Genomic DNA, 144,179 nt, shown 5'->3' on the forward strand with positions numbered 1-144,179 from the left:
TGAGAAAATATGTGCAACAATTGTAAATTTAAACTTAAGGGCCCAAAACCCATTTTTCACCAAAAATACTTAGGCCCATTTAAATTTCACAAATAATGTTGTCCATCCAATGGCCCAACATCTCAAGGCCCATGACACTAAGATTGTCCAAAACACTTTTGGAAACCCTAGCCGTCATCGCCGTCGCCGGAGCTCCGTCGCCGGATTCCGGCAACAACAAAAAAAAATTATTTTTTTTTTTTTATTTTAAAAACTGAACATTTCGGGCAGCCCTCGGGCTGCCCTATGCTGCCCGAAATTTTCGGGCAGCCCCTCGGGCTTGCCCGAAAAACATTTTTTTTTTGTTTTTCTTCAAAAAATTTCGGCCTTCACCATACATGCACCAAAAAATTTCTCAAGCGGTTAGAAATCGATCTCAACATAATATTACGTAAATATTACACAAAATCCGTAACCTTAGCTCGGATACCACTTGAAAGCGGACCGGTTACGGTGGCCGGAAGTGCAACGGAAGCACAAAAATCGAATTTTTGACATAAAATTTCGGCCACCATTAAATAAATCTTGTGTAATATTTACAAAATCAAACCATACATAGGATGATAAGAAAATATACCTATCAACTTTAAAAAGTTGATTGTGGCTCCAACTTTGTTGTTGAACAACAAAGCTCTTGAATGGAAGATGAATCTACAAGCTCCTCCTCCAAATCCTTGAATCTTTCCTTCAAATTAGGCCCACCACCAACTAGGTAGATCCCCTCACAATTTGCACTAGAAAAATGTGAGGATTTATCAAAGAGAAGTGTGTGTTCTTAAACAATTCAAGAACACAAAAATGGAGAGAAAAACTTGAGAGAAGATCGGAGCAATGTTTCGGCCATATACATGTGTAATGGAGGAGGGAAGAGTTCTCTTGGGGTTGCAAAAAGTTGATCCAAAAAGTGGCATGCCATGCCAATATTTTATTCAAAAGTAATCTCCAACCCTTCACCTCCCATGCATGCATATAATATAGTTTTTAATCAAATAAAAACCTTAGACTAAATTTAATTATCTCAAACATATTTGAGACTAATTAAACATTACTTGAATTTACCCAAGTCCCACTAGTTAAATAATTATTTTAATTGAGCTCTACAAGACTCAATATTATTTAATTAATCCAACACTTGAATTAATTTAATTATTTGGACTCTACTAGGTCCCATTAGTGTCTAATTAATTCAACACTTGAATTAATTTAATTTAGTCCATAATAATGTTTATGAAAATCACAATTTTCAATTACATTATTCTCTTGGCCAAATTTTAATTTAGGAACACTTCCATAAATCAAAATTTACATTTCTCTCATAGAAGTCATACTTCTATTTTTATTTATGCTTATAAACACATTTATAAGCCGTTCAACACATTGAACAATTTTTTACTTCTCATCGGGATTTACAAAGCTAGTACTTGTGTGGCCCTCAATGGTTCATTGATACAACTAGCCGTGGGTTCACATCTCAATGTGATTCGGACTAAACATGTCCTTATACGAGCATACCCCAATTGCCCCATTCTTACTTATCAACTCCTTGATAGTAAGAACGTCAGAACTCAAGTCTGATAGTACCCAACCAATCACGTTAAACGCCTAGCAGCATCGCTTACGTGATTCCCTAGGTATCAAATGATAGTGCCTGCAAGAACCATTCAATTATGGTTAGCGTACAGTACGGTCCCTTCAACTCATATATCCCGATCGATTCGACAACCATTGGTTTATCGAGAGTTGTCAATGAATCGATACTATGTGTCATGTCGTAGTTGCATCGATGGTGCAATCTATGAAACACCTTTCATAATTGCAACCATACTCTGGCCAGAGATTTCGATCTACATGCACATGATAACACATAGGATATCCATACCCGAAGGTAAGCGGTGAATCCCCGACTACAATGCATCGACTCCTATGTGTTTCGACAGAACACCCAACCTTGCCACCTGATGACCCCATGAGAGTCGGTAAACAAGTCAAAGTGTAATTCTAGCACATAGAGTCTCAATGTTGTCCCGGGTCATAAGGACTAATTCTGTACAACCATAAACCAGGACTTTTCCACTCGATAAGTGAGAACCACTTGGAAAGTCCTTTTATGGAGGGTTGTTCAGTGCACTCTACAAGGAGCACCTATCTGCATGTTCGGACATCACAATGTCCCCTACCAATGAAACATGGTACTCACATCGCAGATACTAGTCTCTAACTCGAGCGGCCTATATCCTTCTTAGTGGCGGCTGAATCGACTAGGAACCGTTTAGAATATACAGTATTACAAATATGAGTTTCATGATACTCATCATATGAGCATCTCATATTCTTTCTACTATTTGTATATTCAAGGGCTTTATCTATGCAGCTAGCATGGGTATACAGATAAAGATTTGCCAAAATAATAATTTCAAATATTATTAAAATAAAGATTGCTTATTCATAGAGTTTCATTGTGAACACTCGGCCAACACTTGGCTCGACGGGCACCTACTCTAACACTTTGGATATCCCACAAAGTAACATAAAATGGATCAACAGTCCAATTTATCTCCCACTACCTGCTTTACATTAGCAGGGCTCCCCATATTCTAAAATAAGAATATTTGGGAGGCTTACCCATCCATATCTCATATGGTGTCTGCCTTTGAATGGACATTTAGTGAATATCTTTAATTTTAAGTTATAGAGATCGTTTTCAAGTTCTCAAGTACCAATCAAACATTCATTCATGTAAATGTTGCAAACACCTTTGCAAAATAAACAAGAATATCCATTTTTATCAGCATAGAAATGGAAACAATGTTTTACAACAAAATTAGGTACAAACAAAACATCTCATAAAATTAACTTAAACTATCGTTCAATAATAAGTAAACATCCTTAATAGCCTTGGTAGCAACTCTTGCTCCATTGTCCATCCTAAAGAAGGTCACACCTTCCTTAAGCTTCCTACTTCTTCCCATCACCTGTAACCCATTACAGAGATGTGAGTCACAACCGGTATCTAATACCCAAGAAGTAGAGTTAATTGAAATGTTTACTTAAATTTAGAACATACCGTTTCCAGAACACTTCTGGGCCAGATATTCCTTGCAATTTCGCTTCCAATGTCCAGGCTTCTTGCAGTGATGACAAACATCACCAGTCTTGTCAGCCTTAACTGATCTGGCTGCCTCAACGGGATTCAGAGATTGCCTCATCAAGGGCACGTTCTTCTTGGGACGTTGGAAAGAACTCTTCTTTCCATTCCCATGTGGATCAATCTTCGTACCAGATGAAGAACCCACATAAAGAACCAACTTCTCTTTCTTGATAGTGGACTCAAAGGTAACAAGCATATTCACCAACTCCTCAAGGGTCGGTTCCATCTTGTTCATGTTGAAGTTCACCACAAAAGGATCAAATGAGCTAGGTAGCGATAACAGCAACACGTCGGTGGTCAACTCCGAAGGCAAGATCATATCCATGCCAACGAGCTTGTCCACGAGCCCGATCACCTTTAGGCCATGCTCATGGTCCGAGGCCCCATCTCGCATGCGCAAAGTGATCAGCTCCTTGACGGTAGCATGCCTAAGAGGACGCGTTTGCTCTCCAAAGAGCTCCTTGAGGTGCAAATGAATGTCAGCAGCACTCTTTGCACCCTCAAAACGCCTCTGCAGCTCATCATTCATAGAAGTCAGCATATAACACCTGGCTATCAAGTCATGGTCACACCATTCCTTGTAAGCCTGCAATTCCTCAGGATTGCATTCAGTCGGAGCCTCAACAGGGGGCGACTCAGTCAGTGTATATGCTACATTTTCCGAATTCAAGACGATTTTCAGGTTTCTTAGCCAAGTGAGGTAATTAGGTCCAGTTAATATGTGTTTGTCGAGTATTATAGATATCGGATTGCGCATCGAAGACATTGTCGATTTGTACTGAAAAGTAAAAACAGATAAATGTTGATGACTATTTTAAATATTTAGTAAGATATGAAGTTTGGACTTTAACTTCATAAATTATCGCTCCCACTGTTTTGACATTTTCACTACCCTCTAGTGAAAACGGGAAACTACTTTCCTCAGTAGGTACGTAAGGTCCAATTAGCGAATTGTGATCCCGAATAATATCGGCCATCACAACTCCTAAAAGGTAGTTTCCAATTGCATCGCCATGCAACCCTCTACGTATACTTTTGTCTCACGTTTGATTAGGACCCAATAATATGACGTCGTTCATCTTTACGTGTCAAGCCTAACCCATCGATATTGAACCTTAATGGACGGTCGCCATGAGTTCCCTCAATAATATGAGCCGAAATCATGGGAGTTCCACGTAGTTCACATCACCATGTCAATGGATGTCACAGCTTTCCGGCACCCAGGGCCCCCTCAATAATATGAGCCGAGCCCCGAGTACGGGTAGCGTTCATCATGCATCCATTGTCGATGGAAGACAAGGAAATTATAAACAAATTTATAATTCCCCTTTTCGGACTTGATATTAATTTTGAATCTTATTCAAAATGAGGGTTTTTAATTTTGAAAGGTCTCATCATTAATTTTATTTTAAAAGCTCGCCATGTTTGATCGTATGTTTGCCGGATTCATGCAACTTTGTTATTATAATAATAATAACGCACATACTCATTATTTATAACATATCATGCATATATTATAAATAGAAAACAGTACAAGGATGATCAATTGCCCCAAAACTAATGGCCCGTGTGAGCCAAACACGGACCTAGGTCCAATCCTAGGGTAAATGCACGGGATGCAATGCAACTAAATTATTACATTAGCATCCAATATTACATGTCTTCGATCTTCATAATCATCAAGGCCACCATCTTCCAATCTTGATCTTCCACTATTCTAATATTTACAATTAAATATCCATGGCACATAGGGATACATCTCATGGGGTGGGAACGGGCCATAAACCAAGCCCACTTGAAATTGATAATTATTACAATCATACAACACAAATATCCTAGCATACACCTAGCAAATTGGGCTTGGGCTTTTGATCATCCTTCATGCATAATATCACATATCATACACCAATCAATTAATTATCACAATAATTAATTGATCCAATATTATATATCTTGATCCAATCACTAACCGCCACAATTATAAATTAAATTAACAAAGTATACAAACACCTTTGTCTACTTTCAAATTAATTTATTTATAATCGAATTTCTTGTAAATCACAATTTACTATAAATAATTAAAGTCCTACTTCAATTATTTATTTTATGAGAAAATATGTGCAACAATTGTAAATTTAAACTTAAGGGCCCAAAAACCATTTTTCACCAAAAATATTTTGGCCCATTTAAATTTCACAAATTATGTTGGCCATCCAATGGCCCAACATCTCAAGGCCCATGACACTAAGATTATCCAAAACACTTTTGAAACCCTAGTCGTCATTGCCGTCGCCGGAGCTCCGTCGCCGGATTCCGGCAACAAAAAAATTTTTTTTTTTTATTTTAAAAGCAGTATTTCGGGCAGCCCCTTGGGCTGCCCCTCGGCTGCCCGAAATTTTCGGGCAGCCCCGAAAAACATTTTTTTTTTTTTTGTTTCTAAAATTTCGGTCCTTGCATTTTGTTGCACCAAAAAATCTCAAACGGTTAGAAATTGATCTCAACATAATATTATGCAAATATTACACAAAAACCGTAACCATAGCTCGGATACCACTTGAAAGCGGACCGGTTACGGTGGCTGGAAGCGCAACGGAAGTCAAAAATTTTAATTTCATAGCAAGAAATTCGGCCACCATGATTTATGTGCAATATTTACAAACAAACACCATACATAGGATGTTTTAGAAAATTACCTATCAACCTCTTGAGGTTGATGTATGGCACCAACTTTGTTGTAAACAACAAAGCTCTTCAAGGTTGAAGATCTACAAGCCTCCAACTTCCTTTCCTTCAAAATCAAGCCCACCACAAGATATGTAAAACCCCTCTTGATTTGCACTAGAAAAATCAAGAGGATTTTTCAATGAGAAATCTTTTATTCTCCAACACTTGAATACAAAAGAGAGAAGTATTTTGGGAGAGAAAGACTAGAAAATTTCGGCCAAGACAAGGTTGGAATGAGGGAGTGAAGTCTAGACTTGGGTGTGGGAAAAGTGAAAAAGTTGATCCCCATGCCATGCATTATTTTATTAAAAAGTATTCAAAGTCTCTTCACCTCCCAAGCATGCAAACCCTAGCATGTCTCACATATATTATATGGTTTTTAACACATTAAAAACCATAGACTAAATTTTAATTATCTCAAACACATTTGAGATTAATTAAATACTACTTGAATTTACTCAAGTCCCACTAGTTAAATAATTATTTTAATTGAGCTCTACAAGACTCAATATTATTAATTCAACACTTGAATTATATTTAATTATTTGGACTCTACTAGGTCCACTAGTGTTTAATTAATTCAACACTTGAATTAATTTGATTTAGTCCACAATAATGTTTATGAAAATCACAATTTTCAACTACATTATTTACTTGGCCAAATTTTAATCTTAGGAACACTTCCATAAATTAAAATTTATATTTCTCTCATAGAAGTCATACTTCTATTTTTCTTTACGCTTATAAACACATTTATAAGCCGTTCAACACATTGAACTATTTTACTTCTCATCGGGATTTTACAGAGCTAGTACTTGTGTGGCCCTCAATGGTTCATTGATACAACTAGCCGTGGGTTCACATCTCCATGTGATTCGGACTAAACATGTCCTTATTCGAGCATACCCCAATTGCTCCATTCTTACTTATCAACTCCTTGATAATAAGAACGTCAGAACTCAAGTCTGATAGTACCCAACCAATCACGTTAAACGCCTAGCAGCATCGCTTACGTGATTCCCTAGGTATCACATGATAGTGCCTGCAAGAACCATTCAATTATGGTTAGCGTACAGTACGGTCCCTTCAACTCATATATCCCGACCGATTCGACAACTATTGGTCTATCGAGAGTTGTCAATGAATCGATACTATGTGTCATGTCGTGGTTGCATCGATGGTGTAATCTATGAAACCCCTTTCATAATTACCACCATACTCTGATCAGAGATTTCAATCCACACATACATGAAAAACACATAGGATATCCATACCCGTAGGTAAGCGGTGAATCCCCGACTACAATGCATCGACTCCTATACGTTTCGCCGTAACACCCAACCTTGCCACCTGATGACCCCATAAGAGTCGGTAAACAAGTCAAAGTGAAACGCTAGCACATAGAGTCTCAATGTTGTCTCGGGTCATAAGGACTAATTCTGTACAACCATAAACCAGGACTTTTCCACTCGATAAGTGAGAACCACTTGGAAAGTCCTTTATGGAGGGTTGTTCAGTGCACTCTACAAGGAGCACCTATCTGCATGTTCGGACATCACAATGTCCCCTACCAATGAAACATGGTACTCACATCGCAGATACTAGTCTCTAACTCGAGCGGCCTATATCCTTCTTAGTGGCGGCTGAATCGACTAGGAACCATTTAGAATATACAGTATTACAAATATGAGTTTCATGATACTCATCATATGAGCATCTCATATTCTTTCTACTATTTGTATATTCAAGGGATTTATCTATGCAACTAGCATGGGTATACAGATAAAGATTTGCCAAAATAATAATTTCAAATATTAGAAAAATAAAGATTGCTTATACATAGAGTTTCATTGTGAACACTCGGCCAACACTTGGCTCGACGGGCACCTACTCTAACAAACCGAGCCAAGGGAGCCGAAGCCGGTTTAATGAGACAGAGAGAGGCCTCGTTTGTGCCTTCAGCACCGAGATCACAGCTGCCTCCACCAGCTCCCCGATTTGAGAGTGGCAGTGTTAGTGGGAAGAAAGACTTCCTGAAAGCTAAGGGGAAGAAATTCAAGAAAGCTGGAAGTAGCTCATCCAGTTCGAGTGGCTCTAGACAGACTGGTCAGGGCCAGAGTTATACAGGACCCTACTGTAGCACGTGTGGAGGGAAGCATTCGCCCGAGCAGTGCCGAGGAGTGTTCGGCAACTGTCGCATTTGTAAGCAGCATGGACACTTTGCCCGAGTGTGTCCACAGCGTGGTGCCCAGGGATCCCAGGCTGCTGAGTCATCTGGACCAGCGGCTCAGACAGGTAGACGATCTTCTGCCATTCATTCCTTTCAGCCAGCACCGCCTACTCAGTCACAGCAGATGCCAGGAGGGGGCCAGACAGTGAGCCAGCCTCCGAGACAGCAGGCCAGAGTTTTTGCTTTGACCGAGGAGCAGGCACAGGATGCACCTGATGATGTCGTGGCAGGTAACTGTTTTATTTCTGGTTATCCTGCGTACGTATTGATTGATACTGATGCATCACATACTTTTATTTCTGAGAGATTTGCATTGAGTCATGCGTTACCTATTGAGTCATTGTCTGCGGTAGTTTCTGTTTCTTCTCCGTTAGGGACAGGTTTGATGTCAGTGAAATCTGTTAAATCTAGTATACTGCAGTACGATGGGCATACGATGGAGTTAGATTGTATTGTACTTGGGATATCTGATTTTGATTGTATTATCGGTATCGATACGTTAACCAAGTACATGGCTACAGTCGATTGTTTCCACAAGATTGTTCGATTCAGACCTGAGATGGCTGAAGAGTGGAAATTTTATGGTAAGGGTTCTCGTGCTAGAATTCCTTTGATATCTGCAATGAATATGACTCGATTATTGCAGGAGGGAGCGGATGGATTCCTGGTATATTCAGTTGATTTACTGAAATCGAGCCCATCATTGGCGGATTTGCCAGTGGTGTGCGAATTTGCTGATGTCTTTCCAGATGAGATTCCTGGATTACCTCCGATTCGAGAAATAGACTTCAGCATCGAGTTGATGCCAGGAACAGTTCCGATCTCGAGGGCTCCTTACAGGATGGCACCGATCGAGTTGAAAGAGTTGAAAGAACAGTTGGAGGATTTACTGGCCAAGGGATATATTAGACCGAGTGTATCTCCCTGGGGTGCTCCAGTACTGTTCGTGAGGAAGAAAGACGGGTCGATGAGACTTTGTATCGACTACCAGCAACTGAATAAGGCGACGGTAAAGAATAAATATCCATTGCCTCGTATTGATGATTTGTTTGATCAGTTGCAGGGTTCATCTGTATATTCCAAGATCGATCTGAGATCTGGATACCATCAACTGAGAGTCAGGGACTCTGATATCTCTAAGACTGCATTTAGAACCAGGTATGGACACTATGAATTTATTGTCATGCCTTTTGGTTTGACGAATACACCGGCGGTATTTATGGGATTGATGAACCGCGTCTTTCAAAAATATTTGGACGATTTTGTTATCATATTCATTGATGATATATTGATTTATTCAAAGAATATGATTGAGCATGCAACTCATCTGAGGACTGTGTTGAGAATTTTGAGGGCGGAGAAACTGTATGCTAAATTATCGAAATGCGAGTTCTGGTTGAAACAGGTGGTATTTCTGGGACATATTATATCGGGAGACGGTATATCAGTTGATCCCAGTAAGGTTGAGGCAGTGATTTCGTGGCCGAGACCGACATCTGTACCAAAAATACGCAGTTTTATGGGTTTGGCAGGATATTATCGCCGATTCATTAAAGATTTTTTGAGTATTGCCAAACCGATTACACAGTTGACTCAGAAGAATGCTCCATTTGTGTGGACAGAAGACTGTGAATCCAGTTTTCTTGAGTTGAAAAAGAGACCGACCAGTGCGCCTGTATTGACGATTCCTTCAGGCACTGGTGGATTTGTCGTTTATTGTGATGCATCTCACCGATGATTGGGTTGTGTATTGATGCAGCGGGGGAGACAGCTGAAACCCCATGAATCTCGTTATCCAATTCATGATCTTGAATTGGCAGCCATAGTCTTTGCATTGAAGATATGGCGGCATTATTTATACGGTGAGAAATTTGAAATATATTCTGACCACAAAAGCTTAGAATATCTGTTTTCGCAATCAGAGCTGAATATGAGACAGCGGAGATGGCTGGATTTATTGAAAGACTTTGATTGTGAAATCAAATATTATCCGGGGAAATCCAACGCAGCAGCAGATGCACTGAGTCGAAAGGTATGTGCACTATCCTTATCGACGATAGGTGTTTCGAATATGATAGAAGACTGCTGTTTGTCTGGATTAGCTTTTGAAACAGATCGTCAGCCTCTGAGATTATATGCAATTCGAGCTGAACCAGAATTGATATTGAAAATCAAAGAGGCACAGAAAAGTGATCAGAATATCCAGAAGTCAATTGAAATGGTCAGAGCTGGTCATCAATCGGAGTATCGAGTTTGTGACGGTATTTTGTATGTGAATAATCGTCTGGTTGTGCCGAATGTCTCGGATTTAAGACAGAGAATACTGACAGAAGCGCACAACAGTCGTTTTAGCATTCATTCTGGTGGCAGGAAAATGTATAACGATTTGAAGGCACAGTATTGGTGGAAACAAATGAAATCTGATGAGACTAAATTTGTAGCCAAATGTTTGAATTGCCAACAGGTGAAAACTGAAAGAAAGAAACTAGGAGGATTGTTGCAGAGTTTGTCCATTCCTGAATGGAAATGGGATCACATTTCCATGGATTTTGTGATGCAGTTACCGAGATCCTCCCGAGGTTGTGATGCGATTTGGGTCGTGATTGATCGATTGACCAAATCTGCATGTTTTATTCCATACAAGATGACGTATAGATATGAGCAGATGGCCAATATCTATGTCAAGGAAGTGGTTAGATTGCATGGAGTGCCGAAATCGATTGTTTCAGACCGAGATCCTCGATTCACTTCGCACTTCTGGCAGAGTCTACAGCAGGCTCTAGGTACAAAGTTACATCTAAGTACCGCATATCATCCACAGACTGACGGACAGTCAGAACGAACGATTCAGACATTGGAAGATATGTTGAGAGCTGTAGTGCTTGATTTCAGCACTAATTGGCAAGATGCATTGCCACTTTGCGAGTTTTCGTACAACAACAGCTATCAAACGAGTATTGAGATTGCCCCATTTGAAGCGTTGTACGGAAAAAAATGCAGATCCCCTCTTTACTGGGATGATATCTCTGAAGTTCCTGAGACTGGACCTGATATAATCAGAGATATGACTGAGAAAGTGAAATTGATTCAAAAGAAAATGAAGGCAGCTCAGGACCGACAAGCCAAATATGCCAACCTCAGAAGACGACCGTTGGTATTCGAGGTAGGAGACCGAGTATTCCTGAAGATTTCTACTTTCAGAGGTGTTGTCAGATTTGGCAAGAAAGGAAAATTGTCTCCAAGATATGTGGGTCCTTATGAGACTCTAGAAAAGATAGGAGATCGTGCCTATCGACTTGCCTTGCCGCCTTCATTATCTGGAATACATGATGTTTTTCATGTATCGATGCTGCGGAAATATCTCCCTGATGATTCACATGTTATTCAACCAGACGAGACTGAGCTGGATGAGACATTGAGTTATGTCGAGAATCCGATCCGGATTATCGATCGTAAAGAAAAACAGCTCAGAACGAAGATGATTCCGTTGGTGAAAGTACAATGGACTCGTCATGGTGTTGAAGAAGCTACTTGGGAGACTGAATCTGACATGAGACAAGAATTCCCAGCATTATTTCAGTAAAGTAAATATTTGTTCAGTTTGGATTACATTCTCTCTTAATGGTATGATTTGACTAGCTGTGATTTCGAGGACGAAATCATATCTTAGGGGGGGAGAAATGTAACGCCCGGAAATTTAATCCTAGTAATCTGTAATTATTGATTTATAATTTGATATGATTATGAAAGGATTAATCGAGACATGATTTGAGATGACGTGTGAAAATATATGTGCGAGTACAGTACCATCGGCGCACATGCGCGACATGAGACGCGCACATGCGCGAATTGGACAGTAGGTCTCGCGCATATGCGCGACAGGAGGGCGCGCATATGCGCGAGTGGTGCGATGGGGCAAGGAGAATTCCAGTAGGTCTCGCGCATATGCGCGAGGTAAGTCGCGCATATGCGCGAGCTGCCGAGAAGGATTGTGCCGAGACCAGTAGGTCTCGCGCATATGCGCCAATATAGGTCGCGCATATGCGCAAGACATGCAAACCGAAAAATTGCCACGATTGCTTGGACATGCGTGAGTTGTATATTTATATATATATATATATATAGACGTTATAATCCTTCAGAAAAACGAAATTGAAGGGAAACTTTGGGGAAATAATACTTGAATCTTAGAATTCGATTTACGATTAATCCGTCCGTCTGATTTTGAATCCGACTTCGGTACCGAGTTCCTATCGACGTAGGCTACAACTTGATGTAAGTTTTGCTACGTTTTGACATGCTTTGAAATTATGCTATTGTCAGAATTGAATAGGATTCATATACGATGTTCTTGATATGTTAGACATCGTAGAATCGAAGTCAGATTAAGAAACGGACTGATTATGGAATTGTTATGAATTTTTAGGGTATATTGATTTATACCAGACAGATTTGAATTGTGATTGGATTACAGATTGTAATGGATATGGGTTATGGATTGTAACTATTATCTGGTGATGTTGTATTGACGGGGATATTGGAATTGTGCCGTTATGCCGATGATTTGAATTAAATTCAAAAAGTAATCAGATTGGTATTGATTTGAAAGGTATATTGACATGAGATTATTGATATTGTCATTGCCAGACAGGCTGTGAGTTCAGGACTTCGACTGAGCCAGAAACCGACGAAAGAAAGGTATAAGTCAATGTGGTATTGGGAGATCGACTTGAGTCGGTTAGACTTGAGTTTCCCTAAATCACATACTTTACTTTATTGCATTGATATTGCATTGATTTGATTGATATACTTGTTCTCTTGATTATAGATAGCAGGTATTAGACGAGTAGTCTTATGACAGAAGTGCCTGATAGTGGTGGGATCACCACGGGCACATTGCACGATGTCATGAGATATTGTATTGGCGGAAGTGTCATAGTCTGCTACTGGATAATTGGCTATCGATGTGGATAGAATTATAGCTCATTCTATTACTGGTGATCAGTATTGTATCGATGTGGATAGAATTATAACTTCTTCTATTACTGTTGATCGATGTTATATCGATGTGGATAGAATTGGAGTTTCTTCTATTACTGGTGATCGATACTATACTGATGTGGATAGAAACAGAGCTTCTCTATTACTGGTGATCGATACTATATCGACGTGGATAGAACTGGAGTCTTTTCTATTACTGTTGGTCGATATGGAATGCCAATGTCTGGAAACCGGGATCCCTAGGCTAGGATTGAGTCTAGTCTGAGTCGTGGAATCACGGGCATTGTCGACAGTTTGATATTGATTATTTTTCAGATTTTGATACATATATCTGTTACCTGATTACATGCTTTATATTGTTTATATGATTGCATGTTTCATTGATTTATACTGGGATTATATTCTCACCGGAATTATCCGGCTGTTGTCTTGTCTGTATGTGTACATGACAACAGGTGGGACATGTTCAGGGTTGAGGAGATAAAGAAAGATCGTGAATAGAGTGGAGATTCCGGACTTTGATTTTGATGTATAATAGGGTTTGAACACTTGACATTAGTTGTTAAACCTTAGTTTAGTTTGAATGTATGCAGTATAGGACTTGTATTGTATTTTATATACTGAGATGTATATATGTTTGATTTCACTACGTTCCGCATTTTAAAAAATAAAATAAAATTTAGACCCTGTTTTTAATTGATTAATTAGTCCCAATGACGATTATGACTATGATTAGCGTCCGGGTCCCCACAATTTAGTGAATTAAAATTCTTAGGAACATTATTTCATCATGGTAGGAGTATTTCAATCATGAATAAATGATGGTTCGATGTTGGTTCGGGTTGGTACGGAGTCATGGGGTGAAAATTAGTTTGTTTGTCGCGTTTGTCTCGTTTTTGGTTCGGATATTAAGTTTCTGCCAAGTTGAGATTATTTGCATATTTCTCATGTGAGAAATTATGTCGCAGAAAGCCTGGGAACGATCCAACTCATTTGGTAAAAATTAGGGTTATAATTATATTACATGCATAAAATATAAAATGTTTATTTCGAGATATATGCGATATGTCTTGTGGCCACCTCACGCTTATGGGATATCTCTACCCAGTGACTTACCACCGATTTATGTTCATGTATGGGTACGGACATCCAGTCCAAGGGCTGTGGTGATCTATACCTGTAAGGCCCGAGAAATGTATTTCGTTAATCAGAAAGGATTAGGCGATAATTAATATAATGATTGGTGATAATTGATATGATTATAGACGGGACAGATTGGACCGGGAAAGAAGGAAGAAAAATTAAAAGAAGTTCAAGAAGGGTCCCCGCGCACATGCGCGGCGTTAACGCACGCACATGCGCGGAGTGTCCAGGAGCTTGCGCGCATATGCGCAGCTGGTGACGCGCACATGCGCAAGCAAGCCGAGAGCGTCGGGCAGAAAGTCTCGCGCACATGCGCGGTGGGGGGCGCGAACATGCGCGAGGAGGGGCGCACATGCGCGACGAGATAACGCGCATATGCGCGCGAGGACAAGTGGCGATTGCGTCGAGGCCGAGAGTCTCGCGCATATGCGCGAGAATGAGCGCGCATATGCGCGAGAGGTTTTGTGGCAAGCTTTGAAAAGGCCACGTAAGAGTTGCATGCAATATATATATACACACACGATTCCTTCCTCATTTCCCTTCAGTAGAAAATCGAGAATTCCAGGGAAGTTTACTTCTTGATTTTAGAATTCGAGTTACGTGAAATCCGTCCGTTAGATTTTGAATCCGACTTCAGTACTGTGTTCCTATCAACGTAGGCTACAACTTGACGTAAGTTTTGCTACGTTTTGACATGTTTTGAAATTAAACTATTGTCAGAATTGAATAGGATTCATATATGATGTTCTTGTCATGTTAGACATCATAGAATCGAAGTCAGATTAAAGAACGGACTGGTTATGTAATTGTTATGATTTTCGGAGTCGATGTGACTGAGAATTCATATCAGATATGTATTGTTATTGAGATTATGACTGGTATCGATATTGATTATGAGTTCTGATATTATATCTGTGATGTTTGGACTGACGGGATTATTGAGACAGTATTGTTATGCCGTCGAAACATCAGTTGGTTGATATTGATCAGATTCGGTATTGATTTAGATTGGATTGTGATACCGTATGTCGATTGACATTAATCAGATTATGTGTTTTGATTTGAGTATTAATCAGAACAGATATTGAATTGAATTGTGTATTGATATTATACCTATTCAACTGTTATTACCAGATTGGGAATGGACCGAGATAGAGTCGGGACTTCTGCTTCTTCGTCAGACCGAGAAGATAAACGTATAAATTAATGTTGAGTTGGGATTACACAACTCGAGTGAGGTTTGACTCGAGTTTCCCTAAATCACATACTTTATTTTATTGCATGGATATTTGCATTAAATTGACTTATGTACTTGTTCTCTTGATATTAGATAACAGGTATTAGACAAGTTATCTTTTGACAGAAGTGCCGGATAGTGGTGGTATCGCCACGGCACATTGCACGATGTCTCAAGATAGGATATTAGCAATAGAGCTACAGTCCTTGACGGTTAGGTCAGGACACTGGATGTTTGGTTATATCGAGTAATGGAATCTATTACGGAATTCGATATAGGAACACCATATTTGGTTATATCGAGTAAAGGGTATTGGAATTCTTCTATTACGAAATTCGATATAGGAATACCGGGGCACTGGTTATATCGAGTAATAGAGATTATGGTTCCATCCTTTACGGAATTCGATATAGGAATACCACATCTGGAAACCGGGATCCCTAGACTAGGATTGAGTCTAGTCTAAAACGTAGAGTCACTAGCCTGAGTGACAGCTAGATGGAATGGTATTGATTAATACTGATTTATGTTCCTGATATTGGTACATGTTTAGAATAGCAGTTATTCTTGAGATTGATTATGTTCCTGAGATTGGTAAATGTTTAGAATAGGAATTATTCTAGATATTAAATTATTTTCCTGATTAGGATACATGTTTAGAATAGGAATTATTCTAGATATTGAATTATGTTCCTGATTAGGATACATGTTTAGAATATGATTTATGCTTGTTATTGATTTATATCATTATGTTGATATAGGATATGATTTTTGTTATATGCTCTTATATGATTTATATGATTGCATGTATACATGATTTATACTGAGAATGTAATTCTCACCGGAGTTATCCGGCTGTTGTCTTGTCTGTATGTGTGCATGGCAACAGGTGGGATAGGAGCGGGGTCAGGACGAGAACGAGGCTGGACTAGATAGCGTGGAGATCCGGGCTTTGAAGCAACTTAGGATTCAGCACTGACTTGTAGTTGAACCTAGTTGGATTATTGTAGATCATACAATAATTGTATGTTTTGTTTAATATGTAATTTGAATTTAATTACATTACGTTTCCGATGTGTAATTTAGAAAAAAATTTTAGACCCTGTTTATTATACTTGATTATTTAGTCTCAATGATGATTAAAGAATGAATTAGCGTCCGAGTCCCCACAATACCACCCAGTATACTGTGGTTTATTCTGATCAGACGTTCATGTTATGTTAGGGGCCACTTGCGTAGAAACATTATCTCTACTAGAAAAATCTCAGTATGATATTTTATGACAAGGCTCTATCGAGCAAATATTTTACATACGATATTCAGATATGCACGTATTTATAATTAATCACGACACGATTTCTACCTTAAGCCTTACGATATGATATTTTTATGTTGCATGCGATTTTATGATATATTTACTTGCTATTCACGATATATGCATACTAAGTCTTTAGACTCACTAGACTTGATTGTTGTAGGTACTGATGAGGTCGTGACCGAGGGCAGGTGTAATGCCCTGAAATTTAATCCTAGTAATCTGTAATTATTGATTTATAATTTGATATGATTATGAGAGGATTAATCGGGACATGAAATAAGATTACATGTGAAAAGTGAAAGGGATCGATATACGGTGTTCAAAATCGCAACGGAAGCACAAAATTTCTTTTGTTTCATAAAAACCGAAATTTAGGTATTAAATTTTTTAAAAAATGAACACCATGTACTAGTTGTGCAAACATATACAAAAATCTCAACTTCATGCATAGGGTGTTGAGAAAAAGTTACCTATCAACCTCTTGAGGTTGATGTATGGCTCCAACTTTGTTGTCAAACAACAAAGCTCTTGAAAGGAATGGCAATCTACAAGCTTCCTCCTCCTTGAGTCTTTCCTTCAAATTAGGCCCCCACCAACTAGGTAGATCCCCTCATATTTTGCACTAGAAAAATATGAGGATTTATCAAAGAGAAGTGAAGTGTTCCTCAACAAATTGAAGAACAAAATTTTGGAGAAAAATGGGAGAGAATGGCATGAATATTTCGGCCATAAGGTGTTGTGGGAGTGAAGTGGGAAGACTTGTCTTGGTTTGTGAAAAAGTAGAGTCAAAAAGGTGCATGCCATGCCTTGAAAACTCAAAAAGTAGTCTCTCAACCTTTCACCTCCCATGCATGCATAATATATGGTTTTTAATTTGGACTAAATTTTAATTATCTCAAACATATTTGAGACTAATTAAACATTACTTGAATTTACCCAAGTCCCACTAGTTAAATAATTATTTTAATTGAGCTCTACAAGACTCAATATAATTTAATTAATTCACTTGAATTAATTTAATTATTTGGACTCTACTAGGTCCACTAGTGTTTAATTAATTCAACACTTGAATTAATTTAATTTAGTCCATAATAATGTTTATGAAAATCACAATTTTCAATTACATTATTCACTTGGCCAATTTTAATTTAGGAATACTTCCTTAAATTAAAATTTACATTTCTCTCATAGAAGTCATACTTCTATTTTTCTTTACACTTATAAACTCATTTATAAGTCGTTCAACACATTGAACTATTTTCTCCTTTATAGAAGTCATACTTCTAATTTTCCTTACGCTTATAAACTCCTTTATAAGCCGTTCAACACATTGAACTATTTTTACTTCTCAACGGGATCTAGAAAGCTAGCACTTGTGTGGCCCTCAATGGTTCATTGATACGACTAGCCGTGGGTTCACATCTCCATGTGATTCGGACTAAACATGTCCTTATACGAGCATACCCCAATTGCTCCATTCTTACTTATCAACTCCTTGATAACAAGAACGTCAGAACTCAAGTCTGATAATACCCAACCAATCATGTTAAACGCCTAGCAGCATCGCTTACATGATTCCCTAGGTATCAAATGATAGTGCCTGCAAGAACCATTCAATTATGGTTAGCGTACAGTACGGTCCCTTCAACTCATATATCCCGATCGATTCGACAACCATTGTTTATCGAGAGTTGTCAATGAATCGATACTATGTGTCATGTTGTAGTTGCATCAATGGTGTAATCTATGAAACCCCTTTCATAATTACAACCATACTCTGATCAGAGATTTCAACCTACATACACATGATAACACATAGGATATCCATACCCGAAGGTAAGCGGTGAATCCCCGACTACAATGCATCGACTCCTATGTGTTTCGACAGAACACCCAACCTTGTCACTTGATGACCCCATGAGAGTCGGTAAACAAGTCAAAGTGTAATTCTAGCACATAGAGTCTCAATGTTGTCCCGGGTCATAAGGACTAATGGTGTACAACCATAAACCAGGACTTTTCCACTCGATAAGTGAGAACCACTTGGAAAGTCCTTTTATGGAGGGTTGTTCAGTGCACTCTACCAGGAGCACCTATCTGCATGTTCGGACATCACAATGTCCCCTACCAATGAAACATGGTACTCACATCGCAGATACTAGTCTCTAACTCGAGCGGCCTATATCCTTCTTAGTGGCGGCTGAATCGACCAGGAACCGTTTAGAATATACAGTATTACAAATATGAGTTTCATGATACTCATCATATGAGAATCTCATATTCTTTCAACTATTTGTATATTCAAGGGCTTTATCTATGCAACTAGCATGGGTATACAGATAAAGATGTGCCAAAGTAATAATTTCAAATATTATTAAAATAAAGATTGCTTATACATAGAGTTTCATTGTGAACACTCGGTCAACACTTGGCTCGACGGGCACCTACTCTAACAATCTCCCACTTGCACTAGAGCCAACTACCCATATGCTTAAAACCCATTGATTCGCGATGCTTGTCGAATAATGGTCCAGGTAAAGGCTTAGCTAGTGGATCAACAACATAATCTGCGGAGCCGACTTTGTCAATAGACACTTCTCTTCTTTCCACAATCTCTCCGAGGATGTGGTACTTTCTCAATACGTGTTTAGACTTCTGATGAGACCTTGGCTCCTTTGCTTGAGCTAAAGCTCCCGTGTTGTCACACAACACCGGGACAGGAGCATCTCCATTAGGAATGACGTCCAACTCTTAGACGAAATTCCTTATCCAAACAGCCTCCCTTGCTGCATCCGATGCAGTAATGTATTCGGCCTCTGTGCTGGAATCCGCAGCATTGTCTTGCTTGGAACTCTTCCAAGAGACAGCATCACCATTGAGCATGAATACAAACCTAGAGGTTGACTTCGAGTCATCGATATCTCTTTGGAAGCTAGAGTCGGTATAGCCTTCCAATTTTAGTTCTCCACCCCATAGACCAAGAACAATTTATTGGTCCTTCTCAAATACTTGAGGATGTCTTGCACAACTACCAAGTGTGGAAGACCAGGGTTCGATTGATATCGATTCACTACACATAGTGAAAACGCCACGTCAGGACGTGTAGATATCATCCCATACATGATGCTACCATTTGCCGAAGCATACGGAATGCGTGTCATCGCCACTATCTCTGCATCAGTCTTGGGAGACAGACTTGGATAGGGACACGCCATGACACATTGGTAGATGTCCTCTCATGGACTCATCCATCGAGAACCGCTTCACGATGGTATCATGTATGTGGACTGGGTGAGACCAAGCAATCTTCTTGATCTATCTCAATAGATTTGTATTCCCAATACAAAAGATGCTTCACCCAAGTCCTGCATCGAGAACTTATTTGCCAACCATATCTTAGTTTATTGCAACATTCCTACATCATTCCCAATGAGTAGAATGTCATCAACATAAAGCACCAGGAATGTCACAACACTCCCACTGACCTTCTTATACACACATGGTTCCTCAGGATTCTTAGTAAAACCAAACTCTTTGATCGTACTATCAAATCTGAGGTTCCAACTCCTAGATGCCTTCTTTAGACCATAAATAGATCTCTGAAGTTTGCATACCATATGCTCACTTCCGACAGATGTAAACCCTTCAGGTTGAGACATGTAAATCACTTTCTTAAAATCCCCATTAAAAAAGACTGTCTTAACATCCATCTGTCATATCTCATAGTCATACAATGCAGCTATGGCTAGCAAAATCCTTATGGACTTGAACATTACGACTGGGAAAAGGTTTCCTCAAAGTCAACACCTTGTCTTTGAGTATATCCTTTTGCCACCAATCGCGTCTTGAAGGTCAATACCTTCCCATCCGCCCCAAGTCCCTATGGGAACAGTTCCCTCAGGTGGATCCACAAGATCCTACACTTGGTTCGAATGCATGGAATTCAACTCAGATTCCATTGCTTCTAGCCACTTGGATGAATCGGCATCAGATAATGCTTCCTTGAAGGTCCTTGGATCACATCCATGGTTAGGCTCATCATGGCCCTCTTCAAGAAGCTGACCATACCTCATAGGTGGTCTCGAGACTCTCTCGGATCTTCTAGGAGCTTGTATCTCCTCACTTGGCTCTTCGGGTGTGGGTTCCATAATTGTGGGTGTCTCTCGAACCTCTTCGATTTCTATCATCTCCCTTTCCTTTTCCAAAAAGGTTGCATTCCTAGAAACAAACACCTTTGTTTCTTGGGGATGATAGAAATAATATCCCATTAAGTAACATAAAATGGATCAACAATCCAATTTATCTCCCACTACCTGCTTCACATAAGCAGGGCTCCCCATATTCTAAGATAGAAATATTTGGGAGGCTTACCCATCCATATCTCATATGGTGTCTGCCTTTGAATGGACATTTAATGGAATATCTTTTAATTTTAAGTTATAGAGATCGTTTTCAAGTTCTCAATTACCAATTAAACATTCATTCTTGTAAATGTTGCAAACACCTTTGCTAAATAAACAAGAATATCCATTTTTATCACAATAGAAATGGAAACAATGTTTTACACCAAACAGGTACAAACAAAACATCTCTTAAAATTAGCTTAAAAAACAATGTTCAACAATAAGTAAACATTTCTTAAGGTCTTGGCAGCAACTCTTGCTCCATTGCCCATCCTCAAGAAGGTCACACCTTCCCTAAGTTTCCTACTTCTTCCCATCACCTGCAACACATTACAGAGATGTGATCAACATTTGGTATCCAATACCCAAGAAGTAGAGTTAATTGAAATGTTTACTTCAATGTAGAACATACCATATCCAGAACTTTTTTGGGCAAGATATTCTTTGCAATTACGCCTCCAATGTCCAGGCTTCTTGCAGTGATGACATACATCATCAGTCTTGTCAGCCTTAACTGGTCTGGCTGCCTCAACAGGGTTCGGAGATTGCCTCAACAAGGGCACGTTCTTCTTGGGACGTTGGAAAGAACTCTTCTTTCCATTCCCATGTGGATCAATCTTCGTACCAGATGAAGAACCCACATAAAGAACCGACTTCTCTTTCTTGATAGTGGACTCAAAGGTAACAAGCATGTTTACCAACTCCTCAAGGGTCGGTTCCATCTTGTTCATGTTGAAGTTCACCACAAAAGGATCAAATGAGCTAGGCAGCGATAACAACAACACGTCGGTGGTCAACTCCGAAGGCAAGATCAGATCCATGCCAACGAGCTTGTCCACGAGGCCGATCACCTTTAGGCCATGCTCATGGACCGAGGCCCCATCTCGCATGCGCAAAGTGATCAGCTCCTTGACGGTAGCATGCCTTAGAGGTCGTGTTTGCTCACCAAAGAGCTCTTTGAGGTGCAAATGAATGTCAGCAGCACTCTTTGCACCCTCAAAACGCCTCTGCAGCTCATCATTCATAGAAGTCAGCATATAACACTTGGCTATCAAGTCATGGTCACACCATTCCTTGTAAGCCTACAATTCCTCAGGATTGCAGTCAGTCGGAGCCTCAACAGGGGGCGACTTAGTCAGTGTATATGCTACCCTTTCCGAATTCAAGACGATTTTTAAATTTCTTAGCCAAGTGAGGTAATTAGGTCCAGTTAATATGTGTTTGTCGAGTATTACGGATATCGGATTGCGAATCGATGACATTGTCAATTTGTACTGAAAAGTAAAAACAGATAAATGTTGATGACTATTTTAAATATTTAGTAAGATATGAAGTTTGGACTTTTACTTCATAAATATTTGCTCCCACTGTTTTGACATCTTTTACTACCCTCTAGTGAAAACGGGAAACTCCTTTCCTCAGTAGGTACGTAAGGTCCAATTAGCGAATTGTGATCCCGAATAATATCAGCCAATCACAATTCCTAAAAGGTAGTTTCCAATTGCATCACAATGCAACCCTCTACGTAAACTTTTGTCTCACGTTTGATTAGGACCCAATAATATGACGTCGTTCATCTTTACGTGTCAAGCCTAACCCATCGATATTGAACCTTAATGGACGGTCGCCATGAGTTCCCTCAATAATATGAGCCGAAATCATGGGAGTTCCACGTAGTTCACATCACCATGTCAATGGATGTCACAGCTTTCCGGCACCCAAAGCTCCCCCAATAATATGAGCAGAGCCCCGAGTACGGGTAGCGTTCATCATGCACCCATTGTCGATGGAAGACAAGGAAATTATAAACAAATTTATAATTCCCCTTTTCGGGCTTGATATTAATTTTGAATCTTATTCAAAATGAGGGTTTTTTAATTTTGAAAGGTCTCATCATTAATTTTATTTTAAAAGCTCGCCATGTTTGATCGTATGTTTGCCGGATTCATGCAACTTTGTTATTATAATAATAATAACGCACATACTCATTATTTATAACATATCATGCATATATTATAAATAGAAAACAATACAAGGATGATCAATTGCCCCAACACTAATGGCCCGTGTGAGCTAAACACGGGCCTAGGTCCAATCCTAGGGTAAATGCACGGGATGCAATGCAACTATATTATTACATTAGCATCCAATATTACATGTCTTCGATCTTCATAATCACCAAGGCCACCAACTTCCAATCTTGATCTTCCACTATTCTAATATTTACAAATAAATATCCATGGCACATAGGGATACATCTCATGGGGTGGGAACGGGCCATAAACCAAGCCCACTTTAAATTGATAATTATTACAATCATACAACACAAATATCCTAGCATACACCTAGCAAATTGGGCTTGGGCTTTTGATCATCCTTCATGCATAATATCACATATCATACACCATCAATTAATTATCACAATAATTAGTTGATCCAATATTATATATCTTGAACCAATCACTAACCGCCACGATTATAAACTAAATTAACAAAGTATACAAATACCTTTGTCTACTTTCAAATTAATTTATTTATAACCGAATTTCTTGTAAATCACCATTTACTATAAATAATTAAAGTCCAACTTAAATTATTTATTTCATGAGAAAATATTTGCAACTTTTGTAATTTTAAACTTAAGGGCCCAAAAACTCATTTTTCACCAAAAATATTTTGGACCATTTAAAATTCACAAATATGTTGACCATCTAATAGCCCAACAACATCAAGGGCCATGACACTTTGATTATCCAAAACACTTTTGGAAACCTTAGTCGTCATCGCCGTCGCCGGAACTCCGTCGCCGGATTCCGGCCAACATGCAAAATTTTTTATTTTTTTATTTTGAGAGGGGGTTTCGGGCAGCCCCTCGGGCTGCCCTTGCTGCCCGTTTCGGGCAGCCCGAGGCGCCCGAAATGGGCAGCAACTTGCTGCCCCAAAAATGCCCCAACTCCGGCCTTGAATCGTTGCAAAACTTCATCTCAATCGGTTAGAAATTGACCTCAATATAACATCATGTATAAGTTGCACAAAAACTAGTAACCTTAGCTCATGATACCACTTGAAAGGGATCGATATACGGTGTTCAAAATCGCAACGGAAGCACAAAATTTCTTTTGTTTCATAAAAACCGAAATTTAGGAATAAAAATTTTTAAAAAATGAACACCATGTACTAGTTGTGCAAACATATACAAAAATCTCAACTTCATGCATAGGGTGTTGAGAAAAAGTTACCTATCAACCTCTTGAAATTGATGTATGGCTCCAACTTTGTTGTCAAACAACAAAGCTCTTGAAAGGAATGGCAATCTACAAGCTTCCTCCTCCTTGAGTCTTTCCTTCAAATTAGGCCCACCACCAACTAGGTAGATCCCCTCATATTTTGCACTAGAAAAATATGAGGATTTATCAAAGAGAAGTGAAGTGTTCCTCAACAAATTGAAGAACAAAATTTTGGAGAAAAATGGGAGAGAATGACATGAATATTTCGGCCATAAGGTGTTGTGGGAGTGAAGTGGGAAGACTTGTCTTGGTTTGTGAAAAAGTAGAGTCAAAAAGGTGCATGCCATGCCTTGAAAACTCAAAAAGTAGTCTCCCAACCTTTCACCTCCCATGCATGCATAATATATGGTTTTTAATCAAATTAAAAACTTTGGACTAAATTTTAATTATCTCAAACATATTTGAGACTAATTAAACATTACTTGAATTTACCCAAGTCCCACTAGTTAAATAATTATTTTAATTGAGCTCTACAAGACTCAATATAATTTAATTAATTCAACACTTGAATTAATTTAATTATTTGGACTCTATTAGGTCCACTAGTGTTTAATTAATTCAACACTTGAATTAATTTAATTTAGTCCATAATAATGTTTATGAAAATCACAATTTTCAATTACATTATTCACTTGGCCAATTTTAATTTAGGAACACTTCCTTAAATTAAAATTTACATTTCTCTCATAGAAGTCATACTTCTATTTTTCTTTACACTTATAAACTCATTTATAAGTCGTTCAACACATTGAACTATTTTCTCCTTTATAGAAGTCATACTTCTAATTTTCCTTACGCTTATAAACTCCTTTATAAGCCGTTCAACACATTGAACTATTTTTACTTCTCAACGGGATCTAGAAAGCTAGCACTTGTGTGGCCCTCAATGGTTCATTGATACGACTAGCCGTGGGTTCACATCTCCATGTGATTCGGACTAAACATGTCCTTATACGAGCATACCCCAATTACTCCATTCTTACTTATCAACTCCTTGATAACAAGAACGTCAGAACTCAAGTCTGATAGTACCCAACCAATCATGTTAAACGCCTAGCAGCAACGCTTACATGATTCCCTAGGTATCAAATGATAGTGCCTGCAAGAACCATTCAATTATGGTTAGCGTACAGTACGGTCCCTTCAACTCATATATCCCGATCGATTCGACAACCATTGGTTTATCGAGAGTTGTCAATGAATCGATACTATGTGTCATGTTGTAGTTGCATCAATGGTGTAATCTATGAAACCCCTTTCATAATTACAACCATACTCTGATCAGAGATTTCAACCTACATACACATGATAACACATAGGATATCCATACCCAAAGTTAAGCGGTGAATCCCCGACTACAATGCATCGACTCCTATGTGTTTCGACAGAACACCCAACCTTGTCACCTGATGACCCCATGAGAGTCGGTAAACAAGTCAAAGTGTAATTCTAGCACATAGAGTCTCAATGTTGTCCCGGGTCATAAGGACTAATGGTGTACAACCATAAACCAGGACTTTTCCACTCGATAAGTGAGAACCACTTGGAAAGTCCTTTTTTGGAGGGTTGTTCAGTGCACTCTACCAGGAGCACCTATCTGCATGCTCGGACATCACAATGTCCCCTACCAATGAAACATGGTACTCACATCGCAGATACTAGTCTCTAACTCGAGCGGCCTATATCCTTCTTAGTGGCGGCTGAATCGACTAGGAACCGTTTAGAATATACAGTATTACAAATATGAGTTTCATGATACTCATCATATGAGCATCTCATATTCTTTCTACTATTTGTATATTCAAGGGCTTTATCTGTAGTGACCCGTTCCAGAATCACCTACTAGTCAAGAACTAAGCATGCAACTAACTTAATAATTACTAATCAGAGATAAAAGCGGAAACAACTAACAAATGATAGTTATACAACCCAAACGAACTCTAGAACAACTCAAAATAAGGTAAAGAATATCTGGTACAACCATGACAACAGGTCTAATCCAAGCCTATTCATCAAGTGAAAACCATCACTAAACTTATCTACCAGACTTAACTAGATAATCCTGAGATAAATACTGATAAAATTCCAAACCTTCGTCCGTCGCTAGCCCGCTGATGCCGCTAGCTCCCAACTAGAGCACAGCTCTGCTACAAGACCAGCAGCTCCCCGCTAGTGCCCAAATCTCGGAACAAGACTAGAACCTGTCAGAAACGACTGAAATGCTATGGAATTCTCTGAATTGGCGAGTAAAAATGAGGAAATCCGACCACTATTTATAGGCCATGTTCGGATCCTCCGAACACCACTTCGGAACGTCCGAACGCTACGTGTCCATTGGCTCTTGACAGCTCATGATCGGATCCTCCGATCATACACTTCGGACCGTCCGAACTTGCACGTGTCCAGCTTCTCTTGACACCTCATGTTCGGATCCACCGAACTCACTTCGGACCGTCCGAACTCCCACGTGTCGATCAACTCTTGACACCTAATGATCGGATCCACCGAACTCACTTCGGACCTTCCGAACTCTTCGGTGCTTCTGAACCATCTTCGGTCCGTCCGATCATGACTCGGTCAAAAATTACACATTAAACCTTCTTAATCACCAATACTCCGTTAATTACCCAATTTGGAATTCGGGCTACTACATTCTCCCCCCCTTAAAAAGATTTCGTCCTCGAAATCAGGCTTAGAGAATGAACAAAACAAAACAACTCTCCATATCTAAGGGACAACCCATCACTAGACGCTTAGCTAACACCGAATGACCCATCGGAGTAGAAACAGAAAGAATGACGTCTAGAGAAACATGCGGTAACTTATGACGCTTAACAAATCGTCCTGGTCACCCCAACGACCTACACTTCCCTGACTACTCTCATCACCAAAGTGGTCAGCCATTGCTACAACATAGAATGGGGAACTAGTAAATTGGTCAACGGAAATCCCAAAACAGAATCTATATCCCAAAATCGCATGCATGCTCTGATACCATAAATGTAGTGACCCGTTCCAGAATCACCTACTAGTCAAGAACTAAGCATGCAACTAACTTAATAATTACTAATCAGAGATAAAAGCGGAAACAACTAACAAATGATAGTTATACAACCCAAACGAACTCTAGAACAACTCAAAATAAGGTAAAGAATATCTGGTACAACCATGACAACAGGTCTAATCCAAGCCTATTCATCAAGTGAAAACCATCACTAAACTTATCTACCAGACTTAACTAGATAATCCTGAGATAAATACTGATAAAATTCCAAACCTTCGTCCGTCGCTAGCCCGCTGATGCCGCTAGCTCCCAACTAGAGCACAGCTCTGCTACAAGACCAGCAGCTCCCCGCTAGTGCCCAAATCTCGGAACAAGACTAGAACCTGTCAGAAACGACTGAAATGCTATGGAATTCTCTGAATTGGCGAGTAAAAATGAGGAAATCCGACCACTATTTATAGGCCATGTTCGGATCCTCCGAACACCACTTCGGAACGTCCGAACGCTACGTGTCCATTGGCTCTTGACAGCTCATGATCGGATCCTCCGATCATACACTTCGGACCGTCCGAACTTGCACGTGTCCAGCTTCTCTTGACACCTCATGTTCGGATCCACCGAACTCACTTCGGACCGTCCGAACTCCCACGTGTCGATCAACTCTTGACACCTAATGATCGGATCCACCGAACTCACTTCGGACCTTCCGAACTCTTCGGTGCTTCTGAACCATCTTCGGTCCGTCCGATCATGACTCGGTCAAAAATTACACATTAAACCTTCTTAATCACCAATACTCCGTTAATTACCCAATTTGGAATTCGGGCTACTACATTATCTATGCAACTAGCATGGGTATACAGATAAAGATGTGCCAAAGTAATAATTTCAAATATTATTAAAATAAAGATTGCTTATACATAGAGTTTCATTGTGAATACTCGACCAACACTTGGCTCGACGGGCACCTACTCTAACAAAAAGTTGTGTGCGAGGGCAGTAGCATAGGCGCACATGCGCAACCGGATGCGCGCACCTGCGCCAAATTTGTTAGAGTAGGTGCCCGTCGAGCCAAGTGTTGGCCGAGTGTTCACAATGAAACTCTATGTATAAGCAATCTTTATTTTAGTAATATTTGATATTATTATTATGGCACATCTTTATCTGTATACCCATGCTAGTTGCATAGATAAAGCCCTTTAATATACAAATAGTAGAAAGAATATGAGATGCTCATATGATGAGTATCATGAAACTCATATTTGTAATACTGTATATTCTAAACGGTTCCTAGTCGATTCAGCCGCCACTAAGAAGGATATAGGCCGCTCGAGTTCGAGACTAGTATCTGCGATGTGAGTACCATGTTTCATTGGTAGGGGACATTGTGATGTCCGAACATGCAGATAGGTGCTCCTTGTAGAGTGCACTGAACAACCCTCCATAAAAGGACTTTCCAAGTGGTTCTCACTTATCGAGTGGAAATGTCCTAGTTTATGGTTGTACAGAATTAGTCCTTATGACCTGGGACAACATTGAGACTCTATGTGCTAGAATTACACTTTGACTTGTTTACCGACTCTCATGGGGTCATTAGGTGGCAAGGTTGGGTGTTCTGTCGAAACACATAGGAGTCGATGCATTGTAGTCGGGGATTCACCGCTTACCTTCGGGTATGGATATCCTATGTGTTATCATGTGTATGTAGATCGAAATCTCTGGCCAGAGTATGGTTGTAATTATGAAAGGGGTTTCATAGATTACACCATCGATGCAACTACAACATGACACATAGTATCGATTCATTGACAACTCTCGATAAACCAATGGTTGTCGAATCGATCGGGATATATGAGTTGAAGGGACCGTACTGTACGCTAACCATAATTGAATGGTTCTTGCAGGCACTATCATGTGATACCTAGGGAATCACGTAAGCGATGCTGCTAGGCGTTTAACGTGATTGGTTGGGTACTATCAGACTTGAGTTCTGACGTTCTTATTATCAATTGGGGTATGCTCATATAAGGACATGTTTAGTCCGAATCACATAGAGATGTGAACCCACGGCTAGTTGTATCAATGAACCATTGAGGGCCACACAAGTACTAGCTTTCTAGATCCCGTTGAGAAGTAAAAATAGTTCAATGTGTTGAACGGCTTATAAAGGAGTTTATAAGCGTGAGGAAAATTAGAAGTATGACTTCTATAAAGGAGAAATTAGTTCAATGTGTTGAACGACTTATAAATGAGTTTATAAGTGTAAATGAAATAGAAGTATGACTTCTATAAAGAGAAATGTAAATTTTAATTTATGGAAGTGTTCCTAAATTAAAAGTTGGCCAAGAGAATAATGTATTTGAAAATTGTGATTTTCATAAACATTATTATGGACTAAATTAAATTAATTCAAGTGTTGAATTAATTAAACACTAGTGGGCCTAGTAGAGTCCAAATAATTAAATTAATTCAAGTGTTGAATTAATTAAATATCATTGGGCCTTGTAGAGCCCAATTGAAAATAATTATTAAACTAGTGGGCTTGAGTAAAATCAAGTAATTGGTAAATGGTGTCAAATGGGTTTGAGACATTTAAATAAAAGTCCATGTGCTTTGTAAAGATTACAAGCCCACATGCAAAGCATGAATGGGAGGTGAAAGGTTGGAGAATACTTTTTATTAAAAAATTGCATGGCATGCAACTTTTACACTTTTACTTTTTGCAACACCAAGACATGAAAAATTAATTCATTCTCCTTTCCCCTCCATGTGAGATGGCCGAAATTCTCAAGGACTTCTCTCCCAATTTTTCTTCTAATTTTTTTCTTCAATTTGTTGAAGCAACAACTCACTTCTCAAAGAAAAATGCCCTACATTTTCTAGTGCAAGTGTAAGGTGGATCTTTTAAGTTGGTGGTGGGCTTGATTGGAAGAAAGGAGTCCAAAAGAAAGGAGGAGCTTGTAGATCTTCATCCATCAAGAGCTAAAGTGTTTACACTTTAGTTGGAGCCATAAAATCAATCCTTGTGATTGATAGGTAATTTTCTCAACACCCTATGATTGAAAGTTGAGATTTTTGTATATGCTACACTAGTACACATGGTGGCCAAAAATTTCCTTGCAAGAAAATGTGATTTTCGAAAATTTTTGTAGCTTCCGTTGCGTTTTTCGGTCACCTTATTCGATCCCTTTCAAGTGGTATCAAGAGCTAAGGTTACTAGTTTTTTGTAGCATATACATAATATTATGTTGAGATCGATTTCTAACCGCTTGAGAAATATTTCTTGCAAAGATACACAAGGGCCGAAATTTTTGTAGCAAAAAAAATATTTTTCGGGCAGCCCTCGAGAATTTCGGGCAGCAAGGGGCAGCCCGAGGGGCTGCCCGAAATGTTACAGTTTTTAAAATAAAAAAATTTTTTGTGTTGCCGGAATCCGGCGACGGAGCTCCGGCGACGGCGATGACGACTAGGGTTTCCAAAAGTGTTTTGGACAATCTTAGTGTCATGGGCCTTGTGTTGTTGGGCCATTAGATGGTCAACATATTTTGTGAAATTTAAATGGGCCAAAGTATTTTTGGTGAAAAATGAATTTTGGGCTCTTAAGTTTAAATTTACAATTGTTGCATATATTTTCTCATAAAATAAATAATTGAAGTAGGACTTTAATTATTTATAGTAAATTGTGATTTACAAGAAATTCGATTATAAATAAATTAATTTGAAAGTAGACAAAGGTGTTTGTATACTTTGTTAATTTAATTTATAATTGTGGCGGTTAGTGATTGGATCAAGATATATAATATTGGTTCAATAAATTATAGTGATAATTAATTGATGGTGTATGATATGTAATATTATGCATGAAGGATGATCAAAAGCCCAAGCCCAATTTGCTAGGTGTATGCTAGGATATTTGTGTTGTATGATTGTAATAATTATCAATTTAAAGTGGGCTTGGTTTATGGCCCGTTCCCACCCCATGAGATGTATCCCTATGTGCCATGGATATTTAATTGTAAATATTAGAATAGTGGAAGATCAAGATTGGAAGATGGTGGCCTTGGTGATTATGAAGATCGAAGACATGTAATATTGGATGCTAATGTAATAATATAGTTGCATTGCATCCCGTGCATTTACCCTAGGATTGGACCTAGGCCCGTGTTTAGCTCACACGGGCCATTAGTACTTGGGGCGATTGATCATCCTTGTATTGTTTTCTATTTATAATATATGCATGATATGTTATAAATAATGAGTATGTGCGTTATTATTATTATAATAACAAAGTTGCATGAATCCGGCAAACATACGATCAAATATGGCGAGCTTTTAAATAAAATTAATGATGAGACCTTTCAAAATTAAAAAACCCTCATTTTGAATAAGATTCAAAATTAATATCAAGTCCGAAAAGGGGAATTATAAATTTGTTTATAATTTCCTTGTCTTCCATCGACAATGGATGCATGATGAACGCTACCCGTACTCGGGGCTCGGCTCATATTATTGAGGGGGCCTTGGGTGCCGGAAAGCTGTGACATCCATTGACATAGTGATGTGAACTACGTGGAACTCCCATGATTTCGGCTCATATTATTGAGGGAACTCATGGCGACCGTCCATTAAGGTTCAACATCGATGGGTAAGGCTTGACACGTGAAGATGAACGACGTCATATTATTGGGTCCTAATCAAACGTGAGACAAAAGTTTTCGTAGAGGGTTGCATTGTGATGCAATTGGAAACTACCTTTTAGGAATTGTGATTGGCTGATATTATTCGGGATCATAATTCGCTAATTGGACCTTACGTACCTACTGAGGAAAGGAGTTTCCCGCTTTCACTAGAGGGTAGTGAAAGATGTCAAAACAGTGGGAGCAAATATTTATGAAGTAAAAGTCCAAACTTCATATCTTACTAAATATTTTAAAATAGTCATCAACATTTATCTGTTTTTACTTTTCAGTACAAATTGACAATGTCATCGCTTCGCAATCCAATATCCGTAATACTCGACAAAAACATATTAACTGGACCTAATTACCTCACTTGGCTAAGAAACCTAAAAATCGTCTTGAATTCGGAAAGGGTAGCATATACACTGACTGAGTCGCCCCCTGTTGAGGCTCCGACTGACTGCAATCCTGAGGAATTGCAGGCTTACAAGGAATGGTGTGACCCTGACTTGATAGCCAGGTGTTATATGCTTACTTCTATGAACGATGAGCTGCAGAGGCGTTTTGAGGGTGCAAAGAGTGCTGCTGACATTCATTTGCATCTCAAAGAGCTCTTTGGTAAGCAAACACGACCTCTAAGGCATGCTACCGTCAAGGAGCTGATCACTTTGCGCATGCGAGATGGGGCCTCGGTCCATGAGCATGGCCTAAAGGTGATCGGGCTCGTGGACAAGCTCGTTGGCATGGATCTGATCTTGCCTTCGGAGTTGACCACCGACGTGTTGCTGTTATCGCTGCCTAGCTCATTTGATCCTTTTGTGGTGAACTTCAACATGAACAAGATGGAACCGACCCTTGAGGATTTGGTAAACATGCTTGTTACGTTTGAATCCACCATCAAGAAAGAGAAGTTGGTTCTTTATGTGGGTTCTTCATCTGGTACGAAGATTGATCCACATGGGAAGGGAAAGAAGAGTTCTTTCCAACGTCCCGAGAAGAACGTGCCCTTGTTGAGGCAATCTCCGAATCCCATTGAGGCAGCCAGACCAGTTAAGGCTGACAAGACTGATGATGTATGTCATCACTGCAAGAAGCCTGGACATTGGAGGCGTAATTGCAAAGAATATCTTGCCCAGAAAAGTTCTGGAAATGGTATGTTCTACATTGAAGTAAACATTTCAATTAACTCTACTTCTTGGGTATTGGATACCAAATCTTGATCACATCTCTGTAATGTGATTGCAGGTGATGGGAAGAAGTAGGAAGCTTAAGGAAGGTGTGACCTTCTTGAGGATGGGCAATGGAGCAAGAGTTGCTGCCAAGGCTATTGATGATGTTTACTTATTGTTGAACAATAGTTTAAGTTAATTTTATGAGATGTTTTGTTTGTACCTATTTTTGTAAAAACATTGTTTCCATTTCTATGCTGATAAAAATGGATATTCTTGTTTATTTTGCAAAGGTGTTTGCAACATTTACATGAATGAATGTTTGATTGGTACTGGTGAACTTGAAAACGATCTCAATAACTTAAAATTAAAAGATATTCCATTAAATGTCCATTTAAAGGCATACACCATATGAGATATGGATGGGTAAGCCTCCTAAGTATTCTTATCTTAGAATATGAGGGTGCCCTGCTTATGAAGCAGGTAGTGGGAGATAAATTGGATAGTTGATCCATTTTATGCTAATTTGTGGGATATCCAATGAATTCGATTGGATACTACTTCTATCATGCCCAAGAAACAAAAGTGTTTGTTATAGGAATGCGACCTTTTTGAAAGGGAATTTCTATTGGATAGAAAAAGGGAGATGATAGAATTCGAAGAGGTTCGAGAGACACCCACAATTGAAGAACCCACTCCCGAAGAGCCAAGAGAGGAGATACAAGCTCCTAGTAGATCCGAGAGAGTCTCGAGACCACCTATGAGGTATGGTCTGCTTCTTGAAGAGGGCCATGATGAGCCTAACCATGGATGTGATCCAAGGACCTTCAAGGAAGCGTTATCTGATGTCGATTCATCCAAGTGACTTGAAGCAATGGAATCTGAGTTGAATTCCATGCATTCGAACCAAGTGTAGGATCTTGTGGATCCACCTGAGGGAATTGTTCCCATAGGGACTTGGGACGGAAGGGAAGGTATTGACCTTCAAGGTGCGATTGGTGGCAAAAGGATATACTCAAAGACAAGGAGTTGACTTTGAGGAAACCTTTTCCCCAGTCGCAATGTTCAAGTCCATAAGGATTTTGCTAGCCATAGCTGCATGGTATGACTGTGAGATATGGCAGATGGATGTCAAGACAAACTTTCTTAATGGGGATTTTAAGAAAGTTATTTACATGTCTTAACCTGAAGGGTTTACATCTATCGGAAGTGAGCATATAGTATGCAAACTTCAGAGATCTATTTATGATCTAAAGCAGGCATCTAGGAGTTGGAACCTTAGATTCAATAGTACAATCAAATAGTTTGATTTACTAAGAATCCTAAGGAACCCTATGTGTATAAGAAGGTCAGTGGGAGTGTTGTGACATTCCTTGTGTTGTATATTGATGACATTCTACTCATTGAGAATGATGTAGGAATGTTGCAATCAACTAATATATGGTTAGCGAGTAAGTTCTCGATGCACGACTTGGGTGAAGCATCTTTTGTATTGTGAATATAGATCTATTGACATAGATCGAGAAGATTGCTTGGTCTCACCCAGTCCACATACATTGATACCATCGTGAAGCCGTTCTCGATGGATGAGTCCAAGGGAGGACACCTACCAATGTGTCATGGCGTGTCCCTATCCAAGTCTGTCTCCCAAGACTGATGCAGAGATAGTGGCGATGACACGCATTCCGTATGCTTCGGCAATTGGTAGCATCATGTATGGGATGATATCTACACGTCTTGACGTGGCTTTCGCACTAAGTGTACTGAGTAGATATCAATCGTGTAATGCCCGAGAATTTAATTATTGTAATCTGATATGATTTACTGATTATGAATTGATGTAATTATAGCGGGGCCAGTTCGAGATAAGATTTGAGCAAGTATATGAAATTATACAATTTGGGCCGAAGGTATAGCGCCCGGGCGAAAATGTTTGTCCGCCCGAGCGCCATTGAGTGTTGGTAGAAAGCCGAGAGTCCTTCGCCCGGGCGGAACTTTTTGTTCGCCCGAGCGCGCATGAATAATGGATGAGGGCCGAGAGTTCTTCGCCCGAGCGGCAACTTTTGTCCGCCCGAGCGAGCGGCATGCATTTTGTTAAATTGCCACTTGGCCTCTTGGGAATGCAACGTGTATATATATATATATATATATGTATATACAGACGTAATCAGCAAGAATCAGAAAGAAATAAGAAGGAGAAGGGAAAAAGAAGAAACCGAGGGAAAAGTTGGAGATTGTGAACAATCCGTCCGTCTGATTTTAAATCCGACTACAGTACTGTGTTCCTATCAACGCAAACTACAACTGGACGTAAGTTTTGTTACGTTTAGACAAGATTTGAATTTATGATATTCTCAGAATTGAATATGATTCAGATATGGTGTTTCTGCTACCGTAGACATTATAGAATTGAAGTCAGATTAAAGAACATATCGTTTCTGTAATTGTTATGATTTTTGAAAGATATTGACTGAGATTTTATATCAGAATTGTGTTAATATTCAGAGTATGAATTATGTGAGCACAGACTATGAGTTCAGTATTATATTTGTGATGTTCAGATTGACGGGGTTATTCAGATTGTATTGTTATGCCGTCGAAACATCAGTTGAGTTAGATTGATCAGATTCAGATATGATTTCGATTAGATTGTGATATTATTGATATGACTCAGATTGTATCTTGTTCAGACATTGATCAGATTGTATACTGAATTGAGTATTGATCAGAACAGATTGTATATTGAGTTATTCACTAATACAGCATATTCAATATTGTCATTTCAGATTCGAGATGGACAGATTTGAATACAGGTCTTCGTCATCGTCAGACCGGGACGACAAAGGTATAATTCATGTGATATTCGGGAAGAAACAACTCAATCGAGACCATCCTTGAGTTGCCCAATAAATCACATACTATATTCTTGTTTATGTTTTATCTTATTATGCTTGGTTTACAGATTTTGTATTCATGCATTAAGATAGGAAAGTCTGCGAGATCATCCAGACTTCTAGATGTTCGGCGATATCACAGCTTAGGGGAAGATCACCGCCCCTTTGTAGATGCGGATACAGATCAGGCCGAAGTCTAGGAATAAGACGTACAGCACCTCGATTGGTAGGGTAGGTGACAGACAGTGACGTCTTATTCACACCGGGATCCCTAGAGTTATAGTTGAGTCAAGTCTAGACATGATTTGATTAGAACAGCATGCGTAGATGAATTGGTTTCATAGACTATGAGACCTATTGTTATTACTTTCAGTCATGACAGCATGTTTCATGATTTAGATTATTTACATGCATGTTTATTTGATTTGAATTGCATGTTTAGTTAGATTAGAGTTCATAGATGATGAAATCTATTACTATTGTCTTTGCTTTTATTCATGACAGTATGTTCCATGAATCATTATGTGTATATGCATGGTTACCATGTTTTATACTGGGATTTATTCTCACCGGAGTTATCCGGCTATTGTCTTGTTTTGTATGTGTGCATGACAACAGGTGGGACAGGATCAGGGTCGAGATGACGATGAGAGAAGACGAGTTAGCGTGGTGATTCCGGACTTGTAGCAGACTTGGTTTATTACTTGAATTTAGTAACTGAACCTTAGACTTAGATTGTACAGTATTGTACCTTTTCTACTGAATTGTAGTTTTTATACAGACATGTATATTATCTAGATTCCATTACCTTCCGCATTTACATTTTAAAAACAAAAATTTTTAGACCCTGTTTATCATAACTGATAATTAAATCCCAACGATGATTAAGAAGATGATTAGCGTCCGGGTCCCCACAACAGGTGGTATCAGAGCGATAGATCCTTTAGACTGAGATAGTCAGAGTTGATAGATCCTCTAGACGGAGATAGAAGAGAATGATCGGGGTAGATTGAATTTTCTTTCCTTGCATGAGATTTATTTCAATGTTGATTAACATTGTGTGTGTGCTAGCATGATTTATTGCTTTCCCTATTACATGTTGTTTGTTATCTGAGTTGATTACAGCATGTAATTACCAAGCCTGAATCAGAACCGAGTCTGGATCAGAGGTATATGATCAGAGGAGGGCTGAGACAGATGGTATAGATTGTGTACCAATCTGTTTGATATTCAGATATACCGCCTCAGAGAATTCCAGAAAAGGATAGTACTTCGTCTGAACAGATAGATGCATCAGAAACTCAGATGGAAGTAAAGTTGGCAGAATTCCAGTTATTTCAGCCGCCGATTCTGAGTGGTACAGAGACGTCTGAAAAGTGTCAGGACTGGGTTGATGACATAGAGATATTGTTTGATCTACTGGATTGTACAGATGACCAGAGAGTTAAATTGGTATTTCACCAATTACAAGAGGCTGCCAGAAGTTGGTGGATTACAATCAAAGGAGTATTAGCACTACGTGGTATTGTGATCACGTGGGAAGTTTTCAAGACTGAATTCTATCAAAGATTTTTCTCCGCCTCGTACCGAGAGGACAAGAAAGCAGAATTTGAGAAGTTAAGTCAAGGTCAATTGAATATTGATGATTATGCTGCTCAATTCTCTATTCTGTTGCGTTTTGTTCCTCATATGGCTAGGGATGATGAAGCTGTAGTGAATCAATTCATTAGAGGATTGAATTCGGAGATAGTTGCATTCATGAATCTACAGCGACCCTATCACTTTGCTGATGTCTTGAGTAAAGCAAAGAGAGCAGAAGCGAGTCTGCTTCGACAATTAACGAGGTTGTGTGTGAGGCAACCCCAGACACCACAATCCCCTTCGAGATTTGAGCGTGGCAGTACGAGTGGAAAGCAAGACTTGCTGAAAACTCGAAAGAAGTCCTTCAAGAAGTTAGGAAGTGGACTGAGCGGTTCATCCAGCTCTAGTGGTTCCAGCGCGAGCTACCCTGGAGGGTACTGTAGGAATTGTGGAGGGAGACATTCCACTGAGCAATGCCGGGGGGTGACTGGCAGATGCAATGTCTGTAAACAACTAGGACACCTTGCTAGAGTCTGTCCCCAGAGAGGCTTCCGAAGAGGTTAGGGAGCAGAGTCATTGGTTGTAATGACAGAAGAACAGACTCAGACCACGTCATAGGTACTCTTCTTTTATGATTATATTGCATATGTATTGATATGTACTAATGCATTTTTATGAGTATCTATGATTGATTAGCATGGAGATATGCTGTACCTATTGGGTTTGTTGTACTGTAGTATTACTTTCCTTGATGGTTGAGGAAAATGATGATATCTAAGATTTTTATGATATATATATACTACAGTAAGATAAGAATGAGGTAAGTAGATCGTGCTGTACTTGTGTTGTTGATGATTTGATTTAATTGCATTACTGATATGGAGATGGTGAACAAGTACAGAGATATTGTAGAAATCGTCCTAGAAATGGTAAGATTCAGACCAGAACTGGCTGATAAACGGAGATTTTCCAATAAGGATTCTAGATTCAGAATTCCTTTAATAATTGTATTGTTGATGACTCGATTATTACAGAAAGGAACAGATGGTATCCTTATGTATTCAGTAGACCTACTGAAATTGAGTTTAGCAACTACAGATGTGATAGTTACGTAAGGATTGATTGATATTTGCCTAGATAAGATTTCAGATGTGTTTGATATCAGAAAGGTAGATTTCAGAATTGAATCGATATCAGGTAATGGTTATATACTAGAATTCAGTACAGAATGATATTGAAGATTAATAGAAGGGTACAGATTGCTAACTCTTAGATTCAGGGACAGTCTGATGATTTTATGCTTGTTATATCTATGATATTTGATATGTTAACAGCATCCGATTGATTAAATGGAACATTTGAAGATTTTATTAAATATTCAGAGAACTGTGATTATTGTATGCAGAAATTACTCAGGTATGAATCATAATTGAAACAGATTGTATTCAGAATATGTGATATCTGCAGTTTGTATACCGATTTATGTGCACAGTTGAGACAAAAATCAGCGACGGTAAACGACACAGGTAACAGATATATCAGAATTAGCGGAAATGTCAGAAAGTCAGAATTGCTGAGTTTTACAGATTTTCTTATTCTCTTATTCTCTTATTATGTTATATCTGCTTGCGTATTGTGATTGATCTAAATCAGTATTTGAGACATCTTATATTGTTTGGGAGCATATTCTATTTGCAGATGAGATATAGCAGATGATTTGGGCACTGTGAAGATTGATCAGTAGTCAGAATTATCAGTATTGCCAGCAAACGTTATTTTATGAGTTTTCTTAAACTCACTAGATCTGTATAGGTTGTTTTATCTCGAATCTGATTGATATTACTGTGGTTTGCATGTATGTTTGATACCGAATATTGTAAACAGTTGAGAGTTGCAACAGTTCAGAAATATGAGATCAGAATGTATCAGAATGTTTCAGAATTGTATAACAGAATTGATATCGATAATTAGAGCCAAATACCAGGTAGGTATATTTTTTAACTTATGTTATTAACTGATTGGTTTGTATCGAATAGTTCGAATCTGAGATGACAGATGGTGTCAGAAACAGATAGTAGTAGATTCAGTTTTCAGTTTGATGATTGAAAATGTATTTTATTCGAACAGATAGTTGTGATATAGACAGATGAGATCAGTTATAACAGAATTGTATTGAAATGTTTGCAGAAATTGTATTGATATGTATGAATCGCTAACAGAAAAGACAGAAAGATAGAAATCAGAAGATTTATTACAGAATTGTATGTTTTTTAATAGAAATGGGAGTACATTTCTATGGATTTCGTAATAAAATTACCGCCATTTTCTACAGATTGTGATATGATATGATTAAGATTGACAGATTGTTCAATCTATATCTATCAGTTTGCACCAGATTACGTACAAACAGAACTAGATGACATAGATCGATGTCAAAGAAAGGTTCAGATGGAACATAAAATTTAAGTAGATTATATCAGATTGTGATTTTGCTTGAATTTGTATTCGTGATAGAGTATATCATGAACTCTCTCTGAGATTATTTCACAGATTGACAGGCAGTCAGAATGTGTTATCCAGAGATTGGAAGATTTTTGTACAACTTTAGTGCTGGATGTTAGCACTAATTGATATAATTCAGTATTACTGTGTGACAATACCTATCAGCCTACCAGATTGGTAATAAGATAGTTATAGATAAGGCAGTATACAGTGAATACTGCAGATTTCTTTTGAAGAAAATTCGAAGGAAAATGAAGTTAGTTCAGAAAGAACAGATGTCATAAACCAACATCGGATGATGATGATTGGTATTTGAGGTCGAGGATTGAATATGTCCTAGATCGAGAGCAACAGATTTGATAACAGCTGATGATACGGATATGTGATGAACTGTAGATTGGTTTATACGGACGTTGTATAACCAACAGGGCAAGATTGATTCTGTCAGAATTTAAGAAGTATTATGATATGATACTTAATGAATTCTTATTCCAGCTAGGAATCAGATATTTGAGTTCTGGTTTAAACTATGTTACACATTTCTTCCGATATATCTGAATTGATTGTTTGTGAGTTCGATGACGAACTCAGATCTAAGAGGGGGAGAAATGTAATGCCCGAGAATTTAATTATTGTAATCTGATATGATTTACTGATTATGAATTGATGTAATTATAGCCGGGCCAGTTCGAGATAAGATTTGAGCAAGTATATGAAATTATACAATTTGGGCCGAAGGTATAGCGCCCGGGCGAAAATGTTTGTCCGCCCGCGCGCCATTGAGTGTTGGTAGAAAGCCGAGAGTCCTTCGCCCGGGCGGAACTTTTTGTTCGCCCGAGCGCGCATGAATAATGGATGAGGGCCGAGAGTTCTTCGCCCGAGCGGCAACTTTTGTCCGCCCGAGCGAGCGGCATGCATTTTGTTAAATTGCCACTTGGCCTCTTGGGAATGCAACGTGTATATATATATATATATATGTATATACAGACGTAATCAGCAAGAATCAGAAAGAAATAAGAAGGAGAAGGGAAAAAGAAGAAACCGAGGGAAAAGTTGGAGATTGTGAACAATCCGTCCGTCTGATTTTAAATCCGACTACAGTATTGTGTTCCTATCAACGCAAACTACAACTGGACGTAATTTTTGTTACGTTTAGACAAGATTTGAATTTATGATATTCTCAGAATTGAATATGATTCAGATATGGTGTTTCTGCTACCGTAGACATTATAGAATTGAAGTCAGATTAAAGAACAGACCGTTTCTGTAATTGTTATGATTTTTGAAAGATATTGACTGAGATTTTATATCAGAATTGTGTTAATATTCAGAGTATGAATTATGTGGGCACAAATTATGAGTTCAGTATTATATTTGTGATGTTCAGATTGACGGGGTTATTCAGATTGTATTGTTATGCCGTCGAAACATCAGTTGAGTTAGATTGATCATATTCAGATATGATTTCGATTAGATTTTGATATTATTGATATGACTCAGATTGTATCTTGTTCAGACATTGATCAGATTGTATACTGAATTGAGTATTGATCAGAACAGATTGTATATTGAGTTATTCACTGATACAGCATATTCAATATTGTCATTTCAGATTCGAGATGGACAGATTTGAATACAGGTCTTCGTCATCGTCAGACCGGGACGACAAAGGTTTAATTCATGTGATATTCGGGAAGAAACAACTCAATCGAGACCATCCTTGAGTTGCCCAATAAATCACATACTATATTCTTGTTTATGTTTTATCTTATTATGCTTGGTTTACAGATTTTGTATTCATGCATTAAGATAGGAAAGTCTGCGAGATCATCCAGACTTCTAGATGTTCGGCGATATCACAGCTTAGGGGAAGATCACCGCCCCTTTGTAGATGCGGATACAGATCAGGCCGAGGTCTAGGAATAAGACGTACAGCACCTCGATTGGTAGGGTAGGTGACAGACAGTGACGTATTATTCACACCGGGATCCCTAGAGTTATAGTTGAGTCAAGTCTAGACATGATTTGATTAGAACAGCATGCGTAGATGAATTGGTTTCATAGACTATGGGACCTATTGTTATTACTTTCAGTCATGACAGCATGTTTCATGATTTAGATTATTTACATGCATGTTTATTTGATTTGAATTGCATGTTTAGTTAGATTAGAGTTCATAGATGATGAAATCTATTACTATTGTCTTTGCTTTTATTCATGACAGTATGTTCCATGAATCATTATGTGTATATGCATGGTTACCATGTTTTATACTGGGATTTATTCTCACCGGAGTTATCCGGCTGTTGTCTTGTTTTGTATGTGTGCATGACAACAGGTGGGACAGGATCAGGGTCGAGATGACGATGAGAGAAGACGAGTTAGCGTGGTGATTCCGGACTTGTAGCAGACTTGGTTTATTACTTGAATTTAGTAACTGAACCTTAGACTTAGATTGTACAGTATTGTACCTTTTCTACTGAATTGTAGTTTTTATACAGACATGTATATTATCTAGATTCCATTACCTTCCGCATTTACATTTTAAAAACAAAAATTTTTAGACCCTGTTTATCATAACTGATAATTAAATCCCAACGATGATTAAGAAGATGATTAGCGTCCGGGTCCCCACAACAGGTGGTATCAGAGCGATAGATCCTTTAGACTGAGATAGTCAGAGTTGATATATCCTCTAGACGGAGATAGAAGAGAATGATCGGGGTAGATTGAATTTTCTTTCCTTGCATGAGATTTATTTCAATGTTGATTAACATTGTGTGTGTGCTAGCATGATTTATTGCTTTCCCTATTACATGTTGTTTGTTATCTGAGTTGATTACAGCATGTAATTACCAAGCCTGAATCAGAACCGAGTCTGGATCAGAGGTATATGATCAGAGGAGGGCTGAGACAGATGGTATAGATTGTGTACCAATCTGTTTGATATTCCGATATACCGCCTCGGAGAATTCCAGAAAAGGATAGTACTTCGTCTGAACAGATAGATGCATCAGAAACTCAGATGGAAGTAAAGTTGGCAGAATTCCAGTTATTTCAGCCGCCGATTCTGAGTGGTACAGAGACGTCTGAAAAGTGTCAGGACTGGGTTGATGACATAGAGATATTGTTTGATCTACTGGATTGTACAGATGACCAGAGAGTTAAATTGGTATTTCACCAATTACAAGAGGCTGCCAGAAGTTGGTGGATTACAATCAAAGGAGTATTAGCACTACGTGGTATTGTGATCACGTGGGAAGTTTTCAAGACTGAATTCTATCAAAGATTTTTCTCCGCCTCGTACCGAGAGGACAAGAAAGCAGAATTTGAGAAGTTAAGTCAAGGTCAATTGAATATTGATGATTATGCTGCTCAATTCTCTATTCTGTTGCGTTTTGTTCCTCATATGGCTAGGGATGATGAAGCTGTAGTGAATCAATTCATTAGAGGATTGAATTCGGAGATAGTTGCATTCATGAATCTACATCGACCCTATCACTTTGCTGATGTCTTGAGTAAAGCAAAGAGAGCAGAAGCGAGTCTGCTTCGACAATTAACGAGGTTGTGTGTGAGGCAACCCCAGACACCACAATCCCCTTCGAGATTTGAGCGTGGCAGTACGAGTGGAAAGCAAGACTTCCTGAAAACTCGAAAGAAGTCCTTCAAGAAGTTAGGAAGTGGACTGAGCGGTTCATCCAGCTCTAGTGGTTCCAGCGCGAGCTACCCTGGAGGGTACTGTAGGAATTGTGGAGGGAGACATTCCACTGAGCAATGCCGGGGGGTGACTGGCAGATGCAATGTCTGTAAACAACTGGGACACCTTGCTAGAGTCTGTCCCCAGAGAGGCTTCCGAAGAGGTTAGGGAGCAGAGTCATTGGTGGTAATGACAGAAGAACAGACTCAGACCACGTCATAGGTACTCTTCTTTTATGATTATATTGCATATGTATTGATATGTACTAATGCATTTTTATGAGTATCTATGATTGATTAGCATGGAGATATGCTGTACCTATTGGGTTTGTTGTACTGTAGTATTACTTTTTATGTTGCATGCGATTTTATGATATATTTACTTTCTATTCACGATATATGCATACTAAGTCTTTAGACTCACTAGACTTGATTGTTGTAGGTACTGATGAGGTCGTGACCGAGGGCGGGTGTAATGCCCTGAAATTTAATCCTAGTAATCTGTAATTATTGATTTATAATTTGATATGATTATGAGAGGATTAATCGGGACATGAAATAAGATTACATGTGAAAAGTTGTGTGCGAGGCAGTAGCATAGGCGCACATGCGCAACCGGATGCGCGCACCTGCGCCAAATTTGTTAGAGTAGGTGCCCGTCGAGCCAAGTGTTGGCCGAGTGTTCACAATGAAACTCTATGTATAAGCAATCTTTATTTTAGTAATATTTGATATTATTATTATGGCACATCTTTATCTGTATACCCATGCTAGTTGCATAGATAAAGCCCTTTAATATACAAATAGTAGAAAGAATATGAGATGCTCATATGATGAGTATCATGAAACTCATATTTGTAATACTGTATATTCTAAACGGTTCCTAGTCGATTCAGCCGCCACTAAGAAGGATATAGGCCGCTCGAGTTCGAGACTAGTATCTGCGATGTGAGTACCATGTTTCATTGGTAGGGGACATTGTGATGTCCGAACATGCAGATAGGTGCTCCTTGTAGAGTGCACTGAACAACCCTCCATAAAAGGACTTTCCAAGTGGTTCTCACTTATCGAGTGGAAATGTCCTAGTTTATGGTTGTACAGAATTAGTCCTTATGACCCGGGACAACATTGAGACTCTATGTGCTAGAATTACACTTTGACTTGTTTACCGACTCTCATGGGGTCATTAGGTGGCAAGGTTGGGTGTTCTGTCGAAACACATAGGAGTCGATACATTGTAGTCGGGGATTCACCGCTTACCTTCGGGTATGGATATCCTATGTGTTATCATGTGTATGTAGATCGAAATCTCTGGCCAGATTATGGTTGTAATTATGAAAGGGGTTTCATAGATTACACCATCGATGCAACCACAACATGACACATAGTATCGATTCATTGACAACTCTCGATAAACCAATGGTTGTCGAATCGATCGGGATATATGAGTTGAAGGGACCGTACTGTACGCTAACCATAATTGAATGGTTCTTGCAGGCACTATCATGTGATACCTAGGGAATCACGTAAGCGATGCTGCTAGGCGTTTAACGTGATTGGTTGGCTACTATCAGACTTGAGTTCTGACGTTCTTATTATCAAGGTGTTGATAAATAAGAATGGAGCAATTGGGGTATGCTCATATAAGAACATGTTTAGTCCGAATCACATAGAGATGTGAACCCACGGCTAGTTGTATCAATGAACCATTGAGGGCCACACAAGTACTAGCTTTCTAGATCCCGTTGAGAAGTAAAAATAGTTCAATGTGTTGAACGGCTTATAAAGGAGTTTATAAGCGTGAGGAAAATTAGAAGTATGACTTCTATAAAGGAGAAATTAGTTCAATGTGTTGAACGACTTATAAATGAGTTTATAAGTGTAAATGAAATAGAAGTATGACTTCTATAAAGAGAAATGTAAATTTTAATTTATGGAAGTGTTCCTAAATTAAAAGTTGGCCAAGATAATAATGTATTTGAAAATTGTGATTTTCATAAACATTATTATGGACTAAATTAAATTAATTCAAGTGTTGAATTAATTAAACACTAGTGGGCCTAGTAGAGTCCAAATAATTAAATTAATTCAAGTGTTGAATTAATTAAATATCATTGAGCCTTGTAGAGCCCAATTGAAAATAATTATTAAACTAGTGGGCTTGAGTAAAATCAAGTAATTGGTAAATGGTCTCAAATGGGTTTGAGACATTTAAATAAAAGTCCATGGGCTTTGTAAAGGTTACAAGCCCACATGCAAAGCATGCATGGGAGGTGAAAGGTTGGAGAATACTTTTTATTAAAAAATTGCATGGCATGCAACTTTTACACTTTTACTTTTTGCAACACCAAGACATGAAAAATTAATTCATTCTCCTTTCCCCTCCATGTGAGATGGCCGAAATTCTCAAGGACTTCTCTCCCAATTTTTCTTCTAATTTTGTTCTTCAATTTGTTGAAGCAACAACTCACTTCTCAAAGAAAAATGCCCTACATTTTCTAGTGCAAGTGTAAGGTGGATCTTTTAAGTTGGTGGTGGGCTTGATTGGAAGAAAGGAGTCCAAAAGAAAGGAGGAGCTTGTAGATCTTCATCCATCAAGAGCTAAAGTGTTTACACTTTAGTTGGAGCCATAAAATCAATCCTTGTGATTGATAGGTAATTTTCTCAACACCCTATGCTTGAAAGTTGAGATTTTTGTATATGCTACACTAGTACACATGGTGGCCGAAAATTTCCTTGTAAGAAAATGTGATTTTCGAAAATTTTTGTAGCTTCCGTTGCGTTTTTTGGTCACCTTATTCGATCCCTTTCAAAATTCGCATAAGACTTCGCGCATATGCGCGGAGGGTGTGCGCGCATATGCGCGAAGCCTATGCGAGGACCTCCAGATAAGATTTTTCGAGAATCCGGCCGTTTGATTTTGAATCCGACTTCGGTACTGTGTTTCTATCAACGCAGGCTACAATTGGACGTAAGTTTTGTTACGTTTAGACATGTCTTGAAATTATGATATTGTTGGAATCGAATACACTTCATATATTATTTTCTTGGTATGTTAGACATCATAGAATTGAAGTCAGACTGAGAAACGGATTGATTATGAAATTGTTTTGATTTTCTGATTATAAATCGATTGATATTGGATAGATTGGTATTATGGACTGATTACTGATGGTATCGGATATGAGTTATGAATTGTAATTGTCGTCTGTTGATATGGTATTTACGGGGATACTGAGATTGTGCCGTTATGCCGTAATTTGAATTAAATCCAGATTAATCAGACTCAGTGTTGAATTGAGAATGGAATATTGATATTATGGTTCTCGATATATCGTTTCAGATTTATAGAGACAGTCTTGAGTTCAGAATTGAGATTTCTTCGGACCGTGACTACAAACGAAAGGTATAAGTCAATGTGGTATTGGGAGATCGACTCAAGTGGGATATACTTGAGTTTCCCTAAATCACATACTTATGATTATGTTTTATCATTGTGTTCATTGTTTTGATTAAAATGCCCGTTCTATTGATTTATAGGAGCATGCATTAGACGAGTAATCTTGTGACCGAAGTACCTGATAGTGGCGGGATCGCCACGGGCACATTGAACGATGTCACAAGATAGTGTATTGGCGATAATACCACAGTCTATGACGGATAATCAGGACACTGGATGTTTGATTATATTGACGTGGATAGAACTGGAGTCTTTTCTATTACTGTTGGTCGATATAAAAAATACCAACATCTGGAAACCGGGATCCCTAGACTACGATTGAGTCTAGTCTGAGTCGTGGAATCACGAGCATTGTCGAAAGTTTTATATTGATTATGTTTCAGAATTGGATACATATTGCTGTTACCTGTTCATGCTTTTATGTTTTTCATATGATTGCATGTTTCGTTGATTTATACTGGGATTAGATTATCACCGGAATTATCCAGCTGTTGTCTTGTTTGTATGTGTACATGACAACAGGTGGGACAGGATCAGGGTCCAGGAGATGAGGAGAGATCGTGATAGAGTGGAGACTTCGGACTTTGATGTATATAGGTTTTTAACACTTGATAAGTAGATGTTGAACCTTAGGTTGTACTGATTTGTATACATTACAAGACTTGTACTTTATTTTTTACTGAGTTGTATATTAGTTTGATTTCACTACATTCCGCATTAAAAAGAAATTGTGACCCTAATTACTTGATTAGTAAACCGATCATGATGACGATTAAGAATTGATTAGCGTCCCAGTCCCCACAACAGGTGGTATCAGAGCGATAGATCTTTCAGATTGAGATAGGAGTTAGTGAGCGAGGTAGATTAAGTTTTCTTTCCTGCTTTTGAATGCTAGCATGTCTTACTGCTTTAATACATTTTACTTGTTTATCTGATTTTGATATGGTAATGTGTATTATTGAGTATGAATCAGAAGCGATTCTTGATCAGAGGTAAGATGATCAGAAAGGGGCTGAGACATATTTATTATGTGATTGCTAACCTTTTTGATATTCAGATATGCCTCCGAGAAGAGTACCAGAGCAGGGTAGCGGCTCGAATCCTCCAATGGACGTTACAGCCACTCCAATGGAGACAATATTGAAAAGATTTCAGTCATTTCATCCACCAACTTTGAAGGGAACAGAGACTTCCGCGGATTTTGAGAATTGGCTAGATGATATTGAAATGCTGTTTGAGTCTTTGGAATATACTGATGAGCGGAAAGTGAAACTGATAGGACACCAGTTACATGACGTTGCCAAGAACTGGTGGATTACGACGAAGAGGGCATTGGAACACCGAGGTACGACCATTACCTGGAATGTGTTTAGGACTGAATTCTATCAAATGTTCTTCCCAGTGTCGTATAGGAAGGACAAGGGAGCCGAGTTTGCAAACTTGAGACAGTGCCATCTTAACATTGAGGAATATGTGGCCAAGTTCTCTTCACTATTGCGATTTGCTCCACATGTGGCTAAACATGATGAGGCCGTCGCTGATCAGTTCATAAATGGCCTAAATCTGGAAATATTTACTTCGGTAAATACTGGGAGACCGAACAACTTTACCGACGTCTTGAACAGAGCCAAGGGAGCCGAAGCCGGTCTGATTAGACAGAGAGGAGCTTTGTTTATGCTTCCAGCACCGGGACCACAACAACCACCTCCTCGATACGAAGGTGGCAGCAGCAGTGGCGGAAAGAAGGATTTCTTGAAAGCTAGAGGGAAGCAATTCAAGAAGTCAGGGAGCAGTTCTTCTAGCTCTGGGAGTCCTCGACAGAGCCAGAGCTATACTGGACCTTATTTCAATACTTGTGGAGGGAGGCATTCCATTGAGCAGTGCCGAGGAATATTTGGCAGCTGTCGTATCTGCAAACAACAGGGACATTTTGCCCGAGAATATCCACAGAGAGGTGCCCAGGGATCCCAGGCAGCAGAGTCATCTGGATCAGTGGCTCAGACAGGTAGACGACTATCAGCTGTTCATTCTTTCCAGCCAGCACCGTCTACCCAGTCACAGCAGAGCCAGGAGGAATCCAGACAGTGAGCCAGCCTCTTAGACAGCAGGCCCGAGTTTTTGCTTTGACCAAGGAGCAGGCACAAGATGCACCTGATGATGTTGTGGCAGGTAACTGTTTTATTTTTGGTTATCCTCCATATGTATTGATAGATATTGGTGCATCACATACAATTTTTTTCTGAGAGGTTTGCATTGAGTCATGCATTACCTATTGAGTCGTTGTCTGCGGTAGTATCTGTCTCGTCTCCGTTAGGGACAGGTTTGATATCGGTGAAGTCTGTGAAATCTTGTATACTGCAGTACGATGGGCATGTGATTGAGTTAGACTGTTAGACAGTGAAGTCTGTGAAATCTTGTATACTCCAGTGGTGTGTGAGTTTGTTGTTGTCTTTCCAGATGAGATTCCTGGATTACCTCCGATTCGAGAGATAGACTTCAGCATTGAGTTGATGCCAGGAACAGTTCCGATTTCGAGGGCTCCGTACAGGATGGCACCGATCGAGTTGAAAGAGTTGAAAGAACAGTTGGAGGATCTACTGGCCAAGGGTTACATCAGACCGAGTGTATCTCCTTGGGGTGCTCCAGTACTGTTTGTGAGGTAGAAAGATGGGTCGATGAGACTTTGTATCGACTACCGGCAACTGAACAAGGCAACAGTAAAGAATAAATATCCATTGCCTCGTATTGATGATTTATTTGACCAGTTGCATGGTTCTTCGGTGTATTCCTAGATCGATCTGAGATCTGGATACCATAAGCTAAGAGTCAGGGATTTTGATATCTCGAAGACATCATTCAGAACCAGGTATGGACACTATGAATTTATTGTCATGCCATTTGGTTTGACGAATGCACCTGCGGTATTTATGGGATTAATGAACCGTGTGTTTCAGAAATATCTCGATGATTTTGTGATTATATTCATCGATGATATTTTGATTTATTCCAAGAATATGATGGATCATGCCGAGCATTTGAGAATACTGTTGCGAATTCTGAGGGCCGAGAAACTGTATGCTAAATTGTCTAAATATGAGTTCTGGTTGAGACAAGTTGTATTTCTAGGTCTCATTATATCCGGAGACGGTATTTCTGTTGATCCCAGTAAGGTTGAGGCAGTGATTTCTTGGCCGAGACCGACGTCAGTGCCCGAGATTCGCAGTTTTTTGGGTTTGGCAGGATATTATTGTTGATTCATCAAGGATTTTTCCAGTATTGCCGAACCGATTACTCAGTTGACTCAGAAGAATGGTCTGTTTGTTTGGTCTAAAGAATGTGAGACCAGTTTTCTTGAATTAAAGAAAAGATTGACCAGTGCTCCGGTGTTGACTATCCCGTCAGGTACTGGTGATTTTGTTGTTTATTGTGATGCATCTCACCGCGAATTAGGTTGTGTATTGATGCAGCGAGGGCATGTGGTTGCTTATGCCTCGAGACAGTTGAAACCCCATGGATCTTGCTACCCAATTCATGATCTTGAATTGGCAGCCACTGTCTTTGCATTAAAGATATGGCGACACTATCTATATGGTGAGAAATTCGAAATATATTCTGATCACAAAATCTTAAAATATCTGTTTTCACAGTCCGAGCTGAATATGAGACAACGAAGATGGCTGGATTTATTGAAAGACTTTGATTGTGAAATCAAGTACTAACCGGGGAAATCCAATGCAGCAGGTGATGCACTGAGTCGAAAGGTATGTTCTTTGTCCTTATCGACTATGGGTGTTTCCAATTTGATTGAAGACTACTGTTTGTCTGGATTAGCTTTTGAAACAGATCGTCAGCCCTTGAAATTATGTGCTATTCGGGCTGAACCAGAGCTGATTTTGAAAATTAAAGCGGCTCAGAAAGTTGATCAGAATGTTCAAAACTCGATTGCGATGGTCAGAGCAGGACATCGATCAGAGTATCAGGTACGTGACAGTGTACTGTATGTGAATAATCATCTAGTTGTGCCGAATGTTTCGGATTTGAGACAGCTGATACTAGCAGAAGCGCACAACAGTCGTTTTAGCATTCATCTTGGTGGCAGGAAAATGTACAATGATTTGAAGACACAATATTGGTGGAAACAGATGAAGACTGATGTTGCAAAATTTGTTTCCAAGTGTCTGAATTGCCAACAGGTGAAGGCAGAAAGGAAGAAACCTGGAGGACTGTTACAGAGTTTGTCCATTCCTGAATGGAAATGGGATCACATTTCCATGATTTTGTGACACAGTTACCAAGATCCTCCCGAGGTTGTGATGCGATTTGGGTCGTGATTGATCGATTGACCAAATCTGCATGTTTCATTCCATACAAAGTGACGTACAGAAATGATCAGATGGCTGATATCTATGTCAAGAAAGTGGTTAGATTACACGGAGTGCCGAAGTCAATTGTCTCAGACCGTGATCCTCGGTATACTTCGCACTTCTGGCAGAGCCTGCAGCAAGCTCTCGGTACAAAGTTACATCTGAGTACCGCATATCATCCCAGACCAACGGTCAGTCAAAACGGACGATACAGACATTGGAAGATATGCTGAGAGCTGTAGTGCTTGACTTTAGCACTAACCGGCAAGATGCATTGCCTCTTTGTGAGTTTTCGTACAACAATAGCTATCAAACGAGTATTGAGATGCCACCTTTTGAGGAGTTGTACGGAAAGAAGTGCCGATCACCTCTTTATTGGGATGATATCTCTGAAGTTCCTGAGACTGGACATGATATGATCAGAGATATGACAGAAAAAGTGAAACTGATTCAGAAGAAAATGAAGGCAGCCCAGGACAGACAAGCCAAATATGCCAACCTTTGACGACGACCATTGGTATTTCAGGCAGGAGACAGAGTATTTTTGAAGATTTCTCCTTTCGGAGGTGTTGTTAGATTTGGCAAGAAGGGGAAGTTGTCTCCACGATACGTCGGTCCACATGAAATTCTTGAAAAGATAGGAGATCGTGCCTATCAACTTGCATTGTCGCCTTCATTTTCGGGGATACATGATGTTTTTCATGTATCTATGCTGCGGAAGTATCTCCCTGATGATTCACATATTATTCAACCAGACGAGGTCGAACTAGATGAATCTCTGAGTTATGTTGAAAAACCGATAAGAATTATCGAACGCAAAGAGAAGCAACTCAGAACGAAGACTATTCCTTTAGTGAAATTTCAATGGACTCGTCATGGCACTGAAGAAGCCACTTGGGAGACTGAATCAGACATGAGAAAGGAGTTCCCAGCATTGTTTCACGAATGTAAGTTTTATTCTGTTTCTATTACATGCCTTCTTATTGATATGATGGATTACCTGTAATTTCGAGGATGAAATCATATCTTAGGGGGGGGAGAAATGTAATGCCCTGAAATTTAATCATAGTAATCTGTAATTATTGATTTATAATTTGATATGATTATGAGAGGATTAATCGGGACATGAAATAAGATTACATGTGAAAAGTTGTGTGCGAGGGCAGTAGCATAGGCGCACATGCGCGACCGGATGCGCGCACATGCGCCAAATTGGCAGAAGACTTCGCGCATATGCGCCAAGCCTATGCGAGGAACTCCAGAGAACCTCGCGCATATGCACGGAGATGGGTCGAGCATATGCGCGAGGCGATGTGCATGATACGCGCGGAGACATAGTGTCTCGCAAATATGCGCCGAGTAATGTCGCGCATATGCGCGAGACGTGTTTTGCAAAGAAATGGGCCACGTTTTGAAAGCATGCATGGTGTGTGTGTGTGTATATATATATATATATATATATATATATATATATACACACACACAAACGTAATTAACCTTCAGAATCAGCAAAAAGGAAAACCAAAGCCAACTCTACATTCTTGATTTTAGATTAGATTTTGCAAGAATCCGGCTGTTTGATTTTGAATCCGACTTCGGTACTGTGTATCTATCTACGCAGGATACAATTGGACGTAAGTTTTGTTACGTTTAGACATGTCTTGAAATTATGATATTGTTGGAATCGAATACACTTCATATATGATGTTCTTGGTATGTTAGACATCATATAATCGAAGTCAGACTGAGAAACGGATTGATTATGAAATTGTTATGATTTTCTGATTATATATCGATTGATATTGGATAGATTGGTATTATGGACTGATTACTGATGGTATCGGATATGAGTTATGAATTGTAATTGACTTCTGTTGATATAGTATTGACGGGGATACTGAGATTGTGCCGTTATGCCGTAATTTGAATTAAATCCAGATTAATCAGACTCAGTGTTGAATTGAGAATGGAATATTGATATTATGGTTCTCGATATATCGTTTCAGATTTATAGAGACAGTCTTGAGTTCAAAATTGAGATTGCTTCAGACCGTGACTACAAACGAAAGGTATAAGTCAATGTGGTATTAGGAGATCGACTCAAGTAGGATATACTTGAGTTTCCCTAAATCACATACTTATCATTATGTTTTATCATTGTGTTCATTGTTTTGATTAAAATGCATGTTCTATTGATTTATATGAGCATGCATTAGACGAGTGATCTTGTGACAGAAGTACCTGATAGTGGCGGGATCGCCACGGGCACATTGCACGATGTCACAAGATAGTGTATTGGCGATAGTACCACAGTCTATGAAGCGTAGGTTAGGACACTGGATGTTTGGTTATATCGACGTGGATAGACCTGGAGTCTTTTCTATTACTGTTGGTCGATATAGGAATACCAACATCTGGAAACTGGGATCCCAAGACTAGGATTGAGTCTAGTCTGAGTCGTGGAATCACGAGCATTGTCGACAGTTTTATATTGATTATGTTTCAGAATTGGATACATATTGCTGTTACATGTTCATGCTTTTATGTTTATCATATGATTGCGTGTTTCGTTGATTTACACTGGGATTAGATTCTCACCGGAATTATCTGGTTGTTTTCTTGTTTGTATGTGTACATGACAACAGGTGGGACATGATCAGGGTCCAAGAGATGAGGAGAGATCGTGATAGAGTGGAGACTTCGGACTTTGATGTATATATGTTTGTAACACTTGATAAGTAGATGTTGAACCTTAGGTTGTACTGATTTGTATACAGTACATGACTTGTACTTTATTTTCTACTGAGTTGTATATTAGTTTGATTTCACTACATTCCGCATTAAAAAGAAAAATTTTATGACCATAATTAATTGATTAGTAAACCGATCCTGATGACGATTAAGAATTGATTAGCGTCTGGGTCCCCACAGCGGGGACCAGTGAGCTAGCTTGGGTCAGCAGTAGTAGGGACTCGAGGACCTCATGTTTAAGTTTATTCATCTGTTGGAAAGTAAATTCTGGAGTTTTGACAAAACATAAATCAATCGATTAAATCAACTAATACGCGAAAGCAAATTTGGCAGCTGGATTTATCAACTGAAATCAGCTGACACAAACTGATCAGTTGAGAACTTATCAGTTAAAACATTCAGCCGAAAATATTAAAGCTTCTCAACTGAAGATACCTCGGGAAAGATCATTCAACAGACAGAAAGACATATCAGACAGCAACTGAATATGGAAAGTTGCACCTCGATCACTACAGCATAGAACAATGTGTTTCGGCTATTGCATTTAAGACGCCGTATCACAATCAATGAAGAGAACATCGCCCAAAGGAATAATGAAGAAGCAATCAACGGATACATAAATTCAAAGTTACCGTTGAAAAGACAAGTCTATAAATATGACTAAAGAGCAGTTGAAGAATGACGACGATCTATCAATCTCAAACTTGCTATTACTCTGTCAAATCTCAACTCACTCTTATTAGACTTATTCGTAGCAATCAAGGCTACAAGTTGAGCAAACCAGCACTCTGTAATATTGATAATTCAATAAGTGCTAAAGTTCAGTTACTTACAGAGATCATTGTATTATACTAAGAGTTCCAGTTTAGGCAATAGATAAGTCCTAACTGAAGTGGGTCTGTACAAGTGCTGTACTCGATCAAAGTCTTTTAGTGAATATCCTATCTTTGAGATAGAAGGGGTGACGTAGGAGTTATTCAAATCTCCGAACATCCAGAAACATATTGTGTTGTCTTTACTGCAGCCTTTCATTTTCAGTTAGATATTCTATCTTTCAATCAGTTTATTTTCCGCAACTGCTTATTCAGTTTAACTGATTGTTATTGACCGACGAGATATTTAGTTCAGTTTGTAATAAAACTGAACTACCTTTTTCAAAGAACATTTAAATTCATAGAAGTGTTTATTCAACCCCCCCCCCCCCTTCTAAACACTCCTTAGTCAATAACCGATCCTATCAAGTGGTATCAGAGCAGGGCATATCCTATCAAAGACTATCTATACTCAATCTGATCGCTATGTCCTCATTCAATAAGATTCCTATGTTCTCCAGAGAAGATTTCGATGATTGGAAAATAAGAATGCAGGCTCATCTAGCTGCACAAGACGATGACATGTGGTACGTTATAACCGACGGGGCAAACACAGCTGTTGCTATTACTGAAGGGGCACCTCACCGAATTGAAAAGCCCAGAGATGAGTGGACTACTGAGGACTAGAGAAAGGCAAATCTAGACAATGTTGCAAAAGACATATTGTATAAGACACTGGACAAAGTAACGTTCAGTAAAATCAAAATGTGCAAAACCGCCAAAGAAATTTGGGAGAAGTTAATTCAACTTTGCGAAGGCAATGAACAAAACAAGGAAAACAAACTTTCAGTTGCTGTGCAGAAGTTCGACAACATCAGAATGAAGATGGGAGAAACAATGCAAGAATATGATGAAAGAACCAGCTGTATCATCAACGAACTGAATGCACTTGGAAAAGTATATACAAATAAAGAAGTAGCGTTGAAAGTAATCAGAGGACTTCCCAAAGAATGGGATGTCAAAACTATGGCAATAAGGGAATCCAAAGATCTGAAAAAAGTTGAACTTCATGATTTATTTGCTGACCTGAAAGCATATGAGTTTGAACTTCAAACTCGAGAAGGAGAACCATCTACCCCAGCAGCAACTACTGCCTTAACTGCTGTTAGAAGTGAACCAACTGGTTCAGTTGAGAAAGCTGCTGATCAACTGAGCAATGATGCTATGTCACTATTCATTAAGAAATTTGGAAGATTCATGAGGAAAAATCAAGGCAATTTTCAGAAGAATTATCAAAGAAACAACTCCAGAGAAGAGTCTAATGTATGTTACAACTGTGGCAAATCGGGTCACTTCATTGCTAACTGTCTCAAGCCTAAAAAGGACAATCAAGTCTCAACTGAAAGAAAGAAGAAAGTGTATGAGCATAAGAGGAGATCTAAGGACGACAAGAAGCCTTACAGAAAGAAACATGAAGTACTCTTAGCTGAAAATAGCAAAGCCAAATGGGCAAAAACTGACAGCGAAGAGTCAGAACCAGAAAGTTCTTGCAGTTCCAGTGAGGATGAGGAAGAAGTAACATGTCTAATGGCTGATAACATAGAAGATCAATCAAGCTATCAGCAGGTATTTGATTTTAGTTCAACTGATTTTACAAGAGAAGATTTCATCTCAACTCTTCATGACATGGTCAGTGAGTATCAAAAGCTTGCATTATCGTTTGAAAAAATCAGAGCAAAGCAAGATGATCCCAAAGACGATAAGACAAAAACTGATGAATCAGTTGATATGTTGAGTCTGAGAAGGGAGATTGCTAAACTCAGAAATGAAAGAAGCAGGGATCAATTAATGATTGAAAAATTGTTGCTTGAAAATTCAAAGCACAATGAGCTTATTCAGGCTTGGAACAAATCATCTAAAGCTTTAACTAATATAAAGAATTCTCAGAAATCAGTTGATGATAAAACTGGTTTAGGATTCTGTAGTAAAGATGATTTGTCTTCCCAAGATACTCAACCAAAACTGAATATGAACAAAGGGAAATATATTCACTTTGTAAAATCAGTTATGGTACAAGAACAAGCAGAGCCGAGTAAACTGATTGAACAGCCATCTCAGAATATGAATAAAGGAAAGAGATGTGGCATTGGGTATAATCCAAAGGGTAAGACTGACTCACGGAGTCAGCAACTAAAAACTCTCAGCAGAAAATATTTAAATGGTTACTCAAACTACTATAACAGTAAGCCAGTTCAGAAAAGATATCGGTTGAACAATCAGTTGAAAAAGGACAAAACACATGTTGTATCATCCACACACCATACACCAAGCACACACAGACAAGGAAGGACCATATGGAATACAGCAACAGGACGGTCAGTTAGACTGATCCAAGTCTGGATTCCTAAAGGACTAATCAACTTTGGACCCAAATAGAAAAGGGTACCAAAATCTTATTTTGTGTTTAATTGCAGATAGTAGGTACAAGCATTGGATCAATATGGTATTTGGACAGTGGATGTTCACGACATATGACAGGAGATTCAAATTTATTATCTCAATTGGTCAAATACATTGGTCCATACATCAGTTTTGGGGATAACTCCAAAGGTAAAACTGTGGGTAAGGGTAAGCTTATCCATGGTAACTTCACCATTAATGATGTTTTATTAGTCGAGAATCTTAAGTATAATCTGATAAGCATTAGTCAGTTATGCGATAATGGATTCTCAGTTCAGTTTGACAAACACTCTTGTTCAGTCAAAAACTAAACTGAAGAGATTATTCTAACCGGCAAAAGGTGTGGAAACACTTACAAAGTCAGCTGGAATGATCAACCTTATACACCAGTATGCTTTATTGCCTCTAAATCATCTCAAAACTGGTTGTGGCATAAAAGGTTAAATCATTTAAATTTTAAATCACTTGCCTATCTGAGTAAGCATGCACTTGTAACTGGTTTGCCCAAAATAAATTTTTCAAAAGAAAAACTTTGCTCAGCATGTCAGTATGGAAAACAAGTACGATCCTCTTTCAAAAACAAAGGCTGTAAATCTTCATCCCGATGCTTAGAATTATTGCACATGGATCTCTTTGGTCCAATACCAGTCATGAGCTTAGGGGGAATGAAATACACCTTGGTGGTCGTAGATGACTTTTCAAGATTTACTTGGGTTATATTTCTCAAATCCAAAGACCATACTGCTGCACAACTGATTAAACTCTTCAAAAGACTTTTAAATGAAAAATTAGTTGGGATTGATCGAATCAGATCTGATCGAGGAACTGAATTCATCAATCAAACACTTTCAAGCTTTTTAGAAAATACTGGAATCAAGCATGAGTTCTCAGCAGCAAGAACACCTCAGCAAAACGGTGTAGCTGAGAGAAGGAATAGGACTCTTAAAGAGGCTGCTAGAACAATGCTTGCTGATTCTGGTATTTCTCAAAGATTTTGGGCAGAAGCAGTAAACACTGCATGCTACACTCAGAAAAGATCTATGATTAATAAAAATCACATGAAAACACCATATGAGATCTGGCATGGAAGAAAAAGCATAATCACTTACTTCAAAATTTTTGGCTATAGATGTTTTATTCATAACAATGGTAAAAATTATCTAAAAGAATTCGATGTCAAATCAGCAGAAGGAATATTCCTTGGATATTCATCAGTTAGCATAGCTTACAGAGTATTTAATAAGAAAACCTTAAATGCTGAAGAATCTGCACATGTTGATTTTGATGAAACGACACTAATTGATAAGCCAACTGATCAAGTTGAGCTAGCTGATCAATTTACAGATATCAGTCTGGAAGATGATGACTCAGACGAAAGTCGTAATAATCAAAATATCTTTCATAAACCTGAACCTGAGATATTGGATCAACCAGCTGAATTGGAAGCAAATCTTGACAATCAGTTAGTGGAGCAAACTAATGAGAATCAATTAACAACTGAATCAGCTCCAACTGAAACTGAGAACATTCAGTTACCTAACGAAGAATTTGCTGACGGCGAAGCAACAAATGCTGAACTTAGATGGAAGAAATCACACCCTCCAGAACTGGTAATAGGTAACCCATCTGATCCAGTAAGAACAAGAAATCAGATGCTCAATTTATTTATTCATTCAGCTTTTGTATCTCAAATAGAACCAACAAAAACTGACGAAGCTCTTGCTGATCCTAATTGGATTAATGCAATGCAAGAAGAGCTAAATCAGTTTGTTCATAACAATGTCTGGAACTTAGTTCCAAGACCAGCTTCTAAAACTGTTATAGGTACAAAATGGGTGTACAGAAACAAACTGAACGAAGATGGTTCAGTTGTGCGGAACAAAGCAAGGCTAGTGGCACAAGGATATAGACAAGAAGAAGGAATTGATTATGATGAAACATATGCACCAGTTGCAAGACTGGAGGCAATCAGAATATTTCTTGCCTATGCATCCTTCAAGAACTTTAAAGTCTATCAAATGGATGTGAAAAGTGCATTCCTAAATGGCCAATTGCAGGAAGAAGTCTACGTTGAACATCCTCCAGGTTTTGTCAATCATAACTTCCCTGATCATGTTTATTATTTGAACAAAGCGTTATATGGTCTCAAACAAGCTCCAAGAGCTTGGTATGAAACCCTTTCAAAATTCCTAACTGATCATGATTTTTCCGTTGGATCAGTTGATAAGACTTTGTTTAAATTTTCGAAAAATGATCATATCTTACTTGTTCAAATTTACGTTGATGACATTATTTTTGGGTCAACTAACCCCAAATTATGCAAGAAATTTTCCAAGTTGATGCAGGATAAGTTCGAGATGAGCATGATGGGTGAGTTGACATTCTTTCTTGGTTTACAAGTGAAGCAACTGGATTCAGGAACATTTATTAGTCAAACCAAATATACCAAGGAATTGCTGAAGAAATTTGGCATGGAATCTTGTTCAGCAGCAAGCACTCCAATGAGCTCATCAGTTAAATTAGACACTGATCAAGGGGGAATATCAGTTGAGACGACACTATACAGAGGTTTAATAGGTTCTTTATTGTACCTAACTGCTAGTCGTCCTGATATTATGTTTGTTGTATGTATATGTGCAAGATTTCAAGCTAATCCTAAGCAATCACATTTTTCTGCTGCCAAACGTATCTTGAAATATCTTAAAGGCACGGAAAATGTTGGATTATGGTACTCTAAAGACTCATCTTTCAATTTAGTTGGCTATTCAGATGCAGATTATGCAGGATGCAAGCTTGATCGAAAAAGTACAAGTGGATCATGTCAGTTTCTTGGAGACAGACTGATCTCTTGGTTTAGTAAAAAGCAAACATCCATAGCAACTTCCACAACTGAAGCAGAATATCTTGCTGCTGGAAGGTGCTGTGCCCAACTACTCTGGATTCAGCAACAATTGAAAGATTATGGTGTTGATGCAAAGGAATCACCAATATTCTGTGACAACACGAGTACAATTGCTATTACATACAATCCAGTTCTTCACTCCAGGACTAAGCATATAGATGTCAGACATCATTTCATCAGAGATCATGCACTGAAGAAGAACATCAGATTAGAATACGTCTCAACGGAACAACAAGCAGCAGGCATCTTCACAAAACCATTACCAGAGGCTAAGTTTTCTTATTTCCGAAATATTCTTGGTTTAATTGATTTATCTTAAGATATTATTAGTGATATAACTTCACTAACAAAATTAAGTGCAGAAAATAAGAACACAACAAATTAAAAATAATATTTCACTAAGAATACCAACGTTCTCAATGTACAGAAGAAATCATAGATCCAACTGTATCTAGCCATGCCCTAACCCAATCATTTAACTCATAAATTCGAACTCCAGCAAATGCCCTTGACTTTGAGATCTTATCAACAACATGCCACTCCTTCCATAGCATTGCTTCTAAAAGACACTTGTCTTCAACCAAATCATTAACATGCCTAACCTCAAAACGAGCAAGGTATTTCAGCGCTCTTGCCTCCTGAGCACGAGTAGGAATGACACCGCTGTCACTCACCATCTTCAACTCATAAATCTTTTCCCAGGTTGTCAATACCTTCTGAAAAACATATCTTTCCATTTTTCTTTTAATCTCAGTTAAGCGAGGGGCTGACTGATCAATCACATGAACGTGAGTGCTACTGCATGCATCAGAATCAGACATGTTGAAATAGTTTTGGACTGATGAGGAATCATATTTTTATCACTATCATCTCATTTATAAGAAAAAGGTGTTGAAGAAGTTGAAGAATCACAAGTCAATTAAAGCGTCTCTCACATTTACCGAGGACATTTAAGATATCAGTTGATCATTGTCAACTGATAACAGTTTGAATTTTATTAGTTGTTTCATTATCAACTTATGAAAATTAGTTTTTCAGTTCATTTGTTTACTTATCAAAACTGATGACTGTTAACATTTCATTAGATCATATAACAAATAATTGTGTGAAGAAATAAAACAAAACGATGCAATAAATATTTTATTCATCCATAAATATTTGAAAGGATTACATTATCATAGGTTTCCTTCACACTAGCTATCCACATATTCATCCAAACAGCTAGTGCTGAGGACGAAGTTTTGCAGAAACTGTGTGAAGAAGTGATGCTGTTAAGAGTCTCCAACTCCTTGCGCAGCATCAGCTCATAGAGATGGCCTTCCTTGAAGGCATCCACCTCTGCAGAAATCTTTAAGTGCTCTCGCACTTCTCTCAGTTGGGCCATCCGCCTGAACGAAGTAACCCTTCCTGAGTTATATAGGAGCTCGAGCTCCAGTAACTCTTCCCAGTAGGGAAGACTAGCATAGAAAACTTTGTCTTCTATAGCAGCTTTCTGTGCTTCCAGCGAACAAGAATCAACGTTTGAACTACTTGCTCCTGTCATTTATCTTTGAGTCTTTTCTGCTGATGCTTGTGACTAACTTCTCTATTCTTATTTATAGGCCAGGTGAAAGAAGATGAAAGGACACTCCTTTAAAAGACGATTACACTACCAAGCCTTGGGATTATCTTAATCAGGATTATTTTATTTAATGCATCTATTTAGGGGGAATGAAGGTTTAAGAAGTTAACTGAGAAGACAGTCGTTAGTAAATTCTCAGCTGAATGGTATCAGTTTTTCCTAACTGATCGTTCAGTTGATTATTCAACTAATCTTCTCATCAAAGTTAAATAATTAAACCTATTATATTCCACATCAAATTACGTGACTGTCTGCTAATTCATGATGAATTTCAGTTTATAACGTGTACACATTTTTAACCGCTCATTATTTTACACACACAATTATAGTACACGTACACATATTTTTACTCAAAATTTTACTGGACTGACACGTGTCCGAAAATTCAAAAAGTCAAAAAACATTAGTAATATTCCCCGCTTCATTTCAGTTTTCACGAGCACTTTATCTTTCTAAAGAACTCTCATTTCTCTTACTTTTTATCTTGAGAGATATCAGAATTTCTAACACTTTCAAATGGCAAACCAGATTCCAGCACATCTTTTGAACGCCATGGCTATCAACTTCAATTCAATTATGTCCATTACAGACGCTGATGTAAAGAAAGTATTTCAGCAACTGGAATCAGCAGGTTTAAAACCCTTTTTGGGTCTCTATGCTCAGGAAATTTATCCCAAAGAGCTTCACGACTTCTATTCAACAGGATTCATCAATTCTGATGAAAACATTGTTGCTACCATCAATAACAAAATAATGATCATCTCTGAAGATTATTTTGGAAATTTGTTTTCACTACCTTATGATGGGCTAGCACAATCAAAGCATCGGAAATCGAAGAAATGCAAACTTTACTCTCTGCAGATGGACGGAAAATCAAAGTTTCCGATCCCAAGAAGGAGTTAAAGCACGAGGTGCAACTGCTGGCAGACATTGTAGCCAAAGGGCTTTTGGCGAAGGCTGGGTCCTTTGCTGCTCTGACTCTAGAAAAGTTTCAACTCATCACAGTAATCATGACTGGACGACGAATCAACTGGAAGCATCTTCTATTCACTATTCTGAAGAACATGTTCTCTTCTGCTAAGCAATCCAAAGGTTTTGCTGTCCAGCTCAGTTATCTGCTGAAAAACCAAGGGTTAATTGCTGATGATTCTGACAGATTATCAAGATTCAAGGTGTTCAATGCTAAAAACATTCTACCATCAAAAACCAAATTAGATCTTTCTCCTGAGAAATTCATCAAGATCAAGAAGGAAATTGGGATGGAGCAGGCTGCTCCCAAATCAGTCAAAGTTGCCAAGAACTTGACAAAGAAGAAAGAGTCAAAACGCAAACTGATTCTCAGTGATTCTGATAGTCAGAAGACTCTACCTCTTCAAATTGTCAAGAAACCAAGGACACTGAAGACCAAATCAGTTGATCATGTTAAATCCACATCCACTGATCAGGAAATGGATACAGGAATTCAGCAGCCAATTCAGAATGTTATCACAAAGGAAGTTTCAGTTGCATCCTTAACTGAGGATCAGTTACCACTATCCTTATTTCTGCCAAACATCACTGCATCCAGCAAATCATCAAAACTTCCAGGGGTCAAAGCTCCACTGATTAGTATCTCATCTTACTCTTCTTTGCCGTTTGCCAGACCCACCGGAATAATACTCAGAGAAAATATTGACGCAACTACATCAGGATTAACTATCCCACACATTTTGAGTGACTCTAAGGGCAAGAGTAAACTTCAAGAAGAACCCAGACCCTCAAATGCAATTCAGACTCACATTGACCTCATCTGGCAAGAATTCAATACATTTGCAGCAGAGAAGCATCAAGTTTTTGAGGAATGGGTCAATTTCAGAGTTAATGTTTTTGCTAAGGAACTGCGCAACAAATCCAAGTTGAAAAGATTTGTTGATCTAGAACGACTAGTGTTAAAAACAGTTAAGGCCTCCTCTATTCAGCAAGCTTTGCAAAGGAAGAAATATTTCTTCAACTTATATCGGGAACAAAAGTTGCAGCAAATAGTTGCTGAACTCAGGCAAAACTTTAATCCCCTTAGTCCAACTGCATTCAACGACAAAGCAGTCTATGCTCAATTGGAAACAGATCTGATCACACTGCAAGCAGAAATTAAAGACTGGGAAATGAGTCAAGAACTGATCATCCCAGAGATGTCTCAAAAAATTGCTGAAGAAGCTCCAGCTGAACATTCAGTTGGAAACCTAGTCACGGATCTTGCTGGTTCTTCATCTCAACCAGAAGGTATTTCATCAATTGCTCTATCTTCATTCGAGACAACACCTACAACTAATACTCCTAAGATGTATTCTGAGGCTGAGCTGAAATTGGGAAACATTGATGAAGTCGTTCAGTCAGTCGTTAAGGAAATATCTACAGTTGATCACTCTGCTGATCAAATCAATCCGGAGGTCACTATTGCTTTGAAAGAACCTGGACAACCTGATCTATCTACTGATCCGGTTCACTCCACTAATGAGACAGACACTTTGATCAATCATCCTTTAGAGGCACCAACTTCAGTTCTTTTGTCATCTGCTGAACAGAACCCTTCTTCACCACCTCAGGATCTAGATGAAATCACTGCTGATGATATTCCAGTTCAAGGAGAAATAGCTGAAACTGATATTTCAGTTCAAAATGTTATTGAATCAGTCTCAACTGATCAAACTTTGGTTATTTCTGAGCACATCTCTAAAGAACCAGGAACATCTTATCAGTCTCCTCCTTCATCTTCTACAGATGTTGAACTTATCTTGGAAGAAGTTCAGCACTTACAGAATAAGATGGAGCAAATGATCTCTACCATCTCCAAAATTCAGAACACACAATTATCTCACACTCTAAAGCTGGACCATTCACATGCGTCCAACTTAGAGAAACTGAATAAACTTCAGAAAAATATGGACTCTCTTGACCAAATTGTAAAGGATCTGAAGCAGGGACTAATCAACTCTTTCTCTACAAATCAGGATGTCAACAGTCAACGAATTGGGCGACTGGAAACCTCCGTTTCAAAGCAGATAGAATTACTGCAGATTTCCTTCACTACTATGGCCACAAGTATCTCATCAGATGTAAAACTTCTATCCATCGATGTTAAAAAGCTCTCAGACAAAATGGAGGTATTTGACAAAAAGGGGAAAGCAGCTGAAACAACTGATATCATTTGTCCAGTTATTTTGTGATTCAGTTAAGTTGAAGAATTAATCAGACTATTATTATCAACTGATATCATTTTCTCAGACGTTATATTATCTACAAGGAACCCAGCTATTCTATGATTCAGTTGCGTAATATATTATCAACAAATAGCTGAATTAAATCTCTTGGTTTTGTCAAACACCATAAAGGGGGAAATTGTTGGAAACTAAATTCTGGAGTTTTGACAAAACATAAATCAATCGATTAAATCAACTAATACGCGAAAGCAAATTTGGCAGCTGGACTTATCAACTGAAATCAGCTGACACAAACTGATCAGTTGAGAACTTATCAGTTAAAACATTCAACCGAAAATACTAAAGCTTCTCAACTGAAGATACCTCGGGAAAGATCATTCAACAGATAGAAAGACATATCAGACAGCAACTGAATATGGAAAGTCGCACCTCGATCACTACAGCATAGAACAATGTGTTTCGGCTATTGCATTTAAGACGCCGTATCACAATCAATGAAGAGAACATCGCCCAAAGGAATAATGAAGAAGCAATCAACGGATACATAAATTAAAAGTTACTGTTGAAAAGACAAGTCTATAAATATGACTAAAGAGCAGTTGAAGAATGACGACAATCTATCAATCTCAAACTTGCTATTACTCTGTCAAAATCTCAACTCACTCTTATTAGACTTATTCGTAGCAATCAAGGCTACAAGTTGAGCAAACCAGCACTCTGTAATATTGATAATTCAATAAGTGCTAAAGTTCAGTTACTTACAGAGATCATTGTATTATACTAAGAGTTTCAGTTTAGGCAATAGTTAAGTCCTAACTGAAGTGGGTCTGTACAAGTGTTGTACTCGATCAAAGTCTTTTAGTGAATATCCTATCCTTGAGATAGAAGGGGTGACGTAGGAGTTATTCAAATCTCCGAACATCCAGAAACATATTGTGTTGTCTTTACTGCAGCCTTTCATTTTCAGTTAGATATTCTATCTTTCAATCAGTTTATTTTCCGCAACTGCTTATTCAGTTTAACTGATTGTTATTGACCGACGGGATATTTAGTTCAGTTTGTAATAAAACTGAACTACCTTTTTCAAAGAACATTTAAATTCATAGAAGTGTTTATTCAACCCCCCCTTCTAAACACTCCTTAGTCAATAACCGATCCTATCATCATCTTTTCATGTTCAAACTCATTTTTATCATGTTGAATTATTTTTAAGTTTTTGTTTTGAAACACAATATTTACTTCGCTGTTACTTTTAAGTTAAATCTATTTATCAGTTTATTTTATAAATGATGCATGTTATTTATTTAAAGAGAAATTTTTTTAATAATTCCACAGCATTACGAATACGAAATACGGGCCTCTACATGTCCATTCATACAGATGGGTGATCATATGATGATGCACTGAACAACCCTCCCTCGGACTGTCCAAGTGGTTCTCACTTATCGAGTGGAATAGTCCGCAGTTATGGTTGTACACCATTAGTCCTTACCCGGGACAATGTAGAGGCTATATGTACTAGCATGCACTAGTGACTACTAACATGTATAAATTCCCATACATATTCTGGTGGAGTCAAGAATTAAATTAACATATGAGTTAATTATATAATTAAATAATGGTTATTTAATTTAATTAATAAATATATATACATTTTATATGGTGATATAAAATATATATATATATATATATATATATATATATATATGATATTAATATATAATGTATTATCAAAAGTTGATAAACTTGTTATATATTAATAATATGAAAATTTAATTATAATGAAAATATAGAGTCCTTGTGGGAGATGGACTCCTAATTAGATTAGAAGTCTCACTCTAAAAATACACCATTAGGGCTCATTGTTGGATGATAAAAAATAGCACACAAAATTGAATACTCTTTGGCAACAATTCTCGGCCACTTCACAAAATTTGGGAGAAGAAATTTTGGCCAAAAAGCAAATTGGATTTGCTTAATTAATGATTGAGAATCATTATTTATTGGTTAATGATTGATTAAGAATCAACAAGCACAAAATTTACCAAAATATTCCCACTTTGAAAATAAACTTCGGTCATCTTGACTTGGTGAAGAAATATTTTCAGCCTTCCTTGTTCTTCCACCGTCGCGCCGTCGTCGCTGCACCGTCTCCAGATTTTGGAAATTCGGAGGCTACAGTCTCAACACACAATTCGTTTGGATTTTCTCGTGCAAACCAAATGAGGAAAGCAGTCTTCGATCGTGGACCTTATTAGGCGATCAAAGGAGAACAGCCGTTCGTAGAAATATACAAGAAGTGCTATCTCCGCTTAAAAACCAGAATAGATTGGAGTTCAGCGTTTAATACGCAAAGGTATAACTCTAAACACCCTATGAATGTTTTTAAACACACGACGCCCAAGCAAAATTTTGGAACTTCTGCTGCGTCTTGGGTGCGAAAATACAATGTCACAACAATATGTTTATTGGATGAATATATTATGTTATTCACTAAATATAGATGGAATCAGGGATCGAAGAAAATATAGCTGTGGGGACCCGGGCTCTAATTTTTTTCTTTGGGATTAACACGGATCATTAATATAAAAAGTGGATCAAATTTTTGCTTTTACATTAACTCAAATGAAAGTTAACATAAGAAGATTCTATGTTATTCAACAACATAATATACAAACATAAGATACAAATATGTCTGGTTCCAAACCATATTCGACAACTAGTAATTAAATACAGTACATGCCAAAAGTACAACTACTAGTTCTTCTGCTATGCCCGAGATCTCCACGCTATGTCCATCTCTCATCCTCTGCGTGACCCAGATCCTGCCCCACCTGTTGTTATGCACACATACAGACATAACAACAGCCGGAAACTCCGGTGAGAACAAATCCCAGTATAAACATGTATACATGCATATAATCAATTAAACATGAAACATGCTATCATGAATGACATCATATGCACATGCAATGCAATGCGAATCAAACCATGTCTGGACTCGACTCGACTAGAACTCTAGGGATCCCGGTGTGAATAAGACGTCAATGGCTGTCACCTACCCTCCCACTCGGGGTGACTGTACGTCTTATTCCTAGACTTCGGTCTGAGCTGTATCAACGACTGCAATAAGAGTAATGGCTACTCCTAAGCTGAGATACACCGAACATCTAGATAGTTGACAATGACTGTCAACGACGCTCCTATCTTAAATGCAATGAATATCAATCTGTAAACAAAGCATGGCAAGATTTGTATACAAGTTCTATGAACAAATCTATAAACAATCATAATCAAATCTAGATATAAACAATAAAACAAGTATGTGATTTTGGTTGGGAAACTCAAATGTGATCTCATTTGAGTCGTAATTCCCCAAACAAAACATGTACTATACCTTTCGTCGCACAGTTGCTGTCACGGTCGCCAAACTGAATCTGAAATGGAAATGTTGATATACAATCTATCAATCTCTAATCTAAATCAACACATATCCAATTCACTACGTGATCTCGATACAATTTGACGGCATAACGACGTAATTCTCGATACCGGTCAATCCAATTCTTAACAGATATCCACACTATCTCATTCTCAATCATTCTCATTCATAATCCAATACAATATCCATCCAAAACACAATAATTCTGCCCCAATAATTCATAAACCATACTGAAATTCATAGGAAATGCATATGATATCATTTCTTTGATCCGTTTACAAATATATCATGCTCAATACGTCAAGAACACAATATAACTATCATATTCTAATTTCCCAAACATCTGAATTTCGAAATCTGTTGAAATTACATAAAACTTACATCACTTTGTAGCTAGTAACGAGAGGAGCTCAAAACCGCAGTCGGATTTGAATTTGGATGGCTCAATCTTCTAAAATCACAATTACAAGTGAAAGGAAACTTGAAAGCCTTTCTTCCTCAGAAATCCCCGGTTCTTGCTAATGAAATGAGAAGAATTCGAGGCAAATCTGTATATATACCTTGCATATTTTCGTACACATGGCAATCCATTTGGACTACACGTCTCGCGCATATGCGCGGACACTACTCGCGCATGTGCGCGAGACCTACTGTCTCGGCAGCTTGGCAGAAATCACGCTCGCGCATATGCGCCACTTATCTCGCGCATATGCGCCCAAGCTTCTGGACCGACCGCGAATATGCGCGACTAAACTCGCGCATGTGCGCCATAGCTGCTGGAGGTATCGCGCATATGCGCGCATTGTCTCGCGCATGTGCGCCGAGGCTACTGGAATTCACGCGCATGTGCGCGCATATCTTCGCGCATGTGCGCTGGAGCTTCGACCCTTCTCATTTCTTTTGATTGTCTCCTCATCTTTAATGTACATTTTCCTTTTCTTTTCTAGTCCACTATAATACATCTACAATCACCTTAATTATCAACAATATCAGTCTGATTATGATAACTAAATCTTCGAGCCTTACATTTCTCCCCCTCTAAGAAATGATTTCGTCCTCGAAATTGTAGATGATCAGTTCAATTACATACAAAATGCAATACAAGCAAAATTTCATACGTACATCATGTAAATAACTCGGGATATCTTTGTCTCATGATTGTCTCTGTCTCCCAAGTCGCTTCCTCAACGCCATGACGACTCCACTGAACTTTCACAAGTGGAATAATCTTTGTTCTGAGCTTCTTTTCTTTCCGATCAAGGATCTGTATCGGTTGTTCCACGTAGCTCAAGGTCTGATCAAGTTCAGCTTCGTCAGGTTGAATGACATGAGAAACATCTGGCATATATCTTCGTAACATTGATACATGAAACACGTCATGTATTCCGGATAGAGAAGGAGGAAGTGCAAGTCGATAAGCTCGATCGCCAATCTTCTCAAGAATCTCGTAAGGACCAATGTATCGAGGAGATAGTTTCCCGCGTTTGCCAAATCTTACAACGCCTCTGAAAGGGGAAATATTTAAGAATACTCTATCTCCTGCCTCAAATACTAACGGTCTACGTCTGATATTGGCGTACTTTGCTTGTCGATCTTGTGCTATCTTCATTCTCTTCTGAATGACTTTCACCTTCTCCGTCATGTCACGAATCATATCTGGCCCAAGTTCTGGTACCTCTGCAACGTCATCCCAGTATAGCGGAGATCTGCACTTCTTACCATATAAAGCTTCAAACGGTGCCATCTCAATGCTCGTCTGGTAGCTATTGTTGTAAGAGAATTCGCAAAGAGGTAGAGAATCTTGCCAACCAATGCCAAAATCTAGCACGACGGCTCTCAACATATCCTCTAGAGTCTGGATAGTCCGTTCTGACTGTCCGTCTGTCTGAGGATGATAAGCAGTACTCAGGTGTAATGTCGTACCTAGAGCCTGCTGTAAGCTGTGCCAAAAGTGAGAAGTGAATCGTGGATCACGATCTGATACGATAGACTTCGGCACTCCATGCAACCTGACTACCTCTCGAATATAAATCTCCGCCATCTGATCCTGTCTATACATCATTCTGTATGGAATGAAACAAGCAGATTTGGTCAATCTGTCAATAATAACCCAAATCGCATCGCAGCCTCTGGATGATCGTGGTAACTTCGTCACAAAATCCATGGAAATGTGATCCCATTTCCATTCTGAAATGGCTAAACTTAGAAGTAATCCACCAGGCTTCTTCCTCTCAGCTTTCACCTGTTGGCAGTTCAAACACTTAGACACAAATTCGGCAATGTCTGACTTCATTTGCTTCCACCAGAACTGTGTCTTCAAGTCATTATACATCTTCCTGCCACCAGGATGAATGCTGAACCGACTACAATGTGCCTCTGTCAGAATCTGCTGTCTTAAATCTGTAACATCTGGCACAACTAGACGGTTATTCACATACAACACATGATCTCGTACCTGATATTCTGATACATGCCCTGATCTGACCATTTGGATCGATTTCTGCACATTCTGATCGGTTCTTTGTGCTTCCTTGATCCTCATAATCAAATCGGGCTCAACTTGGATCGTAAAAAGTCGTAGTGGCTTACTATATGTATCAAATTCTAATCCAGATGTACAGTAATTTTCAACTAACTTGTTAACACCTATCGTCGATAAGGACAAAGAACATACCTTACGACTCAAGGCATCTGCTGCTGCATTTGACTTCCCTGGATAATATTTGATTTCACAGTCAAAGTCTTTCAAAAGATCTAGCCATCTACGCTGCCTAATATTCAGCTCTGATTGAGAAAATAGGTACTTCAGGCTTTTGTGATCGGAGAAGATCTCAAATTTCTCGCCATAGAGATAATGACGCCAAATCTTTAATGCAAATACGATAGCCGCCAATTCTAGATCATGAATGGGGTATCGGATCTCGTGTGGCTTCAATTGTCTCGAGGCGTATGCGACCACATGACCTCGCTGCATAAGAACACATACCAAACCTCTGTGAGAGGCATCACAATATACAATGAAATCACTCGTACCTGAAGGTATCGTCAGTACTGGGGCACTGGTCAGTCTTTTCTTCAACTCTAGAAAGCTAGACTCGCACTCCTCTGACCAAACAAATGGTGCATTCTTTTGCGTCAATTGAGTTATTGGCTTTGCAATACTGGAGAAATCTTTGATAAATCTTCTGTAGTATCCGGCTAAGCCCATGAAACTGCGTATTTATGGTACAGAAGTCGGTCTCGACCAGCTGATCACAGCTTCCACTTTACTCGGATCAACAGAAATACCATCTCCAGAAATGATATGCCCCAAGAATACAACTCGATTCAGCCAAAACTCACACTTTGACAATTTAGCATACAATCTCTCATTTCTCAGTGTCTGCAACACAATCCTGAGATGTTCTGCATGCTCATTCCTATTCTTAGAATACACCAAAATGTCATCAATGAAGACAATCACAAATTCATCCAAATATTTCTGAAACACTTGGTTCATCAAGCCCATAAATACCGCAGGAACATTGGTTAAACCAAAAGGCATGACAATAAATTCGTAATGTCCATACCTGGTTCGAAATGCTGTCTTTGGTATGTCTATATCTCGAACTCTGAGCTGATGATACCCAGAACGCAAATCAATCTTCGAATACACGGAGGATCCCTGCAACTGATCAAATAAATCATCAATCCTAGGCATAGGATATTTATTCTTGATCGTTGCCTTGTTCAGTTGCCTGTAATCAATACATAAACGCATCGAACCATCTTTCTTTCGTACAAACAGCACCGGAGCGCCCCAAGGAGATACACTAGGTCTAATATATCCCTTGGCTAGAAGATCTTCTAACTGTGCTTTCAGTTCTTTTAGTTCGATGGGTGCCATCCTATACGGAGCCCTCGAAATAGGGACGGTACCTGGTGTAAGATCAAAACTGAAATCTACCTCTCGAAACGGAGGTAATCCTGGGATTTCATCTGGAAAAATATCTGGAAATTCCCGTACTACTGGCAAATCCGCCAACGCCGGGCTCGACTTCTACATATCTACAGCATAAATAAAGAAACCATCCGCTCCTTTCTGTAACAATCTGTTCATAGTAAGAGCCGAAATCAAGGGAATCCGAGATCTGGAACCCTTCCCGTAGAATTTCCACTCGTCTGTCATCTCGGGTCTGAATCTGACAATCTTGTGGAAACAATCCACGGTAGCTCTGTACTTCGTTAGCATGTCAATACCAACTATACAGTCAAAATCAGCTAGACCCAACACTATACAATCTAGGTCAATCTCATGCCCCTCAAACTGTAGAATGCAATGTCTAACCGTAGTTACAGATATCAATCCACTTCCCAACGGAGAATTAATAGATACAACTTCTAACAAAGACTCAACAGGCAATGAATGTAATAATGCAAATCGTTCTGATATGAATGTATGCGATGCACCTGTATCTATCAAGATATAAGCAGGATAACCATAAAGAGAGCAGTTACCTGCTATCACATCATCTGGTGCATCTTGTGCTTGCTCTTCGGTCAATGCAAACACTTGGGCCTGTTGCCTCGGAGGTTGACTCACCGTCTGACTACCTCGGCCTCTGGGTTGAGTCGGTGCTGGTGGAGGCTGAAAAGAGTGAACCGATGATGCCTGCCGCTCAAACTGAGGTACTGAACCGGATGCTCTTCCACTCTGGCCTTGCTGTACACCTCTCTGTGGATAGACTTTGGCAAAATGCCCCGGTTGCCTACAAATGTTACATCGGCCCGTAACTCCCTGGCACTGTTCAGTCGCATGCCTACCTCCACAAGAATTGCAGTAGACACCTGAAGTTCTTGAACTTTGATCAAAACCAGTCTGTCTTGATCCGCTGGAGCTGAACGAACTGCTCCCAGGTCGCTTAAACTGTTTCCCCTTCGCCTTCAGCTGTTCCTTTCTGCCACTGCTACTACCACCACTATCAAATCTTGAAGGGGGTGGAATGGTAGGTGCTGGTGGTCTCGGTATCGGAGCAACATAAGGAGCACTCCGCTGCCTCAACAATCCTGCTTCTTCACCCTTGGCTCGATTCAATGCATCCGCAAAGTTATTAGGTCTTCCCGTGTTTACCAAAGTAAAGATGTCCGGGTTCAAGCCATTTATGAATTGGTCCGCCACCGCCTCGTCACTACCTGAAACATGGGGTGCAAAACGAAGCAAAGAAGAGAATTTGGCAACGTACTCCTCAATGTTCAGTGGCCCTTGCCTCAGATTGGCAAATTCAGCGCCTTTATCTTTACGGTAGGATACAGGGAAGAATCGCTGATAGAACTCAGTCTTGAACACTTTCCATGTAATCTCAGTGCCACGCTGTTCTTGTGCTCTTTTGATATTCAACCACCAATGTTTAGCAATGTCTTGCAGTTGATGGCCAATGAGCTTCACTCTCTTCTCATCACTGTACCCTAGAGACTCGAACAACATCTCAACATCCTCCAACCAGCTTTCACATTCGATTGCATTTTCTGTACCCTTTAAGGTCGGTGGTCGGAATGACTGGAATCGCTTTAATAGGGTCTCCATGGGCGTAGCAGTAACATCCATCGTATCTCCGAATGTGCTACCCTGTTCTAGCGCTGGTGGTCGTACTGGCACAACTGCTCTTCTAGGAGGCATGTATCTAATAATCCAACTGATTAGAATACAAGATATACAACTGTCTCAGCCCTCCTCTAGTCAGTTACCTATGATCTAGAATTGGTTCCGATCCAGTTTATTACACGCTGTAATCAGTCAAATAACAAACAACATGTAATAATGAAAGCAATAAAGCATGCTATCATATCAAAAGCAAGGAAGATGACTCGATCTACCCCGCTCATTCTATTCTATCTCAATCTACAGAACCTATGGCTCTGATACCACCTGTTGTGGGGACCCGGGCTCTAATTTTTTTCTTTGGGATTAACACGGATCATTAATATAAAAAGTGCGTCAAATTTTTGCTTTTACATTAACTCAAATGAAAGTTAACATAAGAAGATTCTATGTTATTCAACAACATAATATACAAACATAAGATACAAATATGTCTGGTTCCAAACCATATTCGACAATTAGTAATTAAATACAGTACATGCCAAAAGTACAACTACTAGTTCTTCTGCTATGCCCGAGATCTCCACGCTATGTCCATCTCTCATCCTCTGCGTGACCCAGATCATGCCCCACCTGTTGTTATGCACACATACAGACATAACAACAGCCGGAAACTCCGGTGAGAACAAATCCCAGTATAAACATGTATACATGCATATAATCAATTAAACATGAAACATGTTATCATGAATGACATCATATGCACATGCAATGCAATGCGAATCAAACCATGTCTGGACTCGACTCGACTAGAACTCTAGGGATCCCGGTGTGAATAAGACGTCAGTGGCTGTCACCTACCCTCCCACTCGGGGTGACTGTACGTCTTATTCCTAGACTTCGGTCTGAGCTGTATCAACGACTGCAATAAGAGTAATGGCTACTCCTAAGCTGAGATACACCGAACATCTAGATAGTTGACAATGACTGTCAACGACGCTCCTATCTTAAATGCAATGAATATCAATCTGTAAACAAAGCATGGCAAGATTTGTATACAAGTTCTATGAACAAATCTATAAACAATCATAATCATATCTAGATATAAACAATAAAACAAGTATGTGATTTTGGTTGGGAAACTCAAATGTGATCTCATTTGAGTCGTAATTCCCCAAACAAAACATGTACTATACCTTTCGTCGCACAGTTGCTGTCACGGTCGCCAAACTGAATCTGAAATGGAAATGTTGATATACAATCTATCAATCTCTAATCTAAATCAACACATATCCAATTCACTACGTGATCTCGATACAATTTGACGGCATAACGACGTAATTCTCGATACCGGTCAATCCAATTCTTAACAGATATCCACACTATCTCATTCTCAATCATTCTCATTCATAATCCAATACAATATCCATCCAAAACACAATAATTCTGCCCCAATAATTCATAAACCATACTGAAATTCATAGGAAATGCATATGATATCATTTCTTTGATCCGTTTACAAATATATCATGCTCAATAAGTCAAGAACACAATATAACTATCATATTCTAATTTCCCAAACATCTGAATTTCGAAATCTGTTGAAATTACATAAAACTTACATCACTTTGTAGCTAGTAACGAGAGGAGCTCAAAACCGCAGTCGGATTTGAATTTGGATGGCTCAATCTTCTAAAATCACAATTACAAGTGAAAGGAAACTTGAAAGCCTTTCTTCATCAGAAATCCTCGGTTCTTGCTACTGAAATGAGAAGAATTCGAGGCAAATCTGTATATATACCTTGCATGTTTTCGTACACATGGCAATCCATTTGGACTACACGTCTCGCGCATATGCGCGGACACTACTCGCGCATGTGCGCGAGACCTACTGTCTCGGCAGCTTGTCAGAAATCACGCTCGCGCATATGCGCCACTTATCTCGCGCATATGCGCCCAAGCTTCTGGACCGACCGCGCATATGCGCGACTAAACTCGCGCATGTGCGCCATAGCTGCTGGAGGTATCGCGCATATGCGCGCATTTTCTCGCGCATGTGCGCCGAGGCTACTGGAATTCACGCGCATGTGCGCGCATATCTTCGCGCATGTGCGCTGGAGCTTCGACCCTTCTCATTTCTTTTGATTGTCTCCTCATCTTTAATGTACATTTTCCTTTTCTTTTCTAGTCCACTATAATACATCTACAATCACCTTAATTATCAACAATATCAGTCTGATTATGATAACTAAATCTTCGAGCCTTACAATAGCAATGCAAATATTCTTCGCCAAAATGACAATTCCCTGAGGAGAAATGATAACAAGGGAATATTTCATTGGCAATCCAGATACGCTGGCACGAAGAGCATCTTTTCTCGAAGGAAAAATGGCAGAATTGTGTCATATGGCAGCATTATAAAAGAACTACAAACGATTAAGGAGTATTAACAACCGTACTCCTTAGTGTTGTAAAGAAAATGATCTTCCAACAATTATTGGAAGTAAACCACAAAGACATAAGAAGAAAATTTTTATAACTCATCCTCATGTAAGAATTGGAAAAAGTTCTTGGAAACCAAAAACAATATGGTCCAGACAAAAGGTCAAATCTTACAAATCTGGGCAAAGGAGCGGACCATCAAGAATGAGGACATCATACCAAGCATCGAGTATATCTCGAAGTAAGGGAAGAACACCTACGAAGAACACTTTCAAAAGAATTCACACCCGAGCTAATGAAAGTTTTAAGGATTGTAATTGCTGGACATGTGGAGAAAGACGTCATATCTCAACCAACTGTCCAGAAAATGAAAAATAGGAATTAAATGCTTTGATCCAACCCCGGATATTGAAAAAACAATTTATTATCAGGATCTGGTTCAAGTATACCTGTTTGAGGATATTGCCTTAGACGAAAGTATATATGAAAACAATTCTTAAATCAAGAAGAATTTGTTGGAACAAAATCAAAATTTGACTGAGAATGAGGTGTTTCGACATGAAACACATGAAGATTTGTCTGGTTTCTTTAGTCAGACAACAATATCCCATAACATGGTCCAAAAGATATTGAGAGAAAATCCTAGTCTTCAGAGGTATCAAGGATTCTCTGTAGGACAAGTAGATAAATTTCTAGGAAGTCTTGGCCTAAGAAATAAAAATCATTATCTAATCTATAAGGTTTCTGATCGATCAAAACTTGCACTGTAAAATCCTTGGTAAAAATTAATAATATTTAAGCTCGAAATAATCACAAGTGCACGATATCAAGTAATAGTATAATGTACATGAGTACGGTTATCGTTCCACTAGATACTGTATTTCGCAATCATTAATTCCAGTTATTAAACCTTTAGCAACGAAATTTGAATGATTATTTACTACTACTACTACTACTACTACTATGTTTCAATAAAAAAAACTCAATGAAAAAGTTCACGAATTAAAAGCTGAAATATATAAGCTAAAATGGTTAATTAAAGTAGGAGAAATGAATTTGTTTGGAATCTCGGTTCACCTACCCCTCGTCACTTACTTAACTCGTTCGATAGTGATCTACGATTCCGGCAAGGTTTTCTATCTAATTGAACACTCTCTTTCGAGATATGCCAAATTAATTATACTCAGTGAAGTAATTAAATTTCTTTAATTATTTATCAAAGGTGAATTGCATGTCGTTTTATGAAATACCCTAGCTTTCATGCCCACTGGACTATGACTATCGACGTGTATCCGACTTCATATTTATATGTAAATTGTAAATCCACGGACTATGCTACTCGTTCTTATCACGGACTATTCTCTCGAACTCACTCGCAATATAAGATCGTTATTAAAGTAAGCTATGCTTCAACAAATGTGATAAAACAATAGCACACTCAAGAATTAACCAAAAATAGAAATATGAATTAACTAAACTCGGTTTTGGGGTAGGATCCCCTTAAATCCCAACAAATAATGTACATTAGCTACAAGATGTCATGATTGAAATAAGCAAAACAATGTTTAAACAATAGAAATTAAATTAGAAATACTAGTTGTGACGAAATTGCGAAGAACGGTTCCCTGAAATCTTGAAATCTCTTTTCCAAGCCTTGCTCCAAGCTTTTTCACCCTTTTCTAAACTCCTTGGCTGCTGAATAATGTCCGAATTTTGTCCCTAGGGTTACTTGTTGCAGCCTCCCACCTTCCAAGTTTAATGAAAGTCAAATAGGAAAATTTCCTTGTTGAGTCGCGCTAGGGCGGTCAAGTTTCACCGCCCTAGCGCGCGGTCTTCTGTCATGTTGGTCGACTGCTCTTCCTCTCGCGCTGGGGCGGTCAAGTTTTACTGCCCTAGCACAAGGTCTTCTGATCTATTGGATGTTTTTCCTGCACCTCGCACTTGGGCGGTCATGTTTCACCGCCCTAGCGTGAGATCTTCTGCCCTGTTCCTTCATCCTCTCACGTTGGGGCGGTCAAGTTTTTCTGCCCTAGCACAAGGTGTTCTTTCATGTGCTCATTTTCGGTTGAATTTTCTTCCTTTGCGCCTTTCTCCTGCACATTCGTATAACATAGTGAGATGCGATCCTATACAATAAATTAAGATAAAATAGAGAGAATGCAGACTCCAAACAACCAAAACGATGCAAACTACGACTCCCACGATGCACTATAACACGTAAATATGACCTCTATCAACCCCTCCATACTAATTTTTGGCTCCATACTAACTTTTCGTTCGCCTTCAAGCAAAATAGGATGCATGACACAACAACTCAAAAAGTAGCATGTTGGTGCATTCATGGTTCTGGTTTGTCTCAGCGAATGTCATCCCATCTTTTATCCACTAACGTAAGACCCCGGTTGCAGATTTCACTACGAGATTTCAACACTACAATCTTTCATGGATTAACAAAAAAACGCGTGTGTGTGCAATGTTGGCTCAAGCACCAAGCATTTCCTGTAACGTCCCATAAATTTGAAGGTCCACGTATACCACGTGCATGCAGGTTATTAAATTCCTTATGTATTTTAATTAATTGTTTAAATTGATAAATTGATTATGTGATATGTTTATATGATGTTAGAATAGTTTTCTTCATGGTTTCATAAAAATGTATTTTTAAGGTTATTCGAGTTGCGATTAAGAAACGGCGACCGAGGGCTGAAAATGGAGAATATTTTACTAAATAATTGTTTTTAATTAAGGGTGATTCTTTTTCTTATTTTTGAAAATAAAGAGTTTTGAGGTGATTTTATACGCCGAGACGTAATTTTATCGGTATTCGATTTTGAACAAAAATACGAACATTTTGACAACTCGACTAATATTTTCACAACCTTTTGCTAAAGAAAAAATTTTAAATATTAAAGAGCTTGTTGGGCCTCATATACCTTGATTATTGGGCTTAGGCTTGCACATGAGTTTTAATTAAAATAAAAAGCCATCAAACCCCACAATTACACACACAACTCACGCACACCACACACACAAACACAAGGTGTGGGGACCCGGACGCTAATCATGTTCTTAATCATAATTGGGGACTAATTAATCAATTATAAAACAGGGTCTAATTTTTTTTTTAAAATACAAAGCGAAAACGTAATGTAATTTACTCAATTACATATTAAACATGAATATACAAATCTTGTGTTATCTACAAGAATTCAACTAGGTTCAACTGCATATCAGTACTGAATCCTATGTTTCTTCGAAGCCCGGATCTCCACGCTATCTAATCTTCTCTCATCTTCTTCTTGACCCTGATCCAGCCCCACCTGTTGTCATGCACACATACAAAACAAGACAACAGCCGGATAACTCCGGTGAGATATGAATATCCCAGTATAAACAATGTAGACATGCAGTCATATAAAAGCATATACGAAAGCATATAAGAATTATTCATAACATGTCTCAAATCAGAAACCTAAATCCATATCAAACATTCAATAATCATGAATGGCATAAACAATGTAAATCAACATGTCATATCAGACTCAACTCAACCGACGCGTTGTCTCAGACTCGACTCCACTGACGCGTCGTCTCAGACTCGACTCCACTGACGCGTCGTCTCAGACTCGACTCAACTCTATCCTAGGGATCCCGGTGTCTGAATAATAATAATTATACCGAATCTCAGTCGATAGGCATGACTCAATCCCTAAACGGCATCGATATAATTCATATATCCAGTGTCTGGGCGAATCAGCCGCAGAATTGACGAATCAGTCAAGAATTAGGCGAATCAGCCAATAACCAGACGAATCAGCCTGTAATTAAGCGAATCGGCTTAAGTTTAGACGAATCAGTCCATAACCAGACGAATCAGTCGGTGACTAGGCGAATCAGCCCATGACTCAACGACTCAGTAGTCAATACATGCATTCAGTATCTAAGCAAATCAGTCGATGACTAGCAAATCAGCAGTCATTACATGCAGTGGCTATAAATCAATAGACTACAATCATAAGTCTCATCAATTGCAAATATCAATGCAATAAATGAAAGTATGTGATTTAGGGAAACTCGAGTCAAACCTCACTCGAGTTGTGCAATCCCAACTCAACATTAATTTATACCTTTCTTTCTGATACTCTGACTCTGTCGAAGTCTCGAACCCAACTCTGTCAATACTCAATCTGACAAGAACAATATCAAGGGTATAATATCAATACACCATTCAATCAATACTGGATATAATCAGAATTCAATCAAATTCTGTTTCAACAACATAACGTCATAGTCTCAATATACCCAGCATTATCCTCTCAGTCAGATATCAATTCTAACGTCTTTTACTCGATAATCACTCAATTCTGATATCAAATCTCAATCAACTCAACTCCGAAAATCATAACAATTCCATATGGTATCTATTCTTCAGTCCGGTTTCGATTATACGATGTCTAACATGCCAAGAACATCATATATGAATCATATCAGATTCTGACAATACCATACTTTCAGAACATATCAAAACGTAGAAAAACTTACGTCCAGTTGTAGCCTACGTCGATAGGAACTCAATATCGAAGTCGGATTCAAAATCGGACGGGCGGATTTTTCACAAAAGGCGTAAGGATTTTTCAATAAAATGACAGAACCGTTTCTCGATTCTTTCGTCTGAATTCTCCAGCAATTCACGCATGTATATATATATACATATACATCTCGGACATGCAGCAAGGCAAATGGCACACCCCGCGTGCAACACGTCTCGCGCTCGGGCGGTGGCAATTTACCGCTCGGGCGCGAGCTCGGCGCTCGGGCGGTTAAAACGTACCGCCCGGGCGCGGTAGGTTCTTTCCTCACTCTATGTTCCTCGGCGCTCGGGCGGTCAAAAACTACCGCCCGGGCGCCACCTCCTCTGCTCGAACATTACCTTATTGAACATTGGCGCTCAGGCGGTCATCTTCTACCGCTCGGGCGCCACATGTTCTGCCCGAAAATCACATAACTCATATGTGTTACCCAATTTGATCTCGGAGTGGTCCAACTATACTCATATCCGTTCCTTATCAATAAATCATCTCAGATTACGTTAATCATTTCAGATTACGTTAATCAAATTCTTGGGCATTACATTTCTCCCCCTCTAAGATATGATTTCGTCCTCGAAATCACAGGCAGTCAAATCATATCAATAAGAAGGTATACAAAAGAAGCTAAATAAATAACACATATCAGTGAAATAACTCTGGGAATCTCTATCTCATGTCAGACTCAATCTCCCAGATAGCTTCTTTAATGCCATGACAACTCCACTAAATCTTTCCAAGTGGAATAGTCTTTGTTCTGAGCGGATTATTCTTTCCGATCAAAAAATTTAACTCGGTTTCTCAACATAACCCAATGTCTCATTCCATTCAGCCTCAATTATCAACAGTCATCATCCGACGTTGACTTATTTGGCTTATTTATTTTGGGCTGCCTTCATTTTCTTCTGACTCAGCTTCACTTTTCAGTCACATCTCTGATCATGTCAGGTTCGATCTCAGGAACCTTAGAGATATCATTCCACTAAAGAGGGAATCGACACCTCTTTTCGTACAACACTTCAAAAGAAGTCATTTCAATACACCTCTGATAGTTGTTGTTGTACGCAAATTCACAAATGACAATAAATCATGTCAACTAGTGCTAAAATCTATCACTATAGTTCCTAGATATTCCCCAGTATCCGGATAATTCGCTCTGATTATCCGTCAATCTATAGACGATAGGTAAAAGAGTTTGTGATCTATTCTGCCAAAATACAAAATCAACCAGAAATCATGGTATGATATCGTCAATTTAGGCATTCAGTGCAGTCTAATCACTCTTCTGATACATTCTATGGTGGCATTCTTGTCTTTCTGACCACTTCTCTGACATCAATCGGTGTCATTTGATCATGTTTGTACATTATCTAGTACAAACTGATAGATATAGATTGAACAATCTGTCAATCTTAATCATATCATATTATAATCTGTAAAAATGACGGTAATTTCATTACGAAGGCTATAGAAATGTACTTCTATTTCTATTTAAGACTTCACAATTCTGTAATAAATATTCTGATTTCTATCTTTCTATCGTTTCTGTTAGCAATTTAGACATATCAGTACAATTTCTGCCAACATTTCAATACAATTCTGTTATAACTGATCTCATCTGTCTATATCACAACTATCTGTTTGAATACAATACAGTCTCAATCATCAGACTGAACACTGAATCCATGACTGTAGGCTTCTAACAATATCTGTTCTTTCTGATTCGAACTATTTGATATACACAAATCAGTTAATAACATAAATTAAAGAGGAAATACCTACCTGGTATTCGGCTCTGACTATCAATATCAAGCTTTGCTATACAATTCTGACACATCTGACATCACAGAATAATCAATCTCATATAAAATACAAAATCACATATCTGTTACTTTGATCGACACTCTGTTCTGACTATCGATATTGATTTCTAAACATTCTAATCAGCTTTTTGTACTGCTAACGTTTCAAAATCAGCTTTGATTCGGACGATACAACATAATCTCCGTTGTCCACTATCAGTCTCAAATACATATTCAGAATATCATCAATATTCAATCAGATTCAAAACATGCTAAATTCATAAACCGCAACTGTCTGACACTGATGTCAACCTCAGCTGACTAATCACGGTTTAACTCTGTTAAAATCAACTGATGTATCATCTTTAGATTTAAAAATCTCTGAACCCAATATGTCTCAATCGGGATTTACCAATTCAACAGTTTCTAATATTCAATCAAGACTAAAATCAATCTCTCTGATTGGAATCAGCTCTGAAGTCTTATCAGAGAAACATCAAGAACTTTCTTATCATTGGTAAATCAACCAATGATAGACTCAACTTCAGTAAATCGACTGAATACATAAGGAGTCACTCTACTCCTTTCTGTAATAATCGAGTCATAGCTAGTACGAATATCAAAGGAATTCTCAGTCTAGAATTCTTATCGTACAATATTCATCTCTTTATCATCCCAGATCTGATTCTCACCATCTTCTGGAACTAATATATGGTAGCTCTGTACTTGATCAACATATCAATATCAGTAATGCAGTTCCAAAATCATAGAACACCAGTACAATATCATCTACCACACAATCTAACTCGATCTCATTCTTATCCTACTGTAGTATACAAGTTCTAACAGAAATCACTGATACAAGATCTTTTCCCAAAAGAAAAGAACAAATACTACAGTAAATAGGGACTCAACAGATAATGCATGTATCAATGCAAATCTCTCAAAAATAAAAGTATGTGAATCACCGGTATCCCTCAATACACATGCAGGAAAATCAAACAAAGCAGTTACCTGCAACATCATCATCTGGTTCTTCCTGAGCCTGCTCCTCGGTCAAAGCAAATACTCTGGCCTGCTGTCTAGGAGGCTGGCCAACTGTCTGGCTTCCTCCTGGCCTCTGCTGTGACTGAGATGGTGCTAGCTCAAATGAACGAACAGCAGCTGATGGTCTACTCCACTGTGCCGCTGATCCAGATGGTTCAGCTCCCTGAAATCTTTGGGAACCCCTCTGTGGACATACTCTGGCAAAATGTCCCTGTTGTTTGCAGAAGTGGCAACTACCAAGTACTCCTTGGCATTGCTCAGTGGAATGTCTCCCTCCACAATTTCCGCAGTACATGCCAGTATAACTCTGCTGAGAACCACTAGAGCTAGAAGAACTGCCACCAGGCTTCTTAAACTGCTTTCCTCTAGCCTTAAGAAAATCTTTCCTTCCACCACTGTTACTGCCACTCTCGAATCGGGGAGGTGGTTTCGGTGGTCTCGACACTGGAGGAACAAATTCAGCTCCTCTCTGCCTTATCAGGCCCGCTTCAGCGCCCTTTGCTCTATTCATGGCATCAGCAAAGTTATTCGGTCGTCCTGTGTTCACCAATGTAAAAATATCAGGATTCAAGCCATTGATGAACTGATCAGCAACGGCTTCGTCATTTCCAGCCACATGTGGAGCAAACTTCAACAAGGTAGAGAACTTGGTCACATATTCTTCAATGTTCAACTGACCCTGTCTCAAATTGGCAAACTCCGCCCCCTTGTCTTTTCTGTACGATATTGGGAAAAATCTCTTATAAAACTCAGTTTTAAATACATCCCAAGTAATAATCGTACCTCGTTGCTCCAAGGCTCTCTTCATTGTAACCCACCAGCTTTGTACAACATCAAGCAACTGGTGCCCAATCAATTTAATCCGGCGCTCATCACTGTACTCCAGTGAATCGAACATCAACTCAATACTACCTAACCAACTCTCACACTCGACTGATGTCTCAGTACCCTTCAGCGTGGGTGGTTTGAATGACTGAAACCTCTTCAGCAAGGTTTCCATTGGAGTCGGTGTTACATCCATTGGAGGATTCGATGTACTACCCTGTTCTGGAATTCGTCTAGGAGGCATATCTGAAACTCAAAAGGATTAGTAATCCAATCCAACACACTTGTTTCAATTCAGTCTCTCCTCCGATCATCTTACTGCTGATCGAGAATCAATTCAGATTCGTTCCCAATAATACATATTACAAAATCAAATCAGATAAGTCAAGTAACACGTATTATATACAGCAGTAAAGCATGCTAGTCATCACAAGCAAGGAAAGAAAATTCAATCTACCCCGCTCACTAGCCTCTTCTATCTCAATCTAAAGGATCTATCGCTCTGATACCACCTGTTGTGGGGACCCGGACGCTAATCATGTTCTTAATCATCATTGGGGACTAATTAATCAATTATACAACAGGGTCAAAATTGTTTTTTTTAAAATACAAAGCGGAAACGTAATGTAATTTACTCAATTACATATTAAACATGAATATACAAATCTTGTGTTATCTACAAGAATTCAACTAGGTTCAACTGCATATCAGTACTGAATCCTATGTTGCTTCGAAGCCCGGATCTCCGCGCTATCTAATCTTCTCTCATCTTCTTCTTGACCCTGATCCAGCCCCACCTGTTGTCATGTACACATACAAAACAAGACAACAGCCGGATAACTCCGGTGAGATATGAATATCCCAGTATAAACAATGTAAACATGCAGTCATATAAAAGCATATACGAAAGCATATAAGAATTATTCATAACATGTCTCAAATCAGAAACCTAAATCCATATCAAACATTCAATAATCATGAATGGCATAAACAATGTAAATAAACATGTCATATCAGACTCAACTCAACCGACGCGTCGTCTCAGACTCGACTCCACTGACGCGTCGTCTCAGACTCGACTCAACTCTATCCTAGGGATCCCGGTGTCTGAATAATAATAATTATACCGAATCTCAGTCGATAGGAATGAATCAATCCCTAAACGGCATCGATATAATTCATATATCCAGTGTCTGGGCGAATCAGCCGCAGAATTGACGAATCAGTCAAGAATTAGGCGAATCAGCCAATAACCAGACGAATCAGCCTGTAATTAAGCGAATCGGCTTAAGTTTAGACGAATCAGTCCATAACCAGATGAATCAGTCGGTGACTAGGCGAATCAGCCCATGACTCAACGACTCAGTAGTCAATACATGCATTCAGTATCTAAGCAAATCAGTCGATGACTAGCGAATCAGCAGTCATTACATGCAGTGGCTATAAATCAATAGACTACAATCATAAGTCTCATCAATTGCAAATATCAATGCAATAAATGAAAGTATGTGATTTAGGGAAACTCGAGTCAAACCTCACTCGAGTTGTGCAATCCCAACTCAACATTAATTTATACCTTTCTTTCTGATACTCTGGCTCTGTCGAAGTCTCGAACCCAACTCTGTCAATACTCAATCTGACAAGAACAATATCAAGGGTATAATATCAATACACCATTCAATCAATACTGGATATAATCAGAATTCAATCAAATTTTGTTTCAACAACATAACGTCATAGTCTCAATATACCCAGCATTATCCTCTCAGTCAGATATCAATTCTAACGTCTTATACTCGATAATCACTCAATTCTGATATCAAATCTCAATCAACTCAACTCCGAAAATCATAACAATTCCATATGGTATCTATTCTTCAGTCCGGTTTCGATTATACGATGTCTAACATGCCAAGAACATCATATATGAATCATATCAGATTCTGACAATACCATACTTTCAGAACATATCAAAACGTAGAAAAACTTACGTCCAGTTGTAGCCTACGTCGATAGGAACTCAATATCGAAGTCGGATTCAAAATCGGACAGGCGGATTTTTCATAAAATGACAGAACCCTTTCTCGATTCTTTCGTCTGAATTCTACAGCAATTCACGCATGTATATATATATACATATACATCTCGGACATGCAGCAAGGCAAATGGCACACCCCGCGTGCAACACGTCTCGCGCTCGGGCGGTGGCAATTTACCGCTCGGGCGGTGGCAATTTACCGCTCGGGCGCGAGCTCGGCGCTCGGGCGGTTAAAATGTACCGCCCGGGCGCGGGAGGTTCTGTCCTCACTCAATGTTCCTTGGCGCTCGGGCGGTCAAAAACTACCGCCCGGGCGCCACCTCCTCTGCCCGAACATTACCTTATTGAACATTGGCGCTCGGGCGGTCATCTTCTACCGCTCGGGCGCCAAATGTTTTGCCCGAAAATCACATAACTCATATGTGTTACCCAATTTGATCTCGGAGTGGTCCAACTATACTCATATCCGTTCCTTATCAATAAATCATCTCAGATTACGTTAATCATTTCAGATTACGTTAATCAAATTCTTGGGCATTACACAAGGACTCCTCTTGGCAGCACACCACACACTTCTTTGAAGAAGAAAAGCCATGGGAATTGATGGAGAAATCAGCAATCTTTCACCCCTTATCTCCCCGCCGACGTTCTTCATATCGCAAGCCGTTTTCGTGCGTTATAAACGCAAAGGCACGCCACAAATCTTTCTTTTTTCATCTATCACACCCTAATATGTGTATGATTATTGTTTGCATAAAAAACATGATCCCCTCTTGAATATTTTCGTATTATGCATATCTATGTGATTAAAGCATGAGTTTTTGTTCCAAAACTTGATGTGTTATTTCATGAAGGGGATGCCATCATCGGGACCCAAAAAAGGGAGATTTTAGGAGTGCTTGAATGTCCCTAGGCCACGGTTTAGAGGCTGCACCAAATCAAGGACTAAGCTTGATCGACGTGAAGCTTGGTGATGCACTAGGGTTCGGTCTTCTGTCATAAAGGAATACAATAGTTAGATATGGGTAGGATCACTACCAGGAGACTTAAGGGATGGTATGGGGGTCCTAGGGTGGCCGTGCAAGGGCTGGAAGCAAGCGTGGAGAGGGGAAAGCGCTATGTAAAGAACCTAGGACTAGCTACGGTGTTTTGAGGAATTAGGAGAAGGGCCTGCACGGAACTCTCACAGGGTGAAGGGATGGACTCTTATGGGCCCTAGCCATGAGTCAGGAGGGTCCACGCATGGCTGGAAGGGCAGGAAAGAGAGCCACGCCCGGCTAGGACTCTTCCTAGCCGCGGCCGAGCGTTTGTAAAGGAACCTAGTGCGTATCTATGTAGGGGCAGTATGTATGGATCTAATAGGTTCCTAGAGGGTTCGGTGGAAAGGAGGCCGAGAGCTAAGCGCACAGGCGGTCATGAAGAAATGCACCCGCGGTGCTTGGTGCGAGAAATCCACCTTTACTTCTTATGTTGACACATGGCATGGTATATATATAGATGGTGGCATGGCTCATTCTCTTCCCATTTCAGCAGCTGAGAACCGAGAACAAGAATAGAATTCCTTCAAGCTTTCCTTGTGGTAGACTTTGAATTGTGAAAGAATTACATATCCAAATTGTGAACCAAGTAGAGATTCTTGTTTCTTGCATCAAGGGCTGTCAAAGGGTATACATTTTAGTAATTTCCAGCATGTTTGATATATATATATATATATGTGTGTGTGTGTGTGTGTGTGTTGGGAGAATTATGATTTTAGCTCTATGATATGTTCCTGTGATTATGAAGATAATATATTCGCAACCGGATCGATCGAGAAAATGATATGATATGCGATTGTTTTAGATTTCCAGCATGTTTGAGTCAAGAATATACAGAATTGGCTTTATGGATTCTGTCTTGAGGAGTATGAATTATTGAGATGTGTTTATGATAAGAATTGTGAGTTATGATATTGATTATGGTTGTGTTGATATGACCGGTATCGAGAACTACGCCGTTATGCCGTCGAAAATTGTACCGAGATCGATTATTGATATGTACAAGACTTGCTTTGAGTTGTATTTTGATATGGTACCTCTCAACATTCCCATTTCAGATTTGGATTGATAGACTTGATATTCGACTTCGAGATCTCGATTTATTCCGACGGCAAGAAAGTTATAATTCATGTGAATTCGGGGAGATATGACTCGAATTAGAATTGATTCGAGTTTCCCAAAATCACATACTAATCGTTGTTTATATTGTGTTATGTTTATGCTTTGTTTGTAGATTTATATTCAAGCATTTAAGATAGGAGAGTCATTGGCAGATTTGCCAAATTTCTAGATGTTCGGTGGTATCGACGCATAGGAGCACAGACTTCCTCCGATTGTAGACATTCGACAAAGACAGGACCGAAATCTTGGAATAAGACGTACCGTTACCACGATTGGGTGGGTAGGTGACAGACAATGACGTCTTATTCACACTGGGATCCCTAGAGCTAGAGTTCGAGTCGAGTCAAGATATGATTTGATTTGATTTGAGTTGCATGCTTATATTGCTTTGGTTTCATAGATTATGGAACCCATTGGTATTGCTTTTATTCATGTTAGTGTGCTTCATGATTTATATTGCGCATATGCATGTATAACATGTTTTATACTGAGATTCGTTATCACCGGAGTTTCCGGCTATTGTTGTGTTTGTATGTGTGCATGGCAACAGGTGGGACATGATATGGAGCTCGACAAGGATGAGAGATTGATAGAGTGGTGATCACGGGCATGGAGGATTACTAGTGGTTCTTACTAGACATGTACTCTGTGTAAATTGTAGTTGGTAGTGAACACTAGTTTGTATGATGAAAATAGAACAAGACTTGTATCTATTTATGTTTGAATGAAATAAAGTGTTGGGAATGATTTATATACATTTGAATAAATGTTAAAAAGCAAAAAAAAATTGACCCGCAATTTTTAGAAAAGATCCAATAAATCCCAAAAGAATTGAGTTAGAGCCCGGGTCCCCACAACAGGTGGTATCAGAGCAGTAGGTTCTGTAGACTGAGATAGAATAGAATGAGCGGGGTAGATCGAGTCATATTCCTTGCTTTTGATGTGCTAGCATGATTTATTGTTTTCCCTATTACATGTTGTATTGTTATCTGAGTTGATTGCAGCATGTATTTGTAAATACTGAATCAGAACCGATTCTAGATCAGAGGTATATGATCAGAGGAGGGCTGAGATAGCTTGTATAGATTGTGTACTAATCTTGTTGATAATCAGATATGCCGTCTAGAAGAATACCACAACCAGCTGCAGGTCAAGTGCCAGAACAGGGTAGTACGTCAGGTACTCAGATGGACGTTACTGCTACACCTATGGAGACGTTATTGAAGAGGTTTCAATCATTCCATCCCCCGACTTTGATGGGCACGGAGACTGCAGTAGATTGTGAGAGCTGGCTAGACGATATAGAAATGCTATTTGAATCTCTTGCTTATACAGATGAACGGAGAGTGAAACTTATTGGGCATCAGTTACAAGAAGTGGCGAAGAGTTGGTGGCTTACCACGAAAAGAGCATTGAAGCATCGAGGGATCGATATTACTTGGAAGGTATTCAAAGATAAATTTTATCAGTGTTTCTTTCCAGTCTCCTATCGAAAAGACAAAGGGACAGAATTTGCCAACTTGAGACAGGGGCAGTTGAAAATAGAAGAGTATGTTGCCAAGTTTTCTTCCTTGCTCCGATTTGCACCACACGTGGCAGGAAATGACGAAGCGGTCGCGGACCAGTTCATCAATGGTTTAAACCCTGATATTTTTACTTTGGTGAACATGGGGCGACCCAACACTTTTTCTGATGCACTGAATAGAGCGAAAGGAGCCGAGGCTGGCTTGATTAGGCAGCGAGGAGATACCTATACTGTTCAGAGTCAGAGACAGCCACAGCCCGCCGCACAGTTTCCACCACCTCCTCCTCGATTTGATAGTGGAAGCAGTAGTAGTGGCAAGAAAGATTATTTGAAAGCTAAAGGCAAGCAGTTCAAGAGATCAAGGAGCAGTTCGTCGAGCTCCAGTGGGTCACGACAGAGAGGTCCTGGCCAGAGTTCAGAGTATACAGGTGTTTATTGTAATACTTGTGGAGGCAGGCATGCCACTGAGCAGTGTCAGGGAGTCATGGGCCGATGCAATATTTGTAGACAGCCGGGACACTTTGCCAAAGTGTGTCCCTAGAGAGGTGCACAAGAAGCTCAGAGTGTAGGAGCATCTGTGTAACATCCCGAAAATCTGAAAGTCCACGTGAACCACGTGCATGTAAATTATTAATTTTCTTTGATATTTTATTAAATTCTTGTAAAGCATTAAATGCATGTTTATTTTATTGATTTGTGTTTAATTATTTTATGCATAATTCATGCATGATAGGATTTAATTCAAGAAATTCATACATTAGGATTTCTAGGTGCATTTCACGATCAAAGAGAAATGGAGACCGGAGAAATTTCAGGAAAAATATTTTATTACATAATTAATTTTTTATTAATTAAAATAAGGTGTTTTAAAGGTGTTTTTTTTTCAAAATAGGATATTTATGGATATTTTTACCTGCAGGATTTTAATTTTTATCGGTACGCAAATTTTATCAAAATGGGGGACTTTTTAAGAGTTCGGCTAATATTTTCAAAACCTTTTCAACACGAAATATTTTTTGGGAGTGTATTTGAATTTAACGAGCCAACTTTTGAACTCATTAGACTTAAATATTATTTTAAACCTTTAATTATCAAGGTTAGAGCCCATTAACCTTTTTAATTGCAACCTCATTAAGCCTAATTAAATCCCTTAACCTCCCGTAACCCCCCACAGCTGATACACGTCCCTCTCCATTCAGATTCTCTCCCCATTCAGCATTCCCCACCCTCAGTTTCAGAGCTCCACGATTGAAGGCGTCGGTTATCTCTTGTTTTGCAAAAGAAAAGCTTCAACCGGGTCTCCCTTTGCATTGTTCTTGTTTTTCAATCTTCAAGGCACGCTCCGTACCCTTATTTCTGCATCATTTACGTCTTATACATACTGTACGTGATGTGTTATATGTGTGTGTATATCTCGATCCAGCCATACCAGGGAAGGTTTCCGTTTGTTCTTGTCAAATACATGTATTCTTTGTTTTACACTCACGTTTTAATGTACCGTGCAAGGGGCTGCGGGGTTTTGGTTGCAAGGGAGTTTAAAATATCAAGAATTAAAGGGCTTAAGGGTTGGAGGCTAGCCTTGGTCGAGTAAGGCTCATTGTGTGCATAGGCCGATGGGTTTGGGGAGTGTTTCCTTGGAGACTTGCGGCTGTTGGTATATTATAAATTTCATGGGGCTGTAACCCTGATGCTTGTACATCCAGTAGGGTCTAGTAAGACGTTAGAGGTGAACCATGGATGTGTGGTTGAGAGAGGAGCTCGATCATTGGAAGGGTAACTCGATCGTGTGTGTAGAGGAGATTCGATGCTCTTCTGTAAATGGCTTCGTGCAGCAGCAAGCGCGTTGGTTTGACTTGGTTTAGGAGGTCCCTTAGAGCATTAAGAATGAGATTAAATGGCTGGACAGGTGGTTGTATCAGAGGGGACCGAAAGGTTAGGGGATTGGGGGCCATGTGTTGCAAGTTGAGTATAGAATAGTGGAGAGGCTAGAGTTTGTCTCTTTTGGGATATATCAGCGAAGTTTTTTGGGAAAATATTATAGTATTAGGGACCTTTAAGTATTTTTTAGATATGATAAAAAGTTGTGAAATTTTTGATTAAGTTTCGAGCCGATTCGGGTTAAAATCGGGACTTCGGTCCAAGTTTTGGAATGAACCGGATAAGTTGTGATTTTGGCTCGAGTTTACATCTAGGGATACTTATAAAAATATTTTGGGACATTTTAAGGAGTTTGGTAAGCTTCGGGTCAATTTTAGAGGTCCAGGGTTGAAACAATAATTTTTGGGTTTCTGGGGGCAAAATGGTCATTTTGCACTCGGGGTGAGATTTGGTCTTGGCAGCCCTGAGCACAAATTCATGATATTTTAAATGTTCATGAATCATGTTTATGGTTTTTATGCAATTATGATAAATACTGTGCATGCTTGGTTTAAATGAAAAGTTACGCATATGCATGTTTTTATTAAGTGATGAAAATGACGATATTTTTGAAGGATGGGAATTGATTGTGACTGACGATGTATAGGTATATGATGATATGATTGGAGATATCGTCAGGGAAAAGGCCCCAGAGGGAGCCCGTTTACGGGAGAAGGCCCCAGAGGGAGCCCGACGATCGTATTTCCATTGACATGATATGATAGGCCTGGGCTCAGTGGGCGGATAATGTTGTCGCTGATGTCCCCCGCCACCGGGTACCATGGTTTTTATAGATGGATCCATCGATAGAGCTGATACGATAGAGCTGATACGAAAGTCACAACTAATGAATTGAATTCAAGTAAAAGAAAATGTTTATGTTTATGACACGATGAGCTGTTTTGACACGTATATGATGATATGAGATGACATGAGTTGACACGACATGATTTTTACGACACGTTTACGTTATGCTTTATGTTCATGAAACATATGTTGAGTATGATATTTTTCACTGTTGTGTGCTATGTATATGTACTTTTTATTAACAGTACAGGTGTGTTGAGTCTTTAGACTCACTAGGCGTGTGTGATGCATGTGAGCTTGTTATTGAGAGGACTGAAGGTGCTGAACACTGAGTAGACAGACCTGGTGTGGTGACACGACGCGAGGACCACATGTTTTCCGCATTTTGTTTTTATGAGATTTGAGAGGATATGAACATTTTTATATGCTGGTTTTGATACGCTGATGATTTTCACAATTTTTACTCGTTTATGTTTGCGCACTATTTATATTGTCAAATACTTAAGACATTTTAAAATGTTATTTATAAAATGCAAGCTTTTATTTTTTAAAAAAAATATTTCCGCGCTTTTAAAATTAGTAGATGTTTCAGTTGGTATCAGAGCAAGGGTCCTGTATAGGGTTGTGCCACCTCCAGCTTCTGCCGCTCAGTCTTCAAGCCTCAAGTCTGTAAGTTTAAAGGTTTTAAATATTTTTAATGCTATCAACTGCATGTTTACATGATATACGTTTTACAGTACATGTTTATTTGTCGGTATGTTTTGAGATTTGATGTTTCAAATTTAATTTAATTTTATTTTTTATGCATATTGCGACATGAGTTGAGAAATCATATGTTTTTCATGCATACTGGCATTGTGGTGGAATTGGACATGATTAGGAATTTGGCTATTGGACATTAGGAAATTGTTGAAAATGATTTGAATAAATTGATTTGTAGTTAGTAGTACTGATGTTGTATTTTTGGGTCATAAGTTAATCATGAAAAAATTATGAATGTTTATGGGACATGTAGATTTTCTAAGAAATTACTGATGTTATGTGGTTCCTAGCTGAGTTAAGTTTTGAGGATTTCATGTAAGGAATAACGATTGGAAGACTACGACGATCTTTGGAAGTATCAAATGTAGAAATTATTTAGGATACATGCTCTAACTAGTTGGATTTAAGGATTGAATTGCATTAATTTCGAATTTTAAGGATCTAATTGTAATAACCAATAAATTGAGGACCTAAGCACAAAATAAAATCCTAAGAGACTATTTACGAATTTACCGAATTTTGGATTAAATTCTGAGTTTCGAAAATTTTAAGGAAAATTTAATGGGTACAACAATGCAAATTTCGAATAATTGTAGGGCCAGAATTGTAATCTTCGAGAGCTTTAATGGCCAAATTGCAAATTTCGAAAATTTTTCTGGATTAAATTCGAACTTTTTGGAACAATTGGGTTAAAGCAGTAATTTTTCCAGAATATGAAATTGATTTTGGGTCTAATAAACTTAAGATTATTGAACTTTATGTTACAAGAAACCTATAAAATGGAATTAGGAACACCAAGAACTTATGGGTAATTGTGGAATTTTCGAGATTTAGGACAAATTGGATAATATTCGAGGAAAGTAAGAATTAATGTTACAATGTTTAAGAAATTTTGGGACTTAGTTAGCAGTAAGTGAGAATTGAATGGTTTAAATGATAAGAATTTTCAGTGATTTAGGCTTGAGGGAAATTTAGAACTTTTCGATATCGTAGTTATAATGTTATAGAAAATGTTAATCAAGGACATTGTAGGATGAATCAATCTTGGGCTTGAAAATTTAAGCGTTGGGAATTAATGTTGTGGCAAATTAAGAATTTCAGTGATGACGATTTAAGATAAATTTGATCTATTAGTTAAGTTATAAGATAAGACAATAAGTTAACTTATTTTTGGGAGCTTAAAGTTTGATCTATCATAAGTTTTAGTCATGATCTTATCAGTTAAGATTATTATACCTTGTGGGAATTTAAATTTATTTTCTAGAAAGTTGAGTATGATTGATGGTTAGGTTATTTTATAGATGCATGTAAGAATTGAGGTTGACACCTTGTCTTGAAGAATTTTTGTAAGTCATGAAGAAACTTGGGAATAAGTGAATATGTGTGTTGGAATTATGTTATCCAACCCTATTTGGGTTGCGTAAGTTTGAATTTCAAATTTAGGGGATATGTGTTCATGCGAAAATTTGGGTGAAATAAAAGCAAAAAGGAATTAGTTGTGTTCAACATAAGTTATCAATGGACGAATGTTAAGATTTTTTATCGAGTAAGAAATTTAAAACCTTGATATGGAGATTCTGGAACTCTACGGGTTATAAGTGAAGTTGATTTATTAAAATTATTCCAAGGCTATCATCGGATAACTTAATAAGTTTTATACGCTAGTACTAATTAAGCATTAAGGATACGTAAGAATGCGACATTTGTTCCAACGAGGAAAGTTCAAGGGTCGTAAGCCTCAAATTTCTTGCAATTGGGAAGATAATAGTTTAAGCATGTAACTGGTGCTAGAATGATTTTATTATTTAGGTAGAAGATCGATATCGTATGTTTTGGGTTTTATGGATTAACACTACTCGAATTTAAGATTTGCAACAGCGTTATGTTGGGATGTACTTCTAAATATTAAGTTATGTAAGTTTGGTGTGGTAAGATAAAGATTCGATTCAAGGATCTTATGCTAATATTATTATGAGGTTTAGATAAGGTTTAACTTTTAAGTGTTTTACCCAGTATAGAAGTCGATTAAAAAAAATTTTGATTCTAAGATCTCCTAAGGCGAACTGCATGAATGCCAATACTTGGATTTGAATCTTTAACATATCTTGGGTTCAATAAATTTAAGAAAGGATGATGTTAAGATTTCAATATTGGAATATAATATATCAATGAACATTTTGGGTATAATATAAGCAAGTAAGATGCAATAAAATTCGGACTACCATTTCTAATATTGGAGAGTTTAAGAAAAGTTGAAATTCGAGGTTATAGAAAATAGAACTAAGTTACCATAAGTTGTTTTAAGTTGCGATCCGCAAACGAGGATTTAGGTAGACAAATTTAATTAGGATTGAGGACACGTACATTTTAACAATTATTTTCTCAGAGTAGTGCAGCGGAAGCGTATATTATATTATTGAGATATTAGAATTAAGAGTCTAAAATTTTTGTGTATCGAGGATAAGCGAATTTCGGGGACGAAATTCAATTTAAGGGGGGAAGATTGTAACATCCCGAAAATCTGAAAGTCCACGTGAACCACGTGCATGTAAATTATTAATTTTCTTTGATATTTTATTAAATTCTTTTAAAGTATTAAATGCATGTTTATTTTATTGATTTGTGTTTAATTATTTTATGCATAATTCATGCATGATAGGATTTAATTCATGAAATTCATGCATTAGGATTTCTAGGTGCATTTCACGATCGAAGAGAAATGGAGACCGGAGAAATTTCAGGAAAAATATTTTATTACATAATTAATTTTTTATTAATTAAAATAAGGTGTTTTAAAGGTATTTTTTTCAAAATAGGATTTTTATGGATATTTTTACCTGCATGATTTTAATTTTAATCGGTACACAAATTTTATCAAATTGGAGGACTTTTTAAGAGTTCGGCTAATATTTTCAAAACCTTTTCAACACGAAATATTTTTTGGGAGTGTATTTGAATTTAACGAGCCAACTTTTGAACTCATTAGTCTTAAATATTATTTTAAACCTTTAATTATCAAGTTAGAGCCCATTAACCTTTTTAATTGCAACCTCATTAAGCCTAATTAAATCCCTTAACCTCCCGTAACCTCCCACAGCTGATACACGTCCCTCTCCATTCAGATTCTCTCCCCATTCAGCATTCCCCACCATCGGTTTCAGAGCTCCACAATTGAAGGCGTCGGTTCTCTCTTGTTTTGCAAAAGAAAAGCTTCAACCGGGTCTCCCTTTGCATTTTTCTTGTTTTTCAATCTTCAAGGCACGCTCCGTACCCTTAATTCTGAATCATTTACGTCTTATACATACTGTACGTGATGTGTTATATGTGTGTGTATATCTCGATCCAGCCATACCAGGGAAGGTTTCCGTTTGTTCTTGTCAAATACATGTATTCTTTGTTTTCCACTCACTTTTTAATGTACCGTGCAAGGGGCTGCGGGGTTTTGGTTGCAAGGGAGTTTAAAATATCAAGAATTAAAGGGCTTAAGGGTAGGAGGCTAGCCTTGGTCGAGTAAGGCTCATTGTGTGCATAGACCGATGGGTTTGGGGAGTGTTTCCTTGGAGACTTGCGGCTGTTGGTATATTCTAAATTTCATGGGGCTGTAACCCTGATCCTTGTACATCCAGTAGGGTCTAGTAAGACGTTAGAGGTGAACCATGGATGTGTGGTTGAGAGAGGAGCTCGATCATTGGAAGGGTAACTCGATCGTGTGTGTAGAGGAGATTCGATGCTCTTCTGTAAATGGCTTCGTGCAGCAGCAAGCGCGTTGGTTTGACTTGGTTTAGGAGGTCCCTTAGAGCCTTAAGAATGAGATTAAATGGCTGGACAGGTGTTTGTATCAGAGGGGACCGAAAGGTTAGGGGATTGGGGGCCATGTGTTGCAAGTTGAGTATAGAATAGTGGAGAGGCTAGAGTTTGTCTCTTTTGGGATATATCAGCCGAAGTTTTTTGGGACAATATTATAGTATTAGGGAACTTTTAGTATTTTTAAGATATGATAAAAAGTTGTGAAAATTTTGATTATGTTTCGAGCCGATTCGGGTTAAAATCGGGACTTCGGTCCAAGTTTTGGAATGAACCGGATAAGTTGTGATTTTGGCTCGAGTTTACATCTAGGGATACTTATAAAAATATTTTGGGACATTTTAAGGAGTTTGGTAAGCTTCGGGTCAATTTTAGAGGTCCAGGGTTGAAACAATAATTTTTGGGTTTCTGGGAGCAAAATGGTCATTTTGCACTCGGGGTGAGATTTGGTCTTGGCAGCCCTGAGCACAAATTCATGATATTTTAAATGTTCATGAATCATGTTTATGGTTTTTATGCAATTATGATAAATACTGTGCATGCTTGGTTTAAATGAAAAGTTACGCATATGCATGTTTTTATTAAGTGATGAAAATGACGATATTTTTGAAGGATGGGAATTGGTTTTGACTGACGATGTATATGTATACGATGATATGATTGGAGATATCGTGAGGGAAAAAGCTCAGAGGGAGCCCGTTTACGGGAGAAGGCCCAGAGGGAGTCCGACGATCGTATTTCCATTGACATGATATGATAGGCCTGGGCTCAGTGGGCGGGTAATGCTGTCGCTGATGTCCCCCGCCGCCGGGTACCACGGTTTTTATAGATGGATCCATCGATAGAGCTGATACGATAGAGCTGTTACGAAAGTCACAACTAATGAATTGAATTCAAGTAAAAGAAAATGTTTAAGTTTATGACACGATGAGCTGTTTTGACACGTATATGATGATATGAGATGACATGAGTTGACACGACATGATTTTATACGACACGTTTACGTTATGCTTTAAGTTCATGAACGATATGTTGAGTATGATATTTTTCACTGTTGTGTGCTATGTATATGTACTTGTTATTAACGGTACAGGTGTGTTGAGTCTTTAGACTCACTAGGCGTGTGTGATGCAGGTGAGCTTGTTATTGAGAGGACTGAAGGTGCTGAACACTGAGTAGACAGACCTGGTGTGGTGACACGACCCGAGGACCACATGTTTTCCGCATTTTGTTTTTATGAGATTTGAGAGGATATGAACATTTTTATATATAGGTTTTGATACGCTGATGATTTTCACAATTTTAACTCGTTTATGTTTACGCACTATTTATATTGTCAAATACTTAAGACATTTTCAAATGTTATTTATAAAATGCAAGCTTTTATTTTTTTAAAAAAAATATTTCCGCGCTTTTAAAATTAGTAGATGTTTCAATTTGGTTCAGTATCTCAGCCAGAGCGGCAAGCATCATCTGTTCATTCCTTCCAGCCGCCACCTACAGAGACTCAGTCCCGAGCCAGAGGTAGCCAGACAGTGAGTCAACCTCCCAGACAGCAGGCTCGAGTGTTCGCACTGACAGAGGAGCAGGCCTAGGATGCTCCAGATGATGTGATTGCAGGTAACTGTTTTCTTTGTGGTTATCCTGCATATGTGTTGATAGACACAGGTGCATCCCATACATTTATTTCTGAGCATTTTGCATTGACACATGCATTGCCTGTTGAGTCATTGTCTACTGTAGTGTCTATTTCTTCTCCGTTGGGAAGTGGTCTGATATCTGTGACTTCAGTTAGACATTGTATACTACAGTTTGAGGGGCATGAGATTGATTTAGACTGTGTTGTACTTGGCTTATCTGATTTTGATTGTATTGTCGGGATTGACATGTTAACCAAGTACAGAGCTACCGTAGACTGTTTTCACAAGATTGTCAGATTCAGACCTGAAATGATAGAAGAATGGAAATTCTACGGTAAAGGTTCCAGATCTCGGATTCCCTTAGTGTCTGCTCTGACTATGAGTAGATTGTTGCAGAAAGGAGCAGAGGGGTTCCTTGTCTATTCTGTAGATCTACAGAAATCGAACCCGAAATTGGCAGATTTGCCAGTAGTACGGGAGTTTGCAGATGTATTTCCTGACGAGATTCCAGGGTTACCTCCAATTCGAGAGGTAGATTTCAGCACAGATCTTGTGCCAGGTACTGTTCCTATATCTCGAGCTCCGTGTAGGATAGAGCCGATAGAATTGAAAGAATGGAAAGCTCAGTTAGAAGATCTTCTAGCCAAGGGATATATCAGACATAGTGTATCTCCTTGGGGTGCACTAGTGTTATTTGTGCGAAAGAAAGACGGTGCGATGAGATTTTGTATCGACTACCGGCAACTGAACAAGGCGACGGTAAAGAACAAATATCCATTGCCTCGTATCGATGATTTATTTAATCAGTTGCAGGGATCCTCTGTTTATTCCAAGATCGATCTGAGATCTGGATATCACCAGCTACGAGTAAGAGATGTTGACATACCGAAGACGGCATTCCGAACCAGGTATGGACACTACGAATTTATTGTCATGCCTTTTGGTTTAACGAATGCTCCAGCGGTGTTTATGGGATTGATGAACTGTGTCTTTCAGAGGTATTTGGATGAGTTTTTGATTGTTTTTATCGATGAAATTTTGGTGTATTCCAAGAGTATGACTGAGCATGCCGATCATTTGAGAATTGTATTGCAAACATTGAGAAATGAGCAATTGTATGCTAAACTGTCAAAGTGTGAGTTTTGGCTGAGACAGGTTGTCTTCTTGGGTCATATCATATCTGGAGACGGTATTTCTGTAGATCCGAGTAAAGTTGAAGCTGTGATCAGTTGGCCGAGACCGACCACTGTGCCTGAGATACGCAGTTTCATGGGTTTAGCAGGGTACTATCGGCGATTCATTAAAGATTTCTCCAGCATTCCGAAGCCGATTACCCAGTTGACACAGAAGAATGCACCATTTGTATGGTCTGAGTATTGTGTGTCTAGCTTCCTAGAGTTGAAAAAGAGGCTGACCAGTGCACCTATCTTGATGATTCCTTCAAGTACTGGTGATTTCGTTGTATATTGTGATGCATCTCACAGAGGGCTAGGATGTGTTCTTATGCAGCGAGGACATGTGATCGCATATGCCTCTAGACAGTTGAAGAATCACGAGACCCGATACCCAATTCATGATCTTGAATTGGCGGCAATTGTTTTTACATTGAAGATTTGGCGTCACTATCTTTATGGAGAGAAATTGAGATTTACTCTGATCACAAGAGCCTGAAGTATCTGTTTTCTCAGTCAAAGTTGAACATGAGACAGTGTAGATGGCTCAATTTGTTGAAAGATTTTGATTGCGAGATCAAATACTATCCAGGGAAGTCAAATGCAGCAGCAGATGCCTTGAGTCGAAAGGTATGTTCTTTATCCTTATCGACTATAGGTGTTTCGAATTTAGTTGAAGATTCCTTTTTGTCTGGATTGACATTTGATACAGATAGTAGACCGCTACGACTTACTTCGATTCAAGTTGAGCCAGATTTGATTATGAGAATCAAGGAAGCCCGAAAAACTGATCAATCGATTGATATGGTCAGATCAGGACATCAGTCAGAGTATCAGGTACATGATTGTGTTCTGTATGTGAATAACCGTATTGTAGTGCCAGATGTTCCAGAATTGAAACAACAGATTATGTCAGAAGCGCACTGTAGTCGGTTTAGTATTCATCCTGGTGGCAGAAAGATGTACAATGACTTGAAGACATAGTTCTGGTGGAAACAGATGAAGTCAGATATTGCCAAATTTGTGTCTAAGTGCTTGAATTTCCAACAGGTGAAGGCCGAGAGAAAGAAGCCCGAAGGTCTACTTCAGAGTCTGTCTATTCCTGAATGGAAATGAGATCACATTTCCATGGATTTCGTGACGAAGTTACCTCGATCATCCCGGGGCTGTGATGCGATTTGGGTCATTATTGACAGATTAACCAAATCAGCGTGTTTTATTCCATACAGAATGACATACCGACACGATCAGATGGCGGAGTTGTATGTTAGAGAGGTAGCCAGATTGCATGGTGTACCGAAATCTATCGTATCAGATCGTGATCCCCGATTCACTTCACATTTCTGTCACAGTTCGCAGCATGCTTTAGGTACGATATTGCACCTGAGTACTGCTTATCATCCTCAGACAGACGGACAGTCAGAGCAGACTATCTAGATTTTAGAGGATATGCTGAGAGCCGTAGTGCTAGACTTTGATGCTAGTTGGCAAGATTCACTGCCACTTTGTGAATTCTCGTACAACAACAGCTATCAGACGAGTATCGAGATGGCACCGTTTGAAGCTTTGTATGGGAAGAAGTGCAGATCTCCGTCGTACTGGGATGATATATCTGAGGTACCAGAACTTGGGCCTGATATGATTCGTGAAATGACTGAGAAAGTAAAGATAATTCAGAAGAGAATGAAGACGGCACAAGATAGACAAGCCAAGTATGCGAACGTCAGACGTAGACCGCTAGTAGTTGAAGAAGGGGATAGAACATTTTTACAGATTTCTCCTTTCAGAGGCATAGTCAGATTTGGAAAGCGTGGAAAGTTGTCTCCTAGATACGTCGGTTCGTATGAGATTCTGAAGAAGATTGGCGATCGAGCATATCGACTTGCTCTTCCTCCTTCTTTATCTAGGATACATGACGTTTTTCATGTATCGATGTTGCGTAGATATATGCCAGATATTTCTCATGTCATTCAGCCTGACGAAGCCGAGCTCGATCAGACTTTGAGTTATGTTGAACAACCGATACAGATTCTTGATCGGAAAAAGAAGCAGCTCAGAACGAAGACTATTCCGCTTGTGAAAGTTCATTGGAGTCGTCATGGCATCGAAGAAGCAACTTGGGAGACAGAAGCAGATATGAGACAGAGACATCCCGAGTTATTTACATGATGTGAGTATTTCTTCAATTTTGATTATATTGTTTTTCATATATGATTTGATGGAATTGCCGGCGATTTCGAGGACAAAATCATTTCTTAGAGGGAGAGAAATGTAAGGCTTGAGATTTATTAGTTTTCATTGATGTGATATTCGAAGATATGAGAATGCATTACATGTAATGAGAGGCACTAGATTTATTAGTCTTCATTGATGTGATATTCGAAGATATGAGTATGCATGACATGTAACGAGAAGCACTAAGTGAGATGAGAGTAGGAAGACATGAAAAATTAGAGTTTTGAATGCAAGGAAGACCGCACCCGCGGTTGGGTTCATGAAATGTGGAAGAGTTACAGTAGCATGAGCGCACCAGAGCTAGGAAGCTACCGCACCCGCGGTTGATGGACAGAGACTTGGGCATTTTTACAGTAGTGACACCGCACCCGCGGTCGTCGGTTTTGGAAAAGTGGAAAGGAGGCCGAGAGCTAAGCGCACCCGCGGTCATGAAGAAGCGCACCCGCGGTGCTTGGTGCGAGAAATCCACCTTTACTTCTTAAGTTGACACATGGCATGGTATATATATAGTTGGAGGCATGACTCATTCTCTTCCCATTTCAGCAGCTGAGAACCGAGAACAAGAAATATTTTATTTCTTGCTGGAAAATATAAATTTTATAACCATTTGAAAAAATCTAAATTTAATTTAGTTTCTTCCACCCATTCTTTATATCTTAAAGAATATAAATCTTGTTGCTTTGAGTTTAAGTAACTTAAAAACCATTTTTTCTTATTTAAATTTTTAACCTTTTCTAAACGTTTTTGAATAGGATTATTATAATTAATAACCATAACATTATAACCCATATCAGAAAAAGTAGGAGAATCTGATTTTCTATTATTAACAGAATAACTTCTTTGAAAACGAGAAGTGCTAGATTCAGAAAGATCAACCTTATATTCTGGTTGAGATATATTATCCTTAGTCTTTTGAAGCCCAGATATACTGATTTTTTCAAAATCAGATATAGAAGAAGTAGAATTTCTACTTTCTTCTGGGAGTTTGATCCTTAAATGTCTTTGAGATGAGAATTTTATTTCAACATCACCATCTACATATTGAACTATACTTTCTAGTTTTCTAGATTCTTCTTTAATAGTAGGAGCAATATTCTCCATTTTCCAGATTTCTGGTAAAGTAACTTGATTCCAATTTATTGTTTTGGGAATCATAATATTACTTTTAATAATATCGGTAATAAAGAGATTAGTTTCACCTCTTTTAGAACTAATTTGATTAGAATTAATTCTAAAATTAGAGATTGTAGAATTTATAACTTTATAACAAATTCTATATAATAGAACAACATTTTCTGTACCATCTATCATATCGAAACCTTCAGTTTTTATATTTAATGTGAGGGCTTTTATAAATACTCTTGAATCAACATATAAATTATATGTTCATGAAACTGGAGAAGAATCTTGTGAGATTCATCCCCCTTTTACTAATTTACAAATTAAAAAGGGAAATAAAGAAATTTATGCTACTCCCATAAAATCTGAAATAGGGCATGGTAATTTTGACCATATAATTCAGCAAAATAATTTCACTAATCTCACTTTACATTCTTTAAGAAATCAAACCACTAGGATAGAAGAAATTCTTTCTAAACCCAAACAAGACATGTCTAGAGGAGAAAGTTGTTCTAAAGCCTTGATGATAAAACCTCCCCCTAATCTTAAGCAAGAAAAATTTCTTTTAAGCTCTAAAAAAGATGAAGATTTTATGGAAGGTCTAATAGACCGATTACAAAAAATTAATATAAAAGAAAAAGGTTCTATTTCGGTAATTACCAAAGATGAACAACTTGAAAATTCTTCAAGTTCTTCTGAAGATGAAATGCAGATTAATAAAATGCATAAAGTATCAATTGTAAAACCTTTTTATAAAAAGGCAACACCTATAGATCTTCAAATTGAAGAAAAGAAAGATTATATTCAGTTTAATGGCGAAGCCATTACTGAATGGAATATAGATGGGAAATCTGAATATCAGATTAAAACTATTATTAAACAAATGTTAATATACTCTTCTGCCGCAAAAATTAAAGGTAATAATGATAGGCAGATTGCTCAAGAAATTATTACCGGTTTTACTGGCCAACTTCAAGGTTGGTGGATTTCTATCTTTCAAAAGACGCAAAGAATAAAATTCTTAACTCTTCTATAATTGATTTAAATGGAAGAGAAGATGTGGGGACCCGGACGCTAATCAAGTTCTTAATCATCATTGGGACTAATTAATCAATTATAAAACAGGGTCTAAAAATTTTTCTTTTTAAATTGCGGAACGTAGTGAAATCAAGACATATATACATATCAGTATATAAAATACAAGTCCTGTATTACAACACATTTATTCAAACTAGGGTTTGAAAACTACTATCAAGTATTCAACCCTATCTCTAGTCCAAGTCCGGTGCCACCACTCTAATCACGATCTCTCTCTTCATCTCTTGGACCCTGATCCTGTCCCACCTGTTGTCAAGTACACATACAGACAAGACAACAGCCGGATAAACCGGTGAGAATATACTCCCAGTATAAATCAACGAAACATGCAATCATATAAACAATATAAAGCATGTAATCAGGTAACTGATATATGTAACAAAGTCTGAAACATAATCAATATCAAACTGTCGACAATAATCGTAGCTACATTATTCAGACTAGACTCAGTCCTAGTCTAGAGATCCCGATTCCAGAAGTTGGCATGCGTATATCGACTAGCAGTAATAGAAAAGACTCCAGTTCTATCCACGCCGATATGGTATCGATCAACAGTAATAGAAAAGACTCCAGTTCTATTCACATCGATACGGTATCGATTACTAGTAATAGAGGAAGCTATTATTCTATCCACATCAATATAGTACCGATTAACAGTAATAGAAGCAACTCTAATTCTATCCACATCGATATGACATCGATTACCAGTAATAGAAGAGCTACTAATCTATCCACATCGATACAATATTGATTAACAGTAATAGAAAAAGCCACCATCCTATCCACATCGATAGCCAACATCCAGTGACAATCTTTGGCACATCCGCCAATACACAATCTTATGACATCGTGCAATGTGCCCGTGGTGATCCCACCACTAACGGCACTTTTGTCATAAGACTACTCGTCTAATACCTGCTGTCTAAAATCAAGAGAACAAGTATATCAATCAACCAATGCAAATATCAATGCAGTAAAGTAAAGTATGTGATTTAGGGAAACCCAAGTCTAAACCGACTCAAGTCCATCTCCCAATACCACATTGAATTATACCTTTTTTTCGTCAGTTTCTGGCTCAGTCGATATCTTGAACTCACAATCTGTCTGGTACTGACAATATCAATAATCTCATATCAATATACGAGTCAATTCCATAACAATCTGATCAATCTGGATTTAATTCAAAATCAACGGTATAACGGTACAATTTTAATATCCCCGTCAATACCAATTCACCAGATAACAGTTACAATCTATAACTCATATCCATTACAATACCAATCCAAAACACAATAATTCAGCACCATATAATTTCGGCCAACATGCTGAATTTTTCAACAATTGCATACGACATCCGATAACCAATCCGTTTACGGCGTTATGATCTCTAGCTACTCAAGAATACATATCTATAATAAAATCACAATCCCTCCAACATCTAGATTTCGAAACATGCTGGAATTCAATGAAACTTACATCCTCCAGTAGCTCTTGATGAGAGGAGCGCGAAACTATGCTCGGATCAAAAATCGGATGGCCGGATCTTGCAAAATCAATTTTTTTTAAGATACAAGAAAGCTTGGAGGTGTCAACCATGGAGATTTCGGTTTTCATGGCTTGAAATATATGAATTGGATGAAGGCTACACGTTCCCAAGCTTGGCAAGACAAGTGCCCAACCAAAGTTTCCATATTTGCACTTTAGTCCCTCAACTTTCCACTATTTTCAATTTGGCCCCTATTCAATCTTTTCGATTCAATTTCAATCCTAAATAAGTTCAAACATCTTGGAATATAATTCAACACTCCATAATTCTCTAATTCAATAATCTCGATTTAAAATAATATCATTTCTATAATCTCGGACCTTACAATTCTCCCCCTCTAAGATATGATTTCGTCCTCGAAATCACAGGTAATCAAGTCAGCTATCAACACGAAACGTATACAAGAGGTAAATCAGAAAACTTATCTCAATGAATCAATTCTGAAATTTCAATCTCATATCAGATTCTGTCTTTCAGATATTCTCATTGACCTACTGACAATCTTACTGTGTTTTCAACAACAGGATAATCTTCATTCTGAATTCTCTTACATCTACTGATTCTGAGTCCAATCTGGAATAAGAATTCACTAAGTACAATGTCATAATATTTCTCCAATCCTTCTGACAGAATCAATCTCGTATTAGTGGCTATACAACGTCCGTATAAACCAATCTACAACTCATCACATATCAGGACCATCAACAATTATCAAATCTGTTTATCTCAATCAAGGACATATACTGTCTTCAGCTTCAAATACCAATTGTCATCATCCGACGTTGGTTTCTTAAATCTGTCCATTCTGATCTGTCTTAATAATTATTGTCATACAGGAATTCATACAGTGACAATAATTCATAACAACTAGTGCTAACATCCAGCACTAAAGCTGTATAGTGCTAATATCCAGCACAAAGCTGTACCAAAATCTTCCAATATCTGTCTAGTACATTCTGACTGTCTGTCAATCTGTAAAACAATCTAAGAGAAAGATCATGATATACTCTATTACAAGTACCAAATCAATCAAAAGTCACAATCTGATATAATCTACTGTGGCATTCTGATCTTTCTGACCACTTTTCTGACATCGATCTGTGTCAGTTGGTCATGTTTGTACGTTATCTGGTACAAACTAATAGATATAGATTGAACAATCTGTCAATCATAATCATATCATATCATATCTGGAAAGTATTGAAGTAATCTCATTATGAAATTCATCGAATTATACTCCCCATTTCTCGTCAGAACTATACAATTTCTGTAATAAATCTTCTGATTTCTATCTTTCTATCTTTTCTGTTAGCGATTCAGACATATCAATACGATTTCTGTCAACATTTCACTACAAATTCTGTCATAGCTGATCTAATCTGTCTATATCAACTCTATCTGTTCGAATACCATACATTCTCAATCATCAAATTGAAAACTGAATCCACTACGGTACATTTCTGACCCTATCTGTGATTTCAGATTCGAACTATTGATACAAACAAATCAGTTAATAACATAAATGAAAGAAAATATACCTACCTGGTATTCGGCTCTGACTATCTATATCAAGCTTTGCTGTACAATTCTGACACATCTGACATCACAAGATAATCAGTCTCAGACAAAATACACAATCACATATCTGTTACATTCTGATCACATTCTGAACTGCTGTAACTCTCGAATTTAACTCTGATTCGGTTGGAACTGTATATACTCTCACTGGTTCACAATAATCTGCAGCATATACGGATTCAAAACACAATAATATTACATCAGAGATGAAATATCAATATCCTATACAGATCTAGTGAGTTCAGTGAACTCATAATACAATTATTTCTGGTAAACATCTTCATGTCATTCTGATCAACTGTTATATCTCATCTGCAAATAAAATATGCTCCCAAAACAATATAAGATGTCTCAAATACTGATTTGGAACAATAACAATATTCAGCAGATATACAGCAACAGTCGAATAAAATAATCTGCCAAATCAGACAAAATACATTTCTGCCAATTCTGACATTTCTGAAATTTCTGATCTTTCTGATATCAGTATCTTATCAGTCACTGATCACAATCTCAACTGTATCAGAATCAATCGGTATACTAACTGCAGGTATCGCATATTCTAAATACAATCTGTTTCAAGCAGGATTCATATCTGAATAATTTCTGTATACAATAATCCTTATTCTCAGAATAATCACTACAGTCTTCCGATAGTCGATTCGATCAATCAAATGCTGCAATTATATCAAAATCTCATAGATATAACGAGCATAGAATTATCAGCACATCTCTGAAGATACTGACACATGCCAAAGAGAAACACTAAATCAGATGTAACTACTGGTCAGTACTCGTCTACTGATCTTTCAATTTATTCTGTATCATTCTGTACATACAATATTATTCTGTACTGAATTCTAAAACAACAATCAGTATCTGATCTGAATTCAATTCTGAAATCTATCTTTCTGATATAAAGCAAATCTAAAATCTTATCTAGGCAAACATCTACCAACTCGTATATCACTGGCAAATCTTCCAATGTTAAGCTCGATTTCAGTACATCTACTGAGTACATAAGGATACCATCTGTTCCTTTCTGTAACAATCGAGTCATATACGACAATCTCAAAGGAATTCTAAATCTAGAATCCTTATTGCAAAATCTCTACTCATTAGCTATCTCTAATCTGAATCTTACCACGGCTGGAACAGATTCTACAATATTTCTGTCTTTCTGTACTTGATCATTATATCACCAATATCAGTAATGCAGTCAAATCAGACAATACAAGTACACCATACTCTGTCTCGATTCTCATTCTCATCTTACTGTAGTATACAATATATCACAGAAATCTCTGAGATCAATCTTTCTTTCCCCAGAAGGTACAAAGATAAATACTACAGCAATACAGACCCAACAGATAATGCATATCTCCATGAAACTCATTCTAGGATAATCTTAAGAAATGCATTAGTATATATCAATACATATGCAACATAATCATAAAAGATTAGTACCTGTCACTATGTCATCAAGTGTGCTCTGGGTCTGTTCCTCAATCACATATCCAAATGGTCCAGCCCTCTAAGATCTTCGGGGACCTCTCTGTGGACAAACCTTAGCAAAATGCCCTGGTTGTTTACAGATATTGCAACGACCAAGCACTCCTTGGCAATGTCCTGTGGGATGTCTTCCCCCGCAAGTTCTGCAGTACACTCCAGTGTAACTCGAACTAGAATCACTAGAACTAAAGGAACCACTCCCTAACTTCTTGAATGGCTTCTAGTGAGCTTTCAGCAAATCTTGCTTTCCACTCGTGTTGCCACGATCAACTCGAAGAGGGGATTGCTGTGTCTGGGGTTGCTTCACACACAACCTTGTTAATTGTCTAATCAAACTCGCCTCCGCTCTCTTCGCTCTACTCAAGACATCAGCAAAATGGTGAAGTCGTTGTATGTTCATCAATGCAACTATCTCTGAGTTCAATCCTCTGATAAACTGAGCCGTTACAGCTTCATCATTCCCAGCTACCTGAGGAGCAAAACGCATTAAAGTAGAGAATTTAGCAACATACCCTTCAATATTCAGTTGACCTTGCCTCAAATTCTCAAATTCTGCTTTCTTGTCCTCTCGGTACGAAACTGAGAAAAACCTTCGATAAAATTCAGTTCTGAATATTTCCCACGAAATCACTGTACCTCTCAGTTCTAATATTCCTTTGGTGGTAATCCACCAACTCCTGGCGGTCTCTCGTAACTGATGGAATACTAGTTTAACTTTCTGTTCATCTGTACAATAAAGTAAATCGAACAGTAGTTCTATGTCATCAAACCAGTTCTCACAATCTTCAGACGTCTCGATACCACTCAGAATCGGTGGCTGAAATAACTGAAACTCTTTCAACTGCATTTCTATCTGAATTTCTGATACATCTATCTATTCAGTCGAAGTACTACCCCTTACTGGAATTCTCCGTGGAGGTATATCTGCTTATCAAAACATTAGTACTCAAATACTACAAATCTGTTCCAATCTTTCTCTGATCATCTTACTGCGGATCAAGAATCAAATCTGATTCATACTCAATAATACATATTATCAATTCAAATCAGATAATTAGATAACATGTATTTCAAAGCAGTAAAACATAATCTAATGCTAGCATACACAATCTCAATCAATGTTAAAATAAATCTCATGCTAGCAATCGCATGCAAGGAAAGAAAACTTAATCTATCTACCCCGCTCATTCTCTTCTATCTCAGTCTAAAGGATCTATCGCTCTGATACCACCTGTTGTGGGGACCCGGACGCTAATCAAGTTCTTAATCATCATTGGGACTAATTAATCAATTATAAAACAGGGTCTAAAAATTTTTCTTTTTAAATTGCGGAACGTAGTGAAATCAAGACATATATACATATCAATATATAAAATACAAGTCCTGTATTACAACACATTTATTCAAACTAGGGTTTGAAAACTACTATCAAGTATTCAACCCTATCTCTAGTCCAAGTCCGGTGCCACCACTCTAATCACGATCTCTCTCTTCATCTCTTGGACCCTGATCCTGTCCCACCTGTTGTCAAGTACACATACATACAAGACAACAGCCGGATAAACCGGTGAGAATATACTCCCAGTATAAATCAACGAAACATGCAATCATATAAACAATATAAAGCATGTAATTAGGTAACAGATATATGTAACAAAGTCTGAAACATAATCAATATCAAACTGTCGACAATACTCGTAGCTACATTATTCAGACTAGACTCAGTCCTAGTCTAGGGATCCCGATTCCAGAAGTTGGCATGCGTATATCGACTAGCAGTAATAGAAAAGACTCCAGTTCTATCCACGCCGATATGGTATCGATCAACAGTAATAGAAAAGACTCCAGTTCTATTCACATCGATACGGTATCGATTACTAGTAATAGAGGAAGCTATTATTCTATCCACATCAATATAGTACCGATTAACAGTAATAGAAGCAACTCTAATTCTATCCACATCGATATGACATCGATTACCAGTAATAGAAGAGCTACTAATCTATCCACATCGATACAATATTGATTAACAGTAATAGAAAAAGCCACCATCCTATCCACATCGATAGCCAACATCCAGTGACAATCTTTGGCACATCCTCCAATACACAATCTTATGACATCGTGCAATGTGCCCGTGGTGATCCCACCACTAACGGCACTTCTGTCATAAGACTACTCGTCTAATACCTGCTGTCTAAAATCAAGAGAACAAGTATATCAATCAACTCAATGCAAATATCAATGCAGTAAAGTAAAGTATGTGATTTAGGGAAACCCAAGTCTAAACCGACTCAAGTCCATCTCCCAATACCACATTGACTTATACCTTTCTTTCGTCGGTTTCTGGCTCAGTCGATATCCTGAACTCACAATCTGTCTGGTACTGACAATATCAATAATCTCATATCAATATACGAGTCAATTCCATAACAATCTGATCAATCTGGATTTAATTCAAAATCAACGGTATAACGGTACAATTTTAATATCCCCGTCAATACCAATTCACCAGATAACAGTTACAATCTATAACTCATATCCATTACAATACCAATTCAAAACACAATAATTCAGCACCATATAATTTCGGCCAACATGCTGAATTTTTCAACAATTGCATACGACATCCGATAACCAATCCGTTTACGGCGTTATGATCTCTAGCTACTCAAGAATACATATCTATAATAAAATCACAATTCCTCCAACATCTAGATTTCGAAACATGCTGGAATTCAATGAAACTTACATCCTCCAGTAACTCTTGATGAGAGGAGCGCGAAACTATGCTCGGATCAAAAATCGGATGGCCGGATCTTGCAAAATCAATTTTTTTTAAGATACAAGAAAGCTTGGAGGTGTCAACCATGGAGATTTCGGTTTTCATGGCTTGAAATATATGAATTGGATGAATGCTACACGTTCCCAAGCTTGGCAAGACAAGTGTCCAACCAAAGTTTCCATATTTGCACTTTAGTCCCTCAACTTTCCACTATTTTCAATTTGGCCCTTATTCAATCTTTTCGATTCAATTTCAATCCTAAATAAGTTCAAACATCTTGGAATATAATTCAACACTCCATAATTCTCTAATTCAATAATCTCGGTTTAAAATAATATCATTTCTATAATCTCGGACCTTACAGAAGAGTTTGATGCGGTTAATACACTTATTTATACTATTCTATCCAATTTTATTGGAGCAAATGAACTTCAATTAGATAGATCTCAAGAACAATTAATGAATTTAAGATGTCCAACACTATCTGAATTCAGATGGTATAAATATCTGTTTATGACGAAAGTTTTAACTAGAAATGATTGCAATGCAAATTTTTGGAAAGAAAAATTTATTTCTGGACTTCCAGTTCTTTTTGCTGAAAGAGTTAAAAATAGATTAAAATCTAAATCTCCAACAAACTCTATAGATTGGAGTATTCTTACCTATGGAGATTTATCTGCAGAAATAACTGCAGAAGGTATAACTCTTTGTAACGATATCAAGTTAAAAAGGCAGCTTGATATGCAAAAGGAAGAAAACCGAAATATTATTGGTGATTTTTGTGAGCAAATAGGCTTTCAACCAATACAATATCCTAAAAGAGATAAGAAAAGAAAAAGATTTCCTTTTAAAAGGAAGAAACATTATCTAAAAGATAAAGACAAATCTAAAAAATATTCTAAGAAAAGATTTAAAAAACCTATAAAAAATGATTCTGCTAAAGTTCCAGTATGCTGGAAATGTGGCAAAATTGGACATAAGGCTAATAAGTGTTATGTCAAGAAAAAGATTAATAATCTTAATATAAACAATGATTTAAAAGAATCATTGATAAATATTCTTCTTAATAAAGAAGAAAATATAAAACAAAAAGATTTTTATATCAATATTATTGATAATGAATATTCTAATAGTAGTTCAGATAATGATTCTGAAATATCAGAAAACAAAATTTGTGATCCAGATTGTGATTGTGATACTTGTCTCATAAATTTTATGGGCTTAGAAATAAATGTTATATCAAATGAAGAAACTTTTATTTTAGATCTCATAGATCAAATAAAAGACCCTATAGAAAAAAGAAAAGTTATAGAACATTATTTAAATATGACAAATCACAAGCCCACTAAACTTGTACAAAATACTGTACAAGAACATGAATTATATTCTTATAATAAAATATTAGAAAAGGCAAAACAAAAAAAAAGAGAGCCAACTATCTCTGAATTAAAAGGAGAGATAGATCAGATAAAATCTGAAATAAAATATTTAAAAGAGAGAGTAAATACTCTTAGTATTAATAATGATCATTTTTGGGAAAAAGATTCCACTTCTGATGAAGAAGAAGAAGAAAATATTTTACCCAAAGATGATAATGAAATAAATCAAATGGTATGGGTTAATAAAATTGATCAAATCATTTCTCAAAAATGGTACTCAAAAGTAACTTTAATAATAAATAAAAAATTTAAAATTACTATTGAAGCACTTCTGGATACAGGAGCTGATGTAAATTGCATCAGTGAAGGAATCGTTCCTTCTAAATATTATAAAAAGACTACTCAATTTATAACAGCTGCTAATAAACAACCTCTTATAGTCAATTACAAATTGTCTGATCTAGCAATATGTAATTCTGGAGTTTGTTTAAATACTACTTTTATTCTCATTAAAAATATCTCTACTCCTGTAATTCTAGGAACCCCATTTTTTCAAATGTTGTTTCCATTAATAAAATTAATGAAAAGGGTTTATATACCAATATTAAAGGAAATAATTTATTTTTCCCATTTACTACTATACCTGTTTCAAAATCTATAAATATTTTACAAAAAATAGTAAACAATAAAGAAAATTTTGTCACTTCATTAAAAGATGAAGTTCTTTTTAAAATATTAAAGAGAAAATAAATTCTGAGAAAATTCAAGAAAAAATAAAAATTATTTCAGAAAATATATCTAAAGAAATTTGTGCTGATGTTCCTAATGCTTTTTGGAATAGGAAGAAACATCAAGTTAGTCTGCCTTATACGGATGATTTTATTGAAGATAAAATTCCTACTAAAGCTAGGCCTATAGCAATGGGACCTAGACTTTTAAATTATTGCAAAGAAGAAATTGATAGTCTTCTTAAAAAAGAATTGATAAGACCAAGTAATAGTCCTTGGAGTTGTCCAGCATTTTATGTAGAAAATGCAGCAGAAATTGAGAGAGGAGCTCCAAGACTTGTTATTAATTATAAACCACTTAATAAAGCATTAAAATGGACAAAGCATCCATTACCAAATAAAAGAGATTTATTAAATAGATTATTTAAGGGAAAAATATTCTCTTCTTTTGATTTAAAATCAGGATTCTACCAGATTCTTCTAAAAGAAGAAGATAAATATAAAACAGCTTTCACTGTACCATTTGGCCATTACGAATGGAATGTAATGCCATTTGGATTAAAAAATGCTCCAATGGAATTTCAAAATATAATGAATGAAATTTATAATTCATATATAGATTATATTATCGTCTATATAGATGATGTCCTTATATATTCTGATAATATTGATCAACATTTTAAACATTTGAATATATTTATTCAAGTTACTAAAAAAGCTGGATTGGCAGTAAATCAGAAAAAAGTAAAACTTTTTCAAACTAAGATAAAATTCTTAGGACATTATATTGAAAATGGAATAATAATTCCTATTGAAAGAGCAATTGTTTTTGCTGATAAATTTCCTGATAAAATCACTGATATAAATCAATTACAAAGATTTCTTGGAAGTTTTAATTATATAGGAGATTTTTATAAAGATCTCGCTCAAGATTGTAAATTATTATTTCAAAGGTTGAAGAAAAATCCTCAACCATGGACTGATAGTGTAAGGCCCGAGATTTTATATCGTGTTAAATTACGATTATAGATTTTTAATCAAGACGATTATGAAAGGGCTAATCGAGACACGAAATTAGATCACGTGTGATAATTGATGTGCAAGGACAGTAGCATCGGCGCATATGCGCGACGATATGCGCGCACATGCGCGAGCCGTCCGAAGAGTTGGCGCACATGCGCGAAGCGAGCACGCGCACCTGTGCGCAGGGTCCAGTAGGTTGGGCGCATATGCGCGGAAGTGTGTCGCGCATATGCGCCAGCCAATGAGTGCCGTGCAGAAAGTCTCGCGCACATGCGCGATGGGGGTGCGCGCACATGCGCGAGGAGGGGCACACATGCGCGATGAGATAACGCGCATATGCGCGCGAGGACAAGTGGCGATTGCGTCGAGGCCGAGAGTCTCGCGCATATGCGCGAGAATGAGCGCGCATATGCGCGAGTCGTTTGTGGCAAATCTTGGAGAGGACACGTAAGAATTGCATGCAAGATATATATATATATATATATATATATATATATATATATATATATATATATATATACATGCAATGTTAATCTTGAGAATGCAGAGAGGAATCGAAGATTGGAGAGAAAGCTTTCAAAATTTCCTCCGAAGCTTATAGTTGCGATTTTTTGAAATCCGTCCGTCTGATTTCTAATCCGACTTCAGTACTGTGTTCCTAACAACGCAGGCTACACAAGGACGTAAGTTTTGTTACCTTTTGAGATGTTTTGAAAATATGATGTTGCTAGAATTGAATATGATTCAGATATGGTGTATCTGCTACCGTAGACATTATAGAATTGAAGTCAGATTAAAGAACAGAACGTTTCTGTAATTATTATGATTTTTGGAAGATATTGACTGAGATTTTATATCAGAAGTGTGTTAGTATTCAGAGTATGAATTGTATTGACACAGATTATGAGTTCCAGTATTGTATTTGTGATGTTCAGATTGACGGGGTTATTCAAATTGTATTGTTATGCCGTCGAAACATCAATTGATTTAGATTAATCAGATCAGATATGACTTCGATTGGATTGTAATATTATCGATATGAATCAGATTGTATCTTGTTCAGATAGTGATCAGATTATGTACTGAATTGAGTATTGATCAGAACAGATTGTGTAGTGAGTTATTCACTGATTCAGCGTATTCGTTATTGTCTTTTCAGATTTGATATGGACAGATTGGAATACAAGACCTCGTCTTCGTCAGATCGAGAAGATAAAGGTATAAATAAATGTTGATTCGGGATTGTACAACTCGAGTTAGGTTTGACTTGAGTTTCCCTAAATCACATACTTTATTTTACTGCATTTATATTTGCAGATTATCAGATTGATATGTTAATGTATGGACTTAGAACAGAGTCAGAGTCCGAGTCTAGGGCAGATCAGCCTAGCTAGGGCAGAACCGCCGAGTCTTTCTCAGAACCGATAAGACTCTAGACTTACGGTGTATCGACGCGCTTAAATGTAGATCGACGTTTAATGTAGACACTCGATACAGCATACCGAAGTCTAAATTAGATCGGGATCCCTAGATTAGAATGAGAGATGAGTCAAGTCTTAGATAGTGAGACTAGAGTTTGATTTACAGATCCGTAGTAATTATGTTTCGTAGATTACGATTCATGTTTTATTTACAGACTTGTACTGATACATGTTGTTGATTATGCTACATGTGATAAGATATAATTCATGCTTTTATATATGTTTTATATGCTTGCATGTATACATTGTTTATACTGGGATATTTATATCTCACCGGAGTTATCCGGCTGTTGTCTTGTTTTGTATGTGTGCATGACAACAGGTGGGGCAGGATCAGGGTCCAGAAGAAGATGAGAGATCAAGATTAAAGTGGTGATTCCGGACTTGGATGTAGATAGGTTTCATTACTAGATCATAGTAGTGAACCTTAGTTTTAAACTAGATGTATGAGGTACAAGATTTGTATTTATTATACTGGTTTGTATAATAGATTGATTCCATTACCTTCCGCAATTACATTTTTAAAAGAAAATTTTTAGACCCTGTTTATCTGAATTGATAATTAGTCCCAATGACGATTAAAAAGATGATTAGCGTCCGGGTCCCCACAACAGGTGGTATCAGAGCCATAGGTCCTTTAGACTAAGATAGAAGGAGAATGAGCGGGGTAGATTGTAATGCCCAAGAATTGTCGTAGAATTAATCAGACAAGATTAATGTAATGTCCCAAGACTTGTAGAATTGATCAGATAAGATTATGGGATGTTGCACGGACCAAAAATATAATTCTCAGAACTTGCAAGACCGCACCCGCGCTAGGGGAAAGACCGCACCCGCGGTCGAAGTACAGTAGGTACGAGTTTGGCTACTGGAGTTGGAGCGCACCCGCGGTGCTAGCCAGAGCGCACCCGCGGTGCAGACACCGCACCCGCGGTAAAGTTAAGACCGCACCCGCGGTCGTGCGTGTCGCATGAAAAATGATACCACGTCTTATGGTGTTGCATGCAGTATGTATAGGAGCATGACACGTAAATCTCTCAGAAAATTCAGAAAAGGGTCGAAGTGATTGAGATAAAATCCTTACGCCTTTTTGATTGGTGATTTCGAAGAATCCGTGTATCAAAATTCGAATCCGAAAGCAGTATAGTGCTCCTCTAGCTACGAGCTACGCAAGGACGTAAGTTTTGTTACGTTTTGAGATGTCTTGAAAATATGATGTTGCTAGAAGTGCATGTGATTCAGATATGGTGTTTATACTACTGTAGACATTGTATAATCGAAGTCAGATTTAAGAACAGACTGTTTATACAATTGTTATGAATTTCAAAAGATATTGATTGAGATTGAACACTAGAATTGTATTGGTTTTAATTCAAGAATAGAAAGATGATTATTCTTATATGTTCTGGATAGATTATTCAGTAGATATGTGAAGTCAGATCGAAGAAATTATATCATATGTCTGTGTTATGAATTTCAGTGTTTTCTGAGTATGAATTAGATATGATATCTGTGATGTTGAGATTTATGGAGTTACAAGACTGTATTATTGTACCGTTAAAACATCAGTGGATTCAGATTGATCAGATTCAGATATGATTTCGATTTGATTGTGATATTATTGATATGACTCAGATTGTATCTTGTTCAGATATTGATCAGATTGTATACTGAATTGAGTATTGATCAGAACAGACGGAATATTGAGTTATTACTGATACAGCGTATTCGATATTGTCATTTCAGATTCGGGATGGACAGATTTGAATACAAGACTTCGTCTTCGTCAGATCGGGACGATAAAGGTATAAATCATGTGATATTCGGGAAGAAACAACTCAATCGAGATCATCCTTGAGTTGCCCAATAAATCACATACTATATTCTTGTTTATGTTTTATCTTATTATGCTTGGTTTACAGATTTTGTATTCATGCATTAAGATAGGACAGTCTGGAGATCAGGCAGACTTCTAGATGTTCGGCGATATCACAGCTTAGGGAAAGATCACCGCCCCTATTGTAGACGCGGATACAGATCAGGCCGAAGTCTAGGAATAAGACGTACAACACCTCGATTGGGAGGGTAGGTGACAGACAGTGACGTCTTATTCACAAACGGGATCCCTAGAGTTACAGACGAGTCGAGTCTAGACATGATTTGATTAGAACTGCATGCTTATATGGATGTGGCTCCTAGATCGTGGGACCCATCATTACTGCTTTCCGTTGGGATATCATGTTTTATGATTAAGATTGTTTATATGCATGTTTTTCTGATTTGTGTTGCATGCTTATTCGATTAATTTCATAGATTATGAAATAGATTGTTTCTATACATGATAGCATGTTTTATAAATTAGTTGTTTATATACATGCTTACCATGTTTTATACTGGGATTTATTCTCACCGGAGTTATCCGGCTGTTGTCTTGTTTTGTATGTGTGCATGACAACAGGTGGGACAAGATCGGGGTCGAGAAGATGATGAGAGAAGACGAGTTTAGCGTGGTGATTCCGGACTTGGATAGATTTGGTTTTATTACTTGAACTTTAGTAGTTGAACCTTAGATTAATTAAAAAGACTGTTGTACATTATTGTATCTTTATACTGAAATGTAGTTTTATACAGATATGTATATCATGTAGATGCCATTACCTTCCGCACTTTATTTTAAAAAGAAAAAATTTTAGACCCTGTTTATCAGAACTGATAATTAAATCCCAAAGAAGATTAAAAAGATGATTAGCGTCCGGGTCCCCACATAGATTGAGTCTTTTCTTACCTTGTATGTGATTGCTAGCATGAGATTTATGTTAATGTTGATTGGCATGGTGTGTGCTAGCATGATTTATTGCTTTCCCTATTACATGTTGTTTGTTATCTGAGTTGATTTCAGCATGTAATTACCAAGACTGGATCAGTACCGAGTCTGAGTCAGAGGTATATGATCAGGGGAGGCTGAGACAGATTATATAGAGAGTGTGTATTGATTTGTTTGATATCCAGATATACCACCAGTTACAAGAGGCTGCCAGAAGTTGGTGGATTACAATTACAAGAGTTTTAGCACAACGTGGTACTACGATCACGTGGGAAGTCTTCAAAGCTGAATTCTATCAAAGATTTTTCTCAGTTTCCTATCGGGAGGACAAGAAAGCAGAATTTGAGAATTTAAGTCAAGGTCAATTGAATATTGATGATTATGCTGCTAAATTCTCTACTCTGTTGCGTTTTGCTCCTCATATGGCTAGGGATGATGAAGCTGTAGTGAATCAATTCATCAGAGGATTGAATTCGGAGATAGTTGCATTCATGAATTTACAGCGACCTTTTCACTTTGCTGATGTCTTGAGTAAAGCAAAGAGAGCAGAAGCGAGTCTGATTCGACAATTAACGAGGTTGTGTGTGAAGCAACCCCAGACACCGCAATCCCCTTCGAGATTTGAGCGTGGCAGTACGAGTGGAAAGCAAGACTTGCTGAAAACTCGAAAGAAGTCCTTCAAGAAGTCAGGGAGTGGACTGAGCGGTTCATCCAGCTCTGGTGGTTCCAACGCGAGCTACCCTGGAGTGTACTGCAGGAATTGCGGAGGGAGACATCCCACTGAGCAATGCCGGGGGGTGACTGGCAGATGCAATGTCTATAAACAACTGGGACACCTTGCCAGAGTTTGTCCCCAGAGAGATCCCCATAGATTTTCTGGAGCTGGACCATCTGGTGGTAGTGATCGAGGAACAGACCCAAGAGACACTTGATGATGTAGTGACAGATACTATTTATTTATGATTATGTTGCATATGTATTGATATATACTAATGCATTTTTTAAGAATATCTTTGACTAAGTTGCATGGAGATATGCTGTACCTGTTGGGTCTGTAATTACTGTAGTATTGATTCTTTTTACTTGGTAAGAAAGAAAGATTGATATCAGAGATTGCTGTGAAAGATTGTAAACTACAGTAAGACGAGACTAAGATCGAGTTAGATTATGATGTACTTGTGTTCCAGATTTGATTGCATTATTGTAATGCCCAGAACACTGAGTGATCATTCTGAATTGATAGATATGTTATGAATAATGTGCATAGAGATAAGAAATAAGAGATGAAGAAGTTTTGCTTGAAATGTAGAATTATGCAATTGTAATTCGAACCTATACCGCACCTGCGGTATAAGACAGCACCGCACCCGCGGTGTAAAGAGGGAAAATAAGATTTGGTGCGAAGCAAGACCGCACCCGCAGTCTTAACTATACCGCACCCGCGGTCGACAGTTATGGGAAAATAGTGGTCCTGCCAAGACATGAGCGCACCCGCGCTCATGTTAACACCGCACCCGCGCTCATGCCTCCGAGAAATCCACTCTCATTCTCAACTTGACATGTGGCCTAGTATATATATATAATTGCGCTGATTCAGCTATTTTGCAGTTCCAGCTCTCAGAACCGAGATTTCCCTCCATAACTTCTCAAGGTTTTCAAGCTTTAAAGTTAGATATCTCACGATTTAGCCATCCAAATCATATTCTGAGTTAAGAATTGTGTTCCTTGCTTTGAAAGCTACAAAGTGATGTAAGTATTGTTTAATTCTAGAAAGTTTCTCGATTTAGATGTTAGAGAAATTGGAATATGATAGTTATATTATGTTCTTGACGTATTGAGCACGATATATTTGTAAACAGATCGAAGAACATATATCATATGCAATTATTATGAAATTCAGCATAGTTAGAAGTACATTATATCGATTTTGAATATGGTTTTGTGCATAGGATTTGAGTATGAGTTGAGGATGATATAGTGTTGATATCTATTGAGATTTGGATTGACCGGTGTTAAGAATATACGTCGTTATGCCGTCAAATTGTATCGAGATCACGTAGTGACTTGGATATGTGTTGATTAGATAAGAGATTGATAGATTTTGTATCAACATTTCCATTTCAGATTCATATTGTCAACCGTGACAGCAACTGTGCGACGAAAGGTATAGTACATGTTTTGTTTGGGGAATCACGACTCAAATGAGATCACATTTGAGTTTCCCAACCAAAATCACATACTTGTTTATTGTTTATATCTAGATAGGATTATGATTGTTTATAGATTTGTTTATAGAACTTGTATACAAATCTTGCTATGCTTTGTTTACAGATCATGTGGCATTGCATTAGAATGAGTATGCTTGTTTACAGATTGTGTATTCATGCATTAAGATAGGACAGTCTGGAGATCAGGCAGACTTCTAGATGTTCGGCGATATCTCAGCTTAGGGGAAGATCACCGCCCCTTTGTAGACGTGGATACAGATCAGGCCGAAATCTAGGAATAAGACGTACAGCACCATGATTGGTAGTGTAGGTGACAGCCAGTGACGTCTTATTCACAACGGGATCCCTAGAGTTCTAGTCGAGTCGCGTCTAGACATGATTAGACTCGCATTGCATGATTATATATGAATGACATTCATATTAGCATGTTTCATGTTTTAGATTGTTTTAATGCATGTATACATGTTTATACTGGGATTTGTTCTCACCGGTTTTCCGGCTGTTGTTATGTCTGTATGTGTGCATAACAACAGGTGGGGCAGGATCTGGGTCGTGACAGCGATGATCGTGATAGCGTGGTGATCTCGGGCGCAGCAGAGGACTAGTGGTTCTTTTGTTAGACTTGTACTATCATTTGAGTTTAGATGATAGTGAACACTAGTTGTATATAGACCAAGACATGTATGTTATGTTTTATGTTGTAAATTAAATAAAGAACTTATGTTTGTTTAGTTACATTTGAGTTGATGTAAAAAGCGAAAATTTGACCCACGTTTTATAACAATGATCCATTTAATCCCAAGAAAAAGAATTAGAGCCCGGGTCCCCACAACAGGTGGTATCAGAGCCATAGGTTCTGTAGACTAAGATAAGATAGAATGAGCGGGGTAGATTGAGTCTTTTCCTTGCTTTATGATGTGCTAGCATGATTTGATGCTTTCCTTATTATGTGTGTGTTATCTGATTTGAGTATGACATGTGATCAACTGAATCAGAACCGATTCTAGATCAGAGGTAACTGAATAGAGGAGGGCTGAGACAGGGGTATATCTTGTATACTAAATTGTTTGAATATCAGATACATGCCTCCTCGAAGAGCAGCAGTGCCTCTACGACCATTAGCGCCAGAACAGGGTAGCACATCCGGAGATCCAATGGACGTTACTGCTACGCCCATGGAGACTCTATTAAAGCGATTTCAATCCTTTCGACCTCCAACCTTGAAAGGTACAGAACTGGCAGTGGATTGTGAAAGTTGGCTTGAAGACATTGAGATGTTATTCGACTCTTTGGAGTATGGTGACGAGAAAAGAATAAAGCTTATTGGCCATCAACTCCAGGATATAGCCAAGAACTGGTGGTTGAACATGAAGAGAGCACTAGAGCAACGTGGTACCGAAATTACATGGAAAGTGTTCAAGACGGAGTTCTATCTGCGTTTCTTTCCTATCTCCTATCGTAAAGATAAAGGTGCTGAATTTGCCAATTTGAGGCAAGGGACTTTGAACATTGAAGAATATGTTGCCAAATTCTCTTCCTTGCTTCGTTTCGCACCACATGTTTCAGGGAATGACGAGGCCATGGCGGATCAATTTATCAATGGCTTAAATCCGGACATCTTTACGTTGGTAAACACGGGGAGACCTAATAATTTTGCGGATGCATTAAATAGGGCCAAAGGAGCGGAAGCAGGATTGATAAGACAACGGAGTGCTCCATATGTTGCTCCTGTGCCAAGACCACCACAACTTTCAGTACAATCTCCTCCTTCTAGATTTGAAAGCGGCGGTAGCAGCAGCGGCAGAAAGGATCAATTAAAAGCCAAGGGTAAACAGTTTAAGCGACCTGGGAGCAGTTCGTCGAGCTCCAGCGGATCAAGACAGACTGGTTTTGATCAAAGTTCACGGACTCCAGGTGTCTACTGCAATTCTTGTGGAGGTAGGCATGCGATTGAACAATGCCAAGGAGTTACAGGCCGATGTAACCTTTGTAGGCAACCGGGGCATTTTGCCAAAGTCTGTCCACAGAGATGTGTACAGCAAGGCCAGAGTGGAAGAGCATCTGGTTCAGTACCTCAGTTTGAGCGGCAGGCATCATCGGTTTACTCTTTTCAGCCTCCACCAGCACCGACTCAACCCAGAGCTCGAGGTAGTCAGACAATGAGTCAACCTCCGAGGTAACAGGCTCAAGTGTTTGCATTGACAGAAGAGCAAGCACAAGATGCACCAGATGATGTTATAGCAGGTAATTGTCTCCTTTATGGTTATCCTGCTTATATCTTGATAGATACAGGTGCATCGCATACATTCATTTCAGAGCGATTTGCATTGTTGCATTCTTTGCCTGTTGAGTCTTTGCTAGATGTTGTATCGATTACTTCTCCATTAGGAAGTGGGTTGATAGCTGTGACTACGGTTAGACATTGCATCTTACAATTTGAGGGGCATGAGATTGACCTAGATTGTATAGTGTTGGGTCTAGCTGATTTTGATTGTATAGTCGGTATTGACATGCTAACGAAGTACAGAGCCACTGTAGATTGTTTCCATAAGATTGTCAGATTCAGACCCGAGATGACAGACGAGTGGAAATTCTACGGGAAGGGTTCCAGATCTCGGATTCCCTTGATTTCGGCTCTTACTATGAACAGGTTATTGCAAAGAGGAGCAGATGGTTTCTTTGTTTATGCTGTAGATATGCAGAAGACGAGTCCGGCATTGGCAGATCTGCCAGTAGTGCGGGAATTTGCAGATATTTTTTCAGATGAGATCCCAGGATTACCTCCGGTGCGAGAGGTAGATTTTAGTATTGATCTTGAACCAGGTATGGACATTACGAATTTATTGTCATGCCTTTTGGTTTAACCAATGCTCCTGCGGTATTTATGGGCTTGATGAACCAAGTGTTTCAGAAATATTTGGATGAATTTGTTATTGTTTTCATCGATGATATTTTGGTGTATTCGAAGAACAGATATGAGCATGCAGAGCATCTCAGAATTGTTTTGCAGACGTTGAGAAACGAACGACTGTATGCTAAATTGTCAAAGTGTGAGTTTTGGTTGAATCGAGTTGTCTTCTTAGGACATATCATATCAGGAGATGGTATTTCTGTAGATCCGAGTAAAGTGGAAGCTGTGATCAGTTGGTCGAGACCGACTTCTGTACCAGAAATACGCAGTTTCATGGGCTTAGCCAGATACTACAGAAGATTTATCAAAGATTTCTCCAGTATTGCAAAGCCAATAACTCAATTGACGCAAAAGAATGCACCATTTGTTTGGTCAGAGGAGTGCGAGTCTAGCTTTCTAGAGTTGAAGAAAAGGCTGACCAGTGCTCCAGTACTGACGATACCTTCGGGTACGGGTGATTTTGTTGTGTATTGTGATGCTTCTCATAGAGGTTTGGGATGTGTTCTTATGCAGCGAGGCCATGTGATCGCATACGCCTCGAGACAATTGAAGCCATATGAAGTTCGATACCCCATTCATGATCTGGAATTGGCGGCTATAAAAGATTTGGCGTCATTATCTCTACGGCGAGAAATTTGAGATCTTTTCCGATCACAAGAGCCTAAAGTACCTATTCTCTCAATCAGAATTGAACATGAGGCAGCGTAGATGGTTAGATTTATTGAAAGATTTTGACTGCGAAATCAAATACTATCCAGGAAAGTCAAACGCAGCAGCAGATGCATTGAGTCGAAAGGTATGTTCTTTATCCTTGTCAACGATAGGTGTTACGAATATGATTGAAGACTGTTGTTTGGCTGGATTAACATTTGATACAGATAGTAAGCCACTACGACTTGCTATGATTCGAGTCGAACCAGACTTGATAATGAGAATCAAAGAAGCACAAAGAATAGATCAAAATGTGCAGAAATCAATTCAAATGATTCAAGCAGGGCACATGTCAGAATATCAGGTACGTGATCATGTGCTATATGTGAATAACCGTCTAGTCGTGCCAGATGTTGCAGATTTGAGACAGCAGATTCTGTCAGAAGCACATTGTAGTCGGTTCAGCATTCATCCTGGTGGCAGAAAGATGTACAATGACTTGAAGACACAATTCTGGTGGAAGCAAATGAAGTCAGACATTGCCGAATTTGTGTCTAAATGTTTAAATTGCCAACAGGTGAAAGCTGAAAGAAAGAAACCCGGAGGTTTACTTCAAAGCTTAGCCATTCCTGAATGGAAATAAGACCACATTTCTATGAATTTCGTGACGAAGTTACCTCGATCATCGAAAGGCTGTGACGCGATTTGGGTAATTATTGATAGATTGACCAAATCTGCTTGTTTCATTCCATACAGAATGACGTATAGACAAGATTAGATGGCGGAGATATATATTCGAGAGGTAGTCAGATTTCATGGAGTGCCGAAGTCTATCGTATCAGATCGTGATCCACGATTTACTTCTCACTTTTGGCACAGTTTGCAGCAGGCCTTAGGTACGACATTACACCTGAGTACTGCTTATCATCCTCAGACAGACGGACAGTCAGAGCGGACTATCCAGACTTTAGAGGATATGTTGAGAGCCGTAGTGCTAGATTTTGGCACTAGTTGGCAAGATTCTCTACCTCTTTGCGAATTTTCTTACAATAACAGCTATCAGACGAGCATTGAAATGGCACCGTTTGAAGCTTTGTATGGCAAGAAGTGCAGATCTCCGCTATATTGGGATGATATCTCAGATGTACCAGAACTTGGGCCAGATATGATTCGTGACATGACAGAGAAGGTGAAACTCATTCAGAAGAGGATGAAGACAGCACAAGATCGACAAGCAAAGTATGCCAATATCAGACGTAGACCGTTAGTATTTGAGGCAGGAGATAGAGTATTCTTAAAAATTTCTCCATTCAGAGGCGTTGTTCGATTTGGCAAACGCGGGAAACTATCTCCTCGATACATTGGTCCTTACGAGATTCTTGAGAAGATTGGCGATCGAGCTTATCGACTTGCACTTCCTCCTTCTCTATCCGGAATACATGACGTGTTTCATGTATCAATGTTACGAAGATATATGCCAGATGTTTCTCATGTCATTCAACCTGACGAAGCTGAACTTGATCAGACTTTGAGCTACGTGGAACAACCGATACAGATCCTTGATCGGAAAGAAAAGAAACTTAGAACGAAGAATATTCCACTTGTGAAAGTTCAATGGAGTCGTCATGGCATCGAGGAAGCGACTTGGGAGACAGAGGCAGACATGAGGCAAAAGCACCCCGAGTTATTTATATGATGTAAGTATTTATTCAGTTTTAGATTGTAATACTGTTTTAAATACTTTAATTGATTTATTTAAAGTTCGAGGACGAACTTATGTCTTAGAGTGGGAGAAATGTAATGCCCAGAACACTGAGTGATCATTCTGAATTGATAGATATGTTATGAATAATGTGCATAGAGATAAGAAATAAGAGATGAAGAAGTTTGGCTTGAAATGTAGAATTATGCAATTGTAATTCGAAGCTATACCGCACCTGCGGTATAAAACAGCACCGCACCCGCGGTGTAAAGAGGGAAAATAAGATTTGGTGCGAAGCAAAACCGCACCCGCGGTCTTAACTATACCGCACCCGCGGTCGACAGTTATGGGAAAATAGTGGTCCTGCCGAGACATGAGCGCACCCACGCTCATGTTAACACCGCACCCGCGGTCATGCCTCCGAGAAATCCACTCTCATTCTCAACTTGACATGTGGCCTAGTATATATATATAATTGCGCTGATTCAGCTATTTTGCAGTTCCAGCTCTCAGAACCGAGATTTCCCTCCATAACTTCTCAAGGTTTTCAAGCTTTAAAGTTAGATATCTCACGATTTAGCCATCCAAATCATATTCCGAGTTAAGAATTGTGTTCCTTGCTTTGAAAGCTACAAAGTGATGTAAGTATTGTTTAATTCTAGCAAGTTTCTCGATTTAGATGTTAGAGAAATTGGAATATGATAGTTATATTATGTTCTTGACGTATTGAGCACGATATATTTGTAAACAGATCGAAGAACAGATATCATATGCAATTATTATGAAATTCAGCATAGTTAGAAGTACATTATATCGATTTTGAATATGGTTTTGTGCATAGGATTTGAGTATGAGTTGAGGATGATATAGTGTTGATATCTGTTGAGATTTGGATTGACCGGTGTCAAGAATATACGTCGTTATGCCGTCAAATTGTATCGAGATCACGTAGTGACTTGGATATGTGTTGATTAGATAAGAGATTGATAGATTTTGTATCAACATTTCCATTTCAGATTCGTATTGTCAACCGTGACAGCAACTGTGCGACGAAAGGTATAGTACTTATTTTGTTTGGGGAATCACGACTCAAATGAGATCACATTTGAGTTTCCCAACCAAAATCACATACTTGTTTATTGTTTATATCTAGATAGGATTATGATTGTTTATAGATTTGTTTATAGAACTTGTATACAAATCTTGCTATGCTTTGTTTACAGATCATGTGGCATTGCATTAGAATGAGTATGCTTGTTTACAGATTGTGTATTCATGCATTAAGATAGGACAGTCTGGAGATCAGGCAGACTTCTAGATGTTCGGCGATATCTCAGCTTAGGGGAAGATCACCGCCCCTTTGTAGACGTGGATACAGATCAGGCCGAAATCTAGGAATAAGACGTACAGCACCACGATTGGTAGTGTAGGTGACAGCCAGTGACGTCTTATTCACAACGGGATCCCTAGAGTTCTAGTCGAGTCGCGTCTAGACATGATTAGACTCGCATTGCATGATTATATATGAATGACATTCATATTAGCATGTTTCATGTTTTAGATTGTTTTCATGCATGTATACATGTTTATACTGGGATTTGTTCTCACCGGTTTTCCGGCTGTTGTTATGTCTGTATGTGTGCATAACAACAGGTGGGGCAGGATCTGGGTCGAGACAGCGATGATCGTGATAGCGTGGTGATCTCGGGCACAGCAGAAGACTAGTGGTTCTTTTGTTAGACTTGTACTATCATTTGAGTTTAGATGATAGTGAACACTAGTTGTATATAGACCAAGACATGTATGTTATGTTTTATTTTGTAAATTAAATAAAGAACTTATGTTTGTTTAGTTACATTTGAGTTGATGTAAAAAGCGAAAATTTGACCCACGTTTTATAACAATGATCCATTTAATCCCAAGAAAAAGAATTAGAGCCCGGGTCCCCACAACAGGTGGTATCAGAGCCATAGGTTCTGTAGACTAAGATAAGATAGAATGAGCGGGGTAGATTGAGTGTTTTCCTTGCTTTATGATGTGCTAGCATGATTTGATGCTTTCCTTATTATGTGTGTGTTATCTGATTTGGGTATGACATGTGATCAACGGTGATTATTGTATACAGAAATTATTCAGATAAGAAGTCCGCTTGAAACAGATTGTATTTAGAATATGCGATATCTGAAATTAGTATACAGATTGATGTGATACAGTTGAAATTAGGATCAGTGACAGAGAATGATATCGATGTCAGAAAGATCAGAAAGGTTAGAAATTCCAGAAATGCCAGAAGCTTATTGTGAACCGTTGAGATTATATACAGTTCACTTGTATCAGCGTTAACGTCGAGAGTTACAGCAGTTCAGAAATGAGAGCAGAATGTGTCAGAATGTTTCAGAATTGTATAACAGAATTGACATTAAGAATCAGAGCCGAATACCAGGTAGGTATTTCTTCCTTAATTTATATTATTAACTGATTTGTTTGTACCGAATAGTTCGAATCAGATATCACAGATAGTGTCAGACATGCACAGTGATGGATGCAGTTTTCATTCGGGTAACAGATAGTTTTGGTATAGACATATTAGATCAGTTATGGCAGAATTTATGCTGAAATGTTGGCAGAAATCATACTGATAGGTCTGAATCGCTAACAGAATAAGCAGAAAGATAGAAATCAGAAGATTTATTACAGAATTGTATATTTCTGAATATAAATGGGAGTGCATTTCTATGGCTTTCGTAATGACATTACTGCCATTTTCTCCAGATTGTGATATGATATGATTATGATTGACAGATTGATCAATCCATATCTATTAGTTTGTACCAGATAACGTACAAACAGAACCAGATGACACAGATTGATGTTAGAGGAGTGATCAGAATCAACAGAATGTTGAGATAGAATATATCAGAATGTGATTTTCTGGTTGACTTTGTACTTGTGACAGAGTATATCATGAGTTGCTCCTTATATTTATCGCAGATTGACAGACAGTCAGGGTATATGTTATCCAGATGTTGGAAGATCTTGGTAGAATTATAGAGTGCTGGATGTTAGCACTAATTGATATGACATATTGTCATTTTATGAATTATGATACAATTATAGTCATCAGGTGAGTAATGAGATAATTACAAACGAGACATTGTATAGTAAGTACTGCAGATTTCAGTAGTATAAGAATAATATCTCGGAGATACTTGAGATAAGATCTGATACGGTCAGAAATATGACCAAGAAAAGGGAACTAATTCAGAAAAGAATGAAGATAGCTCAGACCAGACAGACTTAATATGCCAACGTCGGATGGTGACGATTGGTAGTTGAAGACAAAGACTGAGTATACCCTTGACCGGGATAAACAGATGTGATAACAGCTGATAGTAATGATTTGTGTTAAGCTGTGATTTGGTATATACGAATGTTGTATAGCCAGTTATGAGACTGAAATTTCAGGACAGATTTATTGAGATGAGTTCTGCTTTGAACTCTGTATACATTTCTTCTGTTGTATCTGAATTGAGTGTCTGCGACTTCGAGGACGAACTCAAATCTAAGAGGGGGAGAAATGTAAGGCCCGAGATTTTATATCGTGTTAAATTACGATTATAGATTTTTAATCAAGACGATTATGAAAGGGCTAATCGAGACACGAAATTAGATCACGTGCGATAATTGATGTGCAAGGACAGTAGCATCAGCGCATATGCGCGACGATATGCGCGCACATGCGCGAGCCGTCCGAAGAGTTGGCGCACATGCGCGAAGCGAGCACGCGCACCTGCGCGCAGGGTTTAGTAGGTTGGGCGCATATGCGCGGAAGTGTGTCGCGCATCTGCGCCAGCCAATGAGTGCCGAGCAGAAAGTCTCGCGCACATGCGCGATGGGGGTGCGCGCACATGCGCGAGGAGGGGCACACATGCGCGATGAGATAACGCGCATCTGCGCGCGAGGACAAGTGGCGATTGCGTCGAGGCCGAGAGTCTCGCGCATATGCGCGAGTGGTTTGTGGCAAATCTTGGAGAGGACACGTAAGAATTGCATGCAAGATATATATATATATATACATGCAATGTTAATCTTGAGAATGCATAGAGGAATCGAGATTGGAGAGAAAGCTTTCAAAATTTCCTCCGAAGCTTATAGTTGCGATTTTTTGAAATCCGTCCGTCTGATTTCTAATCCGACTTCAGTACTGTGTTCCTAGCAACGCAGGCTACACAAGGACGTAAGTTTTGTTACGTTTTGAGATGTTTTGAAAATATGATATTGCTAGAATTGAATATGATTCAGATATGGTGTATCTGCTACCGTAGACATTATAGAATTGAAGTCAGATTAAAGAACAGAACGTTTCTGTAATTATTATTATTTTTGGAAGATATTGACTGAGATTTTATATCAGAATTGTGTTAGTATTCAGAGTATGAATTGTATTGACACAGATTATGAGTTCCAGTATTGTATTTGTGATGTTCAGATTGACGGGGTTATTCAGATTGTATTGTTATGCCGTCGAAACATCAATTGATTTAGATTAATCAGATATGACTTCGATTAGATTGTAATATTATCGATATGAATCAGATTGTATCTTGTTCAGATAGTGATCAGATTATGTACTGAATTGAGTATTGATCAGAACAGATTGTGTAGTGAGTTATTCACTGATTCAGCGTATTCGTTATTTTCATTTCAGATTTGATATGGACAGATTGGAATACAAGACCTCGTCTTCGTCAGATCGAGAAGATAAAGGTATAAATAAATGTTGATTCGGGATTGTACAACTCGAGTTAGGTTTGACTTGAGTTTCCCTAAATCACATACTTTATTTTATTGCATTGATATTTGCAGATTATCAGATTGATATGTTAATGTATGGACTTAGAACAGAGTCAGAGTCCGAGTCTAGGGCAGATCAGCCTAGCTAGGGCAGAACCGCCGAGTCTTTCTCAGAACCGATAAGACTCTAGACTTACGGTGTATCGACGCGCTTAAATGTAGATCGACGTTTAATGTAGACACTCGATACAGCATACCGAAGTCTAAATTAGATCGGGATCCCTAGATTAGAATGAGAGATGAGTCAAGTCTTAGATAGTGAGACTAGAGTTTGATTTACAGATCCGTAGTAATTATGTTTCGTAGATTACGATTCATGTTTTATTTACAGACTTGTACTGATACATGTTGTTGATTATGCTACATGTGATAAGATATAATTCATGCTTTTATATATGTTTTATATGCTTGCATGTATACATTGTTTATACTGGGATATTTATATCTCACCGGAGTTATCCGGCTGTTGTCTTGTTTTGTATGTGTGCATGACAACAGGTGGGGCAGGATCAGGGTCCAGAAGAAGATGAGAGATCAAGATTAGAGTGGTGATTCCAGACTTGGATGTAGATAGGTTTCATTACTAGATCATAGTAGTGAACCTTAGTTTTAAACTAGATGTATGAGGTACAAGATTTGTATTTATTATACTGGTTTGTATAATAGATTGATTCCATTACCTTCCGCAATTACATTTTAAAAAGAAAATTTTTAGACCCTGTTTATCTGAATTGATAATTAGTCCCAATGATGATTAAAAAGATGATTAGCGTCCGGGTCCCCACAGATAGTCATACTTTAGCAATACAGAAAATAAAAGTGTGGGGACCCGGGCTCTAACTCAATTCTTTTGGGATTTAATTGGATCTTTGCTAGAAAATGTGGGTCAAAAATTTGCTTTTAACATTAATTCAAATGTATAATTAAAGCATAACATGTTTTTATATTAAATAAACAACATAATGTACATAAATGTCTGTTTTGTACAATCATACACTAGTGGTTAGAAGTTTCAATACAAGTCTAGTACAAATGTAATGCCTAGAAATTATGAGAAATGATAAGACAAGATTATAAAGTGTTGCCAGGATGGAAAAATAAGAAATCTAGAAGTTTGCACGACCGCACCCGCGGTGCTAGCACGATCGCACCCGCGGTGCATGTGCAGAAAATGAAGTACAAATCCCGTAGACACACCGCACCCGCGGTATTAGACGGAGCGCACCCGCGGTCTTGTAGGAAGCGCACCCGCGGTCTGAGCTGCCGAGAAAGTAAGGATAGACATTGCATGGAGCGCACCCGCGGTGCAGCAAGGACCGCACCCGCGGTGCGACGTGCCGCGCAAGAACTAAGCCATGTTTCAGATTTTGCATGCAGTATATATAGGAGGATTGCACGTGTTTTTCCTCAGAAATTCAGTAAAAGGGTCGAGGATTTGAGAGAAAAATCCTTACGCCTTTTTAAGTTGCGATTGTGGAAGATCCGTCTATCAGAATTCGAATCCGAAAGTAGTATCGTTCTCCTCGTGCTACGAGCTATACAAGGACGTAAGTTTTGTTACGTTTTGAGATGTTTTGAAAATATGATGTTGCTAGAATTGCATGTGATTCAGATATGATGTTTCTACTACCGTAGATATCGTATAATTGAAGTCAGATTAAAGAACAGACTATGTATGTAATTGTTATGATTTTTGAAAGATAGTGACTGAGATTCTATATTAGAATTGTGTTAGTATTCAGAGTATGATTGTATTGACACCGATTATGAGTTTCAGTATTATAATTGTGATGTTCAGATTGACGGGGTTATTCAGATTGTATTGTTATGCCGTCGAAACATCAGTGGATTTAGATTGATCAGATTCAGTATTGATTGAGATTGATCAGATTCAGTAATTATTCAGATTGTATTGCTATGTTGATGACATGAATTAGATTATATTTTGTTCAGATATTGATCAGATTGTATACTGATTTGAGTAATTACCTAATTTCAATGAAAACAATGTCATTAGTAACCTACGACGATGTCCACGTCCACGTCGATATTGTAACCTAGATAAAGCCTGCGTCGATAGGAACACAGTACCGAAGTCGAATTTCAATTCAGACAACCGGATTCTTTGCAAATTGAAGCAAATTATTCACTGATACAGCGTATTCGATATTGTCATTTCAGATTTGACATGGACAGAGTTGAATACAGATCATCGTCTTCGTCAGACCGGGACGACAAAGGTATAATTCATGTGATATTCGGGAAGAAACAACTCAATCGAGACCATCCTTGAGTTGCCCAATAAATCACATACTATACTCTTCTTTATGTTTTATCTTATTATGCTTGGTTTACAGATTTTGTATTCATGCATTAAGATAGGAAAGTCTGCGAGATCATCCAGACTTCTAGATGTTCGGCGATATCACAGCTTAGGGGAAGATCACCGCCCCTTTGTAGATGCGGATACAGATCAATCCGAAGTCTAGGAATAAGACGTACAGCACCTCGATTGGTAGGGTAGGTGACAGACAGTGACGTCTTATTCACACCGGGATCCCTAGAAGTTATAGATTGAGTCAAGTCTAGACATGATTTGATTAGAACTGCATGCTTATATGGATGTGGCTCCTAGATCATGGGACCCATCATTACTGCTTTCAGTTGGGTTAGCATGTTTTATGATTAAGATTGTTTATATGCATGTTTATCTGAATTGAGTTGCATGCTTATTTGATTAATTTCATAGACTATGAAATAGATTGTTTCTATACATGATAGCATGTTTTATGATTTAGTTTGTTTATATGCTTACCATGTTTTATACTGGGATTTATTCTCACCGGAGTTATCCGGCTGTTGTCTTGTTTTGTATGTGTGCATGACAATAGGTGGGGCTGGATCAGGGTCGAGATGACGATGAGAGAAGACGAGTTAGCGTGGTGATTCCGGACTTGTAGCAGACTTGGTTTATTACTGGAATTTAGTAATTGAACCTTAGACTTAGGTTGTACAGTATTGTACTTTTCTACTGAACTGTAGTTTTTATATAGAGATGTATATTGTTTAGATTCCATTACCTTCCGCGGTTACATGTTAAAAAGAAAAATTTTTAGACCCTGTTTTATCTTAATTGATAATTAAATCCCAAAGATGATTATGAAGAAAGATCAGCGTCCGGGTCCCCACAACAGGTGGTATCAGAGCCGATAGTTCCTTTAGACTGATAGTTCCTTCAGAGGTATATGATCAGAGGAGGGCTGAGACAGACTGTATAGATTGGGTACTAATCTGTTTGATATTTAGATATACCGCCTCGGAGATTTCCAGAAAGGAGTAGCACTTCGTCTGAACAGATGGATGTATAAGAAACTCAACTTGAAGAAAAGATGAAAGAATTTGAGTTATTACAGCCGCCGATTCTGAGTGGTACCGAGACATCTGAAGACTGTCAGAACTGGTTTGATGATATAGAAATATTGTTTGATTTACTTGACTGTACAGATGAACAGAGGGTTAAAATGATGCCTTATCAGTTACGAGAAGCCGCCAGGAGTTGGTGGATTACCAGTAGAAGAATGTGGGCACAGAGAGGTACAGTGATGTCGTGGGAAATATTCAGAACTGAATTCTATCGAAGATTTTTCTCAGCTTCGTATCGAGAGAACAAGAAATTAGAGTTTGAAAATTTGAGTCAAGGGCAACTTGTCACGCCCCGAGTCCGAAGCATCGGTGACATCCGGCATTGTTTAACAATTAAATTGAAAACAATAAAGCCTCGTATCAAATCAAACCAGTCTTTTTCATAAATGAAATATTGTCTTACAATGACAAAGGAATAAAATACATCAGAGTTTCTAATAGCGGAAACGAAAGAAAAGTAAAATGTTGAATTCTGATCTTGATCTCTGATTCACCAACCCCAGAAGGCATCTTGCTCTTCCTCATTCAGTTGTTCCTCGTTCTTATCTGAAATTTGTAAGGGGTGAGTGTTTTGGGAAAACACTCAGCAAGTGGGGGTCGATCGATTCCAAAGATACATATAGAACTTAGTTTTCTTAAAACATTCTCTTTCAAAGCTTAATATTCTTAACTTGACACAACGGAAACGAATCGAATAAGAGACAGAACTTATCAAATGATTCAGAACATAAACAGAAGCTATACAGATCATTTCTATTCGGAACAGAACAATCAGAACAGACAGAACATAACACTGTTACTCATCTCATATTCATGGTCAAATTGTCCCCAATATGTTAGTCCTCTAAGGGGTGAGGCCAGAACATGGTTTTATACCCACCAATGGGGGCCAGACAGAACATGGTTTTATACCCACCAATGGGGGCCAGACAGAACATGGTTTTATACCCACCAATGGGGGCCAGACAGAATTACAATTCTCGTCCCATTTCAAATTGACTCGTAACAGTGAAAACAGAATTCAGAAGTCATAGACAGAACTTTATAGATATTCAGATTTCAAAGTTGTTCATACTGACACAGCGGAACCAAGAAATTCGAAGTACAAAAAGAATAATCGATCGAAATTTTAAAGTTTATCCACACTGATTTTTGAAAATGACACACTAGCATGCATGTCACATTATTTCATATCAAGTTTAAAAATAGAATTGAAGTACATATTCAAAAGCCCACTTACTTGTAGATTTTTGAGTGAAGCTTCCTTCTCAAAATTTCGGCAGCACTTCGGCGTGTCTTTGGCGAATGTAGTCTTCGATCGGGCAGCACTGTGACGCAGAATTGCAACTTCTGATTGCACGAACAGGATTTCCTTCGCTTCTCTTTATTTCGGCCGTGACTTATGTGGGATGGGGGAGGACCGAAAATTTTTGAAGAGTGGATGGGGAAGTGGCCGAATATTTTTGGCTTGGTGATTGCAAGGTTTTGCATGGCATGGTGTCTTCTATTTATAGGCCAAAGAATGACCCTTCATCTAGCATAGTGGCCGATCCCTTGGAGATCAAGAAAGGCACTAATTGCTTTGATAATCCCCATGAGTCACCTTGATAATCTCAATGGTTATTTCTTACACCATGAATTTGTCCTTCCCTTAGCTCAAGCCCTTAGCTCCCTTTTTGGTTTACTCAAAAGCCATCTCTTGCATCTTTAATTTGTCCAAAGCTTTTAGCTCTCATTTTAGCTCCCTTTATAGTCTTGTTAGGACAAGCTTGGTTGAGCTTCCTCGAGCTGGAAGTTTGCGTCCTTGAGCTGGGGTTTTACTCCTCCCGCGAAAACTCTTCAATGGATACGGTTACTTGTAGATTGGCCTCTTGTTGAGCTAATCCCCAAGCTTAGAATCTACTTTCTCAAGCTAAGTTTGATGAGATTTAAATTATTATTCAAGTAGTTTAATTGAATCAAAAATTACTGAATCATTTTTATATCACTTACTTGATTTACTTCGGTCGAAATTTTCGGGTTCTCACATCCCTCCCGTCTTATTGAAAGTTTCGTCCTCGAAACTTGCATTAACTTGTTCATTCAAATAGTTGAGGGTATTGTGACCGCATCTTTTCTTCGAGTTCCCAAGTTGCCTCTCTTTCAGTATGGTTTGACCACTGTATCTTGACATAGGGGATGGTCCGGTGTCTCAACACTTGGTCTTTAGTGTCCACTATTCGGATAGGGACTTCTTCATATTTGAGTTCTTCGTTCAGATTACCTTCGATCATTAGAGGCGTAACTTTAAGTACATGGTTCGGGTCCGGGACATATTTTCGTAGTTGTGAGATGTGGAAAACGTTATGTATTCTGGACATCTCAGGCGGTAACGCCTATCGATAAGCCAATGTTCCCACTTTATCCAGTATTTCGAACGGTCCCACATATCTTGGGTTCAACTTGCCGGATTTGCTGAACCGAACCACTCCTTTCATGGGAGAAACTTTGACGTACGCTTTTCCTCCGATTTCTAGTTCCAAAGGCCTTCTTTTCAAATCAGCCCAACTCTTTTGTCTATCCTGAGCTGCCTTGAGTCTCTCTTTGATTATGGCTACTTTATCGACAGTTATTTGAATGAGCTCTGGCCCGGTGATAGCTTTTTCTCCGACTTCATCCCAGTATAAGGGCGATCTACATTTTCGACCATACAGTGCCTCGTACGGAGCCATTTCGATGCTACTGTGGTAACTATTATTGTAGGCAAACTCTATCAACGGTAACTGCTCACTCCAATTTCCATAAAAATCCAATGCACATGCCCTCAACATGTCTTCAAGGGTCTGAATTGTCCTCTCAGTTTGACCGTCGGTCTGAGGATGATAGGCCGTGCTGAGCGTAACTTTGGTTCCCATGGCCTTTTGAAAACTTTTCCAAAATCTTGAAACGAATCTTGGATCTCTATCAGACAATATACTTGCCGGTACCCCATGCAGTCTTACTATATTATCCATATACAGGGTAGCTAACTTATCCAAGTTATAATTCATCCGTACTGGCAAGAAATGGGCAGACTTGGTTAACCTGTCAATGATCACCCAGATTCCGTCATGACCCTGCCTTGATTTTGGTAACCCGACTACAAAGTCCATGGAGATATTATCCCACTTCCACTCGGGTATTTCTAATGGCTGCAGAAGCCCTCCAGGTCGCTGATGTTCCGCCTTGACTTGTTGACAGACTAAACACTTTGCAACAAAGACCGCTACGTCTTTCTTCATTCCATTCCACCAGTAGTTATTTTTCAAATCTCCGTACATCTTGGTGCTTCCTGGATGTACTGAAAATCTTGATTTATGTGCCTCGGCCATCACCTCTTCTCGAATTCCATCGATGTTTGGCACGTACAATCGCCCTTTCATCCAAAGAATACCATCTTTATCAATTTGAAATTCTGGAATCTTTCCTTCCTGAATTTGTTCCTTTATCTTGAAAATATTGGTGTCTTGCTTTTGTTTTAGTTTGATGGTCTCTTGGAGACTTGGTTGCACTGATAATGACGATAAACTCACTTTTCCGGGGTTCTTCCGACTCAATGCATCTGCCACTTTATTTGCTTTTCCCGGATGATAACTGATTACCAAATCGTAATCTTTGAGAAGTTCCATCCACCTTCTTTGCCTCATGTTTAATTCCTTCTGAGTGAAAATGTACTTAAGGCTCTGGTGATCAGTAAAAACTTCGCATTTTACTCCATAGAGATAGTGCCTCCAGATTTTAAGCGCGAATACGACTGCGGCTAGTTCCAAATCATGAGTGGGGTAATTCTGTTCGTAGGGTTTCAATTGTCGTGAGGCATACGCAATTACCTGACCCTCTTGCATAAGCACACACCCTAACCCTCCCTTTGAAGCATCACTGTATATGGTAAAATTCTTACCATCCTCGGGAAGAATTAGTACTGGTGTGGATGAGAGTTTTGTCTTCAGGGTTTCAAAACTCTTTTCACAAGCTTCATTCCAATTGAATTTCGAATTTTTCTGAGTAAGTTTAGTGAGTGGGATGGCTATTGACGAAAATCCTTCTACAAATTTTCTATAATAGCCTGCTAATCCCAGAAAACTCCTTATCTCTGTCACTGTTTTAGGTTGAGGCCAATCTTTAATTGCCTCTACTTTCTTAGGGTCTACTGACACCCCTTGTTCTGAGATTATATGACCTAGGAACGCCACACTTTTCAGCCAGAATTCACACTTCTTGAATTTGGCATAGAGTTCTTTCTCTCGTAATGTTTGCAAAGTAAGACGCAGATGCTCACTATGTTCCTCCTCACTTGGTGAGTACACCAAGATGTCATCTATGAACACTACCACGAACTTATCGAGATACGGTTTGAATACTCGGTTCATAAGATCCATGAATGCTGCAGGAGCATTGGTTAGACCAAACGGCATTACCGTGAATTCGTAGTGCCCATACCTTGTCCTAAAAGCAGTCTTAGGGATATCTTCTGCTTTGACTTTTAACTGATGGTAACCTGATCTGAGATCAAGTTTTGAGAAAACTTTAGCTCCTTTTAGCTGATCGAAAAGATCATCTATTCTCGGGAGTGGGTACTTATTCTTTACGGTGATCTTGTTTAGCTCCCGGTAGTCGATACATAGTCTCATGCTTCCGTCCTTTTTCTTTACAAAAAGCACTGGGGCTCCCCAAGGAGATGCACTAGGACGAATCTGCTTCTTGTCCAGCAATTCTTGGAGTTGCTCCTTTAATTCCTTCAATTCAGCTGGAGCCATGCGGTATGGTGCCTTAGAGATTGGTGCAGCACCAGGGACCAAGTTGATTTCAAATTCTACTTCTCTATCGGGTATCTCTCCTGGTAAGTCTTCGGGAAAAACGTCTGGAAATTCTTGAACAATTGGAATATCTTCCAACTTTGGAACTTCTTCCTCTTTGGCTTCAGTAATTACTGCCAGATAAATTTCTTCGCCTCCCTTCATGGCCTTCCAGGCTTGCGAGGCAGATAGCAGAGATTTTCTTTCTTTGGATTTCCCTTGATATACGACCTCCCTCTTTGCTGGAGTTTGAAGTCTAATTTCTTTCTTCTGACAGTCTACTATGGCATGGTTTTTAGCTAACCAGTCCATTCCAAGAATGATGTCAAACTCCACCATATTGAGTTGAATCAATTCTACTTCAAAAATTTGTTTGCCGATACAAATTTTACAGTTTCGATGTACTTTGTGAGTTTCGATTATTTTACTAGCCGGTGTTGCTACTCTTAACGGTTCACTAAGAATATCATGCTCAAGTTTAAGCTTCTTAGCATATCTTCTAGACACAAACGAATGGGTGGCACCACAATCAAACAAAGCATATGCAGGCATTTTATTGAGTAAGATGGTACCTGCCACAACTTCGTTGCTATTATCGGCTTCCTCTTGGGTTATGGCATAAACCCGTGCATTTGTCTTGTTTTCCTGTTGTTTGTGGGGCCCCGACCCTTTGTCCTTGTTGTCCGGACAGTCTTTAATTCTATGGCCCACCTTCCCGCACTTGAAACAAGCGCCTGTCTTCCGATAACATTCTCCAACATGTTTTTGTCGACATGTATCACACCATTTTCCTACGGTGTTACCAGTCCTGGCAGAATTTCCCTTGAATGATCCTTCTGAATAATTTGGTTTCTTGAACTTGAGATTATTCTGTGTGGGTTGATTGTTCATCGGTCTCTTGTTCTTGTTCTCTTCTTCACGTCGCTTGATATCGGTTTCTGCACTCATTGCTGCGCCCATCAAGTCTGCAAAGCTGCTTGGTTTGTACACTGCCAGTGCCGACTGAATTCGACTGTTGAGCCCCTTCTTGAAGCGGTGCATTTTTAACGTCTCATCTGACATAATTGTCGGAACGTAAGTTCCCAAATCGTTGAATTTTGACGTGTACTCCATTACCGTCATATCTGGTGACTGTCTGAAATTCTCAAACTCATTCAACTTTTGTAGACGAAACTCGGCCGGATAGTATTGTTTCAGGAATTCCCTCTTGAAAATTGGCCATGTGATATCTTCTACCTCTGCTAAAGGTAGCGACACAGTTTCCCACCATTTCCTAGCTCGTTCCTCCAAAAATGGGGTTACAACTTCTACTTTTAACTCTTCCGGTATTTCTAGCAAATGTAGTTGTGTCTCCACGTTCTTGAGCCAGTTGTGACTGACTTCAGGGTCTGGGTTCCCATCAAAAGTTGGGACTCGATTCCTCCTCAAAGATTCGTAGTGATACTTGATTCCACGAGGTTGAGGTTCTTGAGGTGGTTGGATGGCATTGGCCAGTGGATTCACAAATCCTTGTAATGTTGCAGCGACGATAGTTGCTATTGCCATCATATCCTCTTGACTAAGGTTCACTCGGGGTGGTGGCGGTGGTGGTGGATTATCGTTTTGGTTGGCGTCTCGAGCGTTACGGTTGTTTCGGGGTGGTCTGCCTGCCATCTCCTATAAACACGTATTTTCTTTATTAATTTGTTTGCCACACAATTTAATCAAAGAAATAATTTCATTAATATTGAAAAGGATTTGCATACAATCAACTAAATCAAATATTCCTCGATACAATCAAAATTTATTCTAAAGTTCTTTTCTCCCTATTCATCTACTATTTCACCGTCTCCTACTGCCTCGTTAATTTCTTCTTCTTCCATTGGGTTTTCTTCCATTTGCTCCATAAGTTCTTCCATGTTGACCATCTCATTTTGTAGATGCTCGATGTAATTCTGCAGTTGCGTGTTGTGGTGATCAAGGTTGTTCACTTGGTCTTGCAGTTCTTGGATTGTTGATTGGCTTACTTTCTCATCGATTTCTTGTTCTCCAATCTTTTCCTCAAGACGATGTTGAATACTGAGAAGGCCATCACTTCGGATTTGGAGCGTAAGAATCCTATCTTGCGCCTTCTTCAGTTCTTGTTTGGTGATCTCATGCTGTCGTTCCGACTCTAGATGATAAGCAGCGTATCGTCTGACATCATCGCGTAATTTCTTTTCCTCAACTCTGGCTTCCCGAAGGTCTTCCCCTATACATATATTATTTCCATCCAATTGGTAGTTATCTTTCTCGAGCTTATCATTTTTTTCTTTTAGTGACTTAATTTCTGACTCCTTTTCTCGAAGTTGACTCTGAAGTTCATTTATAACGTTTTGGAGGTCCATGTTGTTCCTATAAAGATAAAAAACATTTTATAGATAAGATACTTATCAAATTTTCTTAATCATGCAATAATATAAGTTGATAGCAAGTTTCAAAATAAGTTGGTACACATAATATTTTTCTCGGTTACAATTTATTCAGATACTTTAATATAATGCTAATCTAGTCGAATAACTCTCCGCTGTCGCTGTCGCTGTCGTCCACAATTACTTCCATAGGTGCCACTTCCTCCTCTGCCATGTTTTCTATCACAAGATGTAAATAGTTGTTCTGATCCTGCAGTCCGTCCATAGTGGCGTGGATCCTTGAGATGTAGCGCTCTTGCTTTGCAATAAACTGGTCCTGACGCTGACGAGCCTGAGCAGCGTGATCCTTCTCTATCTCTATCCTCTCGAGTAGATCCATGTTGAGTGCCACCAAGCGCGCAAAACGAGTTGCATTAGTCGGTGTCTGCATCATTTGGCTCTCCGCCACGTCCAAGTGATGTGTGAGTCGCTGCACGTCCGACTCCAGCATAATCCTGTTCTCAGTAAGCTCTTGCTTTTCCAATTTCTCCTTGGCGAGTTGCACCTTCAACGTTGCAATTTCCCTTTTTTGATTGTCTATGGTGAGCTTACGCAAGCGTAGGGCAGCCTGGGCACGAGTACGGGGAGCATCCATTTCCTAGAATAAATGGAGGTAAAATATCAGATTCTCATCAAAGATAGAAAGGCACAAATACTAAAGTTTTCGTGGAAATTTGGACGCTGAATATTT

The sequence above is a fragment of the Primulina eburnea genome, unplaced genomic scaffold (assembly GCF_022965805.1).
Source record: "Primulina eburnea isolate SZY01 unplaced genomic scaffold, ASM2296580v1 ctg1423, whole genome shotgun sequence".
Lineage (NCBI taxonomy): Eukaryota > Viridiplantae > Streptophyta > Magnoliopsida > Lamiales > Gesneriaceae > Primulina > Primulina eburnea.